The sequence below is a fragment of the Pan troglodytes genome, chromosome 16 (genome assembly GCF_028858775.2).
Source record: "Pan troglodytes isolate AG18354 chromosome 16, NHGRI_mPanTro3-v2.0_pri, whole genome shotgun sequence".
NCBI classification, from domain to species: domain Eukaryota; kingdom Metazoa; phylum Chordata; class Mammalia; order Primates; family Hominidae; genus Pan; species Pan troglodytes.
In genome coordinates, this window is record NC_072414.2 from 88524862 (window position 1) to 88669040 (window position 144179).

The 144179-nt window shown below is 40.0% G+C and overlaps 2 protein-coding genes and 2 long non-coding RNA genes across 6 annotated transcripts; 2 read left to right on the forward strand and 2 right to left on the reverse strand.

Annotated features, from left to right (window-relative positions):
• Nucleotides 1-19674: 19674 nt before the first annotated feature.
• LOC107968435 (uncharacterized) lies at nucleotides 19675-84734 on the reverse strand. 2 transcript variants are annotated; one of them, XR_001709622.2, is made up of 5 exons: nucleotides 84640-84734; nucleotides 84116-84359; nucleotides 31706-31847; nucleotides 21031-21148; nucleotides 19675-19949 (listed from the first exon to the last, which is right to left on the reverse strand). It is a non-coding gene; the product is annotated as an uncharacterized LOC107968435 (long non-coding RNA). The 2 variants fall into 2 exon arrangements; XR_008539413.1 differs by lacking the exon at nucleotides 31706-31847.
• On the forward strand, nucleotides 48301-50131 carry LOC100608823 (primary cilium assembly protein FAM149B1-like). Its single transcript, XM_054667165.2, is given in 2 exon segments — nucleotides 48301-49501; nucleotides 49504-50131. Coding segments are annotated over 2 exon segments (1584 nt in total). The 5' UTR covers nucleotides 48301-48319; the 3' UTR covers nucleotides 49906-50131.
• LOC107968434 (uncharacterized) lies at nucleotides 53175-77467 on the reverse strand. Its single transcript, XR_001709621.4, has 4 exons — nucleotides 77293-77467; nucleotides 75114-75215; nucleotides 66898-66991; nucleotides 53175-66280 (listed from the first exon to the last, which is right to left on the reverse strand). It is a non-coding gene; the product is annotated as an uncharacterized LOC107968434 (long non-coding RNA).
• SPATA8 (spermatogenesis associated 8) lies at nucleotides 77531-79719 on the forward strand. 2 transcript variants are annotated; one of them, XM_016927488.2, is made up of 3 exons: nucleotides 77531-77894; nucleotides 78264-78370; nucleotides 79107-79719. In XM_016927488.2, exons 1-3 carry the CDS (start codon nucleotides 77766-77768, stop codon nucleotides 79237-79239), a joined length of 369 nt encoding a protein of 122 aa, XP_016782977.2. In that variant the 5' UTR covers nucleotides 77531-77765; the 3' UTR covers nucleotides 79240-79719. The 2 variants fall into 2 exon arrangements, with proteins under 2 accessions (XP_016782977.2, XP_001135799.1); XM_001135799.5 differs by having other exon boundaries at nucleotides 77566-77854.
• Nucleotides 84735-144179: the final 59445 nt, after the last annotated feature.

The window sequence follows — 144179 nt, forward strand, 5'->3', positions numbered from 1 at the left end:
GTTTTAGAGCCATTTCTTATTTTTAGAAAAAAATGTGTTATTTGCAAAGGATGTTGGAAGTTGGGGGAAAAAAAGCAACAACAATACACACATTACCAAAATGGAAACATATTGTAGATGTTCTAGTTTCAGGGAAAAATATAACAAGATTTTTTAAAAAATTTACATAATTTGTTGTCATAATTTTGTTGTCTTTGGTGCATGTCCTCAATTTGCAGAATCATTTAAACATTTCTATATTTACTTGAATAAAAATAGGAATTTCATTTGTTGGAGCTAATGATTCCAACCCAAAATATACTCTTGTGTAATTAGAGCAAAATAAACAGGTGCGTCCAGCGTCACTCACCGTATGCCTGAGAACGGGCAGCCCATTTGTAAGAGGAGCTAAATATTCTCCAACCTAACCAGGAGCTGGGCTCTAATTGATTACCTTTCTGGGTCATTTTTGAAATGTCTATTAAATTTTCACAAGAGGTCAAAGTACCCCAAAGTGTCCTACTCTTTTTCCCTTTCGCTCTATGCCCCTAGACAGAAATACATAGAAATGAATGCCTCCCAGTTTTCTTGAAGAAGCCATTGGTTGTTAAGTTCATGGCTCTAAATGTGCTTAGATGAAAGGTTTTCTTGTTTTTCTTTTCCGTTCTGTTCAGGTTGCCGTATCAGATACATTGAATTTTGTTGTTGTTGCTTCAAAATCTTATCAGTTTTTTGTTTGATTCATGTAATGGAAATGAAGACAAGAAAGAAGGAATTAACTATTGAGTCTGAAAGTTGCCATTTTAAAAAACTTTGACCTTCATGTGTTTTCATACCTCATCCCAGAACTTTTGGTTCATTTACTTCCTTGGGCTCACCAGAGATCTTGCATATACCTGTGATTTGTGAAGTTTTGTTCAGAAGCACGTTGAATTCAAATATCCCATAAAATCAAGTGATTGTGCTCTACTATTTTTCTGAAGCCTCCTTATAGGGGCTAAGTAAACTTTATTTCCTCAAAAAGAAATCATACATTTCTTCTATTGAATTTGATAGAGCACAAAACAGATGTGTTATGTAGTGTTTGCCTGAAATAATGAAACAGGATTTCTATTTAGATACCTCAAAATGTGTGCTGGCGCTAAGTTCTACCTCTGTTCCAGAGAGAGAGTGCAATGTTATACCAGAATGTGCAAGCGTTTTGGAATCATAGCAGAAATGGATTCAAACTCAGGTTCTGCACTGGTTGACTATGAACCCGGGCAAGTAACTTAACCTCCTTAATACTGTTTGTCTATTTGTAAAAGAATTACAGGAATAATAACAATGATGATGATGGTGATGATGATGATGATGATGATACCTGCCTCATAAACTTGTTCTGAATATTAAATGAGACAGCATATTTGACAAACCTAGTACTGTAAAACTGCTAAATAAATGCCCTTGGCTTCTCTCCCTAGCCTGGACAGTAGCCTCCTAAACATTCTCTAATAGTTCCTTCTCAAATATATATATATTTGAAAGCAATATCTCCCTGAAACAGATATCTGACTCTTAGACTCCTAGTTCCTTATAGCACAGGTCTAAATACCTTAATCAATGTTTGGAGTTCCCACGACATAGCCCAGTCTTAGTGACCTGGCACATCTCCCTCTCCTTCACATACCTTGTATTGCAGTCCAATCAATGTGCTTCCTTCTAAGCCCTACTTTCTTTTTACTGCTTCAGCTCCTTGGTGAATTACCCTGATTGGGATTAATTTCTCTTTTCTCTCTAAAGCACTTTACATCCGGAACATTCTGACTTGGGGTATGTCCCATCTCTGCCATATACTGTACTGTAAATTCCTTAGGTCCGTGGCAGAATCTCTGCCCTCTTTGTATCGAGCCAGCCAGCACTTAGCATGTATGCCACTGCTTTTACACCATGATGTACTCAAGCATACTTTTAGGTAGAGTGGCCACGTAATTTATCATCTAAATTGGGACACCTGTTCAAGAAAGATACTGGACTTAATAAATGCTAATACCACAGGAAAACCAGGTGGTCTATAACTCAGAGGTGAGAATAAGACTAAGAACAAATTAATGTTGCCACTCAGTATTCTAACCCATTCCAAAAAGCAAGGGATTCGCTATAGCGCAAATTCGTCACTCATGTCTTGGTCCTGATTCTGCCTCTTTTTAGGATACTGCTTTCAGGACCATAACATGACTCTTGCTTTGTAGGTAATGACTGACTTTCCTTATTTTTCTCAGTCCCACAGTCCTGCTAATGGCATATTAAAGAAAACCTGCTTCCCAACAGTGGGTTGAACTTAAATCTGTGTTTGAGGATGGAATAGCCATTTTAAGTGTTAAAAAAGCTGGGTTAGTATCAACAGGATGTTCATAGCTAATTTAAATCCGAGCATATTCAGTCTAGATAGCTATAGGGAGGGGGCTGACTTAGAAAAGCGTAGGGTAACATATTTGATAAACAATTGAATTTTAGAAATAATTATAACACATGCAGAAGATACTTATAAATGCTCATTGGTCCCAGAAGGTTTCATTGTATGACACAGCTACCACTTGGTGGATGCTTCCACACTCACTTTAACAATGTTCACAGAAGCACAGTAAGCTCTCTTTGCCCACACTACGTGAATCTTGACAATACATTTGGAGTTGACTAATTGATGGAATGATTTGTATGTTAAGCAAAATTATGTTTGAGATCTTAGCATTAGGCTTTCTTAAAATGTGTTGTCTTCCCCATGTTAATTCTGCATTTACTGAGAAAGAAATATTCTAACATCACGTGTTAATTCCATTATCTTTAATGAATTGATTATTTCTAAACGTGGAGAGGGAACAAATCTTACATTAAGAATCTCTGTTACTTGGATACACTCCTTGCAGAATGACAGTGTGACAATTCAACAATGCTATTTGCACCATATTTGTATAACGTCTACACCCCATGCATGGGTGTATTGTTTGTCTGGAAAGTTTGAACATCAACCAACATTAACATTTTTTCTTAGCTGTCTGCTCTAACAGAGGCAAGCCTAAAGGACATAAATGCCACATCCCTCAGACAATTGTGTGAATAATTCTCCCTGGGTCCATTGCTTCTGGGTTTTGGCCTTGGCTCCTGGTGTTCACAGCATTAAGAGGGTTAAAGGTTCTGGCATGGTGAATTTATTGTTGACATCTCACAGTCCTTAAAGGCAGGATCACTAATGGGTGACCTTGGGGTTCGACCGTTCCAGACCCAAGAAGATCAAGTCTCACCCCCCTCCTGCAAGTGCGATGACCCCTCTATTCTCACTCTCCCTGGCCTAACCTTTAACTCACTGATCTTTGACCAAAGTATTAAACAAACACCTGCTTGGGTCTGTGGTCAAAGACTGTGGACTTGAAGATCTACCATCATTTCATGTGAATAAGCTGTGGTAATAATAATGAAATATAGAGCAGATCTCTGGACACGCTTACAGTAAGTAATTATATTGTTACTGACCACATACAACATAGATTTTCTAACAACCCATGTATACGGTGAATCAATGTTAATCAAGATGACCAGAGTATTCATGGGTTGTCAGTGGATACACTAAGGCTTCTATTATTTGCATTAACACTGACAATAGTGCAGCAATATTTATTCCCTGTTACTAAAAGAGACCAAACCTAAAATTAAGTTTAGAATACCTTAGATTTGCTATTGACAGTAAGTAATGCAAAATGCATTGATGCTTAACAGAGGTACCGAGGATCATTGAAATGATTAGATGAAAAGAATATTTGGTGAAATCAAGTGACATAAATTTTGTGCTTTGTGGGAAAGAGGGAGAAATGGTACATTGACAGTGTACTCTGAATACTTAAATTAAAAAAAATCAGACTTCTTTTTGTTGCTCTAAATTGTTTCACTGATGCTTTGTAAAAACAGGCTCACTTGATATGGTGAAACCTCCTAAAATATAAAATCACACCAGGAAAAGTTTTTACAAAAGACTAGGGGAGTCTCTCACTATGAATAGTAAAGTGTTATTCAAAAAAGACCTACTTTGCTGTTTTTCATTAGTCTAGTGTAAATTGTTAGGGCTCATCTTTATAAATCAAAATCAAATTAGATACATTTAATAAACCAATTACACCAAAGAGTTAAGATTTAACGACTACTTTATCTAAATATTTTATAAATAAATGACATATTTCTGTCGCATAACCTTTACTCTACTTAGAAACCTTTAATGAATTTACAGTTCTGTTTTAGCAAGTGAATAATACACTCCCGTTTTCTGAGAGCACCGACTTCAGAAATGCTCAACACCAAAATGAAATTGTATGATATACAGAAGAAACTTCATACTTCATTACATATCTGCAGCCTTTTCCATGATACTATAATGTTCACAACTTTGAATGAAATAATTAATAGCACTGCAGAATACCACGCCATCAAATCCAGATTTTTTTCTCTACGCTAAAATTGATAGTGCTTTTATTGGTATATATAGAACTCTATTTTTTCTTATTTCCCCTTTCATTTGGGGAGAGTTGCTTACTTTTTTTTCTGATCTTAAGTAGGTCTCATAAAGTAGAGCCAATATCACCACCCCCCACTCTTATCCATACTCTACTCTTTTATATGCCTTTATTGTAGTTTTATTTATTCATATATATTTCGGATGCCTACTCAGTGCTGGGCACTATGCTAAGTGACTGGAAAAGGTGAAGATAAGTGAAGCTTCATTTTTGCATTTCTATGAGTTTTGGACAAGGAAACCCCAACATTTCATTAAGGGAGACACTTTTTATTAACTACATTTCTTCTATAAACCCAGACATCAAAATAACGTGGAAAGACACTTAACCACACATTATTGAGTAAGAAATACCTATTTTTATAATTTACATACACTTCTATTGTAGTTTTATTTATTCATATATATTTAGATGCCTACTCAGTGACAGGCACTATGGTAAGTGGTTGGAGAAGGGTGGAAACTATTTGCAACTCCCATTCACAGACTAGGAAACTTCAGTTTCCCAGTGTTAATCATGTATGTTTAAGCGTCTGTCCAGATTAGGAAACTTCAGTTTCCCAATGTTAATCATGTAGGTTAAGTATCTGTCCAGACTAGGAAACTTCAGTTTCCTAGTTACCCATCTAGTAACTGGTGGAGCTGAGATTTAAATTCAGACAACCTGACCCTAAAGCTTTTCTTGTAACCACTATTTCAACTACCTCGCAACCTGAGCAATAAATCCATTTAGAAGGCCATGCACCTTGGTTTCTACCTCTCCCATGCTGCCTTATTTGACATTGCCATAGATTCAGCTGGGCTTATGTCAGTTTCCTCTGTAATTTCCTGAGATAAAAAACTAAGCTTCACTTATCTTCACTTTCCCCAACCACTTAGCATAGTGCCTGGCACAGAGCAGGCATCTAAAATATATATTAATAAATAAAACTAAAACAAAAGTATATATAAATTGTAAAAATAGATATTTCTGTCCCAATGTTAATCATGTATGGTTAAGTGTCTGTCCACATTATTTTGACATCTGGGTTTGTAGAAGAAATTTAGTTAATAAAATGTCTCTCCCTTACTGAAACATCAGGGCTTCCTTGATCAAAACTCATAGAAATGCAAAATCTCGGTCTTGATTAATTTGGGCAGATCCTTTGGGCATGTGTGTGTTTTCTCTTCTGGCAAAGATATTGTCTAACACAACCTGGATAAAGATGTTTCTATGGATCTTTCTGCCTTTCAATTACATGGCCTGAAAATGAAGTAATCTGAAAGCTAGGAGTTCTCATGCATAAAACATAAATGCCAAATAAGTTAACTTGCTTAATTAAAAAGAGAATGCACGTGGGTGTGATTAGATGGCCCAGCTAAGAATGGTTTTCTAATACATTTTAAGAAAACTCTTGGAACACAGTTTCAACTTTCTCACTTTATTTCATAAGCTCAACCGAGTTTCACGATAAAAAATAATTGACATGGGAATTATTGAAGGCTTGAGCAAGAGGAGAAAAATAGGGAGACCAAGAAAAAGTCATATCCATGCATTTCCCTTTGTTGAAGGTGGTAGTTAAACCACGGTGTCTGTTTCATCACAGCAACTTATTGTAAACCCATGGCTGGCAAAATCGAGACCCTGAAGAGGGACCTTTGAGTTACGTGCTGAAGTACTTGTTCTTAAACTCTGCCATGTTTCCCTCCATGAGAAAAATTTCATAAAGCAAATTTCTACACCAGGATTATGTAGTGATTCCTGTTTTCCCCAAATGTGTTGATTAGCAAAATGATAAGCTACTTTAAAAAAAAGCAAAGTAAATGAAATTGTCTGCCACCATCACCATAGCAGGAGCCTGAACAATCTTTAGCTCAATTTCATCATGGTTAGACAGAAATACATGACGTCTTCTCTGGAAGGAAAGGACTTTAGCTATAGAATTATGGATGGGAGAAAGAATATAGAGAGTCATTGTTTATCACAAGTGGCTTTGGAAGCATAAAGAGTTCTGAATTTTCAAATTAGAAATTATTAAAAGAAACCAAAAATGGAAAGCTTTCTTGATGGCTGTTTATGTGTATGCCTATGTAGACATACACATGCAAATCTTTTAAAGAATTGTAGCATAGAGTTTTCAAAGAGAAATTCAAAGGTATATGAGTGATATGAAAAGAGCATTCCTGAATGAAAAATGTGCATCAGTCAAAAGCATCAATAAATATGTCTTTTTCATATGCAAATGACAATTTCTAACGTAGAGGAGGCATTGTTTTATAAATAGTGAGATAATATTCTTGAAAAAGGTTACCAGTGATTATATAAGTTATCTCTTTCATAAAGAAATTTAGAGCTCACAGTTGCTCTTTTCATTAAAATGGGCTTCACATCCAGACTCATGCTGAAAGCCAAACTCTGAATTTTAATTAGAGATAATAAATAATTATATCACTTAGGAAACTGAAACTATTAAAGGCTGCTAGTACCAACTACTGTATTTGAAGGGTGGGTAGCGATATACAAATCACATTAAAGGCAGTAAGTGGTAGGTGGAAAATTGGCTATAAATGTGGATAAATTCTAAAGCTAACCAGATAAAAAAGGAAACATGCATTGGGCTAGTTATTATCTTCGATCCATGTGAGCTGAACTCCTTACTTTGAGATGATTATAACATTCTCCATTCCCCAAATAAGGTGAATACTGTTTTTATTCTTGATAGGGGGAAGGAAGAGAGGGCAGGGTGAGCTGTAATTCATATTTCCTCCAATGAGAAAAACAAACTTTTTTTTTCTTCCTCTTCTTTCTGTCTCTCCACCTCCCGCCCCTGTTTTTTTCTAAAGAAGGCACATTGACATTTCCAGAGAAATTACTACCCCAGAGTCAAGGGCAGAAAAAAATGCAGAGACAGACTTCCCCAACCTACACAGCCCAGAGGGACCAGCTGATGCATAGAAAGCAGAGACTCAAGCCATTAGAGCCGGGACTGGGGCTGACACTGACCTGAGCCGCCACCCGGCATTGTCCCACCATCTGCACAAATGTGAACTTTGCCTTCAAAACTTGGCTTCTCAATTAACATGTCCAGCTGGGGGAGAATTCCATCATTTCCCTAATATCCTTATTGCTACTGGCCTGACATATTAATATTAAAAATATATGTGCACAGATCAAGGATTTTCTTAAGCACTTCTGTTTTTATTGCAGATAATAGGCAGGAGGTGGAAGCAGACACAATATAATTGGAAAAGCATAACCCTGATTAGGCGCTGATTGGAACGCTGTTATACCTTACATTTAAAACCTTTTTATTATTAGAACTAGCTGTCAAAACCAGGCACTGAATCTCCCATGAAATAGACGCAAGGGCATGTGATGCTTCGCTACTTCAGTGCAAATAAATTTATAGTTCAAAGTGCCATTTTCTTTGAATATGTCCTTAAGTATCAGAGAACTGTCATGTGCATGGCTGAGGTGTTTGTAAAGATGTGTCGTCTGGCTTTAATTTGTTCTCTTTTAATAGAGGCTCATCATCATTCTCAGTTATTGTTCATTTTAATGTGTTGTACAGTGACATGGTAAAGAAATAAAACCCTAGCATCACTATTTGATGAAAAATGGACAATATTTGTGAGGGTAGAGAGGTGGAGAAGCTATTAACCCTAATCTTAGGAAATAAGATCATGAAAGGAATGGAGGCTTTCATATAATCTCAAAGTTAGCAGGAGTCGTCGAAAGTCTCTTGGATAAATGTTTAGTTTCTGTAGTCCTACTTTCTGGGTTTAAATCTGAACTCTTCTCAATTCGGTATGATCTTGAGCAAATCATTTAATCCTTTCAGCTGTATGTTTTCTCAAAAGGGGTACTGTTCCCACCCCAGGGTGTCTTTGGGAAGATTCACTGAGAAGATGCATGGAAAGTGTTCCAAAGGATACGTGGCAAATAGTAGCCACTCAGACACTCTCGCTATCATTTTGTCATGTAGCTGCATTCTAACAAATCACTAAGTGATTTTCAAAGCCTCTGCTTGCAATACATGTCATGACAAGGCCCCCTCCCAGCTCCTCTGGCCAACATTTGGCACAGTTTTCCCAGCTGGAAGCCTCCTTGTAGTATTCTTACATGTCTCACATCTATTTCCCCCTTTCACCTCATTCTGTCCCGTATATCACAGAGAACCAAGCTAAGGCTGCTCCTGCCCCACTCCCCTGAAAGCACTCACTGATGGTTACCCAATCTGCTCCTTTCAATACTCTCTTCTTTAGGCCAGTTTCCCAGATTGCTCAGTTTCTCATATCACCTGGATTCAAGTCTCCCACCATTCAGAACTGCCCAGTCCAACCTTGCTCTTCAGTGTCCCAGATTGTTCTACAAACTGAGCTGCCTTTAGCAGAAGCGCCTGGACCATGGAGTGGTGATGGCTGGGCCTTTGCAGCCAGTTAGAGCTGGGCTCAAGTCTGGTCTCTACCACTTCGTCTGTGTGACTTAGGCACAGGGGTTGACTTTCTGAGCTTCAGTTTCATTATCTATATAAAGTGAGAATTAGGTTCCTGCCCTTGCTGTCTTGCCAGGAGGATGGAAGATGGAATACCCAAGAAAGGCAGAGGAGATCAACTCATGAGAGCTATTTCTCAGAGCCATATGTTTGTCAGTATCTAGGGCTAGATTCCCTTCTCCATCACTTCTGAACAACGACACAGTTTTGTGTGTGTGTGTGTCTCAGTGTTAACAGGACACATCTAGTGTAAATTAGCTCTTAGCTAGAAAAGAGATGTTGACCTTCAAATGCAGCACGTGGTGAAACAGTAAGAAAGAACAGGAGAAACTCTAGTAGAAGGATGTTCACTTGTAGAGGGATTCTACACAATGCATCCTAGACCCGACCAAAATAACAGTGGACAGCATTCTAGGGATGCTGACTGAGGCCATACAAAGGCAGTGTTTTCCAGAGACAAGGTAATCAAAGCTAGGTAGCCTGCCCAGTTAAATTGGCAGCCAAGGACCTGGAAATCTAGGTATGAGTGACCCAGCAGGAGAGGAACCTGGAAAAGCAGGGTCTACTGGGCAGGTTTGAGGCCAGGAGAAGAACCTAGAGGCTAGAGAACACTTTTTGAGCTTAGGAGAGCTACTGTAGATGTCATTTATAGGTAGCCCCAGCAGGAAGGGGAGAGAAAGCTGCTGGAGCCACTGATCAGGATACCCTGTCATGAGAATCATCACAGGCATGTTTGGGCCTCCTCTCATTCTCTGTTGATTGACTGATCCACCCCCCTTCCCCTGCATCCCCAAGAGGAACAGGATGCAGGAAAATAAAACTAGTGAAAACTAGTGAAAAAGATAACCTTGAGCTGAGTACTGACTTCCATCCAACCCATTTCACCTGTCTCAGTTTCTTGGCCACTTCTCTGGTTGGAATATTTGGATAGCCTATAGATTTCTGTTTCAATATGCAGGAAAACTAACTATAATACCATTCTTTGGTTCAAAAAATAACCACAAGATGAAACCCTGAAGAGCATTGTATTTTGTATGGATTTGGATTCAGTGGGATTCTGTTATATTAGAGCGGTTATTATTATTGTTGTAATTTGTTCCTAATGGTGTTTGTAGGGTATTTGTTTCATTACCTGAGATAATTTGTGTTGTTCCTGTTAGTTTATATTGAGTTATTGATAAAGGTTACATCTTATACTTAACTTTACCATTGTTTGTTGGTGAGCAAACACCATTTGCATATATAAATACATTGATCAAGCATAACACATTTGCACACATTTATTTACATGCATACCTATTAAATTTTCCACCTATGCCCATCTATCTACTTTTCTATCATCGTCATTTGTACAGAATTTAAGACAAACAGAAATTCTGTTATTCACCTTTCGGGAGCAGCTATGGGAGATAGAGACAAGTTGTGTACAAATGCTAGAATCTGTTTGTAATATAGTCAAGGAAAAGGAAAGAAAGGGTAGGAAACAAATATTGGTCAAACACCTACTGTGTGCCATATATCACGGCAGACAATTTTATATATAATATAAATAATATAATTTCTATTTAATTCTTATAACAATTTGAAAATGCAGATATTATTACCCCTACTGTGTGCCATGTATCATGGCAGACAATTCTATATATATTACTTCTATTTAACTCATAACTATTTTAAGATGGAGATATTATTATCCTCAGTATAGCAATGAGGGGGCAGACTTTTGGAGTTAAGTAATTCACCAAAAGTTGTACAGTTCGATCATGGCAGAGTTAGCCTTTGATCTCAAGCCTGTCTGATTCCAAAGCTTATTGGCATTCCACTACAGCCCACTCCACTGCTTGCTAAGAAAACAAAACAACTGGCCAGGGACATACAAAAACCCCAGCACATAGTAATGAACCCTAACTCACTCCATAGCATAGTTTTATATATATATATATATATATATATATATATCCTGATGTGAAGTTAGTCAGGGTTATATGTACACATATAATCTCTAGCTCATACTGTCTTTATCCAGAGAAGTGACCTTGAGCAGGTTGCTGCCCTTGCTAAGACCCAATTTCACTGTCTGTAAAATGTGGGGTTTGGGCTAAATTATCTCTAATGTCTCTTCATCTCTAATCCTCCACAGTTTTTCCATTATGTCTTACAGTTTCAGCCCTGGTGTGTGCGGCCCTTGCTCCCGGGAAATTTCTGAACATGCTGTGTGGGTTTGCCTGTGTGACATGCAGTGTCCTAAAAGTAAACCTGACTGAGTTAGCAATACACACAGAGTTTCATTCCGACAATGGTCACTAATGATCCCTAATCAAGACACAATCTGAAAGGTAAACAAACCAACAGCTCTTTTGTTTTTGTGAAGTGAGAACTAAGGGTTATTGATTATTCTTCTGACCCAGGACGGATCTGTATAGATCTGGGGAAGATTGATGGCTCTTTTGATCTGAGGATAAGCCAAGCCTGACAACACAATACCACGTTAGAACTGTACTGTCAGTCCGGCACCTGACCGGGCTTGGCAAGGTTCCTCTTATGCTTCTCCTTTCCCTTCGAAAAACTCTGGTCAATTATATTCACATCGTTGCAAAGTATGTCGTAATGAAGAGCTCCGCGTCGGCTTGTGGTTTTTAGATTGGGCTCCTCTGACCATTAGAGATTGAAAAAGTAACAACAAAGGTACTTTTCAAGTTGTATAATACATATTTTCGAAGCATCATGGGAATTGTATATTTATTCATAATAATGCAATCCAGGCTATTTGCTTAATTATGTTCAACTTGTCTGTATCACATAAAAACAACAAAAAACAAATTTGGGATAATATAGTGTGTGCTGCATATTTCAGTGACTCTGGGCTTAATGCAAAACCTTACCGTTTCCTCTGCTCAGCTGCTGGGTGTGCTGACACCATTTACAACATGGACCCATAACTGTCATTGTAAGTTTAAGGCAGGTCCTGGGTATTGTGGCCAGATCTCAGTGGCACTGGAGGCGTCTAAAAGGACCGCTTATTGCCTCATTGGCCCTGGGGCTTATTGCCCTCGTCAAAGAGCTTCACAGCTCCATCTTTAGCCAAGCAAGAGTCTTAAGGCCCACAAAACATCTGCATGGAGGAGACTCATGTGTAAACAGAAGGGTTTGGAAAAGGGACACAAGTCATTACAAAAATGTAAATGTGAAGTCCTATGCATTTACCTGGAGAAGCAAAGATGTTGGAAGCTAAGGACATTAGTCACCTGTTTGTATAAAGTGTGTTATTTTGCCCAACTATTAAATATTTAAGCAAACATTTGTGTATTGATATTGGTAACTATATGTACCTTTCTGCAGTTTTTAATAAACATTCTGGTGTATTTATCCGCAGTTTCCCCCTAGTGAGGTCATACTTGCCTAATAAAAAAGTATTACATTGCAATATTTGATTATCTCAAAGAATCAAGTACAAGGTAGTTCAGCTGTGCCACTAGGATTTGCAAGAAGTGGGAGGCAGGGATGGAGAGGGAACGGGGTTGAGAGTGGTTCACTCACTTGGGAAATATTCCTCTACTGCTGAGTGGGTTTTTTTTTGGAAGGGGGTTGTTAAAGGTTTTTGTTGTTGTTGTTGTTTGTTTTGTTTTTTTGTGTGTGTTTTGAGATGGAGTTTTGCTCTTGTTGCCCAGGCTGGAGTACAATGGCACGAACTCAGCTCACTCAAACCTCCGCCTCCCGGGTTCAAACCATTCTCCTGCCTCAGCCTCCTGAGTAGCTGGGATTACAGGCATGCACCACCACACCCGGCTAATTTTGTATTTTTAGTAGAGTTGGGGTTTCTCCACGTTGGTCAGGCTGATCTCAAACTCCTGACCTCAGGTGATCCACCCACCTTGGCCTCCCAAAGTGCTGGGATTACAGGCATGAGCCACCGTGCCCGGCCTGTTAAAGTTTTTATTTTATTTTTTTAATGATTTTTGATTCTATAGTGATAGAATCAATGACCGTGTTATAGACAGAGGCCATGCTAGATAAGGTTCAGCTTCCAACACACTGTGTCTCTACCCAGCCTGCTGTGCTGCCTCTGAGGCCTTGAGACAGTTTAGAAAGGGGCAGCTCCGTTGCTTTTGTGTTGGGAGCATTCAATATCCAAAAATGATAAGTGTTTGGGGTGATGGATATACTGATTACCCTGATCTGATCACTATGCATTCTATGTATCAAAACATCACTCTGTACCTTACAAATAGGTATGAATATTATGTACTAATTAAAAATAAATAGGCTAGGCACAGTTGCTCACACCTGTAATCCCAGCACTTTGGGAGGCCAAGGCTGGAGGATTGCTTGAAGCCAGGAGTTCAAGACCAGTCTGGGCAACATAGCGAGATCCTGTCTCTACAAAAAATTTTTAGAAACTTAGCAGGGCATGATGGTATGTGCCTGTAGTCTCAGCTACTCAGGAGGCTGAGGTGGGAGGACCACTTAAGCCCAGGAATTTGAGGCTGCAAGTGAGCTATGATTGTGCCACTGCACCTCAGCCTGGGAAGCAGAGCAAAATCCTATTTCTAAATAAATAAATAAATAAAAATAAAATGTAAATAAATAATAAAAACCTCTGAGAGTTCTAACAATTGCCCAGTAGCCTTTCCCAGGGGCCAGGAGGGTGGGCCTTAGTTGCTTGTCAACCAGGAAAACTGCTTTGATGTCTCTGTGTATAAGTTAGATAGAGGTGATCTGAGCAGTTATCATGAGTGAGGTTAAAAAAAAAAATGTTCTTCACCAGTGCACCAGAATACTTTTTGTCTATATCTATTTCACATAGATTTTGCCTGTATCTATTTCATGGTCTTAAAATGTAAAAGTAAGATTGTCAAGAATATGTGAAATTGGAGCACGCACACACACACACACAGAGAGAGAGAGAGAGGGACGGAGAGAGAGAGAGAAGAAAAAGAAGGGTACCCTTGTGTTGAGGGCATTGTTCAGATACGCCAGCCATAGTTCCTGATGTTGTGAGGTTCCCCTGCCCTGCTCCCAACTCATTGGCTGTCAGCAAAAGGTTATCAGCGTTTGTTTTATGACCCCAGGGAGCAGCAAGCCTATGTCCCCAGTCTACTGGTAGGATTCTCCACTGATGTTTATAGCAGCAGCTTCTCAACAGAAGCCCACCCATACAGGTCAGGCTGCCCCGTGAAGGTCAGATGTGATCACCCAGCGGCTGTCAGGAGTTGCCAGAGTTAGATCACTTACAAACATATAATGTGATACACCTTGCATAAGGCATCTAGGCTGACAGACTGTTTTGCCTGTCAGACAATTGTAGGGAAATGTTTTCAACCTTGCAACATGTCCAAATATACTAGTCTGAAGCATATGTTTGACTGACCTGGCTTACAAAGTGGCTCCATTTTCACCAGGGAGGAAAAGCACTCTTCTTTCTTCTGAAATGTTTCTCATATACTTCTCTTCTGTCTATATTTTACTCTTCACTACTTTCCAAAAAGTTTAGAGATGACTACAGAGAACATAATAGAAAGGTGATAAACCACAAATACCAAATTAAGGAAAATATCTCAAGTCAAAAGGAAAAGAAGAGAATGTGTTGTCAAAGCTGAGGAAAGCTACCGTGGTAGGACACAAAACTTCTCTGTGAGTTTCCTGATGGCTAAAGCAAAGAGAGAAGCTTGATTGTCTCTCTTCAATGAAAGAAAGCCTGTCCTCTCATAACGAGAGAAATTCTACTACCCTGGCTCTGTTCTACCAAAAAAATAAAATAAAATAACAATAGCAGAAGGCGGGGAACAAATTATATAACGGACCTCAGGCAATTCGTGTCTTCAATATAACCTAGATAATTGCTACTAGAAACTGACTGCGTCCGTTGGCACCCCAGTTATTCAGGAACAACTTCTCTGATGAGAACAATTAGCTCTCTGCGGTATGGATTCATGGGGGTTGAGAATCCTCTTTGCTTCCCTCCCCTGGCCAGTTTATTTGATTAAAGTCTAGACAGTATCAGCAAACTAAGGACTCCAGGCCAAATTCAGCCAGCTTCTTGTTTTTGTACATAAAGTCTTCATTGGGACACGGCCTGCTCATTTATTTACCTATGATCCATGGTTGCTTTCAAGCTACCATGGCAGATTCAAGCAACAGACACTGTATGGCCTGCAAAGTCTAAGATATTTACAATCGGGTCCTTTACAGAAAAAAATTGTCCATTCCTGATCTACAGAAGGACCTGAAAAAAAAAATCTGTCATCAGAACGATACTACCTGCTTAAATTCAGTTACCCTGGGAGAGATCACCCACTGAATCATTATTGGCCGTTAAGAACTTCATGTAAATTAATCTTTGTCTAAATAACCAATTTTGCCGGCTACCTGAGTGAGGAGAAAAAGGAAATGGGAGCCAGGGCAAGTAAGTTTTGTTTAGGAGCATGGTAAAATGAAACGATTGAGAGCCTGAGGCGTTTGCAGGGTGGATGAGCCTGGTTGAGGTGTTGTAGTGGAGGGTTCCGGAAGACTGACAGGCAAAATGATGGCTGTAGATGGCATTGGGGTGAAGGGCGTGAGGTTGGGAGAAGCCATGGCGGGGGTAAAAGCACATGTGAAAGGCAAGTCAGGGATGCCCTTCCTTTCTGAATTTTACCTAAGACCACCTCTATGGAGGTGCAGAATGTGGACCTGTACCGCTTTCACCGGTTTTCCAAGTAGCATAGGATGGTGCAGTCACTGTCCACTTAAAGGAAGCTGCCCAAAGAGAGAGGAGCTGAACTAGCAAACATAGGAAGCTATTAATGAATATGGCAGCTTTAGGGTTCAACATGGGCTTGCAGATAACCTTCTGCTTATTTCTAAAACATATATGTGGAATGTACCTACAAATGTCAGTAGAACTAGAAGGATGGTTTTATCCATTTGTACTCCACGTTAGGTCTAGCCCTCTTACCTGTGCTTTATTTGTAAAATTAACTAAAGATGCAAATTAAATTGAAAGATATAAAATGCAATTAAAAGAACTTTTCTACTAACATTTGAATGTACCATAAACTTTGAAAATTTTGGTTTGATGTTTTTCTTCTTAAAAATCAGGTAGAAAAGTTTATAATATTTAAAATATACATATATATATCTAACATTTCAACTGGAACTCTGTCTCTCTATCCGAGACCTTTTCAGCCTCCATACTCAGTGGATTTAAAATGTGTGAAATATGCAGCATCACTTTCTGCATTTAATCAGGGAGGGAGAAGAGTTGTATTTCCATGTATATATAGAATATCATGGGCATATTATGTTTTTTTGCTAAATGAAACTTCCCACTGAAATAGATTTTTTTAATGTGAAAATCATTACTTTTAAAAATTATCATCTTTATAAAAAGTACCTATTATCGAAAATCCTTTTTCAATTTTAGTAAACCTAAAATTGAGTAATAAAAAAAGTAAAGACCCTGTTATAGAACTTAGTTGAAAATTAATGTGTTTATTGAGCTCTTCCTGTGCTGTCTGCCTTGCTAGCTGCTGGAGGAGATAAAAGTATAAGAAATTAGTCCTTCTCCCAGGGTCTTTCAAAATAGTAAGGGAAATCAGGCCAATGGAACTAAAACTAGAAAGGCAGTGATTACTAAATTGTGTAACACCTACTGTAAATTCAGTAGAAAACCAAGAGGATAACAATAGATTTGGGATAAAGCAGTTGGAAAAAATTATGTAGGACCCCAGACTAAGCATCATAATGAATAATAGAAACACACTAATAAACGGTGATTATTAATGATTTGTATAATCTACCCATTGTAGGAAAATGAATGAAATAGTTTAGAAATAAATAAATACTTTTCTCAAAAATGTTTTATTACTGAAAACAATTCTAAAACATAGTAAAGTGCAAAATACTGAATATTCTTTCTACATATTCAATTCTTAAACAAAAGAGATGGTATTTTTGACTCTCAGAAATACATTGAACTTAAGATGACATGAAAGACAAGATAATTTCTTAGTCAATAAGCTAAGATAATGCCATGCTAACATGGGTAATCTCTTTTTATCGTGTTACTAATTCTGCAGCTTGAGGACAGGGATTTTGTTGTTTTGTTTTGTTAATTTCCATACACCGAGGAGCCTGGAACAGTCTCTGGCACAAAGTGGAAATGGTAAATATTTATTCATTTAATCAAGACAGGAGGGCATGTAAGAAGACAGGTCTATGAAACATAAGGCGCCCTAGAAATCCAGAATGAAAACGAAGGCAGATGAGCTGTCTTTTTCCTTCGATGAAACATTCTTTGTTCCAATTATCTCATTTTTTTCCAGATAAGTAGCATATATTGGTGTAGACTAGAGAAGGTATTACCATCCCCCTTCTAAACATTTAATACAGTGGGCTGATGAACACAAATCACCTGTTTCTCATTTGATGCTTAATACAGAGTTCTATATATTATTCAACCCAATAGCTGTATTGAAGTATGAATTTTTGCATTCAAAAAGACAATCCATTTTTGGAAATCTAAGAGTTGTATGACTATCCTTAACCATGAAAAGTATTAGTAAGACTAAGCTTTGAAATTGCATTATTATTTTTTAAAAATCTCCATTTACAAAGATATTAAATAAAAGCTTTCAACCTTCACTTTTGAACAGGAGACTAAGACATATTGTTTGGAAGGAGTGTCAAAGATTATACTTATGACCAATAGGAAATTGATGAACCAAAGAGGAAAAATATGGCACTGCAAAATACCTTGCACGATTCCGAAGGGAGAACAGAGCCCAAAGTTGAGAATGTGTCGAAGGGAAAGACCACAGCACAGTCAGTGCATCCCACTGATACAACCCCTGCTGACCTAGGGGCAGGTTTTAATCTTTACATCTAGTAGCATAAAGGAATAAAAGGCATTCACACATAGCAACTATTACTAGGAACGAAAGGACTGGAAAAGCAACTTGGATGCCCACATGTTACTTATACCATGTTGTGATTTTATTTTACTTCATTTTAATTTTGATTTATTTATTATTATTATTTGAGATGGAGTTTTTCTCTTGTTGCGCAGGCTGGAGTGCAACGGTGCAATCTCGGCTCACAGCAATCTCTGCCTCCCAGGTTCAAGGGATTCTCCTGCCTCAGCCTCCCAAGTAGCTGGGGGTACAGGTGCCCATCACCACATCTGGTTAATTTTTATATTTTTAGTTGAGATGGGGTTTCACCATGTTGGCCAGGCTGGTGTTGAACTCCTGACCTCAGGTTATCCACCCACTTTGGCATCCCAAAGTGCTGGGATCACAGGCATGAGCCACTGCGCCTGGACTGATTTTATTTTTTTAATGCATTTCTTTATAAAATGGAGAAACTGATTTCTCACTGTTTAAGGTCTATGAAACCAAAGCCTTCTTCCTAGAAATATATTCCTCAGTGCAAGCAAAATAGAGAGTAATAGTTATTGTAAAGAAAAAATATTTTACATAGACTATTTTCATTTTAATGATAAATTATACATTTAAAAATAACCAGCAAACTGAATAGTGAGTAAGATAGAATTAATGAGTTAAAAAGATTTTGGAATTTTCTTAGTTATTTGTAATACACAAGATTGTCAAAAGTTATTTACTTATCCTGTATTATAGAAAAAGCTTAGCCTCATGGAAAGTCATCTGATTAAGAAACGTGCATCTTTTACTAGATCCAATGTTTTCAGAAGTAAACCATGATTCTTGCCACAAACTCCCAAGTGTGTTCGAGTCAAAGATTTCTATTTTATGAAAAGTGTACAAAACTGGATTTCAAAAAATTCATGTCAATTGAGTGCAGTAAAAGCTGTATGTTATGCCCCAGACATTCTATTAAAATGTCTAAATAGGACCATTTCTTAATATTTGTTTATTCCTATTTTAGTACGAGAAGATTCAATTAGTGCATTCCACTAATTTACAAAGAACTTGGAAATTTCAACAGCTTCAGCTTCTTCCTTTATTTTTTCTACAAAGTTTTATCTTTTTTTTCCTTCTTAAGCAAAGTGTTATGTGACCAAAACAAGAAGGCTTCCATGAACTTTGTCTAGAGATATTAACCAGCTGAAACAGCTATCTGACCAAGTTAGAAATATGCAGATAATGAAGATGTCACTTAAAATATACACACATTTGGGATATGCAAGGAAAAGTAGTATGCGTATAGCAATGATATCTTTGATCATGGAAAGAACTCAGAAATACAGGAACTGTGTCGAGGGTGGTTATCATCAGCCCATTTTCTATTCCCATGCACAAATCATTTCATGCATTCTACAACCCAAGCCCCGATGTTGGGCTTCAAAAGCAATTTCAGCAGCAAAATAAGGTGCTTTTCTTCAATTTTCAAGCCATTTGTATGAGGTTAGTGTTGTTTACCCACCTGGTACACTGATATTTACATACCCCTTTAAAGAAAATTGGTAGGTATGATTTATGGAGTACTGTAAGAGCACAATTTTCCATGTAGTGCACCTAATCTGAAAGGGCACTTGCAAAGATCACTGTGGCCATACAAATACCAAGTCTTCTCTTTGGAATAAGTTAGGATATTCATTTTTCTTGGAAAATGTCAGCAGTACCCTACTCCAGGGGCTAGTTTATGCAGATAAATGCGTAAGCCTTTAATCTTAGAGCAAAAATACTCTACACAAATGTAAAAGCAGTCCATCTATCACTGTTAAGACCTGTAATTTGTTTTTGTTTAAATCTCAAGCCAGGGCAGAGTGGGCAACAGGACCGTCAACATGGTATCTCACACATAAGCTGAGATCAAGTCACGTAAACACGCTGAGACGCTCAACCCAGGTGGCTGGCACAGCGTGGGGCTCACCCAGCCAGGACTGCTCTTTCTGGCTGCCTCTGCACTTGCTCCTTTTGCAGCTAGAGGCTTCCTGTTCAACCCAGTGCGTGGGAAATTGCCCAATAAGTTGACTCTCCCAACTGGCGTTTTCTCTGCCAATGAAAAGCATTAGTCAAAATTCAGGTAAATAAAACATTATTACTTACAGTTATTATTACTAACTTGAGGGTTCACTTCAATCCAAGGAGAGAAAAACCAACAAATTATGCCCTTTGTGAATTTACTTTCTTTTCCCAAAAGAACAATCCTGTTTAGAGATAATCTCTCACAAGTAGTCATACTTCCCGTAACTAGATACTTCCCATAGGTAGTCATCCCCAATCCTGAGATCTTTACCTTTGCAACTAACTAGAGAAAGAATGTGCAGTCAGTTGTGTTTAATACAAAGCTGCCTGTTGCATATTCTTGCCTTCTTTTCCTGCTGTACATAAGCTATTCTTGGAACTTGAGTTTCATCCCAAATCGTGGTTCTTTGAAAAACATTTTCTAATATTACATTTAGGAGATGTGAATAAGAGGTAAAATATGATTATAAAATGTTTGCCTGTATGTCTACAGAGGAGAGAAGGTGGGAATGCAGGAAAAGATAATGTGTCTGTTTACCCAGATGAGATTTTGCAAATGACCATTTGGAGTTTGCTGCCTAGTGGCTGGCCTTCAAAGGGTTTGTGTTTGAGTTAGTTCCAACAGCTGACATTGATTTCACCATATCTATATTGTCAGAATAAAAGGAAATTACAACCATCTATGCAAAAGATGCCCTTTTGAAAATGTGGATGTCAGTGTGGAGATGCAATGCAATATGATAATAACAGCTGACACTATTTTATGTTTCTCCAGGAGGGAAAGTGAAACAATGTACCACCTGAATTGGATTGGGGCATTATGCCAAAAATATGTATTCTTCTGATTTTTAAGGATTTAAATAGGAGGATGATTTGATCAATGTATGTAGTACTATTTGAGCAAAGCTGAGCACAGTGATAGTAAATAAAATTTAAATATAGATTTAAAAATGAGGCTGGTGTAGTGGTTAACGCCTGTGATCCCAGCACTTTGGGAGGGCGAGGCGGGCGGATCACTTGAGGTCAGGAGTTGGAGACCAGCCTGACTAACTTGGTGAAATTCCATCTCTACTAAAAATACAAAATTACCCAGCATGGTGGCACACACCTATAATCCCAGCTACTTGGGAGGCTGAGGCAGGAGAATAGCTTGAATCCAAGAGGTGGAGGTTGCAGTGAGTGGAGATCATGCCATTGCACTCCAGCCTGGGTGACAGGAGAAGACTCTGTCTCAAGAAAACAACAACAACAACAACAAAAATGACCAGTGCTGAATTTAGTCACCTAGGGGAAAATTATAATATGTCAATAGCAAAGAATCTCTAATTTCTGGGTGATAAAATTAAGCACAAATTCTCCAGCTCATCATGTCAAGCATTTTGGTAAAGGCAGTACCCCTTGTAGTAAAGGCAAAAGATTTAGTACAGCCACTATCCCTGAACCCACAGCACATGCTATACTTCTGCACTTCCAACTCTTATCTCTAACTGCCTCTTTGGCACCCCTGCTTTAATGTTTAATAAGCAACTCAAACTTGTCACATCCAAAAACAAACTCAGTCTTTGGCCCACCACTTCCAAATTTGCTCCGGCCACTGTCTTCCCCACCTCAGTGACTGCCCACTCACCATCCCTCCTGTTGCTCAGGCCAAGAGCCTGTGAGCCAGCCTTATCTCTTTTCTTCCTCTCATGCTCCACAATCCCATTAATCAGCAAATCCTGTTGGCTCGTATTTCAGTCTGATTGCTTCTAGAAATTCTGTGGTTTCAGGCAGCGTAGATGGAATTAGAGAATACTAAGCTAAGTGAAATAAGCCAGGCACAGGAAGTCAAAACACTGCATGTCCTCCCTTACACGTGGATTTGAAGACAATCAAACCCAGAGAAGCAGAGGGTAGAGGGCAGGTGACAGAGTCTCGGGGTTGTAAAAAGCAGATGATGCTCAAAGGGCACAAAATCCCAGACAGGAGGAATATGTGGGATTTCTTTTTTTAATTTAATTGAACAGCCTAGTCAATACAGTTAATAAATAGAGTATGGTACATTTCAAAATTTTGAGGAGAGTAAATTTCAAATGTTCTCAGCCCACAAAAATGTTAAGTATATGAGGTGATGGATATGTTAACTAGCTTTATTTAATGCTTCCATATTGTATTCATCATTCTATACTCCATAAACGTATAAAATCATAAATAGTCAATTTTATAATAAAACAATGACTTAAAAAATCTGCTCCCTGGTAACCGTCATTATAGCTGCCATCCTGGTCCAAGTCCCACCTAGGCTCCCTAAATAATTTTCAGTAATTTCTACCTTTGTTCTCTACAATTTCTTATTATCACAGCTACAGGAGGGAGTCTTGCATTGTCCATGAGATGAGATGAGGCCACTCCTTTGCTCTAAATTCTTCAGTGGTTTCCTCAAAAATTTCCACAGGGCTCCAGATCTCTAAACGCTCTGACTGCCCCTCCCCACCTCTCCCCATCTCAACTCCCGGCCGTCAGCTCCTTGCCCACTTTACCCAAATCACCCCATCTCCTGGCACTTCCCCAAAGGTGCCTCAGAACTTTCCCCTGGCTGTTTCTTCTGCCTACAATCCCCTCTCCCTGGATGAAAACATAAGCGGGGCCTCATCTCCTTCAGGTCTTTCCTTAAAACTCTCTGCCTGGGTCCCTGTCTGTGGCTCCCCAGTCCCCCTACCCTTCTGCTATCCCCATCGCCCTCCTCCAAGTATTTTATTCCCACAGCACTCATCACCATCTGACACAGCATATGTTTTACTCACTTTATTGTTTACTGCATATCTCCCCCCAGGAAAATATAAATCCCCAAGACCCGGGATTTCTGCCTATTTTGCTTACTGCTGCAACCTCAGTGCCTAGACAAATGTTTAGCACGAGGTAGGACTTCAAATGTAAATATTTGGCAGTTGAACAGACAAACGTCTTTAACTACCTGTGAGTTGCCAATAATTTTATAGCTTGTAATCTTTTTTACCTACAGAGCTTCCCCTGGAATGTAGATGCTTCAGGCCCACACAGTGGCCTCTACACATTCATATCTCCTTAATGAAACTTACGAACTATGTGGGAAATGAGAGGCCAGGAATAGCCTCATATTAATTTGTTCAGGCCAAGTTTGGTTACAGTCATAACTGATTGAGGTCTTGACCTTGAGTGAGAAAGACCCTGAGGGTTAAGAACCCAGAGGAGAGAGAGAGCAGGAAAATGTGGGTTTAAATCCCACCTCTGCTGTTTACAGTTGTATAGTCTTATGGGAATAAGTGAGTTTTTGGCCCTCAGCTTTCCAATCAATGACATGGAGGTGGCAACAATAGTACCCTCTCACAGATCTGTAGTGCAGATGACATCAGATAATGTTGAAATCTGTATAAATTCAGTAGGTTGTGCTGTCACGGTTTCCACTGAAATCATAGTAGGCCACATGTTGTCTTTCGCGTCATGTACAATTTGGAAAATGTACACATGGCATTGCATGGTTCCTGCCATGTTATAGGCAGCAGATCCGTAGTGACCACGATTACTGCACATATTTGAATTTTGCCTGAATCCCTGGCTCAAAGAAACATCATCTCCATCCAGAGTATTTAGAATAATAAAATTAAATTCCCCTCTCATTACACGTGCTGTAGTTTTAAATGTATCACACGTGCTGTAGTTTATAACCACCCAGGTTATAAAATTAGACACAAAAGGATTCCACTGGATCATTTCAGTCTAAGGCAGGGGTCAGCAATTATGGGCCACAGCCAAATACCACCCACCACCTGTTTGCCTACAGCCTGAGAGCAATACATGTCAGAAAAAATAAAAATAAAAAAGATACAATTTTGTGACATGTAAACATTATATGACATAGAAATTCCAGTGTCCATTAATAAACATTTATCAGAACACAGCCATGCTGAGTCCTTCACATATTGTCCCTGGCTCCTTTTGTGCTACTTGGGTAGAGTTGAGTAGTCGAGACAGATGATTCATGGCTCACAAAGACCAACATATTTACTGAAAAAGCTGGCCAACTCCTGGCCTAAGAAACCTACTACCTCAATTTAATGATAAACCTGGGTTGGTTTCTATTGATTGAGTAGCCAAAAGCAGTTGATGTGGGCAAAGTCCTACACGTGGGACGGCCACTGCTTGGAATTACTGCTAAGTAGGTTACATGTGTGTCCAGGCAGAAAGATATTCACAGAAACATGGCTTCACAGTGTTTTGGATGTTCTTTATTTCTCCTTCGCCTCCTGAATAAAATGGTAGACTACATTTTATGTCTTCTGTAAAGAAAGCCTACTGTGGGCTCAACAGCTTACTCTTTATCTCACATTGCCTTTAAGCAAGGTCCTGTGTTCCATGTCAAGATAGAATTTGGCCTAAACACTTAGTGCTTTCCCTGAATGCTTTATTTGAATTAGTTTCCCCTTCCTTCGGAATTGTGCCTACTTTCCCACGAGCATGCTTTTCCTGAGATGTCAAGGTCTACTAAATTTGGGCTCTACAAAGCCTTACTTTGACTAAATCTTTTTCTTTTCTTCTTTTCCTTTCATTGCCCTGACTAATTTGAAGCTACCATTTCCCTTCAATTGATAATTCATTAAAACAGAAGATCACAGTGCTTTTGTTTGTGCAAAGGGTGTGGGTGTGTGCAAGACAGCTTTTGGGAGAGCACTGGGAACTTCAACACATGTGCAGGTCTGACTTCAGAGCCCTTAACTGTGCAACATCTTTCTCTTGACCTTCGGTGGGGGGTTCCCATGGATACAGCTGCTGGGCTTCAGGCCCAGAGTCCGCTCCTCTGCTGAAAGGCTCTTGATTGGGTGATGAGGAAATGGCTGAGGACCCACGAAGTTTGCTTTCCTCTATTGTGAGTCCTGTGACAGCAAGGAAATACCAGCTCCACTTTCCCAGCTTCTTCTTGAAAAGGGCCCTTGCAGCCGGAGGACTGGCATTTCCCTGCATTTCTAGTTTAATTAATGTCCAGGAGATGAACTTTGATTTCCACCCACAGCAGCGTAAATTAGATGGAATGAAACGCAGTACTCCTTTTCATTTCTGCTATTTTTACTAGCTGGCCATCCTTTTCTCCCTCACATAATACAAACATGTAGTGGAGTTCTAGACTGTATCCAAGCATGAAACATAGGACCACATAAAAATCTGCGATCTGATGCCAGTCCTCTGAAATCTGGCCTGCCTCCGTGTTCCTAGACATCCCTATCACTGTCTGTGTTAGGAGACTGCTCCATGAAGTATAGACCATTAGAAGCTTGAAGGCGGGGTGCTACGGTGTTTTGTGCTGGGCAATTCAAGTTTGGGGAGCAGTGCTATGGTCCTGGTTAAAGACTGCTGGCCTTGGGATATACAAAGGCAGTGGATACATGGGTGTAGTCTCCTGCTGACAGCAGAGGGCAGCTCCTTGATTCTCCCTAACCTGTCTCACTTCTAATTCCCTGCCATTGCAAGGGAGAGGGTATCCTCTGAGGCTTCAGTGCCATCACCCTAGGGGTTGGCTCCTTCCTCCAGTTCAGTAAGAAAACATACATGTGAAAAAAGAGAAATGATGAGTCCGAGGCCACATACAGGTTCTGAGCTTCTGCTGGGGAGGCCGTTTTCTGCACTGGTTCATGGGAGTGCTTGAGTCAGACTCACCATTTATCAGCTCTGTGATTTTAGGCAACTTACTTAACCTCTCTGAGTCTCACTTTTCCTCAACTATGGAAGGGGGATGATAATTGTCCCTACTTCATAGGCCCTTGGTAAAGACTCAGTGAGACAGACCATGTAAACAGCCTTAAATAGCCACAGATCTTAGCTACTGAGTAGCAAATCTAATTGCTCAATAAGGATTGGATTTGGCTGTTGCTGCTGTGATGATGATGAATACAGGCCAGCACTTCATGTCCTTGACAAAGAAGAGTCTCCTCACCTCCAAGGACCTCTTAGGGATTTAGTCTTTAGCATCATAAAAAAAATGAGAATAAAAATAGTGAATCAACTGATTTTAGGTGGGGAGTAAGGCTGATTGTGAATTTCTTAAGCGCCAACAAGGATGTTCCTGCTGTTAAATTTGCCAAAGTGCTCTGAGGTTGTTTTCACAGAATCATGACATTCAGAGTCCCAGAAGCAGCAGTGCCACTGAGACTGTCCAGTCTGGTCCTGGGGCATTTCTAAGTGTTTTAAAATGGCTGCTGACCAATTAGGGAATGACCAGAGAAAGTTGACAGGAAATCAAGGAGGCATTGAGGAGCTACATCTAATGGGAAGCGAAGGACTGAATGGGACTCTGTTTCCCCTGGGCCAAGAAGACTAAGTGACAAGTGGATGCCGTCAGGAAAAGGGCCAATGGTTTGCACTTTGTCTACCTTCAGAACAGCCTAGCACCACTCAGGAGAGATTTCAAAGAGAAAGTTTTGAGCCCAGATTTAGAATTAATTTTTGAATCAATGGGTTTGCCTCTTAGTAAAATTTCCCTTGGTGTGGACTAGTAGAATTCTCCTCATTGGAAGGCCTGTCTTTCTGGGAGGTCTTTGGAGGCCATCCTTGCAACTGGGAGGTTAGACTAACTGGTTTCTGAGATCCTTCCCTGATCTAAATTCTGAGAAGGATTTTTTTTTTCTTGTTTCAGGGAGAGGCTTATGTATATAGGCTTTGTGCATTAAACTATTCTCTCTTTTCTATAGTGTCTAGATTTACTCGGTGGGCCTGAAATATAGATTTCTGTGCCATGCCTATCAAAGAAGCAGCTTTTCCACTAGGGGATGTTCTTTGGAGAATTAGAAGCATTAACAATGCATATTCCCCCATCTAAGAAAAAAAAAAATCCCTATGTACTTCAAAAGCAAAATAAGGGAAAGGATTCATATGGAAATCCCAGTCTTTGAAAGTGAAGTGTGACAGCCACTTCACATTGTTGCCACATAGTCACCCAAAGTAGTGCAAACTGGATGAGCTTCCAAACAGGCGGTTAGTTTGCCATTGAAGCATGACCAATGCCTCAGCTAAAACAAGCAAACAAGTGGCTGAACATGTTAACATAATTTTCTATCATTTCCATTTGATGTGGATTGGGTGGAAAATCTGGGATGCAAGCCATGATGTAGATTTTCAAAATTGATTAGCATTTTTTGGACATTGGCAGCCATATCTGCAGCATTTCAACATGAGTTGAAGTTGATTAGTGCTTTTAAAAAAATGTGTACCAAGTTGCTGTGCAAATTGAGGTAGTGCCAAGCATAGGATGATGACAGGCTAAAGGCATATGATAGAATATGAGATCTATGTGCTGAAGGCCACTCTAGTGACATGAGCTCTTGGAGAGAGGGTGTAAATGGTTCTGTGCAGTTTTAGATTAGCTGCTGGTACTTGTCCAACACTCAGACTCTACTTGTGACAATGTGTAAAATGGGTTGCATGCTCGTAGTAGAAAGGTTGTTTGGTTCTTTGTCATAACATTAATCACAGATAAACTCATTTCAGTTGTTAATGTAGAGTCACTATGTAATTCTGCAGAAATTCCATTGTAAACTTCTTGATGTCCACTCTCTCTAAAGTTTCAGTGGCTTTAAGAATTGTCATGGCAAATATTCAACCAATCTCAAATGACTCCTAGTAGGAATGATAAATGGATTGCAGTTTTGCAATTTCTTGATTCCCTTCTGGTTTGTCATACAAAAACACAATTCTCAGAGCCAGTGTGTTCCTTTTCTGTTATCAAACACAGACAGAAAGTTAAAAAGTGAGTCATAGCAGGGCGCATCTCAGAATGAGGACCTTCAAAGGTCAGCTTTTCTTGCTTGTCAATAGTTGACATTTAAGCATTTATTTCAGACATTGCTGATAATGTTTTTTGAGATAGTCAAGAAGAATTGCTGTGTTGGTATGCAATTATGTTCATAATGAGATGCAAAAATGCAAATATGGTGGTACGTGCCAGTTCTTTGGAGTGCCTTTTGTCAGAACTGCAGGCACCATGAGACTTTGATAGATACCATGTCACTAGGCAGAGTTGGAGAGCTGATAGCTCTTAAAGAAGCATCTATAACATGATATCTCTAGATGCTAATTAGCAAGAACCTTGAGCAGTGATGAATGTAGAGGTCATTTGTTTTTTCTTGCTAAATTCTGACAACTTCATTGAACCAATTGTATCAATAGGATTTTGTCGGTAGATGCAGCAAGCATCTTTATCCTTTCTTATTTAATGTGCCATATTAAATACATTGTATATTCATAAGTGCAGCTATTAGAAGGCTATCTTGCATGATTGATTTTTTAAAGTTCATTTAAAATGTAAATAAACCCATTAACTGACTTCATCAAGAACTTAAAAACTATATAACATATTTCAATATATTATTTCCATCTTTGCATTTTATGGTTTTGTAAATAAAAAGAAAATAAAAAGGTTATGTCAATGATGGTTTGAAACTTATCACAAATTATGAGCTATTCTATTTGTTAATCCAATATGATTTTCAAAAAAACCACAATGTAATTATAGCCATCAAAATGGGATAATGAAGAGGAAAAAGCAAACTTTCGTTTCTAGAACTTCCTTTTCCACAAGCAAAGTATTTATCCTGAATTCCTACAATGGCCACAGGAAGTGATAGCATGGAGAAATGAAGGACCTTGACTATTTAGAGAGAGATGAGAGCCAAGGCACGGGTTCAGCAAACATTCCGTGAATGTCTGCTGGGGCCATGCTCTAGTTAGATATGGGTGAATGCAGCACAGCACTTCTTCCCTCAAGAGCCTGAGTGTGTAACAGGGCACTTCCCTCAAGAGCCTGAGGGTGTAACAGGGCACTCATAGGGAAATGAACAGTTACAAAATGAAGAGCACCACATAGAAATATATGCAAGGGGTGGGGCGTGGGGGCTCATGCTGGTAACCCCAGAACTTTGGGAGGCCGAGGCAGGCAGATCACAAGGTCAGGAGATAGAGACCCTGCTGGCCAACATGGTGAAATCCTGTCTCTACTAAAAATACAAAAAAATTAGCCGGGTGTGGTGGCATGCACCTGTAGTCCTAGCTACTCAGGAGGCTGAGGCAGGAGAATCGCTTGAACCCGGGAGGTGGACATTGCAGTGAGCTAAGATCAAGCCACTGCCCTCCAGCCTGGTTGACAGAGCGAGACTCTGTCTCAGAAAAAAAAAAAAAAAAGGAGAAATACATGCAAGGAGGCAAGGAGGCAAGGAGTGAGCTGAGATCGTGCCATTGCACTCCAGCCTGGGTGACAGAGCGAGACTCCATCTCAAAAAAAAAAAGAAAAAGAAGAAAAGAAATACTTGCAAGGTGCCATGAAGTGCAGAGGAAGGGGTTTCACTCCCCAGGTGGTCTTGCTTTCTTGATAAAAGTCTCTACCCATGAGCAGTATACTCTTTTGTCAGTTTCCTACTTCCTGCCTCACTCATTGACTCTAGAAAAGGGGGACAGTTTTCTACTTTCTGTCTGCATGATAGTAAGGCGACCAAGCAGCTTGTACCAGTGCTCCATTCTTCCCTCTTTGGCCTGAGGTGGATCCATAGAAGGCTAGTCTGGGGTCAGACTCAGATTTGCTTTAGGGGCAAGAAATCCTGCTGAATCCAGGACCTCAGTGCCATTCTCCAATCAGAAGCCCTTCATTTGAAGAGGGATAGGGACCTGTCTGTATTTATGAAGTGAAACTTACCTCACTTTGCATTCCCCTTTGTTCAGAATACTTAAAGGAAAGGGGTAAGAGGCATCCTGAACTCCTTACACATACGATATGTAACATCAATCATAAAGAAACGAACACAAGGTACTTAACTGATTTGGAGAAACGTGCTCCACCTATTGGGAAGATTCCAAAGGACGGTTCCTCTGGGCTTCTGGGAACGTCTGTGGCAAGGAGCCTCCCCATAAAACATATTCACACCAGGGTGGTGAAGCGATGCATGCAGTTGGGAGAGTCACATGCCAGGGAAACTGACAGGCGAGGAGCAGAGGTAGATGTTGACAGTGGCACAGTGGTGCAGGGGAGATAGGTGGAAAGGGGTTAAAGAGTTTCATGTGTGTGAGGAATTGACAGAGTAACCTCCAATTCCTTCCATGTCCACAGGTTCAGGGTCTCTCATTATGACAGCAATACCCTCATGGAAAAACTAGGCCAGGAGGGGGTCACAGCTCTTCCGAAGGAGCAGCTTCTCTCTCCAGTCTTTCATTACTCCCAGGACAGGGAGACCAAACTGCCAGGGAATTGGTCTGGGTTGATGACCTAACTAAAAATGACAGTTCCATAAGGGCAGGGACTATGTTTTGTCATCGGCCATAATCCTAGTGCCCGATCTAACACAGAGCTGTGTTAAAAGGTAAACTGAGTCACAGTAAAACTTTAGAGTTTATTTGAACAAACAGAGATTTATGAACTACACGGCTACAAATCAGAAGTGGTTCAAGTTCTGTACCAAGAGAATGCAAAAGGAAGGCTTTTATGGGGTGAACACGGGAGTGAAGCAAAGAAATATTTGATTGGTTACAGTCATACTGTTGCCTTATTTTGTCTGTCCTCCTGGAAACTCTCTACTTATAAAACTTGAAGTTAGTTGGCAGCTTCTGATTGATAAGTCTTAAGTTTCATTTTTCTTTAACATGGGCATTTATAAGAAATAGCCCAAATTAAGTTTGCTTGTGTTTGCAATTCAAGCAAAGTTAAGGTCACTTATGAAGCCTAACTAGCTCTATCTTTGCAGAGATTCTTCATGCCTGGTCTCCATTTTAATTTATTTCAACAGCCCACATGGAATAAATGTTAAACAAATAGAGGTTAAGTGGATGAATAAACAAAATACTGTTGAATATTTTGATTTGTATAACTCGTTTGGCTCAGCAGCAAAAAAAGGAGAGATATAAACACAAATTATTTTTAAGGAGTAGAAGTGAAGTCAGAAAAACTCCAGTCTAAGATAGCTCCCCAATTTACTGAGTAAGCAGTGGCTTGCACAAGGCTTACAGCTAGTTAGTACTAGATCTGAGATTATGAACTTCTTTCCATGGGGAGTTATTCTGTCAAGCAAAGACCAAGAAGCCACATTATATGTAGAGCAAGTGAAAAAAATGGGTATTTAACCAGGAACAAAAAAGTCATTGAAGATCTTAAGTGCTGTCTGTTTCTGTTTGAAGAAAGGCTACAGTGATGTCATACAGATAAGAAATTAATTTTGTTTTGGATGTCCTCATAATTTAGGTTTAGGCCAATGGATGTAAACTTAAAAGGGATAGATTCAGTATTGGAAAAATATTTGTAAGTTTCCCTATTATAGGAGGTACAGAACTGCAAAATGGATAACCCTTTGTTGATCTGTCACATAGGGGATTCAGGCACTAGCTAGGTGGCTGGAATCACTAGCTGAACTGCAAGTTCTGTCTCAACCTACAACTGAAAACAGATGATATTAAGTTTGCAACTAGGCACACTGGTAACTTTAATTCTATTCTTCCAAGAGCAATGCCTAGTAGGAATCATACCTAGGGCAAGTTAACTACTTAATCAGTTCCAGTCAATTACTCAAGAAACAAATTCATTGTAAATGGCATAAATTTGCCTATACTTCATAGACTAGTCAGCTGGAACTAAGAGATTGCAAAGCTTCAAATACAGTCATGTCTTTTGGCCAGGTCTTGGCCATCGGAGTTCTGGAGAGGGCTGCTTTTCCTCCTTCCACACCCTTCTACTCCATTCCCTCCCCTAACATCATCCCTTTAAACTTCCAGTGTTGTTACTGCAGACACATGCTACTCACTTGAACATCTGCTTTCATCTTAGGGAAAAGACGATGGATCTTAAGTATCTCAATTGGTGGTTCTGAGCTCTTGGATTTAAAACCTGTTGGAAGCTCTGCTCCCTTCAGATGTTAGCTGGAGTTTCATTCATGCCATGGCGGTCTGTTTTGGTAATGTGCCAGCATGCCGGAGAGTATTCAGTCAGCAAATGTGGAATGGAGAACAAATGTGCATTCATTAAATTTCATTAAAAAATGACTTATTCCTGTACTTCATGATCAAGATCAAGATGGTAGAAGGGGCAAAAATTGGCATCCATGATATGAATAATGATGTTGATAGGAGGAAAATAGTAATCTTATGAAAAACAATAGAGATTGCGTCTGGTTTTTTTTTTTTTCCTTTTAAAAATGATCTAAGTTTCACTGTAATTATGAACCAGTTTTCACACTGTGGACACACATCTTTTTGACTGGCTGTCAGGGATTCTATAGCAATAAATTGTATGCTTAAGTCTCTAATTCGATATAAGATTTCCATTTCAGAAAAAAAAGAGACCTCAGACACAGCATTTCAGGGTGATAATTGCACTTCTCAGGTGGTTAAGAAAAAGATGATCTACAAATAATAATTAAAAAGTTGTGCCCCAAGGGAATGGGAATGTCAGATATGAAAGTCAAACATATGAAATGTTAGACTTACGGCTTGACCTTGTTCCACTGTATTCAGTACTATAAATTCCAAGCGCATTTATGTTTCAATATTTGGAGGTGACAATTTGAGGGTGCATTAGGTAGAGAAAAGATAATGTTTATACTAGTATATTAAACTGCCCCCTTGATGACATAACTTCCTCTCAACACTGATGCTTTAAAAGCATCAGGCTATTAACACTCATAATTAATCAGCTACACTCGCCTCTGCACTTTTAGAGGTATCTGGTTAGGGGTGAGGAAGACTTAGCCTTTCCTGCAATATGACGAGAAGAGGTTAGGTAAAGTCGGGTTCAAATCTGGCAATTTCTTGGTTATATCTTACTCACAGATTTGTTATGCTTCTTGTAAACATTATCTTAGAGGTTTTAAGGTTAGTTTCTCTCACTTAAAAGTTGGAAAAAATTTAAACAAAAATGTGGATTTCTGGAGTCTCTCAGTGTAGTGATGGTGGGAGTAGATGGGAATCAAAAGACCTGACTGTACTGACCCCACAGCCCTGCCTGGCCCTGACTGGCTGGAGCTGAGTGCTGCCCCTTCGCTGGAACCAGGTCATGAGTGCTTCAGTTTATCAAAGTCTCCACTGAGTGCACATTATTCATTTCTTTTCTGCTACTCACTTGGCCCCCGGATGTATCTGAGTTTCTGTTTGACTTTGATTCTGAAGGAAGTCCTAGCTCTGCCTGTGTTTCATAGGTCTAAATAAATCCAAAGTTCGCAAAAGGAGGGTAGAATATCTACTACCTTTCACATACTCCACTAAGGACCAGGACAAAGGTTACAAAGATGTGACCCTTTTCTCAGGAGAATCAGAGCAAATTGAGAATCACATCTACAGATAAATCAGGATGGAGTAGCCAAAGCTGTGCTGCAAAAGAAGCATCCACACATGCTCTGGGGACCAAAGGAGGGGTGACTCACTGTGCTGAAAGACAAGATAGCATCCCAGCATGGCCTGGAAGGCCAAACAGAAGTTTCCTATGTAGAAGAAGAAGGAATGGCATTCCAGGGAGAAGAAATATTGTGAGCAGAAGCATAGTGGGGCATAAGAGAACAACGTGTTTGGGGATTGATAAGTAGCTCCCTACAGAGGGTGGGTAGGGAGATGTCTCATGCATTGGTTCATACCATGGAGTTCAGTCTTTCACATTTATGAAACAGGGGAGCCTTGAAGACATTAAACAGAGAAGTTACCCATCAGTTTGCCTTTAGAGAGGAGCCTTTCCACAACTGTTGAAATGTAGGGCCCTCCAAAGGCAAGCTGTGCTAAAGACATGAAGGAAATCTTGTCTCTGATTTAGCAGTCAAGCATCAGCACAGTGCATGTCTTATGACTTAGGAGGGTTTGGTTACATATAGCAGAGGCATGTGTTGTTTTTCTGATAGCTGTGGCATTCAGTGTCCCACGGTGCTCCTGTGTGCAGCTATCAGAGTGTACCATACGACTGCCAATGACGGTAAGTCACATTGGTACATAGGTGTGCTCTCTGCCATCGCCATATGCTGCCACTTGGACAATAGGAATAAACAGATTATGTGGAGTTCCTGTGCTGCTGTCCACAGAATCAGTCGGGCTCCAAAGAGTGCCCAGGAATATCGTTACTGTTACTAGAGCACTTTGAAATTCAGTGTGAGCTGTCTGTTTCAAATCAAAGATCACACCAACAGTGACGGCAGCAGGACAGGTGAGCGCTGTCTAGAAGCACAGGGATCCTGAGACATGGTAGCCGGTTGGTGGAACAATCCCATGGCTGGGATGAGCTGGAGGTGGTGGAATAGCCATTTCCATGTGGAAAGGGAGAGCCAAGCTGCTGGTTAGTTGTGCTGTGGAGACAGACTTGCCCGGGTGATGCAAAGAGGAAGGAACAGCACATATTGTCTGACTCTGGGCCAGTCTGGGGGTGTAGACACTCACACTCTGGCTGTAGGCAGATGGCAGACTGCACCTGGAAATGACCCTGAGCAGTAATACGATGTTTAGAACTAAGTGTCTTACATGCAACTTTCTGAAATGATGTGGTATATATTCATTATAGATCAAAGACCTTCCTTAGCTTGTCAGTTTCAACGTCTCTGGGAAGTGCTCGGTTAGGCCATTTATCCTAATTGTGTGACAAAACTATATGGCAAGAGTGCAGCACTTGTCACCATCCCAAAGACTCCAAGTGTGCTGCTTTCATAACTTTTATCATGCTATACTGTTGCTTCTCCATTTGTCATCCCTACTAGACTATGGGATTTGAGGGTGGTCATCTTACTTTCCATCTCTTTCCCAAGAACATGCTTCTCAAATTGGGGTGCAGCAAGTCTAGCGATGTATGGTGCCAAGTTGTATAGCAAAGTGAGAGCACTATTTTATGCAAATATTTTGGAAACCAAGCATTTTTCTATTAAAATGGATGAATATATTAAAAAGCACCATGTGATATTTAATGGCATGCTAAGGTGAAGTTGGCACTTCTGAAAAATTTAAGCTTGGGCTGGGCTGCTTTGGACTAAAAATCTTTAAACCTAGCTGGGGAATGGGAGGTCTCCATTCATGCCATTTGTTATTAGGAGTTCTTCCATAGCTCTGGGAGCAGAAATTGGTTGCTTACTACTTGCTTGTGGAAGGGATGGAGGAAGGAGAGAAGAGAATGATCACACTGGGTGCTTTTTGTGCAGTCATTACTACATTATATATGGAACACATGGCTAGTTAGGAAAAACCTGTCATCTAGGCAATGTCTAGATGGACCACTTGTCTAGTATGTTCCATGTTAGAAATTCCTTCCTAATGCTGGCAAGCTGACTCCAAATACATTGCCCCCAAATGGGGCTGGGTGCGAATCATGGGTGGAAAAGCAAAAATTTATCTCTCCAATGGGTAAGCAAATCCAGAAGCGTGCTATTGGAAGTCCCATTGTCTCTCAAATAACAGGGATCAAATACCATTTAATGAATACCTTGGGAATGGTTTGATTCATTATATACACTTCCTGGCTGAAAAAAAATGACGCTTCTCTACCTTCTCACATGATTAAATTCCTCTCTAGGGCTTCCCCTTCTAGTGTAGACCTTTCACTTTTTCCTTAGAAACAGCAAATCCCTGGCCATCCACCACCACTCATCCTGCCATCTCCTATGGAGACAGCCAAGAAACTGTCTACAGTGCACTTTTATTACTGATCTTAATTTCTTCCTGGTCTAAATCCACACTTTAAGGCCAAAGGCATATAGATATGGTTGCTGAGCCTTTTGTGTGTCAACTGATTCATTTAATAAAGATGTATTGAGCAACAATTATATGCTAACCAATAGGTACACAAAGAGAATCTTGAAAATTTAGATGACTCAAGAGTGGCAGAAAAAGTGCATAACTCAGCATGACAATTTTCTCTTTTTGCACATCTATTCTGCATTATTCTCTAGAGATGGACTGAGTAGCTCCTTACTGGTGAACGTGATCCTTTCATTCACCCATTCTCATCTGTGAGGCTGTCACATGTTTTGAGAGGAGGAAACTACAGCACACAGAAGGAAAACTGCTTCATGTATGAAATGCTACCAGTTTTTCCACAGATGAACTTTCCTCTTATTTTCTCTCTCACTCTCCTTTTTACCTGCCTCTTCATCCCTCAAAGTCAGGCCAGACCTGGTCATGACACATACTGACCACATAGGAATAAAGATGAGTCTTGCAGGGCGGCAGTGGATATTACATGAGATAACGGAATGCATTTGCAAGTCCTCAGTCCAAGGTTTGCACAGAGGAAAGAGTTGCCAAAGATCAGTGTGCCACTCTCTTCCCCATGGAACTCCCTGTTCTGTGCTTGCCCCTGATCATCTCACCCAGGCTCCAGGTTTCAACCATGATGCTGGTGCAGACAACGCGAGACCTGTGTCCTGGGCCATGAGCACTGTTTAGAGCCCTAACTCTGCCTTCTGATCTACTGTGGACCAGAACAGCTACCATGGACACTATTTGTTTGAGAGAACACAGTCATCTTGTTCAGATCTGCCCTTCATCCCTCTCCCCTGAGCTGAGCCCTCCTTTTTAATGGCAACAATTCCCCTCTCTAACACCCTGGCTCAAAACCTGGAGCCATCTTCTATGCCTTCCTCTTCATCATTCACCATATCCAAGCAGAGTACAAGTCCTGTTAATTCCAACTATCCTTCCTTCTCTCCATCCCTCCTTTCCTAGCATACAACGCTATCATTATGCGTTTGCTTGGGATACCAATAAAGCTATTTTACTGGTTTAGTTTTTTTCTCCTCATATAATTTCTCTCAGGTAGACCTTCTTAAAACATAGCTGTTACCCCCAAAACTTCCCATGCTGGATCCTCAGCCACAGGTTAAGTACAACCTCTTTGATGTGGCACTAAAGGCCCTTCATGCTCTGCCTCTAACCTGACTTTCTAATCATGTTTCCACAGCTTGGCCTCCCAAGGTAGACACTCCTTATATCTAAGCCAGTGTTCTTTTTACCATATTTTGCTCATGCTATTTGCTCCACATGAAATGCCTGTCCTTCTTCACTTCCCTAGGCATTCTGCCAGTCTTCAAAGACCCCTGAGATGTCACCTTCTTTACACATGGTCCCCAGAACCCCATCCTAGGCACACTCTTTATCTCCCCTCAATGAGCTTCAAGGGATACTTCGGAAATATTAGGTCAATGAATAAACAAGTGAATTAGTGAATGGACACATGAATAAGTGGAAGAATATCTCATCCTACATCATAGTCTATAAATATAATGAACATGCTATCATTTTAGATGTCTCCTGCTGGAAAAGCAACACAGCAAACAGAAGTCCAGGAAGGGTAGTAAAAAATAAATCAACATTCAGTAACAACAGTAACAAAAACCCATTTCCCTGATGTTTGTTTTTTTAGCTTGGAAATTCATTCATGAAATTCTTTTCTTTATTTTATGTAGAGATTTTATTCTGTTCCATTGGTCTGTATGTCTACATTTATACCAACACGACACTGTCTTGATGACTGTGGCTTATGGTAAGTTTTGAAATCAGCTAGTGATTTGTTCTTTTTTGAAATCATTTTTGGCTTTCTGGTCATTGCTATTTATTTTAATTTGTAGTACTTGAATAAATCACACTGTTATCATGTGGGGATGATGGGTTAGCAATCTCAGTTGACTATTAGATGAACAGCCCGAGAAGGAGCCTCTAAATTCATGAGTTTGTCCACAAAAGCTGCTACTTTTCAATATTATGCTTTTATTGCATGTATGAATGTGTGTGTACGTTACATGCAAGTATATACTTTTAAGAAATGGAATTCTCTACCTCCCTGCAAATTGGTGGCAGTGCTCAGGATTCTGTGCAGAGGCTGTTTTGTCCCAACCCGGGCTGCTCTCTGTGAGCTGGCCCCCATCACTGCTGGTAGGTAACTATGTGATATATAACTTGCAAGCAGCCCTGCTGTTTGTTACTGGCAATTAATCTCTCTGGTGCCTTTCTTCCATTCAGACTAAGCCTTTATGTTCTAAATCCAGCTATTCTAACGCTCCCCACTTGTGCTGTGTAGAAAAGACTCAGACTGACAGATTATTGCAGGGCAGTTAAGCATGTAATTGCTCAAATGAGTTAAAATCCCTTCAAATATCTGTCTTTGTACCTCATCACACCACTTCACGGACTCAAATATTTGACAATTGATGAAGATAAACTAAAGGGGCCTTCATTAGCTACCAACCACCGTGACAAGCTTCTTTCAGCGAAAGGCTGGTGAATTTTGGAACTTATTATCTACTTAAAAACTGCAGGAAAGCAGAAAAATACTTCAGTGAACTTTAGAATAGAGAAAGCCAGAAGCTTTGCATGGAAGCTGGGGTCAGGAAAAAAACCCCATGGTTTGCTAATCTAAGGCTGCACTTGTTAAAAATGTAGGGAAAGACAGGCAGATGGACTTATCCAATAAAGGAAGGAAAATATTATCATATTCTCATAGGCACCATCATTAATGACCATGTGTTAAATTTAGAGGTAATTACAGAAATGGAGAGAGGGTGGAAGAAGTCCAGGGCTGTGCAGAGGCTGAGCTTAGTGTGGTTGCTGGGCTGCCAGGAGCGATAGCCCCTGCTCTAGGATAAAGTCAGGTGCTGCACTGAGCAAGTGTCTTGAGAAATGCATGGAACTTTGCTCTGGCATAAACCCCAGCAAATCCTCTGACTTTCAGGGACCTCACTACTCTATTAAGCTATGCAGACCTTGTGCCAAGGAAAACAGGTGCGAACATGACCAACGGGCATCAGGGAAGAGTAGGGAAGATGCAGATTTGAAGTATGATGGCCTGTGTCTAACTATGGTGAGATGTTGGGCAAATTGCAGCTTTGATTTCCTTATCTATGAAATGTAACTACTAATTCATGTTGCATGTAATTTTTTTGTGAGGAATAAATGAGAGAAGCATTTGGTACAAATATTGATCATTATTTTATAAAATGGGTGTAGCAAGAATTTTGCTCTATATATTTCATACTTAATGTGAACCTAAAACTCCATTTCTTATGTAATAGAAAGATAAAAACTCTAAAACAATAAACAAACAAATAGAAGAAAATGTTGAAGTGTTACATTTTCTTTTATGAGACTTTGGTTTCCATTAGCTTAGTGAGCATGGGTTGTCCTGACAGCTGTAATGGACCAAACGCCCTCAGCTTCCAAACAGAGACCACGCAACATAGACTTACCCAGGCAGGTCCTTGACTACCTTGGCCCTGACCAGACATTACTTTCCTGTCTGGTTAAATAATGTGACTGGTTAAACAACAATGGTGAGCGGACATTTTTAAATGGGTCCTGAGTTTATTTGGGATCCTAGCGTTTTATTATTGTACATGATGTTGGCTTTTGTTTAGACATAATAACTCTAATTAAACATTTAAGCAAGATGTTCAAAGAAAACGACAACATTAAATCCTTACTAGCTTTAAGAGATGATGCAGTTTGTCTTTTAACCTACCTATCATCTATCTGCGGCCACATATATACACACATACAAACACACGTGCATTTACATTAGGGCTGCTCAAATGTTCAGCCATGGTTCTGATATTCTGCCCATATTGACAATTTGGTTTTGTCTTGACCTGGGGCCTTTGGAAACTGAATGAATATCTGAGTGGTTACTTTCTGACCTTAGTGTGTAATCAGTGGTCAAATGATCATGTAGGCTACTATGATATCAAACAACCATAACAGTGTCAATAATACAAACAAGATATGTCTTTTGAACATGCTGCAATATCTTTTAATATTCACTTCTTGTAAGGATAAACATTCTGCATTATTTTGAACAAATGCTTTATTTTTTATTTTATATTTTGTACGTTGATCTGCTACTGGTCACATATAAGATAGTAAGATATTTTTCCAGCTTTACTGAGGTATAATTAAGAAGAAAAAATTGTACATATTTAACGTATAAACCTGATATTTTGATATACATATACATTGTGAAATGATTACCACAATCAAGCTAATTAACATATCTCCTCACATAGTTACAATTTTTTTGTGCGTGATGAGACACAAAACACTTAAGATCAACTCTCTTAGCATATTTCAAGTGTGCAATACAGTATTATTAACTATAGTTTTTAAATGGTGCAATAATTAATGATTATGAGTTGATTATGAGTTATCTTTATGAGAAAAAGTAATTATTAAAAGCTTGCCCATGATTAATAAAATAGATTAACAGTTGTTATAAACATGACGAGTGGATTATTTAGTTAGACCATTTTTAGGCCAATAACTGTAAATTCTTTTGAAATGCAACAGAAACAATAAAAGCATATCATAACTTCAAACTTCATAAAATTCTTTTGTGCTAACATTTATATAGCCAAAGCAACCTTTAGGAACTGTATTTACCTTTAGCTATTTAAATTCATTTAGAACAGGCATCCTCCAAATAAAAGTATATTTAGAGAATTTGTCACTTCTTTTTTTTTTAATTTATTTATCTTTTATTATTATACTTTAAGTTTTAGGGTACATGTGCACATTGAGCAGGTTAGTTACATACGTATACATGTGCCATGCTGGTGCGCTGCACCCACTAAATCGTCATCTAGCATTAGGTATATCTCCCAATGCTATCCCTCCCCCCTCCCCCCACCCCACAACAGTCCCCAGAGTGTGATGTTCCCCTTCCTGTGTCCATGTGATCTCATTGTTCTTATTAGGGTACATTAAAAGCAGAATGTCAACTTTGCCCATTCAAAATTTCACAGGAAAGAAAAATCAAAATCAATGTCAAAATTATGTACAATAGCATCCATAATGAATCATGTAAATTCCAGACAGAAGAACATAGAGGAAGGAAAAAAGTTTAGAGAAATCAAGATACTGCCCCAAATATCTCTAATGACCTCAGGCGCAAAAGCCCGCACAGTATCGCAAGCATCCAGCGTCGTGGCCACAGGTGTGATCTGGCTGCGGAGAGTCCTGGAAATCACTGTCCCTACACAGTAAAGTCATACTTAAAATGTGACTTTAATAGTTTTTAATTACGAAATAAACATTCTAAAATAAATTTCCATAATTATTCTATAAGCCTTTAGTCTATTTTCTGTTGGTGACATCAACCTTCAGCCTTGACTTTGGCCAGCCTATATGTTAAATACATACATTTACACACACACACACACAAACACACATACACATATAATATTGCCATGGAATATCTGATTTTTCCTTTTCTATCAAGTTTTATTTCTTTGTTTTAAATCAGAAAGAAATCTCAGTTTTTCTTTTTTTTCTTTTTTTTGAGACAGAGTCTCACTCTGTTACCCAGGCTGGAGTGCAGTGGCATGATGATGTCGGCTCACTGCAAGCTTCGCCTCCTGGGTTCGAGCGATTATCCTGCCTCAGCCTCCCTAGTAGCTAGGATTACAGGTGCGTGCCACCACGCCTGTCTAAATTTTTGTACTTTTAGTAGAGACGGGGTTTCACCATGTTAACCAGGATGGTCTCAATCTCCTGACCTCGTGATCCGCCTGCCTTGACCTCCCAAATTGCTGGGATTACAGGCGTGAGCCACCGTGTCCATTTCTTTTTGCATTTATTTAGATCTTCATATAGTTTTTATCCTTTGATCTCTTCAGGTACTCCTCAGGTCTATACTCTAGACTTGATTGCTCAGGGTTATTCTTTTTTAAATTTCATTTAATTTTATTATATTTTTAATTTGTATTGTTTTTATCATTATTTGTAAGACTGGTCCTTAATTTACTTTTCTGTGCCATTTTGTCAGTTATTTAAATCAAGGCTATTCTAGATTCAAAAAAATATATTGCTTTTCTTATATAGGTCTAGAAGAGTACAAAAAGTATCATTTGCAAGAGGGCTTGTTACTGTTGCTTCCAAAAGTTGTTCACAATCCTTGCCAAATCCATACTGCATACTCTGACTCTGCATTTTGGATCTTCAGTGCTGACAGAAGTCTCCATCTTCTCTGCCCCACCTCCTGTTGGCCACAGGGTCTCACTGCACAACTCTGTCTTTCATGGAAGCACCACCAAAGTCCAAATCTTATGCCGTTAATGTTGCTGCCTGTGCCTGGGAAACCTTTAACTTCAACGTCTATCTACTACAATTCCAGTTACTCTTTAATATCCAATTTAGACATTCCCTACCCTGTGCAGGTCTAATATCCCTAGTCCACCTGAGAAACTAGAGAGAGAAAATAATTAAGATGCTTTTGTAATACTACCCCACTTCTAGTGAGGCATGTTCTTAGTATCTTAAGTGACAACCTAGTAGAAATTGCAAGTGGTGCCAGCATTTTGTACGTCTGCCATTTATAAACCACAGAACAAAAGGGTAGAATGGAGTCTTTCTCAACATAACTACAAAAGAGCAAAGTCAGTGTTTATTGGTACACACTCGGTTCATTGCTATATTCTCTGGATATGGAACAAATGAACCACTTGAGGCAATATTTATTAAGTAAAAGAAGAGATATGAAATACACTGGTAAATGAATTAGTGAAGGAATGGGCATAGGTCTAAGCAGCCTATTTGTATGCGTGAGATCAGAGGTTAAGCTTATGGATGTCGTAGTGTCAACAAATGCATGCACTCCCCACCCCAACACACAAATACATCTACACATACGGGTTTTTTTTTTAGTCTATATTAGCCAATTATGTTTCCCACTGTTATTTCTTTTAATATTTTTATGCTATGCATAACAGTATAAATTGGTTTTTCAGAATATACGAGAACATAGGCATGAAAGCATCTTTTGAATTAGATGTTATGTTTATTAAACAGAAACATATTACTCATATAATTAAAAAACTACCAAGTTAAAAATTCTCTAAATTAATTATAAAACATAAAAGAAAATAAAGAAAAATGTAGATGAATGTCTGATCTTAGGTTAGAAGTAAGTCTTTATAATAGCAGCAGAAAAAAAATCATGTTTTGACAACATTTAAAATTATAAAATTTTCTCTCATATATTAATATATTTATAAATATTATATATACAAGACAAATTAATGAAAAAGAATAGAGGGAGTAAAGATAAACCCACACAAATTTGCCCAACTTATTTTTGATAAAAGTCCAAAAGCAGTTCCATGGAGGGAAGAGAACCTTTACAACAAATGGTTCTGGAGAGAGTGAAAACTCATGAGCAAAAATGAAAATAAAAAAACAGCAAGAAAAAAACCTTTCCTACCTGAGTCTTACACCTTCCTCAGAAATTAACTCAAAAGGGTTCACAGACTTAAATGTAAAATATATAATTATAAAACCTCTAGGGGAAAAAATATAGGAGAAAATCTTTGATATCTAAGGTTAGGCATTGGGATCTTAGAACTGACACAAAAAGCACAATCTATATGAGGAAAAAATGATAAATGGGGCTTCAAATAAAGACTTCTCTGCCAAAGATTTTATTAAGAGTCTGGAAAGACAAGCTATAAACTGGGAGTAAATATTTACCAAATATATATCTTATAGTGGGCTAGTATCTAGGATATATAAGGAACTCTCAAAACTTAACAGTAAAAAAAGCAAACTGCCCAATTAGAATATGGACAAAAGATACAAAGAGACTTTTCACTAAAGAGAATAGATACATATATGACAAATGAGTGCCTAAAAATAATGTTCAACATTAGCAGTTAGAGAACTATAAATTAAAACCTGAAACCACAATGAGATATCGCTATACTGCTATCTGAATGGCTAAAATAAAATATAGTCATAAGGCACCAAACATTTGCAAGGATGCAGAAAAACAGAATCACTCATACATTGGTGGTGAGAATGTAAAATGGTATGGCCACTCTGGAAAACAGTTTGTCACTTTCTTAAAAATCTAGACATGCAACTACCACAAGACCTACCGACCGCACTCTTGGGCATTTGTTCCGGAGAAACAAAGATTATTTTCACACAAAAACCTGTAGATGAATGTTTATGAAAGTTTTATTTGTAATAGCCCAAAACTGAGCAACCAAGTTTTCCTTAAATTGGCAAATGTTAAATGAACTGTTGTACATCTATACCACAGAATACGACTCAACAATCAAAAGGAACAAACTACTAATGAATGTGACAATCTGAATGAATCTTCAGAGAATTATTCTGAAGGGAGAAAGCCAATCTCACCTAGTTACATATATTGCTTCATTTATATAACATTCTTGAAATAATAAAATGATAGACATGGAAGACAGATTAGTGATTGTCAGGGGTTATGGAGGGGTTTGGTGCAGGAATATAAGTGGTTGTAGCTACAAAAAGGCAACACGAGGGATCGGTGTGGTGATGGAGGTCTTTTGACTGTATCAAGGTTGATATTCTGGTTAAAATTTTCTACTGTACTTTTGCAATATGCTACCAATGGGAGAAACTGTAATGTGTACACACATATGATCTTTATTATTTCTTACAACTGTATCTAAATCTACAATCATATCCAAATAGTTTGAGTTAGTTGACTGTCTAAAAACTGATATCATTTTATTGTATGTAAAATAAAATTCATAACAAAAATAGGACAAAAAATGAGAAATTAGAAGAATATTGTGGTTTGATTCTCATAAAGTTATTTGAAGGTAAACGATTATATTAAAGTCAGATATGGTAAATCTTAGGACAACCACTGGAGAAAAGGCAGTAGAGGCAGAAAAATAAAGTAAAAATTACTATATTAATCCAAAAGAAGCCAGAAAAAGGGTTGAAAGGGGAGAATGGATAATATGTTAGTAAGTACAACTGAAAAGATTAGGTAGATTTAAAGAAAACCATTTCAAGTTAAGATGAAGTAAAGAATCTAAAGAGCTGTGAGACAAAAGCACCAGGTAACCTATAGAGGAAAACCTATCAGGTTAACAGCAAATTTCTCAGTAGAAACCCTACAAGCTAGAAGGAATTGGGGCCCTATCTTCAGCCTCCTTAAACAAAACGATTACCAGCCAAGAATTTGTATCCAGTGAAACTAAGCATCATATATGAAGGTAAGATACAGTCTTTCTCGACAAACAAATGCTGACAGAATTCACCATTACCAAGACACCACTACAAGAACTGCTAAGAGAAGCTCTAAATCTTGAAACAAATCCTGAAACACATCAAAACAGAACCTCTTTAAAGCATATAAATCACATAGGGCCTATTTAAAAAAATGCAAGTTCCACAATGGTTGAACTAGTTTACAGTCCCACCAACAGTGTAAAAGTGTTCCTATTTCTCCACATCCTCTCCAGCACCTGTTGTTTCCTCACTTTTTAATGATTGCCATTCTAACTGGTGTGAGATGGTATCTCATTGTGGTTTTGATTTGCTGGATAGCCAGTGATGGTGAGCATTTTTTCATGTGTTTTTTGGCTGCATAAATGACTTCTTTTGAGAAGTGTCTGTTCATGTCCTTTGCCCATTATTTGATGGGGTTGTTTGTTTTTTTCTTGTAAATTTGTTTGAGTTCATTGTAGATTCTGGATATTAGCCCTTTGTCAGATGAGTAGGTTGCAAAAATTTTCTCCCATTTTGAGGTTGCCTGTTCACTCTGATGGTAGTTCCTTTTGCTGTGCAGAAGCTCTTTAGTTTAATTAGATCCCATTTGTCAATTTTGGCTTTTGTTGCCATTGCTTTTGGTGTTTTAGACATGAAGTCCTTGCCCATGCCTATGTCCTGAATGGTAATGCCTAGGTTTTCTTCTAGGGTTTTTATGGTTTTAGGTCTAACATTTAAGTCTTTAATCCATCTTGAATTAATTTTTGTATAAGGTGTAAGGAAGGGATCCAGTTTCAGCTTTCTACATATAGCCAGCCAGTCGGAAGTCAGTGTGGCGATTCTTCAGGGATCTAGAACTAGAAATACCATTTGACCTAGCCATCCCATTACTGGGTATATACCCAAAGGACTATAAATCATGCTGCTATAAAGACACATGCACACGTATGTTTATTGCGGCACTATTCACAATAGCAAAGACTTGGAACCAACCCAAATGTCCATTAATGATAGACTGGATTAAGAAAATGTGGCACATATACACCATGGAATACTATGCAGCCATAAAAAAGGATGAGTTCATGTCCTTTGTAGGGACATGGATGAAATTGGAAATCATCATTTTCAGTAAACTATCGCAAGAACAAAAAACCAAACACCGCATATTCTCGCTCATAGGTGGGAATTGAACAATGAGAACACATGGACACAGGGAGGGGAACATCACACTCTGGGGACTGTTGTGGGGTAGGGGTAGGGGGTAGGGATAGCATTAGGAGATATACCTAATGCTAAATGACGAGTTAATGGGTGCAGCACACCAGCATGGCACATGTATACATATGTAACTAACCTGCACATTGTGCACATGTACCCTAAAACTTAAAGTATAATAATAATAAAAAAAGAAAGGTGCTAGAAATTGTATATCATGTGTAAATATATAAACGTTGACCGATACCCCACACCATACACAAAAATCAGCTCAAAATAAATTTATCCCTAAATGTAAAACCTCAAACTATAAAACCTATCCTAGAAAATATGGAAGAAAATCTTTGTAATTCACTAGGCAAAGATTCTTAAATACAACACCAAATGCATGAATAATGAAAGAACAAAATTGACAAATTATAGTTTATTAAGTTCAGACCTTTTGCTCTTCAAAGTACACTGCTATGAAAATGGAAAGGCAAATCATAGGCTGGGGAAAATATATTTGCAAATACATATCTGCTAAAAGACATATTCTGTGTGTATTTAAAAAGCTCTTAAAACTCAATAAATGGAAAACAAAATCCCTAATGAAAATTGGACAAAAGATTTGAACTGAAACTTTACTGATGTTTTGTCTATACCAAAGAAGAGACAGGGATAGCACATATGCACATGAAAAGTTGCTCAAGATTATTATTAGTAATCAAAAAACAGATTAAATCCATACTAAACTACCATTACACATATATTGGAATGATTAAAACTAAAACAACAACAAAAACTCTGACAATAAATACTAAGTGTTGGCAAGGAGCTAAACAATGACACTCTCATAAATGTTTTATTTCTGTTATCATTGTAATGCAGTTTTCTTAGATAAAGACTTTTCCACCACCATCGCTGATGAAAAAGGCAGTTCCTTAAAAAGTTAAACATGCCGGGCATGGTGGCTCATGTCTGTAATCCCAGCACTTTGGGAGGCCAAGGCAGGCGGATCACGAGGTCAGGAGTTCAAGACCAGCCTGACCAACATGGTGAAACCCTGTCTCCACTAAAAATACAAAAATTAGCGGGCTTGGTGGCATATGCCTGTAATCCCAGCTATTCGGCAGGAGAATCACTTGAACCCAGGAGGCTGAGGTTGCAGTGAGCCGAGATCGCGCCACTGTACTCCAGCCTGGGGACAAAAGGAGACTCTATCTCAAAAAAAAAAAAAAAAAAAAAAAAAAAAAAAAAAAAAAAAATTAAACACATGATTAGCAATTCCACTCCTGGGAGAATGAATGCACATGTCCATATAGCTAAATATATTTGAATGGTCTGGCAGATTTTATACTTACCAAATCTGGAAACATACCAGATAGCCATTAATCAGTGAATGAAAAATTAATGGTAAATACATACCAGCAATAGTATACTATTAGGCAACAAAGAGGAAGCAATGACCAATACATACAACAGTGATCACTCTCAAAAGCACTGTGGCAAGTGAAAATCGGACCAAAAAGGCGAAGTGGCACCTGCAAAAATTCAACATTCCTATCTCTTTCAGGAGCTTCCGCTTAGGGGATCATAATCTACTGGCAGCCTCTGTGGGGCCCCGTTGGATCAGTCCTCACATTCATGCATGTTACTTGAGAAAAAACTTAAATTTGCTTTGGAATAAATTAAACTACTGCAGATTTGACATTCTGCATTTAGAAATGGAAAAAAATATTCCGTAAGGAATGTAACTGTGACTATTTCTCTCTACTGAGAATAATTTGAACTTTTAGCCTCTTACTGAAGTTAATCACACTTGATCTCTTGAGAAAAAATGTTTTTAACATTAAACAATACTCCACTGAGATTTATCAAACTCTATTTTAATTGTAATTGATTTATACCGAAAGATAAAATGATTAGGGCATGCTATTAGAAATACTAGCAAGGGAAGAAAGCAGGGAGGTCGGAGGACTGGAGAGGTGGGGACCCTGGGGAGGTGGCGGCTCGGAGTCTAGGCGACGACGGGGCGAGATGGGGCCAGTAGATAGTGGGAGGGGGACGGGCCGGAGCCAGCGGGAGGGCCAGGCCCGGAGGACACCAACCTGGCGTGCCCGCCCGGGTCGAGGCTGAGGAGGAGGAGGAGGAGGAAAAGGAGGAGGAGGAGGAGGGGAGGAGGAGGAGCAGGAGGAGGAGGAGGAGGGGGATCTCCAGATACACTCGGGAAGGCGATGCCACAGAGCTTGGAGCTGAAAGGAATAACAAAACATGCTCTTAACCATCATCTCCCTCCCGAGAAGCTGGAGGAAATTTCCCCCACCAGTGACAGTCATGAGAAAGACATAAGTTCCCAAAGCGAGTCTGACATCACAAGAGAATCACCTTTTACATCAGCCGATGCTGGGAATTCACTGTCTGCTTTTCCAGGTTATACAGGCGCAGGGATATCTACTGAAGGCAACTCAGACTTCTCCTGGGAATATGGTGAACTCGATCAAAATGCCACTGAAAAAGCCTGGGCAATGTTCACAGCCATTGATGAACTCTTGTATGAGCAGAAGTTGAGTGTGCATACCAAGAGTCTACAAGAAGAGCGCCAACAGTGGACAGCTAGCTTTCCTCACCTCAGGATTCTAGGTAGGCAGATAATCACTCCAAGTGAAGGTTATAGATTGTATCCTAGATCCTCCTCTGCTGTTTCAGCTTCATATGAAACAACCTTGTCTCAAGAAAGAGATTCTACTATATTTGGTATAAGGGGAAAGAAGTTACATTTTTCATCTTCGTATGCTCATAAAGCATCTTCTATTGCCAAATCCTCCAGCTTTTCTTCTATGGAAAGAGAGGAGGAAGACTCTATAATCATCTCCGAAGGAATAATTGAGGAATACCTAGCATTCGATCACACAGATATGGAAGAGGGATTTCATGGGAAGAAATCAGAAGCAGCTACAGAGAAACAGAAATTAGGGTATCCTCCCATTGCTCCATTTTACTGCATGAAAGAAGATGTCCTTGTTTATGTGTTTGACAATGTATGGAGCAAGGTTGTGAGCTGTATGGAGCAGTTGACACGTAGTCACTGGGAAGGATTTGCCTACCATGATGAGAGTAATGTTGCAGTTACCAGACCCGATTCAGAAAGTTTCTGTGTGCTGAGTGAGCCACATCCTTTGGTGTTACCACGAGTGCCACAGTCTAAGGTGCTGTCCGTTACCTCAAATCCAATGAGTCTCTGTCAAGCAAGTAGTCATCAGCCAAATGTTAATGGTCTCTTGGTTCATGGGATGCCTCTACAGCCAAGAAATCTCTCCCTAATGGACAAGCTCCTAGATCTTGATGACAAGCTACTTATGAGGCCTGGTTCCAGTACCATCCTTTCAACTCGAAATTGGCCAAATCGAGCTGTGGAGGTTTTAGTACATCATCTCTGTCACACACAGTGCAGTCCACCAAGAGACGCAATCCATCGCCACGAATCCTTCATCCGATAAGCACAAGCCATTCACGTGCTGGAATACCAAGACTTGTGGAAGAAATCCTCAGAGGAGCCCAAGTCCCAGCGGCAGCCAAATCGCTCTCCTCTCCCTCACCAATGCCCCTGAGTCGAAATAATCTGCTACCACCTATTGGCACAGCTGAAGTGGAACTTGTGAGCACTGTGGGGCCACAAAGACAGACGAAGCCCCGTGGCGACTCCAGTCGAGCTCCAAGTGTGGTGGTGGATGAACTTAACTATCAGCAGCCACAAGAAAGGCTCCTTTTGCCCGACTTTTTCTCCAGGCCCAACACAACTCAATCATTTTTGGTAGAGTGACATACTTCCTAGAATGAGCTTGATGGTTGGGGAAAGAAAAGGTGGGGGGAATAGTAGTTTGGCAGACTTAAGACTTTATCTAGAGGATTAACTCAGAATAAAAGTTGAGTTTCTAACAATAAAAAAAAAATACTAGCAAGGGAATACAGTTGGTACAACTAGCAATGAGCGGGTATGAAATGAAAGATTATCTTAAAATTTGGAACAAAATAAATTTTAAATTGTATATTTTTGTTTTAAAAACTACTTAGAAAAAAAAATCTAGGCCTATAAGGATTAAAATTTTATTCTTGTACAAAATACTTTTCATATCCAGAGCATATCATTTTCTATTAAAAAATACACCAAGTACCACCTGTACTTTGGTCAATGACAACCATGTATTCATTTGACACAGGGAATTCCACCTTGGTTTGAGCCATATCTCTGCACATAGGAGAAACTACTTATTTACAATTGCTGCTCAACTGCTACAGCAGCAGGAAGGGTGCCTCGGTGTCTTGTTATCCTTATTTCTCTAGGTTTTCACTCTTCCTTAACTGTTTCCCAGGTACCCATTTTTATTTCTAGGGAACCGGGCATTGCCAGGAAGGGCAAAGCCTAGGTCCCATAGTTTTAGGACTGAAGTAAGAAAGGACTTCATGGAGGCAGAGTCATTTCAGTATAGCAATCCGGACAACACCATTTCTTGCTTTTCCCTCACAGGCATAATAAACACCCTGAGATAAGTGAAAAACAATTAGAAATAGCAGCAAAGAGATGATGGTGAAGAGGAACTATTTAAGAAATAATGAACAAGATTTAATAAGAGACACTGATATCAGATTGAACATATATCCATATCTAGATATATTGAGTGAAACCTAATGGCTTCAAAGACATCCATGTTCCTTCAAAGGACATGATCTCGTTCTTTTTAATGGTTGCATAGTATTCCATGATGTATATTTTCTTTATCCAGTCTACCACTGATGGACATTTAGATTGATTCCATGTCTTTGCTGTTGAACATACACCTACCATGTGTCTTTAATGTAGAACAATTTATATTTCTTTGGGTATATACCCAGTAATGGGATTGTTGGGTCAAATGTTAGTTCTGTTTTTAGCTCTTTGAGGAGTTCCCACACTGCGAAAAGCAGTTTTATTTATCTCAAGAAAACATAGTCATTGAATATTCCTAATAGATTACATGATTTTGTACTTGTCAATTTTTGTTTTCTTTAGAAGGAGCATGCATCCCCATGTGGATAAATGCCACCTGAGCCATAGCTTTAGCATTTTGTATCCTTGAACCTCCTTCTTAACCTAAAGATACATAACCTGAAAAGGCCTAGCAAATGAAAATCCTTTAATTCTTGACATAGATGAAGCTCAGCACATTGTTTGTGAGGACCTAAGGTATAAAAAAAAAAATCATTAATTCAAACTTAGTCTTGAGTGGGAGATGCCTCCATGATTACTTACTAAAATGTCTTCTGTCTTTAAGGATACTTTTAAGAAAAAGAAAAATAGGAAAACTGCAAATATTGATATTGCAATAAAGGGAAGAAAATTATAGCTACTGCCTGGTAAAAGGAAGCTTGTTTATACAGGATTTCAAAAACTTTAGATCTATTATCTACGTAAAAAGAAGAGTCGTCCGGGCGTGGTGCCTCACGCCTGTAATCCCAGCACTTTGGGAGGCTGAGGCAGGCGGATCACGAGGTCAGGAGATAGAGACCATTCTGGCTAACACGGTGAAACCCCGTCTCTACTAAAAAATACAAACAATTAGCCTGGCGTGGTGGCGGGTGCCTGTAGTCCCAGCTACTCAGGAGGCTGAGGCAGGAGAATGGTGTGAACTGGGGAGGCGGAGCTTGCCACTGCATTCCAGCCTGGGTGACAGAGCGAGACTCCGTCTCAAAAAAAAAAAAAAAAAAAAGAAGAGTTAACCATATCAATTCAGTGATCTCCAATATGAAATGTAAACCTTTACAGTTTTCATCAAAAGAAGAAATTTCATTATTAGCTTGCATATTCCTGTACTTAAGGAATAACAAGAGATTTCCAGCAAACCATTTCTTATTTGTTAAGAATCATTGGCTCTCTTATGTTTTGTGGGTTTTATTAAAATTTTCTATTTTGCTGCTAATTATGTTTTCACCTTGTTTGGGACTAACATATGTAAACCTGACCCTTGTATTTAGAAACACACAAAGCAGGCCGGGCGCGGTGGCTCACGCCTGTAATCCCAGCACTTTGGGAGGCCGAGGCGGGCGGATCACGAGGTCAGGAGATCGAGACCATCCTGGCTAACACGGTGAGACCCCGTCTCTACTAACAATACAAAAAATTAGCCGGGCGTGGTAGCGGGCGCCTGTAGTCCCAGCTACTCGGGAGGCTGAGGCAGGAGAATGGCGTGAACCCGGGAGGCGGAGCTTGCAGTGAGCCGAGATCGCGCCACTGCACTCCAGCCTGGGCGACAGAGCGAGACTCCGTCTCAAAAAAAAAAAAAAAAAAAAAAAAAGAAACACACAAAGCATGGAAATGGGGATGGCAATGTAGTGTTTCTGATTAACAAAGGCACAACCTGACCTTACAACTTAGCACTCATCCAGTTCTATGGTAAATACAATCATATTACACAGTGTGCCTCAATCTGCAGGAATCTTAGGTCATGACCATTCTAGAAGTCTTTGGATCACCTGTTGTGCCCTCAACAGTGTTTTGTTTCCACCTGAACATCCCAAGTGAAGTCATTATTGTGATCGTATTTATGGTTCTCCTGAGTTTCATGATAACAATTTGAAAATGTCAACATCTGAGTTTTATGAGATTAAACTGTGCATGATCATCTATTTGTCTTATTAATCTTGACTAAGATTTGCTACAAAAAGGTGAAATGTAGCATCCTTGCCAAATTTTGTGGGCTCAGTTTTCTGAGCCCACAAAATTTACATCATCAGTTTATCCTGCTGTGGACTTAGCTAGTAACACTGTTTCAACTTCTGCTTTTCTAAAAAAAACCAGAGTAGAATGAAAGAGAAGAGGGGAAATTAATAGTTGATCATCCCTAATATTTTCAAATGTGTTCGTATTACTTTAATTTTAGCTGAAAAGGTAGTACTCTCCCTATTTGACAGAAGATAAAATGCAAGTCCCTAAAGCCAAACATTCTCAGCATCAGCCATGAAAAGATAAGAGTTGAGATTTGATCTAGTTCTGAGTTTCCAAACCCTGGTGATACCATTGCCCCATTCTGAAAAGAAGAGATAAAGGAAAACAGATTTTTATGTTCCTAATTTTTTTATTTTAAAGAATAAAATACACACTGTCAGGCTCCACTTTATACAATTCACCCTTCTCTCTCCTGCTGATGAAAGAATCCACTACTTCAGGGAGAGCAGTGTAATCGGTCCAGGTGCTAGAATGTCATTATGCTGCCACACTCTCAGGAAGGGCACTTCTGTCCTAATGGGACGTTAGGACAAGGCACTGAGGTTTGATCCCAGAACTGCAGAGAACTCCAGAAGTTTCACTTGTTGAAAATACTTTTCATAATAGCATTGAGCAATTCGTAATCACATAACATGCCTGACATGGTTGCAAACTTGTTGACAGATTATCAGAAAGAGTACTATGTTTTTTATTCGGCTCTTGATTCATAAGTTCTTTTATACTTGGAAAAATAGAGGGCTGGAATCTCATATAGCTTCCTGCATTTCTGACATTATATCAGACCCACATATTTGTGCAGCCCAGGTGTGCTAGGAAGTGGTAGACAACTACATTGGTCTTGGAAATGACTAACATATTAATTATAGATGAATTAATCTAATATACAGTCAAGATGATGTGTATCAGACACTTGACTGGTTATTTAAACACATTTTTCTCTTTAAAATACAAAACATACATATTTCTCACAGGACATAGAAAATGTTTTCTGTGGTATAAATTTTAAATTCTTATAAAGCATTTACAACTATGTTTGACACATACTTAAAACAACAATAACAGCTATTATTTATCAAATGCTTAATATGTTCTGGGTACTTCATGTATATTATCTCACTCCACGAGGTGCGTATCACCATATCCATTTTACTGACGACACAATTTTTTTTGTGGTTAATTAAGTAAGTGGCAGAGCTGGGAGTTTTCATTTATTCAACAAATATTTTTGAATGCCTAGCACTAGGCATATGAGTATCTGAACAATATGATGTGTTACATTCTTGTGTAAAGTATTGTATCTATGAATTATATGCATTTTACGATGTGTCAAAATGTTTTATCCTGATATATGCATTGGGAGCAAGAAAATGTTGGTTTGGATTCAAGTACTTTATTCAAACAAACTGGGAGGCTCATTTTATTCCCAAATCACTGGATTTTAGTTTACAGGACTCCTCTGCCTCCATTCTCTCCCTATGCTCCTTACCAGAAGTGACCTCTCTCTGGGACACCCACCAACTTCCTGTCATTACTTTAGGATTGGCTCTTGGCCTCTCTTCTTCATTATTCCAAATCCAAGCCATTTGCCAACATTTTCGTCTTAGAGCCTCAACTTCCTCAGCACAGTAACTTGCAACAGCACTCCATTTCATATGGGCCTGGTTATATACAATTTTGCTAAGCTTCCAAGAGTTTTTCCAACTTCCAAATCTTAAATCCAGAGCTTTGTCTTCTGGTGACATCTTTATGTGTTACTTTTCCTATTGTCTTCTGTCAACTGAGCCTACTCTTATTACCACCATCAAGCAGCTAGCATTAAATGAATGAACGTTTCCTATTTGCCAGGGACTGCTCTAAGCTCTTTAAAACGATCTCATTGCATCTTCACAACAACTTAATCTTGTCCAGCTCAGAGCTGGAGAGAGTTGGGATTTGAACCAAGATTTCCATAACTCCAAATATAAATTTCTTATTCATGTTTTAGTGCCGCTTAATTCTTAGGCCTACTTCTTACTTTATTTGCCTCCCTGCCCACCATCAGATGCTTCAATTGTGTTCTTACTGACACCCCACAGTTGCTTCCTTCTTTGACTTTCCAGTGACTACCATGTCACTCCTTGGTTCTGAGTAAATCTGACTTCTGCTTTCTCCACTTGCAGCTGGTAACCATTACTGCAGAACGCCGATTTTCAGATAGAATTTAACACCCAGGTTTTAAAATTAATTTACTGGGTTGGAAGATGCATTCACAAAATGCCAATAGAATGTAGGCTACATTACATGAAGTGGGGCTGAAAGCTCTTTGGGGAAATATTTGTTATATATAACAATTTTTGTTACTCATCTGGGAAACATATTATATATGAATGAGTGGTGATATACAGTGTATTTACAGGTTAAAAATGCTTTTAAAAGCAACTGCTTTTAGAAAGCATTGTGACTGAGACCATGGGTTTCACTGCAACTTTATAACATCACACTTCCACTTGATCTCTTTTATTTATAGCCAGTTGGCTAGTTCAATACCTATTCTTGCTGGTCTCAGTATTCTGCTTTCTTCAAGCCATATTTGACCCTCTTATACCAGCAGGAGGTCTTTCTCCTACCTTATTAAGAAGCTTCTGGCTGGAAGCGGTGGTTCATGCCTGTAAGTCTAGCACTTTGGGAGGCCGAGGCAGGTGGATTGCCTGAGGTCAAGAGTTTGAAACCAGCCTGGTCAACATGGCGAAACCCAGTCTCTACTAAAAATACAAAAAATTAGCCGGGTGTGTTGGTGGATGCCTGTAATCCTAGCTACTCCAGAGGCTGAGGCAGGAGAATTGCTTGAACATGGGAGGCAGAGGTTGCAGTGAGACCAGACTGCGCCACTTCACTCCAGCCTGGGCATAAGAGCAAAACTCCATATCAGGGTGGGGGGAAAAAAGGAAACTTCCATTACTTTTCTCCTGTCATGATTTATTGGTATCTTCTTTCTCTCTGGGTAATTGTATGCCACTGTTTAGAGACTAACAGTTTCTTATTATTTACATAATAAAATGGTCATCTTGGTCCTCCATGCTCTGCCACCCATCTATCATGACTCCTCCCCAAACTCAATCTCCCCCAGTTTCTGTCCATTGGCCTTGACTCTGCCCAGTGCAACCTCTACATGAAATGCTCTGCCTTGTAACTGTGCCATTCCTACCTAGGCTTGAATGCTATCCCTGAAAGACAAATTATCTATTTCCTTAAGCCAAAAGCCATTTCTTTCCTATTTCTGTTCCTATGACCTTTTTTAGTTTGTTTTATTTCTCAAATACCACTCTCTGGCTTGTCATATAGTTAAATCATGTGCATGCCACCATTTCACCAATAGATTAGAAACCATTAGCTGCATTCCAAGTCTTATTCTTCTTTGCATCCCCTTTAGTGTCTTTAGGAAAATGCAGTGCCCAACCTGGGGTCTTTTTGGGCTCAAGAAAATAGACTTGCATGACTGCTATGGACTAGGCCTGGCTCTTGAAAGGATATCAGCCACGAAACACACAGCACGCCAACAGAACAGCGTCAGCCTTTTCTTTTTAGTAAGAAGGATCCTTACAGAAGTCAACATCTCTGGTTAAGGGCTATGCCTTTGAAGCTCTCCTTAGGTGTGAGGAAAGAAAACTAGCCCAGACAAGTACAGGAGCTCCACATTCCAACTAGGAACCAATATTTTCTGGAACACTTCCTAGTTTAGCCTCCAGGGTCCCTGAAAAGGCCATGTATCTCCCATTATACGAGTCACCAGTATGGGATACACCTCATTCCTTTGTACCTCCTTTTAGTTGGATACAATTCCCCAGTTAGGGGTCACTTTCATTATAAACAATGTTACCTAGTAACAGCTGACATCCCAACTCTATCAGATATCCCAGCAGAACAGAGAAAGTTGACCCAAAGACAGTGCCAAATGTGCCTGTAGAGGAAGAGGCATATTTTTGTTTGTTAACTCTTAGCCACAGAAGAGAACTAGTATCCATTGAGTGTCCTTTATGGTAGGTTGTTTTCCATAGATTGTCTCTTTCTATCCTTACAATAATTCTAAAAATATACTTCATTCATATATTACAGAGGAGGAAACTGAGGTCCAGAGAGGTTGAGTAACACCCCAAATTACATTTTAGAGCTAGGAGGTTATAGAAATTACCACTTGACTGGCTTCAAAATATTTTTCTAGCCCATGCTGCCTAATTCAGCAGCAGACAGAAGGCATGCAATAAATATTTGTTGGTAATAACAGTCTTTATCTTTGACTAGCTTAATGCCAGCACTTGCATTATTTTGAAAAGGATTTTTTATTCCCCCAGATACAGATAGGTTTATCTTGGAATGCTTATTTCTGAAGTCTAGGGTAATTAAAACAGGATATGATGTCTATTTTCAAAATGGTCTCACAGCAAGTAAGTAACAGAACTAAAATTTTCCATCAGTTTCTATCTGTCAGGTCAATTATTCTGAGCCACAGTTTCTTTAGAAAATAAAGGGATTGGATTTGATCATCTCCAAGGCCTTTCTCATCTTTAATATCCTGTAAAAAGAAAGTCTGATTATCTTTCTGCCGTACCTGGCAAGCCTAGGCGGCCAATTAGGAAGCAAGGATAAAGGTACCTAAAATGTCTACTTTCTTTTCCTTTTTATGTAATGAATGGCTGTGGCCAGGACCCTCTTGTTTCTGGGATAAGTCTCTTATTTGAACAGAACATTTAACACAGAAGATTTTCAAAGTATGTGGGTTTTGTGTCTATCAAAAAAGAAAACACGCACTCCAACCAGTGAATCCACCATTCAACGAGGCAGAGAACTGCCCTCTGTAAAGCAACCAGCATCTCAAGGGAGTATTTTAAGCACATCCCAGTGTTCCTTCTAAACGTGTATTACCTTCACTGTAGAAGAGTTTGGGGTTTATAAGTGAGGAAATACCATTTTATATGCAGAGAGGAACACACAACTGTGGCAGAATAAAAATTACTTTTTCAAATTTTCTAAAGTAAAACCTCCAAAGAAATATCTATTTCTATACAACCTTATTGTCATTTTCTCTAAAGTCACTCATCTAGTTATTTTAAATTGGTTCTGAAACACAATCATACATTCAAAAACCTAGTAACAGGCTCTCTTGAATGCACTAGAGCAGTAAATATTAGTTTCGATTAAACATTAATCCAAAGGATATTATTTCACTCTCTGAAGCCTCATTGAGGTTCATTATTAGAAAACATGCCTTCAATATCTCATTTTACATTCTCACTCTAAAACTATATCATGAATGTAAATTTATTTTATGATCCATTCTTAATCAGTTCAAGAGTTTATACTCTTATAAATTGGTTAAAATATTTTAAAATTGCATTTGTTCTAATTGCTTCAATAGAACAGAAAATATAAATTTAATATTTTTGGTATTTTTCTCACCATAAATTAAGCTTTTATAACTTTTAGCAGTTTTGTGGGATAGAATTAACCAAGATTTTTCTTTAAGATTTCTTCATTTGCTTCATGCATGGAAAAGACTCTCCCAAGCTGTGGTTATATAGATACATATTATTGTATTCTATTATTTTAAAAAACGTTTAGCACTCCTTAAATAATCCATCCAATTTAATATATGGAAGTTTTCTGAAAAATTATTCTGGTTAATGGACTTTCTACCACAACATGAATGCAAACATTATAAGCAGCAACTTTTGCTATTTCAGACGTTTATATGGACATCTATTGTTGACCTAGGTCTTCATTGATCTACCTGTATGATTGACATACTGCTGTCAATGGAATGTCTGCAAAGATTATTGAAATATGCAAATAACCGGCCAATGAAAAAAAATAGGGGAGAGAGGGTGCATCCGTGCAGCCCCGCACGACGGGCCCGCCGCCTTTGGTGACCCCCGCCCCCCTCCGGCCTCAGGGTGGGTGGCGGTCAGCGGGCCAAGACCCTCGGGAGCCCCACCCAGAGCCTGCTCCGCTCTCAGGCCGCCCAGGCTCGCCAGCCGCCAGCCGCCCTCGCCCATGGAGATCCTAGACGAGTTCGACAGGGGGAAGCTCCAAGAATCCTTCCCAAAGACACCTGGAGAGGGCTGAAAGGTGGGAGAGAGGCTCAAAAACACGTGCCCTGTTGCCCGTACGGGCTTGGGACTGGCCCAGGACAGGGGCCAGTTGTCAGGCACTACTCATAAACTAGGGATGAGCTTTGCCCCTGGTGCAGGGACACGCACACAAGTGTGTGGTTTAAGCATGTATGTGCCAGTGTGCTGGATTCAATGCACTCTACACAACCGTGGCCACAATGTTGCTACCTCTGTTGCCTCCCCTGCTAGAGATTCTTCACACTGGTGATGCCAAAGTGCCTTGCTTGATTCCCCTTCTCGAGTTTGGGGTCCCAGCGAAGCTGCTGACCAAGATATCTCTAGGCTTTCACGCGGCCTGAGGACAGCCTGAGTGCGGTCTCTGGGAGTCTAGCCCAGTGACTGCAAACTCTCAGTTGCGTGATTCAGTGCAGTGTTAATTGAGGCCAAGGCAAACACCTGTGGTTAAGAGGCGCAAAGGCTGTTTTACTCTTTGACACTGCCCAGACCCGTTTCTAAAAATCAGAGGCATAAGAGACACAAAGCCTCATTTTCTCTCTCACAATATATGTGTGATGGTTGAAGTCATGCAAAGCTGCCAGCCTTGGACTCACATTCAGACTCCCTGGGCTTGGCAGGAGAAGTCCTCAGTTCTGGATATTTTCTATGGTCCAGGCCCTTGGCTGTGTGCTGCAGAGAGATACTCATCAGACACAGAATCTACACTCGAGGAGTTTTCTTGCAATATATGGAGTAAGGGTTTCAGCAACTCTGGAGACCCCCTCTAACATGTTCCTTTAGGACAGAAAATAATCAGACTTTCAAACTAGGAAACACTGCCTCCCATAAAATTCATTCATTCTGCACTATTTAAGACAGTGTTCAACATTAATTGAAGATGGGATGATGATTTTCTTTGTGTCATCCCATAAAGTCTAATCTTTTTTGTTTGTTTGTTTTTGAGATTCCTGTCTTGCTCTGTTGCTCAGGCTGGAGTACAGTATCACCATCATACCTCACTGCAGCCTTGAACTCACACACTCAAGCGATCCTCCTGCCTCAGCCTCCCAAACAGCTGGGACTTCAAGTATGTGCCACTATACCCAGCTTTATCTTCTGTATTTTTCTAAGAATGGGAAATAAAACTTGAACAAGCTTCTGGAAAAATTATGATGCATTTGGCCAATTCAAAATGATTCATTGTCTTAGAATCTTAGACTCTTAAGTGCTTGTATTATTTAATTTTTTTCAGAAGATTGGTTAAATATTCACTTTGCCAGTACTTACTAGCCAATAGATTTTTAAATTATATTATTCATGAGATATCTCAATTTCTTAATAACTTAAAGAAATTGTAACTCTTTTCAATATATAACCTGTTGGATTTTGAAGATTTGGGATTTGGAGGATTTATATAAAATAATATTTTTTGATTTTTAAAACTAACAAGAAATTATTATTTCAAATAGTTTTATGGACAGTAATGATAATTTAAAATATACGAATATTGGATTTTAATTTGGTTTGTTTTGTTTTCACCAGTGTAGTATATAAATATCATTAGTGCAGTTTTACCAAATTTCAGAATACTACTCTCTTGACCATCTGTTAAATGTCTATTTAATGCACAGCTTTCCCTGAGTTCATTTAAGAACATTCTGAATAAAAATGTTTACAGATAACAATTATAACAAGACTGAGTGAAGTTTACTGCGAAAATCTGGGAATTTGGATACCAGTCACTGGACAGTGAAAATGGAAGCCTTGTGCAACATGCTTCTGGCCTGTTCTCTAGGTTCATAGTAGGAACCGAAACCCTGGAGACTGCAATTTAACAAAACAGGGCTACAATTTTTCACCAAAAGAGCAGGATCACATGCACTCAAATGCAAGCTCACAACTGGCTAGTTTGCAGCTTTGAGAAGTCATCTCAAAATGAACGAATACTCTTCTTAATGCTGCTGAACATTTCTGGCCCATTTCCCCTACCACTAAAGGATATTTATTAAGGGCCTCACATACATACGATGACACTCAGTATTTTGCAAAGCCTATTGAAACACTCATTGGAGGCATTCTGTTGTTACTACTGCCCTCGGGGACTTGGGTTTGTACTAAGTTTAGCCATTGTCTTGCCGTTTGGATGTCTAATAATGACCATAATCATCGTTGTTTCCTCCAAATGTTGCCCATGAGCCATGTTTTGCTTACTAGAAATTTTTCCTGAACTTACTACATTATTGCTTCAATGAATGTTTACAAATGAGTTAATTTTTTTTAACGCACCTACGAAAGGCATCTTTTAGTTCTATGTCAGGTCCTCGCCCAAATTTTCATAGCTTGTCTCTGACGTGATTTCCTGCTTACTGGATCCCCCTCCATGGTCCTGACTTAGTAAGTAGTCACAGAGGATTTCTGAGATCCCTGAGGCCAACAGAGCTTTAATTTGTATTAAGTCTCTTCAGCAGAGCTGAAAAGACATTTTTAGAAAAACTCTGAGTACAACCACTCACTAAAGACATTGCAAGTATAGCAGGTTTAGCAGTTAAAATTCTTACTCCACAAAAATACACAGATTCAAGTGATGCAACATTATTTACTTCTTTTTTCTTCCCTTTTTAAAAAAAATAAAATCTGCCTCTGAGTTCCCATCCCTTTTGGCATAAGCAAAATTTATCATCACTTACTTATTTGAGGGCACCCTCTTTTTTCTGTTCCTCTTGCCAAATGTTTCAGAGACTATACACACTCTGGTCTTTGATCACAGTGAACACTACTGTTCTAATGTCTATAATAGGCACAGTTCACTGGTGATGGGCACTGGAAGCCAGGATCCTAGACCCCCAGGGTGTAGCTTCCCTAAAGCCATCTCCTGGGGCCCAGCCACCCTGAAGCCATCTCCCCCTGGGGCCTTCATGCATTGATTCAACAAACATTAACTGAGCATCTACAATAAGCCGTGTTTTCTAACCCCTGGGAATGGATGAGTGCATAGGTAGAGTCCCTGCTCTCAAGGAATTTACAGCGTTTTGGGAGAAACCAAAGACAAGGAAGTGATGAGTTCCCAACCACAGAGATAATCAGGGGTGCCACAGGGGAGTCTTTGGAGTGAGTCTCTCCTGGCCCAGGGGAAATTCCGGAAGACTTTCAGAAGAAAGTCAAGCCTAGGGCGCATTCCAGAGGATCTCATTCCAAAGGAGTGAGAAGAACGGTGGCAAGATGTCTATTTTAGCAGAGCCATAAATACGTGGCTAGGTCAACACAGAGAAAAAAGTAGCCTTTCAGAAAACTCCAAGTGTTTCCTTAACACATGCTGCTGTGAGACTAAAGCCCAGGGCAAGTGATAAAGGAAATTTCCACTGACCACTTACAAGACACAAATGCCCCCCACCGAGTCTCCAAGAAGAACTGAGGAGGTAAAATCTTCCCTGTGATGCAATTTCTTGCCTTCCCTCCTTTGGGTGAAATTCTGGGCCAGTTCCAGACTTTTTCCAGAAACTTTCAGGTAATAACGAGTCCTGGAGTCAGTTTAGTCATAAGACAGATCTATTTCAGTAACTAGAATACCAAGTCCTGTGCAAGAGTCAACACTGTGAACTTCATTTAGAGCGTTTTCCCTCTCTTGAGTAGTGGCTAAGGCGGGTACTCACAGTGGGAGATGAGGGTGTGGTTTGCAGTTTTGAGCTTTGCTTCTTTCTCCTCATCCCTGCTGGCCTTACTGTGGACCCCAGCATTGAGGAATGGGGAAGTGGATTAGTTTGCCCCTGATCTGGCTGTGGTACATGCTCAGGGCTGACCCTTACCAGGGCGCTAAGTATACCTCAGATTGGTGCCCTGACCACGTCTAACTGCACCCTCCCAGCCGTGGGTAAATCACATCCCAAGGTCAGCAATTGCCTCTTCTTTTACAGTCAAACACTCCTCCCTCCCTACCCGCAACACTTGCTTCCTAGAAACTCTCCTGGATGGGATTTAAAAACGGCTCCTGGACAGGGCTTCCCCTTGAGTGGCAGGTCTGGTCAGTGCCACATAGCAAATCACACCGGCTCTACTCCCTTTCCATAGAGGCACGGCCAGCCCCCATGGAAACCAAGTCTTTCTCTGCCTGGCAGCCTCAGCCTGAGCCTCCACTTCTTCCCCTGGGGTCAGATATCAAGGCATCGTGCCCAGCAAAATTCAAGGGACAGATCCACCAGCATTCTTTGTGGCCATTCTTCAGTGTGAGTTCATGGGGGACACACTCCTCTCTCCCAGCAAGGAATACCAAAAATGCTCCCCCACTTCAAGACATTTCTCCAGAAAAGTCTTTTTTCTTTTCCAGACTTCCAACATTTTTAGACCATTCATATCAGTGCTGAACTAAGGTTCACAAAATTGGTATTAATGGCTGCCTCCTTTCTAAGTCAAGTTCCTTACTTTAAAAGATAGGAGAAATTTTCCATCTATTTTTCTTTCTTGGCTTGTTAAACCACAATGAAAACAAAACAAGAAACCTTTTTATATATCTTGTTATGCATGACATGTATATAAAGAGCTTGAGCTTTATCTTGGTGACAGGGAGGGATTCTTACATTTGTTTAATAGTCTTGAGTGTGTTAACAAGGGCATGAACCCTGATCCAACAGGCATATTCTTGATGCTTTCTGTTACTTCCCCCACCCCAACCCCTCCCAGCAACCACACCTAAGAGGAAAGGATGAGTTTCTGGTTGTCAGCTTCCCAAATGCTGCCCCCAGATAAGGGGCAGTGTTAATGAAATCAAATTAGACTGTGATAAGGAAGGGAAGTGGAGGCTCGGACACAGCATGCCACAGTCTGAGCCCCCAGCATATCACCTTTCTTTCTTCTCTTTATTCCCTTCAGCTCAGTTGGGTCAGGCCCATGATTCATCTACCGCTGGGGTGAAGGTACAGAAATAGGTTGGGGTTCAGGTGAAGTGAGGAAGTGGTGGGCATACTTTGGACCTTCAGATCCTTCATGCTCTTGTGACAGCTTCCTCATCTGCCCCCTATATGTTCTCTGGATGTACCTTCTCTGTCAAATCACATTTCATGTCCCTTTCTAGGAACCAAGGAATAAAGCTGCCCCAGGCACTGCCTTCAGGGGAAGAGAGTGGCCTGGCATGGCCGACACTACCACCACCTTCATGTCTGTACTTCTTCCTCCATCTGTCCGGGAGCCTCCCTTTTTGGGCCTCTGCCATCAAATCACATTTCCCTGCATTGCTTTTTTTCCTGCTGCATCTTTAGTTTTCTTTTTCTGTGTTGCTCTCTTTTTATGGTCATCATACCTTTACATTGTCTTTCTAGACATCTGAAAAAAAATGACTTCTCTGTCTCCCCCATTTCCTTCTTCCTAGTTTGTCTGCTTGCCTCTTATTTTATTCATCTAATATAATTTTTAGACAGAAAGGGATGATTGGAGCCTGAATGGCCAAAGGGACTGAAGACAAAGCTCTCATTTTTTTTTTTACCTTGCCCAAATTCCTATCCTAAGGGGTCTGAGGAGTCATGCCCTATAAGCCATAAATCTCATCAGATGGGTTTTATTTGACCCTGTATATCATGACTTACTTTCCAATTTGACTCTGGTGTAACAAGGAAGAAAATCAAAGTATTTTACCCCAAAATATATTTTCTTGCTATACCTTGAAATTGCCCTGCAAAGTCTCTTGTGGGAAAAAATCCACATTCTATAGAAAATCCCCTTTCCCCTTTGTTTTCCTTCCTTTCTTTCAAGATCCAGGAGATAATCAACTAAGAGCCAGGCACCCTTTTAGGTCTGATAAAAAAACATTTTACAATCTGCTCTCTATCTCTGAAGTCTGCTACCTGCAAGATTCCTCTGCACAATAAAACTTGGTCTCCACGATCCTTTACCTTAACCTGAACATTCCTTTCCATTGATCCCAGGTCTTCAGATAAACTCAACCAATTGTCAACCAGAAAATATTTAAATTTACCTATAGCCTAGAAGCCCCTGCTTTGAGTTGTCCCAACTTTCTGAACCAAACCAATGTATTTCTTAAATGTATTTGATTGATGTCTCATGCCTCCTTAAAAATATATAAAACCCAGCTGTACCCTGACCACCTTGGTCACATGTTCTTAGGACCTCCTGAGGGCTGTGTCATGGGCCATGGTTACTCCTATTTGGTTCAGAATAAATCTCTTCAACTATTTTATGGAGTTTGGCCATTTTTGTCAACAGGGCAATGTGAGAATAGAAGGCAAGGGACAGGGCACCGTTTTGCCACCCTAGAGGCAACTGGTTCAACCAGGATCACCCTCCTTCGAAAACCATGTGGAAATCTCATTTTCCCACTTTCTCAGATGCCCCAGCCTCTGCCTCTACCACTGCCATCACTTGCCATGAGAAGAATGACATCTAAAGGGGAGTTCCCTGTTCATCATCCTGACCATCTGGCTCTTTATTCTCCAACTGGGAATAGAAAGAAGTTACCCACTGTGACCTTCTCGAACCCCACTGTGATTTGCAAATTCCCATAGGATGACTCCTTAAAGTACACTCTGCTCCCTGACTGACTCCAGCCTCCTTTCCCACAGTCCGCCCTTCCCTTCTCAACAGTGACATTCTCAGTGGGGGAAAACAAATTCTCAATTGAATTTGAGTTCTCAACACTACTAGGAGTTCAATATAAGATAAAGCTCAATAAATATTTGCCAAGTAAAGTGATTTTCATCAATGAATTTAGATAAAGAGTTCTCAAGTGTTTTCATGTATCTATTAAGTAAGTCAGCAGAAAGCCAACTAAAGCATGAAGGAAGGATAAGAAAATCTGAAGACAAAGGAGAGAAACAAGTAGATGAGCACTGGGACTGGTGTTTTTTCTTTTTGTTTTTTTTTTTAGGACATGAACCCTAAAGCTGGAGCAGTTTCTCTAAAAGTCTGAGACTGCTGTGGGTTTTCTACAACTCTGTGCCTGCACTGCTCTGGGACCTACAATGGAACGTGTCTCCTACAATAAACAGATCAAGACCAATTCCAGGTCCCAGCTGAAGGAAAATCTGGGCCTAGCTTTTACAATTGGTCCTAGGGCTTTGACCTGAATTATGATGCAGGTTTTTTGTGGTTCCCCTCTCTCTCACCCATATCTTCTCATGAAGAAACCTGGTTCAAGCTACAGTTGAAGCCCTCTGAAGTTGAGTTTACCATCAAACCGTAGTTTAGTAAAATTCCTGAGAAAGCAGATACCTTCGTGTGATTTACTCAGTAGATGTTTACTGAAAAGGGAAGAAGGTTGTATTCCAGACTTTATGGTGGATGATGGCAAAGCAAACATAACAAGCTTCGATTGTGAAGAGCTCTTCTTTGTGGCCATTGTATCAAGGCTAAAAAGTCAAGGAGAAACAGTCCCCAGTACTTCAGTGCTCTTGTTTTGAAGACTTGGTGAATACAGCAAAGCATCTTCTAACTTCAACTGTCTCCCCTCCCTCCCTGCTGCCACTGGAAGAGGTTCTGTTGGGATGAGCACAGAGGCTTGGCTCTCCGCTCCAGAGCACAGGATGAGGACCTCACACCAGGCCAAAGGCCAGTGATTGCAAATGAAGCAAGCACCTCACTCCCTCACTGTACTAAGATGAGACAAGTTCCTGAGTTCAAGAGCACTTTACTGGATGGTGTCTAGTGGATACCAGACACCTCCTCCTTCCTTAAGTAGGGCAAGGGGCAATGATGGGGACCTAAACTTTGGATAGTACCCAAAAGAATTTTAAGAGTCTTCAGCTCTGAGTTAGAATAACTTATTTCAAAAGCTGAAGAGAGAAATTTTCTGGGGATATTTCAGTGGCCCCAAGCAATTCATCCGACCATATTTTTTACTCCTTTGCTTCCTTGTGTACCAGGAGCCTGCCTGGAGGTGGGGTTTGTGATGATTGTGGGGCACATTTCAGCCTTTTGGGTATCTTTCTGGCCTCCACCCCAAAGGCCAGAACCCCTTCTCTCTTACCTTTCAACGCTTCCCTCATTTGCCTTTTCTTTGCATTCCCTCATCCTGCTCCTTTCTGAGTGCTTTCCTCTATGGTTTTGTCTTTGTGCAGGAGCTGTGAATGTGTAGGGAGAAGCATGAGCATGCTAGGGACAGACGGTGGGCTCACTGGGACAGAATATTATGGCTAAAGTCCTGCTTCTGCCCTTTGCCCTCTCTGAATCCCTCCAGGTCTGTGACATGGACACCTCTGTTTCTGCTTTCTGCTGGCATTCTCTATCTGTTGCTTGCCTCCAATCCCCTCATCACTGCTCTGCACTCTGGATTTTCTCCTAGGAGAAGCAACCAGTTCTTTTGTTATTTTTCTGCTGCTGTCACTCTTTGTTATTTTATTTCTATGCCTTGTTCTTTTTATGTATTTCTTTGTATCTTTCTATATAGCTATCTCTCTCCCTACCTTGCAGATTCTCTTTCCCTAGTAGGGACATTGTGGCTCATCCATTTGACTTTTTCTTTCATAGGAAGAACAGGACACTGGGATGGCTACGGCAGGGTTAGAAGGCAGGGGTGGAGTTGGACATCAGCAAGCAGCTTCCAGGCTGGGGGACCTTGTGCCCTGGAGGTGGTGTTTCATTCCTCAGGTCCGTTCTGGCCTTGCCTTTTCCTTGATCACTCTTTTTTCACTTTTCCAGTAGCCACCATTTGGTTAACAGACATGAAAACAAACCTTCTGACACTCGCCCCACTGGCTGTCTGTCTTATTCTAGCTGGGAACTCTGATAATGGGGTTTCCCTCTCCAACTGTGGACCCCATTATTAGAATCACATCCAGAAAGGCTGACTCAGTCCAGGGAGTATCTACTCTGTCAGCAAGCTTCTTCCCAGGAACTTCTTAAGCCCAACCCCAGCCATTCACAGACTAGAGGCTTCAAGGATTTTTTCCATTTGCCATCCAAGAAATTGACTCCCTATGTTAGCTTACAAACTCAACGTCACCTCTAATGTCTTGGAAGCTTCTGGACGCGATTTTACAAGATTGCTTTTTAGAGGAAAAGACATGGTTTCTCATTCATTTTTGAATCCCCAAGACTTATTAGAGTATATGCCTTGCACTTGAGCTTCCATGGATGTGTTTTGAATAACATTAACATATTAATGTCCAGTTCCTAAGGTGTTTTATGGATATGAGTGACAATGCAATATCCAAGAGTCCTGGGGGCAGAAATGGTAAAGAATCCAGGATGTAAAGGTCTGGACAAGAGTGGGGAGAGAACAGAAATATAAATCCATGAGTTCTAGAAGGAATTGGGTATTAGCTTGTCAGGTAAGGCATAGCTTCAGTGTGTCAGAACATCTGCAATGGAGGAATCCTAATAGATCTCAGGCAAGTGGAAATCAGTGAGTTAGTGGCGGCAGGAATTCCCAGACTACACTTTCCCAAGCAGGTGTAGCCAAAACTACAGATCAAGACAAGTCCTTTGAGCCCTTAATGAAAAAAATAAAAGATACATATTAAATTTATAGATTAAAAAAATGCTTGTGAAAAAGAACAGAGTCCGCAAATGCTCATTTCAAAACAGGCATTCTCATTTGCAACACAAAGTCCTATTAGTAAAGAGATGTGGGTTTCCCAGGGAACTCAGGGCTCAGCATGAGTAAAGTCTCCTGACACAAGAATCAGTCCAAATGAGTCGTCTGGGAATGAATTGGGAGTGATCAAAGCCAAGAAACAGGAAGATGGGGAGTAATCCCAAGGAAAGGGAATAATGAGATAAAAAGGGTGATGACTGGTTCAGACCACCAGAGCAAGGCACTCTTATTGTTTTTGGAGATGGTCTCACTCTGTCACCCAGGCTGGAGTGCAGTGGCGCAATCTCAGCTCACTGCAACCCCCACCTCCCAGGTTTAAGCAATTCCCCTGCCTCAGCCTCCCGAGTAGCTGGGACTATAGGCGCACGCCACCACGCCCAACTCTCTCTCTATATATATATGTATATATGTATATATGTGTGTATATGTATATATATGTGTATATGTGTATATATTTATGTGTGTGTGTGTATATATATATATATATATATATATATTTTTTTTTTTTCATATTTTAGTAGAGACAGGGTTTCACCATGTTGCCCAGTCTGGTACTGAACTCTTGAGCTCAAGCAATCCGCCCACCTTGGCCTCCCAATGTGCTAGGCAAGGCATTCTTAACAGCCAAATTTTGCCTTGTCTTTCTAAAAGAATCTTTAATAATAGGTCATTTGATAATTTCCTATAGCATAAAAATGAGGTTATGCTCAAGCTTTTGTTAGAAAGCCATTCTTCCTCCTACCTTGGGGCAGGCAGTTCACCCTCCTTCCTGTATGGATATACATCCCTTCCAGGAGTGAAAAAAACTCAAAGTTTGGCCCCGATTGTTATTGTTCTTCCTGGGGACAACAGGGCCCCTTTAGTTTTGGGAGTGCCTATTTTGAAGGGAGAGTTTGTGGGCTTGGGTCAATCCAAATTCCCTTCAATGCCGAATCTGGGATATGGCTTGGCTTAGAACCAGATAGGGATGAAGACCACAAGGGAACAGCCTGGAGGATGGAAGCCTAGTAGCTGGCCTCACAAGGACTTGAATTCCTTTAACCACTAGCCTCTCCCCTAACCACAGCCCTCTCTCTGCCCCACCCCCTTGCCTCCAACCTACACACATTCCAAAGTGCAAGCTGTCAGAGGGCTAACTGGGAGCAAGTCCCAGCCCCTCCCTTTGGCAAAACGCCCTCTTTTCCTTTCCTCTCCTCTTAGGCAGCCTTATCGAAGCTCATTCTACATGGAGTTCCTCTCCCTCAGAAACTTATGCTGAAGATCAGAAGAGGGAACAGGCAAGTCAGACAGTGATCTGTTTCCAAGTGCCTCTGACCATCATGGTCTTTCGTTTCCATCACAGTTCTCTTTCCAGAGCAAGACTGGATCAAGGTATGCATTCCTGGACAAAGGTTCCTGGATCCCCATGCCCTTGACCCAGCTCTGACTCCCCAGACCCCACATCCCCCTTCTATTCCCTTTCCCTCCCCTTCCTTCCCCTCCTGTCCTGTCCCTTCCCCTAACCTCCCCTGCACTCCATGTCTGTTTTCTTCAGGACTCTGCTGCTCTTCTCTGCTCTTGCTTTCCATACTTTGCCTTGCTGCAGGACATTCTGCATATCCTTCAAGAGCAGGATGCAGGATGCGTCTGTGTTGGTCTACGTTAAAAATTTTAATTGTCTACAGCATGACAAGATAGGTATCATGAAGAAAGAAAGGCCTATGGACGTTCCAGGGAGGGCAAAGGAACCTCCTTCACCAGATCTGTTGTTTGAGTTTAACCTCATTAGCCAGATTGTTCTCATTGCCGCCTTCCTTCCTTGCTGGTGTTCTCACTGCCACCTTCCTTCCTTCCTGGAAGCCTCCACAGACAGGAAAGGGATGGTCCGTGAGGGACAAATTCCTGACCCATCACTTCCCTTCTCTTGGTTTTCTACTCTCCACCTGGAAATAGCAGAGTTCCTGACCCAAGCACTGTATTTCAGTCACCCAAGACCACAATCTTGGAAACCTCTGCACCCCCGGGGAGTGAGAGCCTGTTTCATTGCCATGTGCTACTCTGAGGACAGGTCAAATATCTCCAAAGGCATTTCCATTAAAGAGATTGCCAGGCCTTGCAGTCTTTTACTATGGCTGCCTTGATGACTCTAGGGTTCTCTCCTAGGCATCAGGGCATAGGGGACATTATATTGCATTTAACATGGGACCACAGGATTACACACTTGATTGTATGCCCCCTTCAGACTGGGAGCTTACTGTAGGCAGAAGGTTCTCACAGGGCAAGGACGCAGATCCTTCTCTGACTTAGCAGATTCATCAATGGGATGTGTGGGCTATCCTAGAGGAATAAGTCTCTCGAAGTCAGCTGGAGTCAAAGGCCACCGATGAAGGAAAAGCCTGTCAGAACCAGACTAGTCCTGGGCCCTAGACTATAGGTTAGGGTATCTTGCTTATTTAATTATTGTGATTTGGACATTCCTGAGAAGTCTTCTGCTTCTCTGAATTCCCATTTGCAGTCTTAGCATTTTAGGATGTTCTCCTTCTAAGAGAGTTCTGCCTGGGACCCGCTTAGAAGGTTTCTCGAGGCTGCCTGGGCTTTGGAAGGGGATAAAGTGAGAAACATTCTGGGTTGTGCTTTCGCGGAAGTCAGAAAATCAGCTGACCATGACTAACTACCCACTTTCTGAAAAGTAGCCAGCCCCTGACCCTGCATCTTTTTCATTTTGTTAAGAAATGTTCACTACTAAGCTTAAAGTTTCTTTGGGGAAGAAACTCATCCACATGCCGTTGGCTTTCTGCTTTTGAGAAAGTTTAAGGCTCTTTGGAAAGGAGAGACCAGATAAGAGGAGGAAGGACTAAAGGGTAGAAGGAGGGGGACTTCCCAAACAAGCACAGAACAGTCCACCAGGCCCATCCAGGCTGGAGGTGAGCTGTGACCAAAGCTGTCCAGAGCCTGCAGGGCAGGGCTGTGGGTCCCTGGCTGTCAAGGGGCAGCTAATGAGGGCAGCAGCAGGAATTGGGTCTCTAAAGGCCGAGAACTCGTCATGCCCAGCCAGGCCTCTGCTCTCGCGCTTCTTCCTCTCTTCTCTTCAGTCTTCTTAGTTAATTTGGGCCCTACACCTGGCCAGAAGGTAGCAAGACAATTGGTAGCCAAGGAGATGAGCCATTGTAGATAAAGCAAGTGACTTACATCTCTGAGTCCTCGACCATATTAGTGGTTCTGTCCCAGGAGAGACCTGCCTATCCCTTGTCCTTCCTCCACTGAAAATCTCTAATGACTCAATTTCTGTCTCTTCAAACCATGAAATTCAGAGGAATTTGACTCTTCCCCTGGAAGACAGCCAGCAGAAGGCTCACTATGCCCAATGATTTCGTATTTTGGTCTCTGTACTTCTCTCTTCTCCCCCTGTGGCTGTGGCTCTCTGCCCCTCTGGGTGCCTTGTTTCCATCTTTACTGTCTCTAATTTTGTCTCTGATCATATCTTCCCCACCACTGTTTTTGTTCTCTCTCTTTCTCAGGAGGCTTTATCTCCCTCTGTCTCAGTTCACAAATGTAACCTCATAACCTCTGTCTCTGTCTCTCCAGGGTCCCGAGGTCTCTAGGCATTTGAGTCAGATGAAAATGCCCTCCTTTGGCATTCCTTCTTTGTAAAGAATGTGTTGGGGCTCCACAAAGAGTGACAGCAGAGAGGGTTCTGGCCACGTCACTCTTATCCATCCTCAAAGCTGAAGGGAGGACACCTTCTCTCCTCCCCATGCCATGTCTAAAAAATTGCAATGAAACACACGCATTACAAAATTTACCATTTAATCATACCTCAAACCTGGCTTTCTAATCACAAGGAAGCAACATGTGAATGATACCCTTGAATGATACCATAGCCTCACCCCAACTCCTCTTGGCCCCCTTCAGGAGCCCCTGAGACTCCATTTGGCCATCATCTGGGCTGTCTCATCTTCTTAAGAGCAGCCCCCCACCCTCTGCCGTTCAATTGGGAACACAAAAGGAGGCAGCTTCCAGACACAAGCCCATCCCCTATAGCACTGACCTCCCCAAAACCTGGATCTTGGGGGCTTCCCTGCTCCCCCTCCCCTAGTCCTGTGCTGGTCGCGGGAAGCATCTGACGCTTGTTCCTGATAAGCCCGTATGACACCCTCAGAACCCTTAAGAGATGGAGTGTCCAGAATTTCAGGGCACTCTCCACATTGGACATGTAGCCCCAAAGATTTCTCCTGGTCCTTAAAATGCCAGTACGGCATAAAGGCAGACAATGGGACTTTAGTCACCCAAAGTAGCGTCTCCTTTAAGACCATGAGACCTTGATGGGCAGAGGCGCACTCACTCCTTGCCACCCCTAAAATATTTTCTAATTGAAGTTGTTTTCTAGTGACATTTTAGCTGTCTTTACAATCTAAAGTTATTTTAGTTCCCTATGAGGAACAATTGAAGAGATAGCCTACGATATCTGAAGTCTAAGGAAGGCCCCAGCAAGCATCAACAATACCCCCCTCCTCATGAGGACCGTATCTTTCCCCAGGATGCAGTGAGCAACTTGAAGTTAGGGACTATGTGCCACTCACTATTTTATGTCTCGTATCAAGGCCAAGTTAATAGCTGTTCAGTGAACAATACATGAGTGAATGGAGACATGACTGTGGAGAGTGGTGGAATGAGAAAGGAAAAGAAAGCAGGCCAGCATTGTTTGTTTCGGTGCCGTGTACTCAGGCAAGTCATGAGTGGCAACTTCTGTGAGACTTTGGCTTGGCGTCCAAGATGACCTGAAAGTGGCAGGTCACTCACGGGTCAAATACTCAAAGCAGCTGATCCAGAGCAAACCACCTTGGGAGCCAAGCTGAAGAGCAGCCCTCAGCCTAACCTCGTGGAGCAGGCTGCTGCTGCTTGCCTCTTGAACTGTAATCCCAGCACTGGGATTTGACCATTTTTCAGGCACCCCAGATCTCATCCTGAGACCCCTCTTTTTACAGCCACAACTGCCGCAGGGGAGCTTGGACCATCTCTCAGCTCTGGTCTCTTTGGAGGGCCCTTTCATAGGCAGAGCTCTCTGGGCAAGAGGAGCTGGGGAGCCTCACTCCAGTTGAGGGGTCCTCTGGGTGCAGGACCAGCCCTCCTCCCTATCTGTGGGGTCTAGGGGTGCAGAGAGGGCCGTGTGGTGGCACTGACTCTCAATGGCAGGGCTTCCTGGGGACTGGCTTCGGGTGCATATCACGCAACTGCTTATCCATGTAGTTTCTGGGCACAGAGCAGCCCAGTCCCTCCCCAGACGAAGGGCCACTCCTTTCCCAGCCCGCCTGCCGGGGGCTGAGCTAGGGTCCCTTGCGTCCTCCTCATAACTGAACTTCCCAGGGCTGTCTGAGTCCCAGGGAAGGGTGAGGGGGATCCAGGACCCATGTCCCCACCCCTCAGCCCCAAACAGTCCTTTCTCTCCTTGACATCAACTATGCAGCCACGTTCCTCTCAGTGGGAAACAGACTGTAGTTAAGATGCAGATCTTTTTGAAAGAAAAAAGGTATGGGGCTGCAAGCATCGACTCCTCAGAGTCAGCTGTGCCCGGTCAGGCAGGGCAGCTGCTGGAGGGCCTCCTTTGACAGTAGGGGGAGGCTCCAAGAACCCTTCCCAGAGACACCTGGATAGGGCTGGAAGGTGGGAGGGAGGCTCAAAAACACATGCCCTGTTGCCTGTACGGGCTTGGGACTGGCCCAGAACAGGGGCCAGTTGTCAGGCACTCCTAGTAAACTAGGGATGAGCTTTGCCCCAAGGGAAGTGGGCACCTGGGGCACACTCAGCCCATGGCTTCTTGACTTGGCCACTTCTGTTTCTCTTCATCTGCATTCTATCCCCAAGAGAGGCATGTCCCCAGAGTTAGGGGCAGAGGGAGGAAGCACAGACCACATCCCTGAAGCCTTCAGGCTCAATCCTCTTTGGGCGAGGTCCAGCCAGTCACCTCTTCCTGCGCTGTTAGCCTTGTCCTGACCTCACTCTGACTCTGGTTTCCTAAGGGACACTGTGTTCTTCCTCTCCTCTCCTTCCTTCTTTTCTTGACACAATGAGGTTTTTCATCCTGACTCTTTTCTCTGCTCTTGCTATGCTCTCTCTCTTTCTTCAGATATAATCTCAGCATTTACTTTTCTGTTTCTGCCCATCTGTCTCTCCTGAGTTGGGAGTCCTGTGGGTATTTAAGACTGATCAAATAGCCCTCTGTTTGGATGCACTCCCCAGCAGTGATAGCCCAATACAGGGGCAGCAGGGAGCAGGGAGGCTGTCACTCCAGCTGAGTCATCTTCCTCCTTTCTCCTCCACAGGCCTGGCTTTCTGGTGGCAAGGAAGCACCACCTTGGTGATACTCCAGTGTCACTCCACCTCTTCATGGCCCCCTCCAGGAACCGCCTCCCCCGCCAGCCAAGACTCCACTGACCATCATCTGGGCTGTCCCCATCTTCTTGGGACCTGCCCCTGGGCCTCTGCCCTTCAAATGGGGACACCAAGGATGCAGCTTCCAGCCACAAACCCAGCCCTTGTAGCACTGACATCCCAAAAATCTGGATCCTGGGGGCTTCCCTGCTCCCCCTCCCCAAGTCCTGTGCTGGTCTGAGGAAACCTCTGAACCATGTCCCTTATAAGTCCATATGGCCATCAGAACCCCTTCAAACCTGAGGTCTCCAGCATTTGGGGGCATTTTCAATGGCTGTCTTGGAGACCGTTCCTGCTGTATCCTAACTTGCCAGGTAGTTTTCTTTTCCCCGACATCGGTGCTGCTCAAGGGAAGGACCCCGATTAATAGGTGTGAGTATGTTTTGGTTTTAAACTATAAATTCCCAAGTAGGCAAAGAACTTTCTGGTTTCCAACTTTCTATCTGCCTGGTGAGAGGCAACAAATATTATCATTGACTCCCCTGGAGGATTTTTTGATGTTAACTTCCTCCCAGTAGCTGTATTTACCCATGAGAGCAGGGACTAAAGGGTATGTCTACCTGAGCCATCCGCCTGCATCCTATATTTCTCTCTTCATTCTTAGCATGTCAGTCTGCCCTTTCTCACTGCCCAGGAAGGTACTTGAATGCAGGAACTTTGTCTCATTCATTTTTGTATCCCCTCTGCCCAGCAAAGCTCAACAAATATTTGATAAAGCAATGAGCTTACAGATGGGTGAATTCCTGAACAAATATCAGACGAGAGTGACAATAGGGAAATGCAAAGGGAAGTGAGTGGTGTGGTGTCCTGGCCAGGATGCCAGGATGCCTGGAATTTGGGTCTGTTGAACTCTGATTTACCTAGAAAGGTTTTAATGGACCTTCCCCACAAAATCCTTTTCTGCTGGCTCTCTACATGTGTGAACATGATCCAACAGCAACACCACAGTTAAATGCTCCAGAGCCCTGCCTGAAGAGAAATCCTACATCCATCTCCTGCTTAGTAGGGGAGCACTGAGCAATGTTGGGAGCCATTTATTTCCCTCCTTGGGATCACACTTCTTCCCCAGATGTCTGATTCTGGTTTTCATCTGCAGTGATGGCCTTCATCTTCTCCCAGGGCACTGGGCCCTGAGATAGCAGAGCTGGCCAGCAGGAGGACTATGTGAGGGCTTCTCTGGGTCCAAAGGGAGTTCCCCCACCCCCTGGGGTTGGAGGAAGGAAAAGTGGAGGTGCTCCTGCTAGGGTTTTGGGAGCAGCCTCACGGGGGCTCTTGTGGAGGGGGGCATGCCTTGGCACCCCCCTCTCCTGGCTATTCTGTGCTGTACCCACAAGGCTTCAAGCACCTCCCCAGAGGAGGCAGCCCGATCTCCTCCACCTGGGAGCCATTTCTGAGTCTCCCTCACACCTGAGCTTCCATGGACAGGAGACCTCGGCTAGAGTCTGAAGAGTCTGGGAAGACCTCAAGCCTGTCCCCTTCCCCTAGGCTACAGTACTGGATGCTCAGCCCTCCACCATTATGGGGGTGTTTCCTGGCCATTCAGCTGATCGCTGTTAAGCTATCATTTCTCTCTGGAAAGGATGCCCAGACCCCATCCGTCTACTTCACCTTCCTGGGTTCCATTCCCTTGTTTCTGGGGCAAGGCTTTTGGGAGGGCTGGAGGGAGAGAGGATGAGGGGACAGGAGAAGGACACTTTGGGCTTTCTGTCCTCCTCCTGTCCTGCCTTAGCTGGCACCCTTCACTCCCTGTCTCCTGCCTCTGACTGGAACGAGAAAACACCTTGCACGTCCCAGGTCCACCCAGCCAACCCTGACTGGTCCAGTAAGCTGTTTCTTCTGCATTTCAGCCCTGGTTCCTGATTCTACCTCCCCCAGGTCTCCACCATTCCACTCTCAGCTTCCTCCTCCTTGCCACCCAATTCTTCTTGGCTTCCCATCACTTCCCCTCTCTTTTACCTCTCTGCCCCTGTCTCGCCAAAGGCTCTCTCCTGTCTGTGGTTCTACTTGATCTCCGTAACTTTTTCCTTCCCTCCATTCACCCTGGACATTTTGCCCTCATGATTTCTCCTTTCCTCTTGTGTATTTGTCTCTTGATGACCCATTTTCCTTTCAGAGAAACTGAGGCTCAGATAGGTCAGGGGTGATGGCCTACATGGGACAGCAGGACTTAGTAGACAAGGCCTTGCATCCTTGCGGCCCTGCCTTCTGTCTCGTCCCTCTTCCCTTTTGTCTTGGTCAGCCGCCCAAAGCCTCCAGCTCTGCATCCAGCAGGGGAGCCCCTTGGGGGGTTCCAGAGTCCACAACTGCACACCCGTCACCTTCACCCACTGCCTTGCTGTAGCAAACCTGCAGCCACCCTGTATATTGTATATGTATATTTACCTATTTGTATATAGATATACAATTTCAAGAACCTACTAAAGGAGGAAGCCTCACTGCTATGCAGCCTGACAGGTGATCAAGTGGGCCTCTTTGAATCCCTTTTTGCTTCTAGGAGAGTTGGGAACCATGAGGTGCCCCCCTGCAGACCCCAGAGCTGCTGCCTTCCCCAGGTGTGCAGGTTTGTAGGAGACGGGGACCCTTGGCTGCCCAAGCTGCCACCCCTCCCCCACCCGCCCAGTGGCAGTTGCGTCCGTTGGGGCTTCTGGGGCAGCCCACAGGGTTCCGAGCATGTGCTGGCAGTTGCTCTTTGGAGCACCCACTTCACTTCTCCCATGTAGTTCCTGAGTGCAGGACTCTCCTGAAGAAGGGGCTTCTAAAAGACCAGCCCATGCATCTTGTTCAGACCAGGCTGCTCCATCTCCGCTAAGCCCAGGGATCCACTTCTGTGTCTTTCTGGGATAATTGTCTTTAGTGGCAGCCTGGGCCTCGGGGAAGGAAGGGCATGAGGAATGGCCCTGGCTGGGATGTCAGGGGCCCAGGACAACTCCTGTCTCTACCAGGAAATTGCCCCCTCTTTTCAGAGGCTGCCTTGTCCTAGGTATCTGATGTCCTGCCCTTGGCAGTTTTCAACTCCAGATGTAGGTCTGACTCCTATTAGGCTACCATTTCTTTGTGGGAAGACAGTTATGAAATTGCAGCATTCCTAATTCTCTTAATGTGAATTGTCAGAGCCCCTTCAGACCAGTGGCTGGGGCCAGGCATGAGAGGCAGGTGGTAAGGGCAAGAGGAGCAGCCCCTGTGCACTTGGGGAGGCTGGAAGGGTTGGCGAAAGGAGCTGAAAACACCCCAGATTTCCCAAATGGGCTTGAAGAGATCCCAGCCCTGAGACACCTCCCACTCAAGCCAGAGATGAGCTTTTCCCAAAATCCAAGTCTATGAGGCTCTCACTCAATGTGGGCTCCTGATGCTGAGGGGACATCCTGACACCCCTGTGTTCTCTTCTGCAGAACCTCGTCGCGACATTTCTCAGAAGCCATGACATGTCCCTGCAGCTGGAGGCCTTTCAAGGGTGGCCCAGGAGGCCTCAAGGGCCCGGTGTGGCCTGCAAAGGAAGGTAAGTAGGTGGCAGGGCAGAGTCTGTGCCTCAAAAGCCAACACTCCAGTTTCTTGACTTCCTCCCTTCTCCATTTCCTGAACCTGGATGGGTGCTGCCAGGGATGGTGGGAGGGATGAGACGGAGGACTCCATTCATTTGTTAGGAGATCCAGAGTTCAGCCTCTCCAGAGCCTTGGCTGCCCCCTTCCTCACTCCCAAGTGCTGCTCGTGCATATTTACTCATTGCTCCCTTTTCCTGAGATGGTGCGTATTCTCCTTTAAGAAGTGTAAACCAGACGAGTCTCTTCGGTGATAGCTCAAGGCATAGTCAGCTGCCCACTACTGAGCCTCCTCCCTTCCTTCAGCCTCTGCCCTCTCCCAGCTCACTCTGGCCTTTCTTATCCTAGGTAGGCTCCTGTCCTTTGTCTCTATTTTTGCCTTTGATCACAACTTCTCTCCTGTTGTCCCTTTGGAATGGCAGCATCATTCTGCAGCTTCTCGGTCAGCATGGGTTACGGGTTTGTGCCAACAGAGATGCATGCTGTCCCCAGAGTGGCTGGATGGGCCTTGGACAATCACTCATGTACCCAAATGTGTTCTCCAGATAATCTTTCCTCTGTGTATATGATGAGAGAACGTTTAGGGAGCACTGTTCTGCTTCTCACCCATTCTCTCTGTTTTCCTCTCCATCATCTGGGATGTCTTTCTCTGTGTGCCATTCTGCCTCTAATTATTCTCTTTTTCTTTGTTTACAGAGAACAGCTGTTCTCACGGAAGGATCCAAAGGGTTCAAAGGCGAAGGGTGCCATCTGCTTCCCCACTGATTCAGAAGATAAACAGGAGAAGTGTCCTGTTTCACCCATATTGCTGGTCCTGATTTTTCAATAGTGTCCCTACCCTGAAGCTCTTCCATTGGTCATCATGGAGTTAGCTAACAGCCCAGGGAACTGGTCTCTTTTCCTTTTTCCCTTACCACCTGGAACTCAACTGGAAAGGGCAATCAGCTGGCTCTATATCAGACGCCACCACCTGGTCTTTGAAGTTTCTGTCCTACCAGTGCCGCAGCTCCCTCTCCCACTTCTGAACTACCTCCAAGAGAGACCATCCTCAGCAGCCTAGTATGTTATGCTAGTCCTGGAATGCTGTATTCTGGATGTCTACTCAAGGCCAAACCCCAATATTGCCTTTTGTTTCCCTATTCAAGGCCAAGGCTAGGCTCTCTTCATTGTCTCCATTTCTCTTTCTCCAGAGCTCCTATAGGGCAAGACACTGTTTCTCATATATTTCTGGATCCTTGGAGCTTAGCTCGGAGCTTGGCATACATGCCCAGCATGAACTTTTCTGAATAAAATAATTTCAAATGCTGTATACAGGATACTGTTTGGTTTTTGTTTTTTGTTTTTTTTCTGAAATTAGAACTAAAAGCAGCTGAAAGCAAGCTTGGGGGCCATCCTGGCATGCTCAGGGAGAAAAATGAGGGGGATGAGGGCCATGAGACAGGCATGCGTGTGTTCAGAAGGGGATTTAAGGACCAGTGTGCCTACTGGGGCAGAGTTAAGACTCAGCACACACAAGGCTGATCTTGAGGGCACTTCATGAATTTCAGATTCAGGGACTATTATAGACCTTGAAGCAACCTATCATGAGTGGTAGTTGTTGCAACAACACTGGAAAAAGAGAAATTTCATCATACTGTGATCAAAGAGGAATTTCATTCTCTGCCTAGGTAAGACTCTAGGAATTGTTGTGGGAATAGAACTGAGATTTGAAATATTTATCCACCTACTGTCTCTATTCACCTTTAGGCTATACTATTCCATTTCCATTTTGTTCACAGAGATATATGGGCCAGGTTTCTAGTTACAGATTCAAAAGCTAATATCTTAAAATCTCTTTCTGAATCTCCAACTGACAAGTTTCCTGGTAAGATTAAAAATGTGAGTGAATTAGCTTCTGCAGTCAAAAATTCTGTGTGTCTGTATCCTGGTGCAGGGACATGCACACAAGTGTGTGGTTTAAGCTTGTATGTGCCAGTGTGCTGGATTCAATGCACTCTACACAACTGTGGCCACAATGTTGCTACTCTGTTGCCTCTCCCACTAGAGATTCTTTACAATGGTGATGGCTAAACAGAGTATGATGTTGAAAAAGATGTCAACATCAAGACCAGGGAGAGACAAAAACAACATAGAGATCAATGAGCAGTAACTGACATGGAGGGCCACTGAGGCCTGTGGAGTCTGTGTCTTCCATATCTCCGTATCTTCCCTGTTGTATCCCTCTTCCCTATTCTCACTGTCAGTGTTTGGACTGAGACTAACAGCTCTTCTGTAGCCTTCTAAACCTACTCCCCATCACTCTCCACACTTTCCCCAGATTGCCCTTTCTCAAACTTGCATATGACGAAATGCCTTACAAGCTGCAAGCTGCCTGGGACTCTCCACTGCTCCTGCTCACTGCCATGCCAGTCCTTGTTTTGTCTCCTAATTATCCTTCAGGTCCAGCTCAAGTCTTCCCTTTCTTGTAGGAATGATTAGCGTTATGTGTCATTTGGGCTAGACTATAGTACCTAGTTATTCAGTTGAACGTGGATCTACATGTTGCCAAGAGGGTATTTTGCAGATGTGTTTATATACTAAGTTGAACTTTGATAAAGATTATGTGGGATAATCTGGGAGGACTTAATCCAATTGAGACAGAGTAGAGATGGGGCTTCCTTCAGCTCATCACCACTAGAGCATTCTCCCATGCATTCCCACTGATCGCAAAACCCACCTCACTACCTCACTGCTAAGAATTCCAGGAACTGGCCTTAGGAGATAACCAAGGTTGTGGAGTGTCCCACCTTTGGAAAGAATGCTGAACAATTGATTTACAGCCTTGTTGCTGCTGGCAAGACCACCAGGTTGCCCAATATTTAAGGTAACCATAATAACCAGATAATGCCAACTTGCATACCCCACCCCCCGCCCCCCACCGGCTTTGCCCAGTCCAACCTACACACCCTACCCCTGATGTCAGTTCCCATGCTTGCTTAAAAAGAAAGTCCAACTGGCACTTTTCAGAGAGTTGGGGGAATTTCTCTCCCTCTCTCTTTGCTGCCCTCGTTATGTCTGGGCATAAGCTCTAATAAAGTAAAAAAACAAATAGTCATTTAGGAGTTATATATGCCAAGTGCTTCATAAATCCAGATGATGCCTTTTTCAATTTTGCAAATGACAGCATATCAATTAGGTTTTCCAGAAAATACAGAACCAGTAAGGTATATAAATGATAGATAGGTAGATGGATAAATTGATAGATAGATAGATAGATAGATAGATAGATAGATAGATAGATGATAGGTAGAAGATAGACGGGGTTTTATTTCAAATAATTGGCTTACACAGTTGTGGGATTTGGCTAGGTAAATCTTAAAATTGTGGGACACGCCGACAGGCTAAAAACTCTAGACAGGAGCTGATGCTGGAGAATTGGGGTAGAATTTCTCTTTCTTCAAAAAAAACCTCATTTTGCTCTTAAGGCCATTCAACTGAATGTGTTACTAACCAGGGGTTCTTGGACTCTCAATGCAATATGACACTCTCTACATCATACCCTCTAAATTAATATTTGCAGTGATGGCAGAGCACGCATGGATTTTGTGGGTCTTAGTCTACAAAGTCAGTGGTATCAGAAGTATCAGGTGATTTTCTTTCCACTTCCCTCTGAGCATCTCTGCACTAGAAAGGCAGGACATATTGTCTCAGTCACAACAGGAGTTGTCCCCTTCTCAGAGGTGTGCAAGGATTTCTGGATCTCAAGGAGCCCTAAAATATTGGAAGGACCCCTCAGGCCATTTGTCTCAGGAGACTGGCATAGTTTCTCCAATGCTTATATTCCAACACACATGGCCCCATGGTGCCTTGGATGCAGAAGTGCTGCTGACTTTCTGTCATGTCTGGGGCTGTCCCTGTGGCCTGGGGTCCAGACTCCCTGGTGAACCACACAGCTTGCCCTCTCTGTGGGCTCCTCACCTCTACAAACACCAGCTGGCTCCACCTTGCATGTAGGGTCCACCGACATTTTCTGCTTAATTGTCTAGGTGGAGTTTCTTTCTCCTTTAAACCAGTTAAGACAATCCTTCTCTTTCCTTTTTTGGAACAAGGAAGCATCATCCCTTTTAGAAGTTTAAGCTTAAGCTTTTACAAAAGTCAAAAGAGCTACTGATTTTAAGTAGGTCACTGCAACAATCCCTGCAGCAAGAAACCCCAAAGCACCTGAAAGATCAAGCACAAATTGCTTAATAAACTGTGGCCATATACATGATTATTCATCCATCTTCCCACTAAAACATCCCTAAGACATTTTAGAAAATAGCTATAAAGATGGTAGTGAGATCAAGTGAACTTTTCTCTCCACGTATTTGCCCATATTTTATACATGTTTTATAATAAACAGATACTGTTTTGGTAATGTGAGAAACTATCATAAGAAGAATGCAGTCAGAGGTCAAAAGCAAGTGGTAGAGTCCAAAGACTCTACAAATTCTAGCTTTGCTACTTACTTGCTTGATGACTTCTCAACCTCAGTTTGCTGAACTATAAAAGTGAGATAATACCAAACTTTTGTTTTTTGAATCAAATGAGCCAATGTGTATCAAGTTCTTGGTGTAGCCCAGTACCTAGTATATCTTTAGTACATAGTCACAGCTCTTATCCCTGCTGGACTGTGAGTTCGAGGGCAGGACTGGGTCTCTTTTCTCCTTTATCTTCATCATGGAAGATAGTCAAAAGTTATTCATTAAATGAATGAACAAATGAAAAATTTATTTAATCCCAGATCTGTTATTCCAAAAGTTAGATTATTTCTCGATACTGAACATATTCACCTAAAGTCCCTTTTGGGGTCTGCATGTGTATATGTTTTTTAAACAGACTGGCTTTTTTGTGTGTGACAAAATGCCTGGAGAGCCTTTGACCCACAGAAGATGTTTCATGCCACCTGTCATAAGCCCAAATGTATCAGTCCATTCTCACACTGCTAATAAGACGTACCCGAGACTGGACAATTTATAAAGAGAAGAGTTTTAATTGACTCACAGTTCAGCATGGCTGAGAGGCCTCGGGAAACTTAAAATCATGGTGGAAGGGGAAGCAAATATGTTCTCCTTCACATGGTGTCAGGAGAGAAAAGAAATGAGAGCATGAGTGCCGACAGAAGTGACAAGACCCTCATAAAACCATCAGATCTCATGAAAACTCACTCACTATCAGGAGAACGGCATCAGGGGAACCTCACTCACGATTCAATTACTTCCCACCAGGTTCCTCCCAGGACACGTGGGGACAATGGGATTACAATTCAAGATGAGATGTGGGTGGGGACACAAAACCAAATCATATCACCAACCGCACACATGTTCCACTTTTGCCCTTAAGCTTTTATGACTTTCTAATTATCTCAGCACACATATCATACCTCTGTTTATAACTCTGACTCCATGGCAAGGTTACTCCCATATTAACCATGGCTTTTCTGCTTGAGATTTGATGTCAGTATTGACGAGGGAATGAGAGATCACAATCAAAAGATTGAAAAGTGACCAAAACCGAAAACACACCACCACCCAGTGTTCCCAAGTCCCACCTGGATGGTCCATTCAGCCTGGAAAAAGCATATGCTCTGCTCTAAATTTTTTGAAAATGTGTATTATTTACCTATTGCTGCATAAGAAATTAGTACAAATGTAGCAGCTTAAGAAGATAGATATTTAATACCTCACCGTTACTGCGGAGCAGGAATCTGGGCATGACTTATCTGGGTCCTCTGGCTCAGGGTCTCTGGTGCCACAGTGAAGGTGTTGGCAGGGCTGGAGTACCTTCTGAGACTCGACTGTGAAAGAATCCACCTTCAAGCTCATGTGTCATGGGCAGGATTCACTTCCTTACCGAGGGCTGTTGGCTGGAGGCCACCTTCAGTTCCTTGTCACATGGGCTTCTCCTTAAAGAGGTTTACTTCCTCAGAGCCTGCTCAGGGAGAGTCAATAGAGTTTGTAAGCAAAATGAGCAAGAGGAAAGTTACAGCCTCATGTAACATTATCCCAAAATTAATATCCCATCATCTGTGCCATATTCTAAGGCTTAGAAACAAATCACAGAACCACTCAAGGGGAGGGGATTACATAAAGGCACGAACACCAGGAAGTAGGGATTCTTGAGAAGGCCACCTACGAGCCTACCAACCACAGAGCCCAAAGGGGATGATTTTAAATTTGTGTTTGGTCAAAACCAGTCCATCATAACTCACACTCTGATCATAGCCAAGTCATAAGGAAGTGACAAGATCAGCCATAAGTAACTCGTCACCACCTTGTGCTGGGAGAATGTTGCTGAGAATACTGTTCTTGTCACTATTCCGTGCTCCTAGATGAGATTCCATGGAACAACCACTTTGAACTTGACTTTGAAGGGAAAAATTCAACTTCCCTTGAGAACTGGAAGTTTTAATTTTTCTCCTAAGATTAATAACCATGATTCCCTTTTAGCCTAGTTAAGCCTGGAGGCTTAACTATTATAACTGTAACTCTTCTATTTTCTATTTCACATTTGTTTTTTGACCCTCGCTCTTCCCTTTCTTGCACATGTGTTATTTTAATTTGTATTTTATAGTCATGTCATTACATATACTCTTATTGGAAGCCACCTAAATGGGGTAGGGTATAAATTAAGGGGGACTGAGGTTGGGTGGGTTTCGACCTCAACATTTAGTGTGGTCAACACAGAGTCTAGAGGTGAATTCCTGAACCTCTGTCTGCACATTGAGTAAAATACCTGAATGTTCTGTACTTTACCTACTCTCATTATAAAGGAGAAGTTACGTTGAAAGTAATTTTTAAAATGTTGTTTAAAATATTTTGAAAAAAAATCATCAAAGTGAATTGTAGGTTAAAACTTACGTTTTTGGTTGGTTTAGTTGAAATTGGGTTTTAGAGAAGAGGCAATAACTAGAGTCTTTATTTGGACATAAAACACTGGCTGGGCGTGGTGGCTCACGCCTGTAATCCCAGCACTTTGGGAGGCTGAGGCGGGCAGATCACGAGGTCAGGAGTTCAAGACCATCCTGGCTAACATGGTGAAACCCCGTCTCTACTAAAAATACAAAAAATTAGCTGGGCATGGTGGCATGCGCCTGTAGTCCCAGCTACTCGGGAGGCTGAGGCAGGAGAATGGCGTGAACCCAGGAGGTGGAGCTTGCAGTGAGCCGAGATCGTGCCACTGCACTCCAGCCTGGGCGACAGAGCGAGACTCCGTTTCAAAAAAAAAAAGCCAGGATCTACCAAATATAGCATTTATTCATCAAAAACGTACTAATGATTTATCAAGGGGCAGACACTAGATTATACAAAGATGAAAGAATGTGCAGCCCCTTATGACTTTTGGAGAGATCATGACAATACATCATGACATTAGGCCGTCGAGTCTTCAGCTGCAGACACAAGGCACGATGGGATCCTAACAACTACTTTCACAGTTTACAAGGAGTTATCAGAGTCGCAGAAGATAAAGATGAGAGATCCTGGTGAATTTCCAGCACAGAGCTCAGGGCATGTACATCTAGTTCCCAGGATTCATAGCCTGAGGGGATCTGTCTGTCCCTCAATTTAGACAGTCACTAATGATTAATTGAAGTTCAGCATTTCTTTCTATTATGAATGAAGGCAATGAGCTGCACTAACGTTAGCATTAGCTCTACTTGTTAGCAATAGATATTTTTATATCACTTTATAGATATCCCAAAATATAGTTTATGTTCATCACTACTTCAAATCATAGTAGTAATTAGACCAACTGCCATATCTTGTTATTTAATCCATTAATAAAAAAGCACATATCTTGTTCTATCATATTTTTAATTATATTTTGATAACTGTATTTGAATATAATTGGGTTTCCTCTATAATCCCGCCTACTTGCTTTTGCGTAGTTAGAAATGTGATGCGGAGAAAGATGCACAGGGTTTGACTGAGAGCACTGATGAGGGAGGGACAAAGTCAGCACAGCCCGTTCTGCAAGCAAGACTCTGCCTTCCTTTCAGAGTTCTGTGGAGGAAAGAGGCAGCTTGGGGAAGTACAGAAGTTTGGAGAGGTTAATTGCTGGTCACTTCTGGGGTTGAATGCAGGTTCTGCTTTATGTCTAGCCCAGGTCTTGACTCAATAACAGGTTGCTTTGTCTCCAAAATTTTTATTTGAAAAACATTTCAAGCCAGGTGCAGGAGTGGGTGCAGTGTCATGTGCAGTGGTGCATGCCTGTAGTCCCAGCTATTTAAGAGACTGAGGCAGGAGGATCTTTTGAGCCCAGGAGTTTGAGGCTGTATTGTGCAATGATTGTACCTGTGAACAGCCGCTGCACTCCAGCCTGGGCAACATAGTGAGACCCTGTCTCAAAATAAAAATTTCAAATTCACAGAAAAGTTACACAAATAGAACAATCAATACTTATACAGACTTCACTGAGATTTATGGACCATTAACAATGTAATTCCTTTGCATGTGCATTCTCTGTCTCCCTCTCTCTCTCAAATCTACTTATAAAGTACATATTCTCATGCCCTTCATGTCCCAATAATGTTACTTTGTCTTTGCAGCTTCTTCACCATATCTGCCTTGAGTCCACTTGGCCCTTTCTCACTTTGCCCTTTATTTCAGGTGATATCCTTCAACACCACAAGCCCCAGATCCATGGCTCACCCACTCCTTGTCTCTTGCACTCTGACCATCATGAAACGCTGCATGTCCCCTCCTCTGCCTCTTCTCTTGCCCTTCCCCACTGCTTAAACCTTTCCATCCTGCCCTCTGGAATTCACAATCCATCATTAGCCATACTCTCTATGTTCTCACTTTCTTCTTAGCATGTTTGCTTTTTCAAATAGGTGCAGAATCCAATCAAGAACCATGTATTGCCTAACTCTTGAGCTTCTGTCAACCAGTAAGTAGTTCTTGAATAAATGGCATTAATTCTTTGAGCCTTAGTTTCACAGTTCTTAAGATGGAAATTAATGACAATAAAGACTGCTATGCATGGTTGTTAACAAAAGACACATGAAAGTCCTTCAGATGTTGAGAAGTAAGTACAAGTAGTTATTATTCTAATTTTTATTTAGAGAGCTGAAGATAAGGTTCAAGTTTCATTCATCTTTTTATCTTCAGTACGTAGTATGGTGCCTGGAGTCCAGGCTGACCTCAGTGTTGTGACTGATTAGACTCAGGCATGCATGAACGTAATAGCAAGACCATTTCCCAGAACAACTCGATGATTGGAACTCACTTTCTTCAGTAATGTGGACACTGCAACATTTATATAATCACAAACCAAAGAGCTCAACTAAGTAGTTTATTTCATTTAGAATTTTCATTCAATAAATTTTTTTCTAAATTTTTTTGCTTTCACTGTGGCATCAGAATTGACTCTAGAGAGTAAACAAATGACGTTTTATTTCTATAACTTTTTCAAAGAAACAAACCTAAATCAGATTTCTGATTAATGATTTAAATATAGTGAATTTATTATTCGGTCTCCCTGCATTCCATTTTTATCTGTAAAAATATCCGTCATTACATAAAATACCTAGAAGTTTTATGACATTTGCCCTATCTATTTATAGTTGTCAATTCAGAACAACATTTCATTCTAGTTTAGATGGTTTTCCTGGTGTACCTCATATTTGGATGGATATAGCCACCATGTCTGATGTTGGAATCCTAATAGTCTAATATTTTGCTAAAAGGGGAAGAGAGAGGGAAGGAAACTAACATTTATGTAGGACCTTTACTATGTCATCCTCTTTATATAAATTATCAACTTCATGCATTGAAAAGATCTGGTGCAGTCTATATTATTGCCCAAGGAGGAAAGTGAGGCTCGGAGACTGGGACATTAACCGAAGATCCTGTGGCTAAGAAGCTCTGCTGATTTCCACAGCTCACACTTTCCACTCTTTCATACTCTTCACGCCATTTATGACACTACCTTCTAGGAAGTGACCAGAGGTGTCGGTTTCCCAGATTCTCTGTCAGGCTGAGCAAATCGTGTTTTGTACTCTTTCCCACCAAGCCACTCTGCACTAATTACATTTACTCATGCTATAGTAAGTGTTGATTCAGATAACACCTTTGCTGTAATCCAATAATATCCATTGCATGGGTTTTAGCCTCATTTTTGTCTCAGTTCATTTTATTGTACAGAATTATGACCCCAGGAAAACTAGTGGTCTCCAGAGGGAAGATTATTAAACTAAAATTAGCAGACATGAGAAACTTCTTAAATATCGTCAGCATTTGTGATTTAAAATTGTCATGTTTATTCAATATTGGAAAATGTACAAGGTGATCTTGGCTATACATTGTGACTTTTCGCCTCATCTATACCAAATAAACTATATTGTATGGTAACATTTTAATTTCATATAATTAAACAGTATTAATTTTATAAAAGCAAAAATGTTTTTAAACCTGCATTAATCATCCTTTTAGAAGAAAACAAACAATGTTTCTCCCTCATTATGTTGTTACCTACTAATTAATGGGATGAATCAAATGTTCCTGTTTCTTTAGATTTGCATGAGCTTAAAATACCTTTTCATCTACATTGGGTAGAATGTCAGAACTAGCTTTTGGATTATTTTAAAGCTTGGTAAGATCACAAGGCTTCCCTGAAAATATGTCCTATCTTGACAATGCATTAAACCTTAAGAAAAGTTTAATTAACAAATGTCAGAATGTGTTCCTTCTTAAAAAATGTGACATATTAACAATTCCTTCCTATCTCCTGAGTCTAACAATATCCTAACCCTAAAGAAAAAAAAGAGACATTTTATATCTCAACATAGCTTTTGCTAACTAAAATTTGATGCTTTAAAATTAAAGTACATATAAACTAATATAAAACAAATGTTTTAAGCATTGAATTGTTTCAGTTCTCTTTTAGATATATATTCTCATTAATTTACAAACTATTAGTTTACCTAGTTTTATATCAATAGACACTAATTTTAATCGTAGATTTACATAGACCAGTTGCGGCTACAAAGCTAGTTTAAGACGTTGTTTAATATCTCTGCACTTCACCTTTATCTCCTGGAAAAGAGAGATAAATTATCTACTTTACATATGTTTTGGGGCATAGCAGATGAGAAACATAGTTATAAATACCCTGGTAACTCTAAGGGGACATGCTAAAGGTTTATTTTAATTTTTTTGTTTGTATTTTTTTCAAATAATGTAGAGGTGCAAGAAAAAATAAGGAAAAAAGACAAATCAGCCATACTTTACCTTATATCTTACATCTCTTGTCTTTAGAGGGCTTTGTTTTGTTCCAGTCCGTTTTCTCTGTTTAAATAGAAATATGACCACATGTGCATTATAAACAAAGAACTATAATACTGTTTGTATCTCACTTTTCCACCTAATAATCTCCCAAATTATTAATAATAATGGTATATCCACATTCCACATGTCAATTTACTTAATCAAATTTATATTTCCATATTTAGCTTATTTCTATTACTTTACTGGTATAAAAAATGATATGATGATAATCTGCATGAAAGTACCTTTGGATACATATCTGATTATTTCCTTAAGACAGAGTCTTAAAAGTAAAATTGCAGAGTCAAAGAGAACACAAATTTTTAAAATTTTGCTATATATTTCTAAATTGCCCTAAAGAAAGAGGCTTTTTAATTTATACTATCACCAGCAAAGGATGAGAGTGCAGTCCCCTTCACACCCTTGTCAACACCAGGTAGTTGTATTGTTTTCAATCGAAATAATGTTATTGTTATTATCATTTTCATTATCCCTGGTGTCTTACTTTCTTCTTGTTTTGTATGTGTGTCCTTTTTCGCTAAGTGAGAAAATGCAGGTTGTAAAACAGGAAAGTGGCACTCTTTGAACTAGAATTCCTTTCTCTAGAGGCTCAAAAAGCTATTTCATAAAGAAATGTTGTTCCAGCTCTATAATTTTAAGCATCCCAATCACCACTGGCCCCTTGTAGGCCTCAGGCCTACAAGGATGTCTGGGAGGCCTAAGGAGAACATTAATATATGCAGCGTTTCCTTTTTATTCCCTTTGGCGACCTGTGCCTTTGGGATGTCTTTGAGGTGTTTGATGCTTTTTGTAGCTAGAGTTATTGATCAGAGTAGCACACGGGAGTGCTAGCGATGGGCAAGAGAGGAGTTTTTACCTGAGCTGGCAGCCAGTGTCGAAGGGGTCTGCTCACACTTCAAATAGTCTCCAGAGTCTTGATGCTCCTGACAAAACTGATCCCGAAGGAAAACATCCTTTATCTTGGCTGGAAAATCAGGGCAACCTGATACTTAATGAATGAAAGGAAAGCATTAGGTGACACGTTTACAGTCATAAAGGATTCATTTGATTTTGCAGTCACCCTACTCTGCTATTAAATTTTAATTTCAGCAAATGACATTTATAAGAATGCCTTGGAAGCACGTGTCCTTTAGGACCACTGTGGTATCCAGGAGTGCAGGTCACCATGTTTCCCAGCTCTTCTTCTGAGAAAACGGTAGTTCTCGCTGTTGGGTGGGGCACAGGACTACCTCTGGTGAAAAGAGGTGACCAGGGTCACTTCGAGGCTGAAGCATTTAGCTGCACTGACCCTCTGGCGTTCTCCCACTCTGACATAGTGAGGTGACGAGACATTCCAGGTCCCCAAGAGAAGACAGCAGCGCAGAGCCTGCCGAGAGCCACAACAGGCCGTGACGCAGGGATGAGAAACAAACCTATCGCTGGAGACACCGAGACTGTCGAGGTCGCTTATTACCTGGCCCATCTTGATGGATTCAGATGTTCTGAAGGTTCACTTTTCCGAAAGAACACTTAATAGCTGTAAAACCTACAAAAATCACCATGGAATACAGAAGAAGAATTGAAGGTCTGATGAAAGAAACATTTAACACATTCTTAAAAGTTGAAATTAGTTAAAGTGGTTCCTAACTCTCATTGTTATCAGTGGCTTTTCTGCCAATTTCTATTTCTAATCAAAATAAAATTTGGTATGCCAAACTTAAAAATGAAGGCAAATAGTGACAGCGCTTATTGAGTGCCTGTTAGGTGCCAGATACTGTGCTAGATAATTTATATGTTTTATTTCACTTATGGCATCAGAGTAACCATGGGAGGTAAATGACATTTCTATTTCAGGGGGGAGAACTGAGATGAGCAAATATTGAGGGACTTTGAACCCAGCTCGATCTCACTCTACTGCCCTTGCCATTTTTCCCCTCATAAGTGCTTCGTACTTTGATTGCTTATGTATTAATCCAAATAGAGAAGATATTCTATTACTCACATAATTGAAAAATACGTAACTTTTTCTCTTCTGGAGACAACAGAAAACCTAGTTCAATTCAGATCCAGAATCTCTGTACATAATGACACCATGAACTCTGCTGAGACCAAATGACAGTAGGACAAAAATAAAATGTTCCTTGGGGCCTTCTCTTTCAATAAATATTTATATTTTCCCGACTCCAGTAGTTACCATCTCAGGTTTACATGCAGACTTTCGTCCAGTTAAGCCCTTTGTTAAAGGTCTCAGCAGCCAACTTTGTTTTTGCAGGAGTTGAAACAATTTTTATTTGCTTTGCAAACAGAGGTGCCAGTTGGAAACTGCTACTAACAGGAGTACTGTTAGAGCTTCCTCCTCATTCTGGACGGTGAGTTCACTTCTCTAATGCACTTGTCAAAAATGAAGAAGCAGCAGATGGAGGAGGAGAGGGAAAAGGGAGGGGAAAAAAGAAGAATCATACATTCCAGTTGAGGTTGTCAAATTCTTTGTTGCAGTATGCGGAGCATTTTAAGTTTTCTCCGCCTACCATCTCTGTTCATCTTCCCCAAAAGTGGCCTGCTCTGCCATCACTATTCAAAGCTGTAGGGAGATAGCACATCAGAAATGCAGATCCTTAATTCTAACCAGCCAAATCTTCAAAGTCCTCCATTACATCTTGGTTATTCATAACTCAGCCTGTCTCATACTATTCTTTCTCAGAATAGTAATATAAATAAATACATATTTCTATGTGGTATCTTCCAAATCACAAAGTCTGCCTTTCATCTTCACTACATACAAAATTATTTTTTGTCTTTGTTAAAAACCCCAAAGGGTAGAAAAGTTGGGGAACTCCCTTCTTCCCTAAAGTTTTTCTTATCTGTAAGACCCTCTTCCGGTCAAAACTGCTCTGAGAATCTTCTCTCCGTCTTCTCCATCTAGATTAGCCCCTCTCTTCTCCTATCTATAGGAGCACATAATACCCTCTCTGCCCCTTATTGCCCCCAGATATTCTTTTAAGCATTTGGAAGAGTGTGAATGAGTTGAGAGAGAAACACTTTGGAGCCAGCCAGAAGCTGAGTTTGAAGCCCAGCCCTGCCACTCAATGGCGTCACTTTGGACAAACTGCCTCTCCCTCCTACACCGTGGTCTGTTTGTCTGTAAACGGAGATGACAGAAACTACTTTGTTTGATTGTTATACAGATGAAACATGGGAATGCACATAAAAGGTTTTGCCCAAAGCCTGACTCAAAAATGTCCAGTCTCTCTCTCTCCTCACAGTCCCTGGAAGGCAGAGACCTCATCCCTATCCCTTTTTCATCTCATTCTCCACAGCATTCACAGAATGTGGAGCACATAGGGGAGTCCACAATCAATATTCCCGGAATTGAACCATATAGAGGCCAGTCCTCAGACACCATCCTCGGAGAAAAACCCCTCTGTGGGGCAGTCAGCATCCAGACCTTGCTTGTCAATCAGGAGTGTCCTTTGAAGTCCAGAGGCATCTTTGATACCAAGGAGCGAGGAGCCCACACTCAGCTGGGACACGGGGATGTGTCTGCATCGTGCCAGATTCCAGTAGTGCTGGGAAAAAGTCCTGGAGGTGGCCTGAAAACGGAACCCTTCTTGGTATCCGTCCTTTCATGTATGAAAAAACACCACGGGTGATTTTCTCTGGGATAATAAAATATCCATCTAGTAGATTACATCATTTGGTTAGGAAACGGCTGGTTGAAAGAATATTCACTTAAAATTAAGAAGCAAAATATGTTTTCTGCTGCTGACATGAGTTTTTTTTTTTTTTTTGCTTTGTTTTGTTTTTCTGTTTTCTCATTTCCCTGTTGATTTGAATTAATTTTGCCCTAGATTCATGAGCTTTGTAAACTTGGAGATTTTTTTAAAAATTTAAATAAATGAAAAGAGTCTTCAAGTTTTCCTCAGATCACCAGGCTTTACTATTAAATTACTGTTTTCCAGCAGGATCATCTGCAAAACTCTGATTTTGTTTCTTCTTCTGTTCCCATCCTGATAATTGTGGCTGCATTCCCTTGTCTTTAATATGCCATATATTCTCCACCTGGCAAAGGATTCAGACAGATACAGATAATAAATACCCCGTAGACATACAGACAGAGAAACTGCTGTAATTGCTTTCATAATGACTCTGAGACATCAAAGGAAGGCAAATAATGGTATTTAACACTGTTTCCATTCTTTAGCTGAAATGTAATTTCATGGAGTTATTGTCAGGCAGCACGGTGAACGTACAAGTACAACTGTCATATTCTGCTCATATTAATTAGCTGCCCACGAGAGGGCCAGGCGAGTAATGGCAAAGTTCTCCTCATTTCAGATGGTCTGATATTCAGACAGAACCATAAGTACAATAGCTTGATTAACATAGTTGCTTAGATCAGGTTTTCCCTGGGAGTGTGTCAATTGGCATTTTGAAGAATCAATTAATTAGCACTCCAAATAATCCATTCTTGGGTTAATGAAAGTGTTTTGTGCAGCTGCAAAAAATTACATGAAGAAAAACTCAACCTTTCCAAAGTGGCGATGAAAAAGATTTATCTCAGAAAACTATGCTGTCCATGTCAAAACGCCACCGAAAATGTGTGTTTCCTTTTAGAGCCGTGGAATTGACGTGTAGGATTCTGACCACAACGCGTTCGTTTTGGCCTAGAAGAAAGCAAGTGGTGGGTGTTATGACGACACGAAAGTGAGAACTTTTATTTTCACTATTTTGTCTTGTAATCATGTTACTTAATTAGGGTAAGTCATGGCCAACGTTTTGCATATCATTATCCACCATTTTAAACAATTACTCTTTGAAGACAGTGTGCGTATTAACATTTTTCAAATGCCAGTATCACACAGATATTCCTGCTTTTTAAAGTTTGAGGTTTAATTCTCAGACAAATGAGAATTACACATTGAAGGGGCAAATTTATTTTTAATCAAAACTGTTTAGCTGAGGGATACAACACATTGTTAACACAAAGTTTACATTATCGGAAAACCAAACTGGGATCGGAAAATCCCAGACACCTTTGTCATCATTAAGATGATACTTTTGGCATACCTTATCAATTCTTCCTTTGACTTTAAAAGAGAGCTAATGTGATTGTCTTTCTCATCTCTCTTGAGATCCAAATTTTCAAAGGGGCTACTTTTCTGGCAGGGCTTTCTTATCTCTGAATGATATTAATCAAGTGTACAAATGAATAAAATAGTTTATTTGTTTATTTAAGTATTCCCAGCATCCAAAACTTGGTTTAAAGTATAGAAAGTATTATATTTCCACATTATTCTCTTCTTCAGAAACATCCACATTTATCAGCTTCCCTGATGTAAGTCATTTAAAAATTATGTTCAAGGGCCTTGAAATGGAAGGTATACAGTAAGTATGCATTAAATTAAGGTAAATGAGTCATTTTATCGACTAAAAATAATTCAGAATGAAAATATGAATTTTATCATTTGTGGGATTGGTTTGACATTTTTTGGTAGTGTGAAAAATGTGATTTGTCATTACCCACAATTAGTAACTTCTCAGTTCATTCTCTTTCATAGACATGGCTATGAATTCAGGTAAAAATCAGCAGATTTAAAACAGAACAAAACACACGTTTTATCATATCAGACAGCGATTGTTTCCTTTCCTTTATCCTAATTTGGTTGTAGATAAAAAAAAAGTTAGAATTCAGATGAGGCTGGAGAGCATTTTGCTGCCTATTAATTTGTGGATGAGAGTTGTAGAGCTAGTTACGTGGGAAAATTACGTCTCAGAAGGGCGGATACATTTAGCATACGTCAAAATCAAGAATACACAGGAAAAAGATAAAAACACACAGGATTAAATAGAAACAGGCTGCTCATGTCTTTCCATTAAGATGAGAAAATTCCCCCAAACTTAACCGTTTCCTTTCAGGCTTAATGAGGCTGATGATGTGGGTGATGAGGAAGAACCTCTGTTTCCGGGGCTGCTGAGGGGCGTACCCCACACCTCCCTATTCCTCTCCCTTCAAGGTGAAGAAGCAATGGGCCAGGGCTTGTTTCCTGGGACATTGGATTGGATGTTGCTGAGATTCAGCATCACCCGTTTATTGCTTATTCTTCATTTTTAGATTCTCGTAGAAATGTAAAATGGCAAAGTTTCATTGTCGCTGCTCGCTGTGGACTTCAGCCAGAAATGAGATCTATTGCTTATTTTGCTAATCAGCTCTTTCCATATCTGCATGCTCATTTTCTGATAGCTGATGAGGCGACAAGGTCATTGGACGTACAAGTACTTATTTAAAAACAGACATGAGAGTGAGATGGAGGTTAGTTGGGTCTATCAGAGCTGTCAATCAATTAATGAAAATTATTGAGCAAGGACACGGTGGGGGAAGTGAACAGAAGGGAGGAAAATGACCATGGAGACACAACATAGGGAAAACGACAGAACTGACTAACTGTGCTCACGTGAGTGCTAAAAACAGACATGCTCACATCCCAAGTGAGAGACAGCTCCGAGAAACACGGCGACTGGAGTCTCTGCCACTCTAAAGGCTCAGAAGCTGACAGCGCAGGGCTTTTGCCCAGAGGTATACCCCGAACAATGCCTTTTCTCAGACGTGGAGGAGAGAGGTGTCATGCCGGATGGGATGAATATTTTATTAATGTGCTGAAGACCTGTGGCCAAGATTTCAAATGGTTTAAAGACACTATTATTCGGACCAAAATTTGGACTAAATACAGGCCATACAAGTACAAATAGCCCCCTTTTTCAAAGAGGGGAAATAGCGGATCCCTACCTGGAACTGTACAACAGACATGGAAGGCAAAACGAGGCTAGGGAATGCTCTGTAAATGGCCACTCTGTCACTACTGCCCACCATGTGCCGGCGCATTCCAATCATCAGCACAGGAAAGAAAGAATTCATAACTTGACCCTTGGGGGAAAGAAAGCAGGGATAAAATTACATATAAAAGAGTGGAAGGAGAGAAAAAGGAGAGAGAGAGAGAGACTGAGGAATGAGGGAAGAAGGGAGAAAAAAAATGCCGGTATGCCTGTGTGAATGAAAGATAGTGAGGCAGAAAAATGAAAAGGCTGCAAAGTCAAAAACGGGGAGAGACTGACACCAAATCTCTGCAAAGCGCTCAAAATTCTCCAGCTGCCACGCTTTTAATTTGCTACCATTCTAATTAAAATGCAAATTAAATTTATAATTAGCATCAGCGCTTTCTAAAGAAACCTCCTTGTGCGCTGCACAAACATATGGGACGATGCTGTAGTGTAAAGTTTGTAAAACAGAAGTCACGCACAAAGTGGTGGTGGGGGGAGTGGAGAATTTTTTTTTCTTTTCCCTGGGAAACGACTTTTATGCAGACTCGGGGTTGCCTTAAAGCAATGGCAGTGGTTCTCAGAGGAGGGTTGAAGTGAGTGAGTGTCCCATTGCAACAAAAGGATTGCTGAATATGGAAGACGGGCTGGGCTGCGACTTTGTGTTGAATCAGGTGTCAAGGGTTACCCTGCGTGTCATCAGGACTGTATAGGAGATGCCAAAAGGCAAAAGGGGTCAAAGCTTCTAATCAAAAAGTCTATGGCCAAAATTAACCGCTGCTTGCTTCCAGATAATTAATTTAAAAATTGATGGGGAACAAAGTACCAAAATTACCTCATGATTCAAACACATATCGTGTTTTCAAGATAAACTGTCCCTCCAAGTTGTTGTTCAAAGCTGAGGGTGTGTGGAGACCCGAGAGCCACGTTAACTAAATGTGGAATATATGTGGCACTTCATTTGCAGAGATCCTCACTGAGTATGCCAGTTTTCCCACCATAATCCTTTAGACATAAATACATAAATCTGGTATTGCTGTTTCTTCTTCTTCTTTTTTTTTTTTTTTCCAGAAATACAATTGTGCTGCCTGAGCCTCACGGTGCAGAAACAGCTCTGCCTGCAGCTGTAATAGGTGAAGGAAGATTACCCGCAACAAATTTGTTCTTATATTCACCATGTTTTGGTTCAAGGGAATCTTTATGAATTTATTTTAAAAAAATCTGTGATCCTCATGGTAATTGTGCTTTACCTTTCAGTGGAGGACCCTACCTGCTCCTAAGGTCTCTTTAATATTCCAGGGACTCTCCTTTATCTATTAACCAGGCTCTCCATCAGATATTTAAAAATTTGAATGTAACAGGAATGAATATTTCACAGATGTGTGTTAAGCTGTTATTAAACTATAATGTAAAGCAGGATTGTAGGAATATTTTTATATGTCAAAAAGTCAATTAAAATGATAAGCCTGTAATATCACTATTGTGGTGCTATGCAAAAATTCATTTCATATGCACAGGAGGTCCTCAACTACCTAGCATTTGGGTGTGAGGCAGGTCTGTTACATATTCAGAGGCCTGTGTACTTCAATTTCATTAGTAACACTTAGGTCCATTTTTGGCAGAGATTAAGTGGAGAGCTATGGAGGATAAATCTTACCTGACTTGATTTTTATTTAGCATTACAAAAACAGCATTAGGCATTCCTAAAGGTAGGTGCTTACCTAAATGCATCGCCGATTCATTTGAAAATAAATGTCAATCCCCAGGAGCGTAAGGTGTCTATAATAAAGTCTGTAGGAAGGCTGCCACCATTGTCTTGAATTAAAAGAAATGTAGTGTCTGTTGGAGAAAAATATCACACAATAGTAAAGACAGAGGAGGAATTAAAACTATTGCTAACCATAATAATATAATGCTTTCAAAAACACAGCTTCCTATCTGTAGGCTTTAGAAGAAAAATAAATTTTGTGCAGGACGTGTGGGGAGGTGCTTATTTTTAAATTTTTCTACCTTCATACTTAGGAAGAAATATTCAGAAATACGGTCGGTAGAATTATGTCCAAATGCCATACTAAAAGTTAAATGCTTTCCCAAACTGTCTTTGACCATCAAATCTTCCCTGGGCAGTGGCCATTGTCAAAAATGGGATGTTAAAAGATGATCTGGTTGACAGGTTTGACATAACTCAATTAATCAAGACTTCGCCGAAGAAAGAAAAATAATTCTACCAATACATCGATGAAGGGTGTCTTCTTACATTCACAGAGTAGAAGTTCCTTATTTTTTCCTGGTGTCTAAGGGGAATGCAGGCCTCCTAAATAAGTCTTCTGTGTGACAGACAAAAGACCGAAAACTGTGGCATAAAAGCATTTCTTTGTTTAATTTCTAATTGTTGTCCTCCTCTTATTCAGAAAATGAAGTCACCTTTGTCGTGGTTTCATGAACCGCTGGGTAATCAAAATTATTATGCCGCCACCTGTTGTCTGTTAATTATTCTGAGAAGATCCTCATAAATCATAACACCGGACAATAAATCAAACTGTCAGTTCTCAGATCAAAGGTTACCCATGAAAAGTTATAGGTCACCCACAGGGTGTGAAAGAGCAGGGTTTTAGAGCATCACTCATTGTCAAGCACTGTTGGGAGAAGTGCCATCGAAACAAAAGGAAAACTGAAGTACAGAAGAATTCCAGCCAGGGGACAGGAGGAGTTGATCCTACATTGCACATCCAACTACTAGCAAGACCCTCTCTCCAGGGCTCAGAGATTTGCTGCTCCTTCAGAACCTTGTCGCAAACACTGTCCCCTTTGGAAAAGCCTGAAGAGCTGTGGTGTTAGAACACTATCTTTTCTTTTTCATGTTCACTGGAGAATATGCTGGAGAAGTTCACATCCTACTGCATTATTCATCAGGACAATCAGAATACGTCACACTGGAGTTGATTGGAGGATGCTTCTGAATGTCTGACTTCCTAAATTAATTTGGTTTGGAATACGTTTTCCTTGTGGTGTGACAAGAACTTCAACTGCATTTAATATTTTCAACTCATTTATTTTCAGTCCCCTGTATTTAAAATAACATCATCACTTCAAACCAGTGTGCATTGATGGATATCCTTGATTTAAAACCTGGCTAGGGGTAAATTATTTCTGATGTGGTGGGAGCAACCTTAGGATAAAGCATAATAAAGACGTTATGATAAACTAGGCAGGGAACAGAAATAATGTTTCAGTTGGAAGATGCATTGCCTGCTGTTTGAATTAAATTCTGTAAAATGGACTTTGTGCCTTCATTAAAAATTTCTCCCCAAAATATTATTTTTTATTTTGCTTTGCATTAATTTGTTATTTTCTGCTCCAATAACCATGGCTGTCCTCATGAGGAATAGAAGTACAATCAGAGGGTCCACTTGGGTTGATTTTTTTTTAAAGGACACACCAGTTTGTGTTCAAATCATAGACCTGAGAATGCATACTCAAATAGAATATACCCCAAAACATAATCTGCTCCACTTTCTTCCTTCAACCTGGCAAATCATTATCACTCCATTTTTAATTGATGAAAGTCAGCCTCAGAACATAAATGATTTGTCAGGTAGCAGTGGAGGTCAAAGCACATCCATTGATCCAATCTTAACTATGCCTTCAAATTTATACCCATGAATCAAAGAGTTTAATTCAAACGTCAAAATGAAGGACATCATGGATGCCGAAGGCCACAATGTAGTGAATTCAAGAGTTAACCATGAACAATTCTACATACGGACAATATCATAAAATAGGAAAGTCATGTTATTTGACAATTCTCTCATCATAATGGAAGTTGTTGAAGCTATTCTGATAATCTTTACATTTTTCACTGTGTTAACATTTGGGCATGTGAGTCCAGGTTGCTGAAGCAGAAATTATGAACAGTGACTTTCCCAGTTTCTCTCAGAGTAGAGTTGAGAGCTTTCATCCATTTGACATGCAGGCATTGAAGGCATGCTAGAAGCTGGGTAGAATAGTAGGTACCAGAGCCAGGGCCAGACTAAGACAAGCTCCTCTTGGAGCTGATAGTCCAGTAGACCTCTGTGTCCAGCAGATACCTTAGATCCTGTCCCTTGGGGGAAAGCTAAGGCTGATTGATTTTCCTTGGAAGGAGCTGGCTATGCCTATGCCCAGAGTGTGGAAAATCAGTCACTCTCCACAATGAGCATGTATCCAGTCATCGGGAAAGACCACAGAAACCCTTCTACAGAAAGTTTGGATAATGGTCCACTAAACCCTGTTATAGGCTGAACTGTGTTCCCCTAATATTCGTATTTTGAAGTCCCAAACCTCAATGCCTCAGAATGTGAATTTATTTGGAGATAGGACGTTTACAGACGTGATTAGGTCAAAATGAGATCAGATAGGTGGGCTTTAATCCAATATGATTTGCGTCCTTATAAGAAGAGGAAGGGACACCTGGGCCACATATGCACAGAGAAAGGACCATGCGAAGAGCCAGCAGGAAGGGTGGCCATCTGCAGGCCAGGGAGACAGGCCTCAGAAAGAAACAACCTTGCAGACACCTTGATCTTGGACTTCTTGCTTTCAGAACTATGAGACAATAAATTCCCTTGTTTAAGCTACCCAGTCTGTAATCCTTTGTAATGGCCACCCTATATGGTAAGTCTGTGTCCCCACTCAAATCTCGTCTTGACTTGTAGCTCCCATAATTCCCACAGGCTGTAGGAGGGACCCGGTGGGAGATAATTGAATCATGGGGGCGGTTCCCCCATACCGTTCTCCTGGTAGTCAATAAGTCTCACAAGATCTGATTGTTTTATAAGGGGTTTCCCCTTTCACTTGGTTCTCATTCGTCCTGCCTGCCACCATGTAAGACGTCCCTTGCTCTTCCGCCATGATTGTGAGGCCTCCCCAGCCATGTGGAACTGTGAGTCAATTAAGCCTCTTTCCTTTATAAATTATCCAGCCTTGCGTATGTCTTTATTAGCAGCATGAGAACAGACTAATACACTGCCTTAGCTGACTAATACAGCTCCTTCCTGATGCAAGGGGAGATGTTCCTATACACGAGTATCTAGAGAAGCAGGAAGTTCTGAGGACAAGAAAGCATGCTCTGTGAGAATCCAGGAACGTCATACTCTGCAGGGGAAATCCCTGATGTAATGGATAAGCCATTGTGGGGGACATCACCATGGAGATTCCTGCCTGGCAGGCTGCTGCAGGAGCTTGGGAGGTCATCCCAAGTGCAGCTCAGACAGGGGACACTGCAATTTTCCAGCATGGGCACAGGTCAGGGTTTGGCATTCACTGCCTTGCCCCTGCTAACCCTGCTGTTCCTCATGCCAGGCACACTGCTAACCTAGGTTCCACACATATTTCTCCCACCACCAGGAAAGCCTTCTCCAGAGTGTCCCTGGCCTTCTCTCTCACTTCATTCAGGCTCCTGCTCAAAAAGAGACGACTTCCCTGGCCATCATCTCTAAAAGAACTCCTGCATCACTCTTTGTCTTCTTACCTTGCTTTACTTTTCTTAATACCACTTACAACTACCTGAAATTATAGGTAGTTGTACAAGAATATACTGGAGGAGAATCGGGACCTTGTCATTTTTGTTCCCTACCACGTGGCAGTGCATAGAAGAGTGTCTAGCACATGAATGAAGACCTCCCAGTGTGGTGGTGGTGGTGAGCATTAAATAAATTCCTGCAAGAGAAGTGCTTACAACAGTGCTTGACACACAGCAGGGCTGCAGACACACAACAGGGCTGTAGAACCTTTGACTGTCATGGATGAAGACATCATGCCAAGGGTTTCTATTCAGGAAACATGGGGTTCGTCAACAAACCCACCTGAAAAACTTGAACATGGTGCATATGTCTGTTGAATGATCCCTCGATCATTTGTATTCTTTTTATCCTAGTAAAACTTCAGTTTGTTGTTTTGTGGCCAGAATATGTAAAGTCAAGGGAGTTGGTGGCTGACAATAAAATACAAAAATACTGTTCCAGGATCTCTTTGCTGAGGTCTGGTGCAGGAAAGATAAATAAGACATTGTTGGGTACGTGTATCACTGAGCCAGGTTTCCATAATAGTCACATTCATGTGTATACACTCAGGCTTCTGGTGCAGAACTAGAGCTGTGTATGCTTTGTCCCTACCCAAATGTCACCTCAGCACTTCCTACCAAAATAACTTGCTATATATTAACTGAGAACTTCCACTGTAGACAGACATTGTGTGAAAGGAAGGGTATATTCTATCATTATCATTATTCCCATTTGTCCATAAGGAAACTGAGGCTTAGAGAACATTTATGAAATAAATTCTATGTTTTTAAGTATAGAAAAGTCCCTCTCATGAGGAATTATTATTAGGGCATCTCGGTGACTCTCATGTTCTTGGACAATAGTTTTGTGACCCACCTTCATCGTATATTCAGTGAGGAATCCGAACTAGATCAGAGATCGGCAAACAATGAAACACACTGCATATATTGACCAACACTAGGCTTTGCTAATAAAGTTTTATTAGATTATACCCATACTTATTCATGTACTTTCTAAGGTTGCTTTGGTGCTGCAACCACGTAGTTGAATGCTTGCAGATAGTACAATATTTACTAACAGGCCCTTTGCAGAAAAAGCTGAGAGTTCAGGACTAGTGAAATTCTAAATTATCTCAGCCATCTAAATTATATTGCCCTATGTCAGAAAGTTGTTGTTATGCCCTCAGAATTTGGTAAAGAGTTGTGGGCGGATTTTACTGGCCACATCTACAAATGTTATATTACAGCTTTTCAGAAGCTCTAACCAGTTACAGGTTAGGTAGCTCAGATGACGGAACTGTTTTCTTCAGTCGGTATTGCTATTTTATAGCCAATAGCTAATAGGCCAGATAGTATTAGGTTAAAAATGGTGTGGCATTGAATTCCCCTCTATTTCTAAAGCATAACTTTGTTTGGAACTGACTTGTGACTGTTAAAATATTTTAAACAGGTCAGGAACAGGTGCTCATGCCTGTAATCCTAGTACTTTGGGAAGCCAAGGCAGGAGGACTGCTTGAGGCCAGGAGTTCAAGAGCAGTGTGAGTAACAAACCTGTCTCTACAAAAGAAAAAAAAACAAAGAAAAACAAATTAGCTGGGCATTATGGAACATTTCTGTAATCCCAACTACTTGGGAGGCTGACGCAGGAGGATCACTTGAGCCCAGGAAGTTGAAGCCACAGTGAGCCAGTGAGCCATGCTCAAGCCACTGCACTCCAGTCTGGGTGACAGAGGAAGATCTTGTCAAAAAAAAAAAAAAAAAAAAGAAGCAGTTTTTACTTGAGATGCCTTAAAGGAGAAAACACTGAAAATTTGATCCATTTTACTATAGTTTTTCTCAAATATAATTTTACACTAAAGATCCAATTTTGAAAATACTATTTGCAACCTTTTACTTTAATTTGTTTTTTCTCCTAGCAATTTATTTGGCAGTTGTTACATTCAACAGAAAATAATCCTTCATAGAGAGAGCTCAGTATTGCAGTAGTCAAATAGACACTAAGGCATGAAGAGAATTGGCTTATATTATCAAAGTTTATAATAAAATTCCTAATAGTCCTGATTTTTTTAGATGGTTTTAGCCGTTGTGCAGTGGGTTAAAATGCTGCACACCGCCAAGACAATGTCCCTGTGTGTGCTGAGGCACTGCTGTGGTATTGGAGGGGAATACACACAAGTTATTTTTGCTTTGAGTATAGGAGGTTGCAATCAGCACCGCATTGCAGAAGAAAATGCCCGTTTCTCCTTTTTCATCCCTTCTCAACTGTGTTAGAATGGTCAATTTCTGTCTCACAAAGCTCCTGAGACAATCCCAATAAGTCTAGAAGTTTATTCTAGGGTCCCCGTTTAAAGTATTCTAAGGTTCTAAATTCACAAGGAGAGTAGAAAAAGTAATAATTTGGATTTGATTGAAATAATCCAAAAACTTATATGATAACCTCTGGGTAACCACTAAAAGAGAAGTAAAATAAGGATGATTAACAGGATAAGAGAATGTCAAGAGTGAGATAATAATATTAATAAACATTAATCGCAAAGAAGGCAAAAATAAAAGGAGAAAGAAAAATAAGTGGGTTAAATAGAAAAGAAGTATTAGTATAGTAAGTATTAGCATGGTAAGATAATAGATATAAACCCAAATATAACTGTAATTATACTAAATGTAAACTGAGTACACAATCTCAAAAGTATGTAGTCAGTTGAAAGAAATAAAAACAAAAACCCACGTAGAAGCAACTTTTAAGAGAAACACCTTAAATAGAAGGATGCAGAAAGGTTGAAAATATAAGAATGGAAAAAGATATTACGTATGTACACTAACCAAAATATAAATGTACTAATACTACTATCGGACAAACTAGATTCTAAAGCAAGAAGAATTACTAGAAACAAAGAGGAAAAATTTTATGATGAAAAGTGGTCAATTTCCTAGATACATATAATAGCTTTAAACATGTATATGTACAATAACATAACTTCAAAATATATGAAACAAAACTGACATAATTATGAGAAATGGACAAATCCACAAGAGTAGTAGAATTCAACACATTATATCTGATAGAACTAGCAGATAAAAAATTGGCAAGGTCATAGAATATCAAGACAATGAACAAATTTGATCAACTGATATATTTAACATGTATTTTTACATGTGCAATAGTACCACATTTGCTATGGTTTGGATGTGTCCTTTCCAAAGTTCAGGTGTTTGCCGACGTGATGGTATTAAGCAGTAGGATCTTTAAGATGTGATTAGGCCAACAGGGCTTCTCCCTCCTGAATGGGATTAAGACCCTTATAAAAAATGCTTCATGCAGTGTTTGGTGAGATGCCCTTCCACCTTCCATCACGAGAGAACACTGCAGTCCTCCTTGTCAAGGGGTGCAGCCCTCACCAGGCAACCTAACCTGCCAGTACCTTGATCTTGGACTTCCCAGCCTCCACATCTATGAGAAAATAAATTTCTTTTCGTACAAATTACCCAGTCTCAGGTATTCTGTTATAGCAGCACAAACAGACTAAGATAGCATCCAACAACTATATAAAACATTAAAGCTAAAGCCTTATCGTTCTCAAGTGTACATGGAACATGGTATGGCCCCACATTTCTCCTGTGGGTAAAACAGGCATATCTCCATTTATGTAGCAGATGTTTTGCACCCTGGAAGGCTCTTCATTTTCTGTTGCTTCCCTTGGCCACATCTAAACAGGATATTGAGAAGTGTGCTCTTCTTGCTGGCTAAGGAGCTTTCTAAGTCCAATTCCTGGCTGTTGAATACTAGGGGACTGAGGAGTAAGTCTCCAATGGTGATAGCCCAGTTTCATAGATTCTCAAGCAACCTGACTCAAAACCTCAGTAGCTTTTGTTTCTTTGATTACAGGCAGGGTTGTGAAGCTTGAAATATTAATTTGTTTTCTTGCCCTTATCCTCATACCATGGTATAACAAGAAGGGCATGATTGGTCTATCCCACGAGGAATGAGGTTTCTGTCACTGGCATGGCATGGAATTGCCAGCACATGGAAATGATAAAAAGTCAGGCTAATTTTTGGTAGGTTTTGCCATTGTTTTAAAATTCTCTATTGACAGCGCACCTCCTTATTTTCTGGACATGGGTAAGAACGCTCCCATCACAGAGCCCCTCTCGGTTTGCGAGATCCTATTACCTCTGGTGTTCACGTTATGTGGGGCTATTGCATTAAGCCAGTCAGGCTTCCGTGGGAAAATCACATCCTCAATCTTATCTCTGTCAAGCATTATTTTAGTAAACTGAGAGCTTTTGACACTATCTTTAGGACGTTTTCGTTATTGTTTGAAAATTTTTATTGTACATATTTAAGGTGTCCAAGATGATGTTTTGATACACATACAGTGAAATAGTTACTACGATTAAGTAGATTAACATACATCATCCCACATAATGTTGTTGTTATTTTTAATCTGCCTTTGTCCCTCAGAAACTTTTAAAATTTTATCTCTTACTGTGCGGTGTCTAAATGCAAATAACTTTTTAACATTGAAAACCCCAAAATTTCTGGGATGTCGCTATTCAAATAACTGCTCTTGCAAACCTGCCAGTTTTTCTAAGCTCACCAGTTTCTCCTAACACCCTGCCAAATGTAGCTATTCACCACTGACACTAAGAACTAAGGTATACCTTTCATTTCTTCCCCTAAAGCTACAAGTTTCCTAGGCAAGTAGTCTGCTTTCCAAGTATTCAAAGGTGTACCACGCAGTATGCTACTGTGTAATATGTATAGTCATTTCAAATCCGTTTCCTTGCCACCTTCACTTTCCAGCATTTGACATAATTTCCTAACTGTCCTTCAACCAGGTCAAGCTAGGTTTCTGCTGTGGTGACAGTTTCAAACCTTCAGGGAAGGTTTAAGGCATGAAATTTATGTCTCGCCTATTTAAATGTCCAGTAGTTTAGGCAAATCTCCATGTTGAACGTCTGAGAAGCCAGCTTCTTCAATCTTGTGGCTCTGTTCTATTAACAAAGGCCACAGTTCTTTTCATCACAGAGAGGTGCAAGTTTGCAAAGGAGTTTTCCTCTGCCTCAATGCAGCAGCAACATACGCCCCTTAGGCAGAGCCACTCACATGGCTGTCTCACTGTGAGGAAGTTGGAATTTCACATATGAAAGAAAGATCAAGTACCTGGGAGCGCTAGTAATGTTTCTTAGAGATAGATGGTATAGTCTCCATTTTACACACAGACAAACTGAAGCTCAGGGACATTAAAAGGATTTTCCCAAGATTCTAGGTTTTAGTAATTGACAAGGCCCAAAATCAAACCCAGATCAGTCTGATAATTTACTATGTGTCACACTTCTCCAATGTATTTTTTTCTTATCTTAGATATTTTGACATCAGATTTTTGTCATATAAGTGTCACTTGAAGATTTAAGAGCTAAGTAGGAACCGTTTCTCCATGAGACCACAATGCCGTGTGGGCTCTCTATGTATACACACATACATATATGCTCACACATATATGTAACGATTCTGTTTATGTTTAGAATACATACATTTTCCGTGACTAATAAGTTAGAAGCTTTCATCTGAGAAATGTGTATAGTTGTCTCTCAATGTCCCTGGGGGGTTGGTTCCAGGATCTCCACAGATGCCAAAATCCAAGCACACCAAAATTCGAGAATGCTCAAGTCCCTAATATAAAGTGGCTGTATACCTCAAATCATCTCTAGATTACTTATAATACGGAATACAAAGCATATACATCACTTCATTTGCTTAAATTCAGTTTTGCTTTTTGAAACTTTGTAGAATTTTTTTCCCAAATATTTTCTATCTCTTGCTGGTTGAATCCATGGATGGTTGAACTCATGGATCTGAGGGCTGACACAATATTCATTGCATGTGTATCTTCTTACCAAGACACACACATTGGCTCAGCATTTGCTGCCAATGGGTTAACTTGCCCAGCTCCATAAGGGATATGACTGCTTTGTACGGAGCATTGGTAGGCTTTGCAGCTTCAGTTTTGCAACAAGAAGATGTAGGAAGAACCAATGCCTGGAGCAAAAAGCATGGCTTAGCTGGTGAGCAGAACTGTGTAGTGAGACACTTAGCCAAGAAAGGCATAAGTAAGAATCAGTAGATATGAAGTTACAGGACAACAACCAGAGGGATTAGTTGACAGAAGAATGGTTGAGAGGATGGAAGTTGCCAATTGATATTAAGATGCCAGAAACCAAGGAGGTGTGTGTAGGGGGTATAATACAAGGGAGAATCAAACCATCAGAAAGTAATTGTAGTAGCTTGTTTTGACAGCTAAAATCTGCCTTTTTGTTTGTGCATTCTACCATGGCTGTTTGGGAAAACAGTGGCTGCTGCCTGAAAATTTTGCCTCTAACAAATTTTATTACTTTGAGACTGCATAGAAAGGGCCTCATGTATTGGATATATAGGTATACCTTACCTGAAATGCAGGTTTTAAAAAACATTTTTAAATCCCTAGAGCATAAAGGTAAAAAAGCAAAAGCCCAATCATTTGTCTGAATTCTTTTTACTTTTTAAAGTTTTTTTTGTGTTTTTAAAAAGCACCTCAAGTTCTTTTTAATGATTTTGTCATATTTCAAAGCACAAAACAAGTAAAAAAAAAACACTGTAAATATCATCTTTTAAACATTGCCACAATTATAGTAGGTAAATATCATTCCAGATACATTGTATTTATATGTCAATGTTCGGATACAATAATATATAGACAAATAATCTCATAAGAAATGATTGCGCATTACTTACACGGCAATAAAATAAAAATTGTTAAAGTTCATTTTTCTTGACTTTAACATAAAAAAAGAAACTAAAGAAATTGCTGGATTTTATATATATCATTCATACACCCTATATGAAATCTCTAAGGAGAGAAAGGAAACAAAGAGAAAAGGAAAGAAACATAAAGAGATTGAAGACATTTTTTCACAGCATGTTTCAAATTTGGATAATTTTAATTAATTACTTGCTTTGAAAGAGGGAAAAATTGTACTATAACTTTTTTTTAAAAAAGTATCTTTCCTCATCTCTGACTTTTATTAGTTATAAAATAACTTTTGTGTTGTCAGGACTTTTAACATTTAGATTCTGTTCTATATTCATATTTGTTTAAAGTTAACACTCAACATAATATTAAGTTAATATTATATAATATTAAATATAACATTCACAGTTCTTTAAATATAATTCTACATAAAAATAAATGGGTTGAAGGCTTACTGCTTTTTTTTTTTTTTGAGTGGGGGGACAGAGTCTCACTTTTATTACCCATGATGGAGTGCAGTGGCATGATCTCTGCTCACCACAACCTCTGCCTCCCAGGTTCAAGCGATTCTCCTGCCTCAGTCTCCTGAGTAGCTGGGATTACAGGCATGCACCACCATTCCTGGCTAATTTTGTATTTTTAGTAGAGACGAAATTTCTCAATGTTGGTCAAGCTGGTCTTGAACTCCCGGCCTCAGGTGATCTACCCACTTCGGCCTCCCAAAGTGCTGGGAATACAGGCATGAGCCACCATGCCTGGTCAAGGCTTACTTGATCATGGATTCATATCATGCTTGACTGGGCTTTATCTTCAGGTAGGTGTGATTTTTGCTGTTGTTGTAAGTCTCATGGCGGCTGCTAACTTGAGGTGTTACATAATTGCAAATGTTGCTGCATTTAAAGGGCAATTTACCTGGATATACTTTTTGAAGATTTTTTTTCCCGTCAAGATGATTTTTGGCCTTGCTCTAGTATTTCCTGGCCTAAGAATTGCATCTGTCCTTTTATCACAAAATTTAGTGCTTTTTAACTTACTCTTTGGTTTCCAGTGTCAAGTAATGTTTTGAAGGAGAATTAATGGGGTGATACTTCTGTAGCTAGTTCAACCTGATTGTTGCTTTGATATTTGAAAGGCAGTTATATTTGTATTTTATATTTGAAAGGCAAATTCTCCATTTCTTTTTTTTGTTTTGTTTTGCTTTGTTTTTAGAGTCAGGGTCTCATTCTGTCAGCAGGCTGGAGTGCAGTCGCATGATTGTGGCTCACTGCAGGCTCGAACCCCTAGGCTCAAGAGATCCCCCAACCTCAGCCTCCTGAGTAGCTAGGACTACAGGTGCACGCCACCACACCTGCCTAGTTTATACATTTTTTTGTAGAGATGCGGTCTCTCTATGTTGCCCAAGGTGGTCTCGAAGTCCTGGCCTCAAACGATCTTCCTGCCTCAGCCTCCCACATCTTAGGATTTTAGGCATGAGTGAACACGTCCAGACAAATTTTTTCTTGGGTATAAAATTCTTGGGCCAAACCTTCTGTTTCTCTCAAGACTTCGTATATATTCTGCATTATCTTCTGGTATTGAATCTATATCTATATATCTGCTGAAGCAGTTAAAAATATGCCCTTTTGGCATATTGATTATTTTGAGTTAAAGGCACTTGAAAAACACCAAGTGCAAAAAAGATCACTCTGACTTTCCTTCTGCTTTCTAAAAAGCTGGAGATGAAATTCGCATGTGAAAGATGCCCTCCGTATAACAGAAGAAAAGGAACATTCTCATCATCAAGGATGGGAAGCCAAGGCCTAGGAAACAAACCCTGCTAGATGAATCCTTAACCTGCTAGCCACTTCTCCATCCAATTAACTACTCTTGCCCAAGCCCCTTTGCCTTGTTATTTTATTTTTTTTAATTTTATTTATTTATTTATTTATTTAAGACGAACTATTGCTGTGTCGCCAGGCTGAAGTGCAGTTGCACAATCTCAGCTCACTGCAACCTCCGCCTCCTGGATTCAAGCGATTCTCCTGCCTCAGCCTCTCGAGTAGCTGGGACTACAGGTGCGCACCACCACATCCAGCTAATTTTTGTATTTTTTTAGTAGAGACGGGGTTTCACCATGTTGGCCAGGATGGTCTTGATCACTCGACCTCGTAATCTGCCTGCCTCGGCCTCCCAAAGTGCTGGGATTACAGACGTGAGCCTGCCTTGTTATGTTTTTATAGTTTACTATGCTTCATCTAATTCAGTATACACATGCTCATCTTGAACTGTGTCTTTGGGTCTTTGTTTCCTTATGAAGCCTTCTTTGTTACAAAAAACTTGCATTAAATAAATCTGAATGCTCTTCATCTGTTGATCTATCTTATGTTAATTTAACTCTCAGTCCCAGCTAACAAACCCTGAAAGAATAGAGGTAAAACTTTGCCTCCCCTACTATGCACGTATACACATGTGCATATACGCACATGCATATATGTATATACATACATAGACATATTCATTGTCTGTGAATATGTCTATATTCATACATACGTCTATGTATGCATATGTACAAAATGTATGAGGCGATTCTTTTTTTTTTATAAGTAATTTGCTTTCTTTGCCTCAGTGTTTGAATGTCCCTAAAGTTTAATATTTAATTATGCTCTACCTTTAAGTTAATAAATTTGAATTTGGGAGAAAATGAACCTTAAAATAGGCAAGTACCTTTTCCTTAAGTTCAAGAAAGACTTATTTTATGTCAGAGGTCTTACCCTTAAAGGTTTACAGGGCTTACAGGGCTCTGCGTGTGTAACAGAAATATGTAAAGTACGTTGGGTTACTTCAAGAGGGAATGACGGTGCCCTTGGTGAATAGGATCATGAATTCCGTATAGTAAAACTCTTAGATGTAATTTTTTAAAAGGAGAAAATGCACAGGCCAAAAATATTTTTTCCCAGTTAGTGATCCTTGGCTTATAACTTGTATAATTTTTCTGTTCTATTTTTATTGTTTTTTTCCATGTTACGGAGAATGAGCCACTTACATTAGACTATATATTTTTTTGTCTTCCATACTTATTATCTTATTGCTAAAATTTTAGTATCTTCTGTCTTTATTACAGTATCCTCAACCTTTCCTTTATGCCTGCCATTCATCAGTGTTCATTCTCTTCTTTCATTTTGAAAATTTATTCATTCATTTATTAATGGTGTAATTTTAGTCTTCAGTTAATTTTACTCAGAAGCCCTCCTTACATCTCATTGTTATTTTATCATTTAAGTGTTGAGCTCCAGTTTAATTGAATTTATATTATTGTTGTTTTTCTATTGCATCAAACAGTAGTAGAAAATTGTCTACTGTGCACTTTGTCAACTGTTTTATAGACTGGGTTCTACATTTGCCTCCTACGTGGAAGTTTCCATTTTCTTCTCTCTCTTTTTTTCAATAGAATGCGTGCATATTTCCATGTCATTTATTTTTATCATGTTGGTAGAATGAAGCTCTCTCTGGATTTCTACTTGCTCTGATATAGCATGGGTGAATACCCTTGGACTCACTTCTAATCTTCTCTGATTCATGTTTATTTTCTCTGTGCTAAGTTTTCCATAGACTAATCGAGGATAGGTTCAGGGAGAAGGAAAAGCCACGTCCCTTAAGTAAAGCTGAAAGCTGGGGCTTTGCTTTCAGAATTAGGCTCTGTATTCCTTTCTGAATTTTTTTGACTTTCTGGTACCAGGGTTATTGCAGCTAGCAAGTGGGGCTGGGATATAATTGGATATAATTCAGATCACTTCATCAGGGAAGTGTGGAGCTCTGAGCCTATGGGTTTTTCAGAGTTAGTCCCAGTTGTTTACTTGCTTAATTTCACTCCAGGGAAATGTTTCCTGTTTTCATCCCTTCCAAGGATCTTTTTCCCCTTTTCAGGTAAATGAAATCGACAGGGAAAGACATACCCACAGTCTACAGTCTCTTCTGTTTTAGCTAAAGTACAAAATTGCAAAAGTATACAATACAATATTTTGGTAGCATTTCTGGGAGCCAAATTGATAGGCACCACAGCCATCTTTCTCAAATTGCACTAGAAACTTCTACCTCTTCTCATCACTTCACCTTTTGAGTTTTTGATAGGAGTCCATTTTCCTCTCCTGATATAGTTGCTTTTGGTAGCTACACAGTCATTATTATTATTACTATGTAGGTATCAGGAGAGAAAGGCCGTCATTCTTCACCATGTTGCTATCTGTTCTTAGAAATTCTGTCTCTGCCTCTACTCCATGGAAAGGAAATTTATCTTGTTGGAGGGCGTGTTTCAACACGTCTGAGAGTTGGAGGAAATGGAACCACTTGCGATTACTGTAAAATGGTTTCTTGATTACTAATTTGCAGATACCACACAGATGGGCAGATAAAACTGAAGAATAAAGTAATTTATTGACTTATCTGGTGAGGTTACCTGAATAGGCTATATCCTGGGGAAAGACTCAATATCAAGGAAATCATAATGGTTTACAGTGGATGAGGATGCGGTGACATGAGTTGAGGCCATATGAGGGTCTGGGCCATCAGAAAGGAAATCTGAGGATAATGAAGGGGTAGGAACTTTTATGGATAAAATGGGGATGCCTTCTGAGATCTAAATGTTCCAGGTTGTTCATCTCCCTGTGAAAGAACTTCCAGCTTGGCAAATACTAACATGTGAATTAGGCTGGAGGTCACAATGATTAGGAAGACTGATAGGTAGGTACAAATGCTGCCAGGTTGGGAGATGTAGCATTAAGTCTCAAAATTCTAGTGTGTTAGTTTGTTCTGCAGATGTTTAGTAAGTCTGGCTGTGGCGGGGATTATACCCCTTTTGTTCTTATTTTCTGACTTGCTTATACAGATGGTCCCCGACTTAAGATGGTTGGACTTAGAATTTTTTGACTTTAAGACGGTTTAAAAGCGATATGTATTCAATAGAAACCATACTTCAAATACCCATATAACCACTGTGGCTTTAAATTTCAGTACAGTCTTCAATAAATTACATGATATACTCAATACTTCATTATAAAATAGGCTTTGTATTAAATTATTTTGCCCACCTGTAGGCTAATGTAAGTGTTCTGAGCATGTTTAAGGAAGGCTATGCTAAGCTGTGATGTTTGGTAGGTAAGTTATATTAAATGCTTTTCATTTCTTAGTATATTCTCAACCTATGATGGGTTTATCAGGCTGTAACCCCATCATAAGTCAAAGAACATCTGTATCTCTCTTGCTACATGAGTGTTTGTAAACAGTCTCAAATCCTTATTGGAAAAAAATGAGGTACAAATGAAGACATATTATAATGCCTTAATGATGTTGTTGTTTATCATGTATTTTAAAAAATCAAATCCTCTAACTTGAATGAATCTCAGTGCACTTAGGTGTAATGGGGTGGACGAGACACCATCACCAACACTTCCACTGGCTAGTCATTCTGAATATATATCAACATAGTTGTATTATTTCTGGTGATCCCTTTTAAAAGATGAAATTTGGACTCACCTTGGAAAAAGTTGTTAGCAAAGTGTCATTTAATCTTGGTAGTTGGGCAATGAGGCAGAACGTTTTGCATGTTTGCAAAATAAGCTTCATTTTGATGCATTTGGTTGTACTGATTATATTAATTAACTTAACAGCAAGTGTGAAGATTATTTATGATGCATTAAAAATGATTGGATCTTAATTGCTTCCCTGGTAGAACAAGGGACTTGAATTTCAGGGTGAGATTTGTAAAAAATTTAGCTTGCTGGTATGCAAATTCAAATTTTAGAATTGGTCCTTTGAAAACAAATGAAATCCCATAATGGGAAATAATTATGCATAATATTTCCCTCAGAAAGCAGAATTCAGATGTTTTATCTAAACAAATTTTTTTTCGGTTTATGCTTAAGAAGTGTCTCTACTTTTATTGTTTAAAGATATTCATTCATTTACTTTAAGACATTCATTCATTTATTTTAGGAAATAAAAATATAATTTGGTGTTTTGGTATTTGCCTGTAATATCTAAGACCTAGGCATCATGAGAAATATAAAAATGTATCACAAGTTAAGCTGTTGATTTCCAAGATTTCTTCTCTTAGAACATCCTCAGGTAATTTTATATTTTTAAAACTTTAATATTTTAATTGTATTTTTCCGTTGAAATTCTATTCCAATTCCTTTGAAGACCTTTTTTCTCTTCCTTTACAAACTCAGGACTGAATACTTTTCTGTAAAACACAATTCTTTCTTCTTCTGCTTCTGCTTCTTTTCTTTTTCTGTTTGGCTATTTATGTACCATGGGCACCAGGCAATTTCTGGATGAAAGTTTACTTGGATTCTTCAAGTTTAATAACTCCATAGAACTTGCATTACCTGTTACCAACAGTACATTTATCACACAAGAAAATGCACACATCTCCAATAAGCAATAAGCCAAGTATGAATAATATTGAATATGTCACATGTAAAATTTAGCTTACTGGTAAAAGCCAGATTCATCATTTAAAGGAGTCTTTTAAATCTCACATATAATGTGTTTTGTTTCATTTTCTTTGGTTCTGAAGATTTTACTTTTCTTGGTAGGAGGCAGGTGTGTAGTAGATCAAAAGTTAGTGGGAGCAGTAGAGTAATCTACATATCTTAACCAACATAGCTACTTCAGGCCATAATTATTATAGCTACCGTGAACAGGTTCGCACCTATGTTTTCTGGTTCTTAATGCGTCTAAAATAGAGTCTGAGGCTGCATAGTTTCTATGAATGCATGTGTAATGTCTGTTTGATAAGTGTCTTCTCACACCCTGAGGACTTTTATAGGCAATTTGCATTTCACAATGAGAGAAATCAGCTGGAGAGGGTTTATTGTTTTGTATAATAGAGAGGAGTGTGAAAATATCCCAGTTCTACAGATGGCACTTCTCGTTAGCCTTGAACATATACATGTGCAAGGATTGCTTTATCTTAACTAATACAGCCACCCAAAAGGCTATTTTTAGAGGTGAATTCACAGTTTGGTTGGATTGCAATAATTACTGGAACTTCTTTAAAGATAGACAGAGTATTTATTTGAACTCCTGGCTGTAGAGTGACTTCATAATACTGGGAAGGAAATTTCCTTTTGTGCTGGTCTCTTTTAAACTGTGGATTGCAATATGTCTATAATGCGATCAGCCTGATTTTTAAATAACTCAGAAGACAAACCAGGGACTCCAGAGCCAGTACAAATGAAATCATATGCATATGTGAACCAAAAAAGCTATGGTGGTAAAACAAAAGCCTCTACTCTAAAGAGATCTTTGAAAGCAAACCACTGCATATAAAAATGCATACCAATGAACAACAAAATCTTATCAGACAACTTCAGGATTCTTGCAATTTATAAACTTAGCTTGAGTCTCACAGCATTTCATCTTCAAGTTGAATATTAACTTCTAAATTTGGCCAGGGATTAATGAAAAATGATTCCTGTGAAACCCCATCTCTACTAAAAATACAAAAATTACCTGGGTGTGGTGGCAGGCACCTGTATCCCAGCTACTCGGGAGGCTGAGGCAGGAGAATCACTTGAAACCAGAAGGCAGAGGTTGCAGTGAGCCAAGATCGTGCCACTGCACTCCAGCCTGGGCAACAAGAGTGAAACTTTGTCTAAAAAAAAAGAAAAGAAAAGCAATTCCTATTGATTGATGGATAGTACTACTGCCCAGTTTAAATAAGTATTTATATTTATATTGCCATGAAAAAAAAATGATCAAATAGCTCAGCAGTTCTCAAACTTTTGGTCTCAGGATCTTTTTTCCACTCTTAAAAGTTATTGAAAATTCCAGAAAGTTTTTCTTTGTTAGAGTTTTTATATATATATATATATATATATATATGTACATACATACATATCGTATATATGTACATACATATATGGTATATATATGTATGTACATATATATACTATATATAAATCTAACAATATGTATGTACATATATACATATATACTATATATGTACATACATACATACACTATATGTATACTATATATAGTATGTATGTACACACATATATAGTATATATGTACATATATAGTATATATACAGTATATATAGTATACATATAGTATACTATATATACTATATACTATATATATACTATATAGTATATATACTATATAGTATATATATATACACTATATACTATATATATATATATACATAACTCTAACAAAAAAAAGCTTTCTGGAATTTTCAAAACTTTTAAGAGTGGGAAAAAGATCCTGAGACCAAAAGTTTGAGAACTGCTGAGCTATTTGATTGTTTTTTTTCATGACAATATAAATATACTTATTTAAACTGGGTATTTAAATATAAATACTTATTAAATAAGTATTTAAATATAAATACTTATTAAATAAGTATTTAAATATAAATACTTATTTAATAAGTATTTAAATATAAATACTTATTTAATAAGTATTTAAATATAAATACTTATTAAATAAGTATTTAAATATAAATACTTATTTAAATACTTATTTAAACTGGGCAGTAGTACTATCCATCAAGCAATAGGAATTGCTTTTCTTTTCTTTTTTTTTGAGACAAAGTTTTACTCTTGTTGCCCAGGCTGGAGTGCAGTGGCGTGATCTTGGCTCACTGCAACCTCTGCCTTCTGGTTTCAAGTGATTCTCCTGCCTCAACCTCCCAGGTAGCTGGGATACAGGTGCCTGCCACCACGCCCGGCTAATAATATACATATATGTACATACATATATACACATATATATATATTTACCAGATTAGAAGTTAAAACTGATAATTACTTTAAATGTTTAAAAGTAACTTTAAAATAATAGTATGAAACCCATTACATCTTAAAATACACAACACTTATAATGAAAAAACAAAAATAATAACAAAAGTGGCATATTGGTAATTTTTACACATCTCCTTCATGTCTGGCTTAGTAGAAGGCAACTGGGATTTCATATCTGCCTTTAAAATCAATCTATTGTGATACATTCTTTTGTTGAACTATAGGAAGAACACTTAGCATTACACATACATTTAGCTGGATGAGGGAGAAGCATTTTAATAATTCTTTCAAATAGTAGTGGATGTTCTTCTTTGATATTACACCAAAACTCAACAAATGGTAGTTTAAAAGATTAATTGGAAAGTACAATCATAAACTATATTAACAAACATTAATAAGCTCTGGTTACATTAAAATTATTTGAATCTTGCACTTTGAATGGATGTTTTATCCACGTATAATTTTATATTATGCATTGACTATTTATAAAATATTAGCTCACTAAGTTATGTGGGTAATCTAAATGGTGACATATTTTATCATAAAATATTAAAAAACCCACATTCATTAACATTACCATTGACATCAACAAAGTCTTTAAGTTTTGAGAAGCTGTCATGCTTGTGGAAGTGGACCCAAGTTTTTCAAAGTTCTCATATTTGCTTGATAGCTCAACTTTTCCTGGTAACAAAAGCTGTCAATGGCTCTTATTGAAGGGATAGGATGACACAATTAATTTCTAAAAAAAGGTTTGCTAAATACCTAAGACAAAATAACGATATTTTGTCTGTCAGTAATTATTTTAATTAAAAATAATACTTTATGAAATGCAACTCAAACACCAGTGCATTTTCTAGTGACAACCATTTGACAGACTTCACAAGTGCTTGGTACATACTGCCCTTTCTGTTGAACAGAAATTAAAAAAAAAAAAAATCTCTACGTGTGGGCCAAACTTTTATAAAAGTGAACATATTTACTGCTCTTTCAAGGACTTTCTTAAGTAAGATTGTCATTTCCTTTTTATCAAAGAGTGTGTGGTGGTGAAGAATACAGGCAAGTTGAGGCTGGTGCCATGGCCTTGTTTCAAGCAACAGCACCAGCAGTTTTATGCTCCATTTATTTTGCAAAATGAATGCAAATGATAACATGGTGAAAATGGCAAATAATGTCTTGGTATTATTATGAGAATTGGTGTGAACTCACAAACCAGGTGAAGATGTCTTGGAAACCATCAGGAGTTTGCAAGCCACATCTTGTAAACCATTGACATCTCCAAGCACATGTAATAAAATACTCACTCCATTTGTGTCTTACAAGTCTTTCCTAATGGATGAAGGAAATCTTCTTACTTTGAGTGTTCCAACATTTTTCACCTATTCAATTTGGGTCTATGACTTTCACCTAACCACTTAACATGAGAGATTTACTAGAACAAAGAAAGGACTTCTAAAGGTAATTCTTAAATACTGCTAAATATTTCTATATATACACCAAAAAACCCAAATAGCAGCATGTTTTATCTGTCATTTATGAGTCAGGATCAAATCAGAAAGAGAAAAACTACCTGAGGTATTTTAAAAGATATAAGTTAAAGATATAAGTGAATTGTTTAATATAGGGAAATATTTGAGGGCCAAAAGAACAAAAAGACAATATTTTAGCCTACTAAAAAAGATAACTACAGGCTGGGCAGGGTGGTTCAGACCTGCAATCCCAGCATTTTGGGAGGTGGAGGCAGGTGAATCACCTGAGGTCAGGAGTTTGAGACCAGCCTGGCCAACATGGTGAAATCTCGTCTCCACTAAAAATATAAAAATTAGCTGGGTGTGGTGGCGGGCACCTGTAATCCCAGCTACTTGGGAGGCTGAGGCAGGAGAATCGCTTGAACACAGGAGGCGGAGGCTGTAGTGAGCTGAGATCATGCCACTGCATTCCAGCCTGGGCGACAGAGTGAGAATCTGCCTCAAAAAAAAAAAAAAAATTAACTACAGAGTACAAGAGCTCTCTGAATATAGTGCTCTGAATATAGTGCTCAAAACTCTGCAGGGCTTACCATCCTGCTTCGGTGCTGCTTCTAAGGTGGGGAAAGAAAGCTGGAGGCTGGAGCCAACCGCTGCTGCTGGGGCAAATGTCTAACCACCAGTGCTGCAGGGATGATGATAGTAAACAGCCAAAAAGCAAAAAGAAAAGTTAAAGAAAAAAAGGGAAGGGAGAAAGCGATTTCTCTTTGACGTCCATGTCCCATTCTCCATCTAGAGCTTCTTGTTGTCAGAACCGAGGACAAATTCAGCATTAAAGGTATCAGCAAAATGTAATTTTTCCAGTCTCAGCCCTATTATCACATAGCAGAATATAGGAGCTTAGATTTGTAACTGAGTGACAATAGACAAATAACTAGCATGGTCACCGCTTTGGACACTCAGGACCAATACTCACCCTTCTACATGGGTTTGAACCACCATGCAACAGTAACAATTTTATGCTTTGCTCTAATAGGAAGACAGTCTGTCCTGCAAACAAAGGTGTTTCCATCCATGCCCCCACAAGCAGACATTCAAAATCCTAATAGTGATGGTACCTACCTCATGGAAGTCACTGAACTCATATCTAGAAGATATTTTTTCCTGTTCCAATATAGTGTTTTCTTTTGTTTTGTTTTTGAGACTGAGTCTTGCTCTGTGGCCCAGGCTGGAGTGCAGTGGCATGATCTTGGCTCACTGCAATCTACGCCTCCTTGGTTCAAGCGATTCTCTTGCCTCAGTCTCCCAAGAAGCTGGGATTACAGGTGCCTGCCAACACGTCCGCCTAATTTTTTTTTTTTTTTTTTTTTTTTTGTATTTTTGGTAGAGAAGGGGCTTCACCATGCTGGCCAGGCTGGTCTCGAACTCCTGACTTCAAGTGATCTGCCCGCCTCGGTATCCCAAAGTGCTGGGATTACAGGTGTGAGACACCATGCCTAGCCCCAGTGCAGTCTTAACTTCCTACTTGATTTGTAACTTGGAGACAGAAACTCAGAAAATGGTAAGAGAAGAGGTGGAAGGTAGAATTAGTTGACTCATATGAATCTATAACATGAATATAAAATTGTACAGAAACAACTTGCCAAGCTGCTACAGTTCTTTTGCTGTAATTGGTCACAAAGCAGTCGTTAGTTTTTATAACATCATTCTTCCACTACCCATTTCATGTTGCCTTTCTCCACAGGCAGCTTCAGTGGTGGTACTATATTTATGTAGTTGTTATAATTTTCAATTAACTTTTACTACTGGACATTGAAGTACTAAGAAGCATGTCAGAGTATTTCCTGACTTCCAGACACGCTTTGTTCCCTCATTACATTGTAACAATCCAACTTCTTCTTGACAATCATGGAAATCACTTCAGCCAGTAGAATTGGCCTCGTCCTTGCCTGTTTCATTGACATTAAAAACCCAAATTGGCCCAGTTACAGTCTCAAATTCCAATTCAATAAAACTGTTGTGTTGCTTACTGGGAACATACCTCTTTTAGGGAAAAACACCTTTAGTTAAGCAAAGTTTAAAAGGCAGGAGAGTTTCTGTAAGTGGATTTTTTTTAGAAGTAATGGAGAAATCATTTCTATTTTCACCTCTTGATTCTGCAATTCCTGTACTTGGGCTATGGGAGAAACTGCATCTTATATTGGTTACTATTCAAGAAAGTATATTGCATCCTATAAATGAAGTCTTCTAACCATCCTATACATTTTTTCAGGGTGTTGTCTCCCAACTGAGATTTCTGTAGGATACTCCACCATTTTATCAGGCCAGTTGCTTCTGAGTGATGGAGAAGATTAGCTAATTCTGTGTCCATGAGGCCACTAAGGCTCTTTTTGTATTTGTTGACAAATGTGTCTCTTGGTTAGAAGCAATGTTAGGTGGAATACCATGATAGTTAATTAGGTATTCCTGGTGAGGAGGGTTGGCCTTTGTCCATGAAATTTTTAGTGTTTTTCTATTTGATGATTGGGAGCCGATTCTGCAAAGAATGCCATGTAGTACAAATTCACACAAGACCAAACAATCTCTAAACTCTGTGTCCATTCTAAGAGCTTCACCTATAAGCCTCTCCCCAGACTTCCCTACTATCAATCTTTTCCCTTGCAAATTTTTGGTCATTTAGCTAATCTGATGCCCGTGAATTAATGTATACCTACATCCTTGACCATTTTTCAGTCCAGATAAAGTGGATCACCAAATGCACAGTTTAAAGTTCTGTCCACTGCGAGGATTTTCTTTCAGGCACTTCCCTATTTGTACCTGCAGTACTGAAACCACTTCTGGTAGGTGCAAACATGTTGTGCGGGAACATTTGTAAGTCAGGCCTGAGATTTTTTCCTCCCCAGTAACATTTTGTCATGAGGTCAGAGGCACGGATTGAGTAAGAGGAGGCAATGAAGCAGGTAGAGGTGAGCTATGAGCCCGAGATCCTGACACGTAGCTTTCAGATCCGCTCAAGGTATATATCTTATCTACAGTTCTCACCTGATGATGGAATGATGATGGAATTGCTGTTGTGTACATGAAGCTTTATAGTAACACCAGGTTTTGTTTGTTTGTTTGTTTGTTTTGAGACAGAGTCTCACTCTGACACACAGGCTGGAGTGCAGTGGCTCGATCTCAGCTCACTGCAAAGTCTGCCTTCCAGGTTCAAGCAATTCTCCTGCCTTAGCCTCCAGAGTAGCTGGGACTATAGGCACGTGCCACCACACCCGGCTAATTTTTGTATTTTTAGTAAAGATGAGGTTTCACAATGTTGGCCAGGCTGGTCCTGAACTCTTGACCTCAGGTGATCCACCTGCCTCGGCCTCCCAAAGTGCTGGGATTATAGGTTTGAGCCACCGCGCCTGGCCAAGGACACCCGTTTTTAGAACACCAGTTTTATGACAACAGTCTCAAGCTATGTCATCATTTGATGTCTCATGATTAGGCTTTCAGGCTATATAAGAGCCCAGCAAAATATAAAAGCTGTTTCTCCAAATGAGAATAGATGTCTGCCAAAGAGGGTATCATATATATTTTTTTAGCTGCATCTCTGTGGATCTTCACTGTGATCTCTCTATTGTAGCTTGTAAGATGCGCCACACAACATGCCTGTTTATCAGATACAAGGAGTACCCAAGCATCTTCTGAGTCACAAGGATGAATGAACAGAGTTGCACACTGGATGACGAAATGCTACCTTTTCCCCTGGGTCTCACTAAGCCCTGGTCACTTTATAGTTAAATTAATAAATGGGTTGTATTAGCACACCCAAATGGGCGTACATTGCCCCTAAAATCCAAAGAGCCTACCATGCAGTGTGAAGCGTAGCAAGTATCTTTCATTTAAAGGGGTATTCTATTATATTCCAAATCATTGGATGCCCTGAAATTCACCAAGGTGGCAGGACTGTGAATGTTTTGGGTATTTCATTCTTACTCTCTGACATACATGTGTCTTAATACATTGTTTAGGGTACTTGCTACTTCCTGCTCATGAGGTCCAATCAGCATATTGCCATCAATGAAGAGGAACAGCATGATGTTTTGTGGGATATGCTTATGATCGAGACCTCTGTGAACTAGATTATGTCAAAGAGTAAGATATCTGACATAGCCTTGAGACAAGACAGTAAAGGTGTACTGTTGCTCCTAACAAGTGAAAGCAAACTGCTTCTGGTGGTCCTTACAAATTGGTATAGAGAAAAAAAAGTGTCAGGTGTTGGGAGATGTATTGGCTTACCCTGATAAATAATTAATATCTGGAGCAACTGCTATAATTGGTTAACCTTATAACATTAATTAAAATCCACCATTATTCTCCAATATCCTTTTGCTCTGGCCCAGTGACAGAGTTAAATAGAGATAGGGATCTCTATTTCCTGTCTCTATTTAGGAATCTAAATAGAGGTAGGAATCTATCTGTATCTTTCAAATATTTCTTAATGACAGTGATTCCTATAATTCCCTGAGTGGTAATATTTTTGCTTTACCATCATGAGGAAGAAAATAATTCCAACCTCTCTTGGGTATTTGTACTGTAATAACTTTACTGGTTGTCTGGCCCTTACTTGAGCTGTTGCTTTACAACACAGGACTTGTTGTTTTTTTTTTCTTGTAAACTCTTCCATGCATTTGAAAGCAGCCAACCCACCATGTAATTCTTGTGGTCATTATTACTATAATAACAGTAAGCACATCAGCTACTTGGTCTTCCAAAGCACTTGCTTCAAAAGGTGCTTCACTCTATGCAAACAAAGATGATAATTTAATTCATCCCACTGTCACTGCATGACAGGGATCAGCAGTATCCTATTTTTCACTGGCTGTGCTCATGGGCAAAGACATAACCAAATCAATCCTAGAATATCTCCTTTGAGTGTCTTATTCATGGTACCAAGTACTGTTTTTTCCAGGGTCTTACAGGAAAAGAGAAACCAAACCAAATATTTGAATAGAGCTTATTGAAATTGGCTGTACAGGTTTTGTAGTAGGAGGAGGCAAAAAGAAAAGAAAAAGAGAAGAAAAGAACACTGAAGAAACCAAGATAACGAATGGAGCCATCAATCACTTCTAGGGCTGAGTGAACAAAGAGAAGCGTTGAACTTCAAGAACAAGGAGTTTGGACTAGGAGCCCCACCGAGCATGACTAGTTGGTGCTGATACCTTGGAGAAGGTTTGATAACACTGTTTCTGAGAATGCCTGAAGAAGCTGGAGGCTGGAATTAACTGCTGCCAGGAAGCTCAACTGGTACTACAATGGTAGCTGTCAGAAGTCCCTTCTGTCGTCTTTCTCATTCCAATTTTCCTGTAGTGCCTCATATTGACAGAATCCATCAAAAAGCCAGCTAAGAAAGGAATCTTGGAAAGGCAGTTCACAGCGTCTCAATGCCAACATTACAGGGCAAAATATAGAAGGAGCTAAGAGATCATACATGAATAATTGGCACATGTGGACATTTCTTATTTTCTCATATTGGTGGTATGGCTCATTTATGAAGTTAATACTGGACATTGTGGGGAGGCTGTGTATGAAGTGTTAAAGGGGATCAGGGATACATTCACTTCTCTTTTCCTTTGCTAGTTCTGTGGTCTTAAGCAAAGTAGCCTCAAACATCAGTTTCCTCTTTTATAAAATGAGGAAAATAATACTCATTACCTTGCATGCATGATATAATGATTACATAACATACATGTGTGTAAAGTGCTTAGTATCATGATTGATACATGGAAAGAATTCTCTTATTTGGGTTATTAATTGAGAAAACTCCTTACAGTTTTCTTTTCTTTTCTTTTCTTTTCTTTTCTTTTCTTTTCTTTTCTTTTCTTTTCTTTTCTTTGAGACTGAGTCTTGCTCAGTCGCCCAGGCTGGAGTGCAATGGTGTGATCTCGGCTCACTTCAATCTCCACCTCCTGGGTTCAAGTGATTCTCCTGTTTCAGCCTCCAGAGTAGCTGGGATTACAGGTGCCTACCACCACACCCAGCTAATTTTTTGTATTTTAGTAGAGACGGGGTTTCACCATGTTGCCCAGGCTGGTCTTGATCTCCTGAGCTCAGGTAATACACCTGCATCGGCCTCCCAAAGTGCTAGGATTGCAGGCATGAATCACCGCACCTGGCCACAATTTTCTTGTTATTGGTACACTTTCATGTTGGTAAAATGTATTTTATTTTCTCTTATCAAATAATTTTCAATGCAATGAGATGTCAACTTTAAGCCCAAAGTAGACCAGTAGTAAAACTAAGGCTGAAACCATTGATTGATTATTACCATATATTGTCCTAAAATATTCGGCTTTTAAAACATTTGGTTTCATTTTTCATGATAAAAATATGTAGCATTTTTGCACTTTTAATTCACTTTGTAGAGTTCTCAATCATTTCTAACACATGCTTGGCAATGACAAGCCATTTGTGAAAGAGTTTTGCTGGCTTTAAAATATATGCAAATGTAATATATTACAATCGTTACACAAGAAACTAGCCCAGTAAAGCTGGTTTTTTAAATCCCCCTGTGCATAGCAATCCCTCTTATAAAGAGGCCTAAATATACTTGTGAATTGCCTTCCAGGTATTTGCTTAAACTAACACATAACTGTGAAACTTAATAATTTTCATGTGTGAAGGCCCTGTTAGGCATCTGAGATGGAAAACCTTCACAGGACTCACTCAATTCCAAGCTGACTCTGCCTCATGCTTATCTTCCCCAAAGTTGTGGATCAATAACATTTTCTTCTCTCTCTAGAAGAGCGTCAAGAAAAGACGGTAGGCATGAATCTGGAGTTTGGGTTGTGGTTGGCAAGGCAGTGGCTAAATAGTGCTAAGATGCAAAAAGCATTCATTGGTCATCTAACATACCCTCTGAACTACACTGTCATTTAGCTAAAGAGGAAATTAAGAGTTTATTCTGGAAATCTAGGAGTTGAGCAAGCTAACATATCTGCAGGCAGAAAAAGCTAGTTCTCAGGTGACATAAATACATTTTTAATGTCTTTAAATTGTGACAAAAATTAGTCAGGCATGGTGGTGCACTCCTGTAGTCCCAGCTACTCTGGAGGCTGAAGCAGGAGGACACTTGAGTCTGGGAGGCAGAGGTTTCAGTGAACCGAAATTGTGCCACTGCACTCCAGCACTCCAGCCTGGGTGACAGAAGAGGGAGACTCCATCTGAAAAAATAAAATAAAATAAAATAAAAAGAATTAACTTAGACATATTCAGTGATCAGGAAATTAACACTTTTTGGCAGGTAGTATGAGACGGTTACCCCAGGTCCTTGGAGGTCTGATTCTCACCTTGCTAAGGAATTCAGGACAGAGAGCTTTACAGATATCTCTGAGTTTACCCACTTGACTCAAAAAAAATCCAAAATCTTTTTGAATCAACTTTCCTGGGGCAAAGTGGTGGGAGTTTTAAGGCAGTTTGATGTATTATCTTCTCAACCAAAACCTGTACTGTTTCAAGGTTACAAATTCTGGTCGCATACATTATTATTTACATTTCCATACCCATATTTTGGATGAGTGCTAATATCTTTTTCTCAAATAATCTAATTTTATCCACTATTGCAGAAGAGGAAGGAAGAGGAGAAGGATTGTGCGAAACATGATCTTCTCCTGCTTAATACTATATATTTACATGAACATACATCCATGTATAAAAATCCATGCATGGATTAAGAAGTCATAGCATTTGCACTCCCCAAATCAGTACATTGAATAATCCAGAGGTGTATTACATGCCAAGGAGTTTGCCTGTCTTACTTTTTGTTTGTTTGCATGTGTAATCATTTTCTGCATTGAAATGAGCTGATCTGCCATTAGCCCGTGACTCTATTGTCTATTAACGTGGTGGAATGTTGTCATTTGTGTTTATCCCTGTAGTCAGCAAACCAGCCTGTCTGCCATCATATAGAAGAGACGTTCTAATGAGTCACCAGTTTCCTCATCAAAACGGCAGCTTGTAGAGATGTTTCTCAGAGAAGCACCCTCAGCTCATCTCACCTTTCTCTTGATTTTTGACACTTTCAACTACTTTCCCAATACTGTTAAACGGAAACTACATCTATATTTGGAGGAAGAGGTGAAAAGAGATTAAAACAGGAACTGCATTCAAGAAATGGGGTTTCTGCCTATATAGCACTCATTAGTTCCTTTCCTTAGTTCCATTTTTCCGTAACATGGAATAATTTAGAATAAGGAAATCATGCATTAGGAGACAGAAAGGTTATCTCTCAAATCCTTACAATGCCATTTGCCTTTACCAAATGTAAAGTTTGCTGATTTTTGAGCTTCCTGTCTACATTTGGGTACGTTCACATCTCTCCTTTAGCTGTGCCTCCGTCATTCTTTTAAGACAGCTCCTTTGTGGCCTTCTCTCTTGGAGTTAAGCCTTTATGATTTGTTCCGACTTTTCATCTCTGCCATGAAAAATTCCCACCCTCAGCCTGCAGCAGGCCTGACTCCTTTCTAGTGTCATCTGTGTACGGGGCAGATTGTAGGCCCTTCTTGTTTTTCATCTGGTAGAATAATTCAGATGTCTTTAAAGCAAATGCACCAATAAGGCTTGCTTTTGTCAAGAAATAGCCAGAAGCCCACAAAGGTCTATTATTCTTTCTTACCTACTTGAAGGGAAAAATCAGTCTACTATTCCATGAACCCCGCCAGACCCAACCCTGCATCAAGGCTTTTTGTGTTTGCTGTCCTCAATACCTGGACTTTTCCTTCCCTTGATAACTAAATTACAAGCTAACCAATGCATGCCCCATCCTTCTTATCTTAAAGCAATTTTATCCTTCCGAGAAACTCAAAATTTACTTATTTACTGCATTTATCATCTGTCTGCCTCCATTGGATTAAAAGTTTAGATGAGCTCCTTGCCGCCATTTTGGTTTTGTTTTCTGCTGTATCCCCAAGTTCCTGGAGCAGTGTTGGACACAACACAGCATTTTTCCGTAGGGGTGTGAAATGGGGGGAGTAGTTGATCCTTTCCCTTTAGCCTGTATTCCTCTTCAGCTCCATCCTTACCATCTTGTCCTGTCTTCCTCATAGCTACCTCAGGTAGCTCAGAAAGTATTAGACATTCCCAATTTACTCCAGACCCTGTGGAGACGTGCCGGTAGCTTTCTAGAACTGCCTCTGTTAACGATCAATGATGTCTTGCATAAATGTCTGTTGAACGCCTGTTTTACCAAAATGCTGTGGAGCCCTGAGGTGGAAGGGCAGATACACACCCACGAGCATTAGTCTCTTCTTTCAAGGAATCTAGAAACAGAGAGACAGGCACTGCGAATGGACTAGGGCCCCAACATGGTCATTGTTCCCCCCACCGCCCACATTAAATATGGTACATGGAAATGGAACATTCAAGTCAAAAAGCTCTTGAGCACATTCAGCCTGAAGTTCTAATTCATAATTAATCAGAATGCCGATTTATCGTAACGTTACAGATTAGAAGTATTGTTAATGCATCACTTTTAAAATTTCATTTATTTCTGCCTTTTTTTTGAGACGGAGTCTTGCTCTATTGCCCAGGCTGGAATGCAGTGGTGCGATCTCGGCTCACTGCAAGTTCTGCCTCCCGGGTTCACACCATTCTCCTGCCTCAGCCTCCTGAGTAGCTGGGACCACAGGCACCCGCCACCACACCCGGCTAATTGTTTTGTGTTTTTTTAGTAGAGACGGGGTTTCACCATGTTAGCCAGGATGGTCTTGATCTCCTGACCTCGTGATCTGCCTGCCTCGGCCTCCCAAACTGTTGGGATTACAGGCGTGAGCCACTGCGCCTGGCCTATTTTTGCCTTTTATTTTAAAACATTTGTTTCTTGGGTATAGCATTTTCTCAGGACGTTTCCCAGCTTTCCAGTCTCTTCAGACTGTGCATTTTACCCTGTTAGGATTTTCCCTTAAGTCAATTCCTAGGCTTTATGTCACATAATTAGATAAATCAATTAAAACCACATACTTCTTGTTATTTCGCTAGTTCAACTTATGGTATTGCATGCAAAATATGTTGTTATGAGAAAGTGTTAATAATTTTTCTTGCATTATATGTGTTTTCTAACGTGCTATATTTTCTAAACGTAGGCATGGACTCATTGTTCTCTATTAAGCATTATAATTATTTCTGTATTAAATTTAATATATTTTTCTTACATTTACTTTTGAGTTGTGTCCATCACATTTACATTTGCAGTTTACATAATTGTAATAGAGTTCAACCAAATAAAGATTTAGATTTGCATTACTTTTAGGTATTCTTAGTTTAAAGCATGCATGGTTTTCTAAACTATCTTTCTCCTACCTCAGCTAGTTTCCTGCCTTGACCAAATAGAGTACATTATGCGGCCAGTCATCAAAATTGAATGACCTTTTCCTTTGGAAAACTGCCTGAGAAAATATGTACACATATATTTCGGGCAAGTTATTAAACCTGACAGTAAAAACAAAATATTATTTCTAAACAAATACCTTAGCCTGCTGCCATCTATATGACACTCCAAGACACACCTATTTGTAAGACTCTATTTTCTATGCTTCAAATTACTCTGAAATTACAGTCTACACAACTGATTATCAGATAGAAATATTGAAACAGAGATAAAGTATTTTTCATACTCCTCCAAACCTGATGAACCAAGAGATTTTTCCTCTGCTCTTAAGTCTATCATTTCTCTCAGATTAAACAGCTAAATTGAGCCACCTGTGAAGAAAACAATGTGATTTATTTCCAGTAAAGGTAATTCCCATTCTGATAAGTTCAGCCTAAAAGCAGAAGCCTCTTAAGCCACTTTCTTCAGCTAAGCAATTTCTGATTGGCTTTCTATTTTCAGAATTGCACCTCACCTCTGAGTCTTGGGGATCACAGTGGATTTTCAGGGTCTGTTTGAATGTTGCACATTTTTAGTTGCTGTTAAATTTCAATTAAATGGGCATTGTTCCTTTCTACTAGAAATTTTCTATCAATGCCATGATAGCTGCCTAGTAGATGGCATCCATGCTCTATCCATGGTGCGCTGTAGAAAAATACAGTAGACTAATAGACTCAAAAGCTGAAGAAGTTAAAAATATAGGCTCTCTAAACCATGAAAAACAGGTTAACATTTCTTCTATTTTCAGACACATGCAATTCAGAGGGAGTTTTGATAAAGGTTATTTTATAAAATCAAATTATTTGTAAAAGATAATGATTTAGAGATAATTTATTAAACTTATTAAAATTGAGTCATCAAAACCTTTTTGATAAGCATTTTTAATTTAACTAAAGGCTGTATTTAAATTATTGAAGATCGCTTCTGTGCTTGAATGCACTTTGGCTGATTGTAATTTGGGCTGGTTCTTTCAGATGAATCATAATACGCTATTTATTATTTTGTGGTATGTAGAATGGTTTAACAGTATTTAAACTGAAATAGTGGCAATATAGTTTTTTATAATCAACTATGTGTACGTGTGCACATCTACATATATGCATATGATTAGAATGATAATATTTCTACCGTATTCTAGAAAGATGAGAGCATAAAAAAATGTGGTAAGGAATGTACTTCACTGAGACAAGTTTTGTGACAATTTGGTTATATTTTACTGGCTAGAATGAATTTTGGTCCCCTGATTTCAACTCTGTTATTATTAATTTTTTTTCTTATTCTATCAATGTTAAATCAAAATTATATTACTTATCCTCAGATTTCAGGATGCATAAAAGTGTGTAGTAGGAGGGTTAATGTCTCGTAACCCTCAAAGTAGCACTGGTAGGTGGGCATTAAGCATCTTTATTTCACATTATTTAAGGAACTAACACAAAACATTTCTAAAAGTTTCATGAACGTAAATATTCAGTTTAATATTTTAAATAATCTAAGTGTCCAAAAACAGAAAAATGTTTAATAAATTATGCTTTAATGAGGGACTTATGTAGCTTTTAAAAATGATGCTTGCAAAGAGTTTTCTGCAACATAAGTCAATGCTGTTTCATTAAAAAAGAAATATACCAAATACATGTCAAGAATTGCCTCAGTCATGCCAAAACATGTGCTTAAGAAACAATGGGATCTCAGCCAGGTGTGGTGGCTCATGCCTGTAATCCTAGCACTTTGAGAGGCCGAGGTTGGGGGATTGCCTGAGCTCAGGAGTTCAAGACCAGCCTGGGCAACACGGTGAAACCCCGTCTCTACTAAAATACAAAAGAAATTAATCGGGCGTGGAGGCATGTGCCTGTAGTCCCAGCTACTCAGGGGGGCGCTGAGGCAGGAGAATTGCTTAAACCTGGGAGGTGGAGGTTGCAGTGAGCTGAGATTGTGCCACTGCACTCCAGCCTGGGTGACAGAATGAGACTCCGTCTCTACAAAAAAAAGGAAGGAAGGAAGGAAGGAAGGAAGGAAGGAAGGAAGGAAGCTCATGTAATTGTTAATTGTGGTAACCTCTAGACAGTTTCCGATTTTTTTTTTAGCTTTACTTGTGTTTTCTAAATTTTCTCCATAATTATCCATCACTTTTATTGTTGAATAAAATCTGTGAAAATATAACTTTTATTGTCTTTTCTATAAGGAACCACTGAGCTTACAGAGATTTTGTAGTATTCAGATACCTGGGGATGGTGATGAGGGACGGGACTAGAATACTGCAGTACAAGATTATTCTTAGATCCCTTATGGCCATATCAACCTATTCCATGACGTTTTCTAGCTGGCACTTCATCAGCATATTGATTTTAAAGTTTTATTGACTCTTGCTAGGCAAGCTGTAAGCTCTTTCTGTAAGCCATCAGTCCCTCTGCTCTTCACTCTTTGGCTTTGATTGAGCTATTGAATGTTCCTTATGTGAGGCCAGGTCACATCGGTGAGATCTCTAGCCTCTGAAGAATTCAAATGTCCAGCTATCTGCAATGTCTTAAACTTTGCAAATCCCCATACTTTTATGTAGATGTAAATTCTGCAGGCACTAACTTTTCTGAAATTGAGTCCTGCTCCTCACTCCATAACTTGGCTCATACTCTTCCCATTTGCAAAGCCCTCTCCATCTGTTCACTAAGCAGACATTTCTTGGAGCTTCAATCATGAGTCAGGCCCTGGGCTCCCAGCTGAGGTTGCAAAGATGATAAAGCCAGTCTCATGAGGAAAATGACACAATCATGATACTGGCTGAATGGAAAAAATGGAAAAAAAGTATTATGGGAATTAGAAGTGAGGGTAATTAATCTCTCTAAAAATGTTGAACAAGGACCAATATGGTGGTAGGGAAGATTTATAATTAGCCCTGAAAGATGAATAAGTAGGAAAGAAAGAAAGGCCTCCAATCAGAGGAAACCATGTACAAAGAGCAGGAGGTGAAAGAGGGTAGGCCATGTAGCATAAAAAGTACAGCACTGGAAATCCCCAGAGTATATGGCACCAGTTATTTTGTGAAATATATATTTGGTCTTCATCCCATTTGCTGCCATGCAACTCCTAAAATCCTTGGAATCGCCAAAGTACTGTCTTGTTGTATGCTAATGTTGACTGAGAGCTTCAGGGCGGGGCTTGTCAAGAGAAAGACAGAGGCATGGTTGGAGGATTGGAGCTTTCAGCCCAACCTGCTCTCAGTGTCCTTGGTGGGGAGAGGGGCTAAAGGTCAAGTTCATCACTGAGAGCCATTAAACCAATGGTTTAAGCAATCATGCTTATGTAATCGGGCCTCCATAAAAACCCAAGAGGACAGGATTCAGAGAGCTTCTGGATATCTGAACATGTGGAGGTTCCTGGATGGTGGCATACCCAAGGAGGACATGGAAGCTCAGGACCTTGCCCTATGCATCGCTTAATCTGTGTCCTTTGTAATATCCTTTGTATTAAACCAGTAAGCATAAGTAAATGTTTCCCTGAGTTCTGTGAGCTGCTCCAGCAAACTAAGTTAGGGTCATGGGAACCATAACTTTAAGCTGATCAGTCAGAAGTTCTTGAGGTCTGGACTTGTGACTGGTGTCTGAAGTCGGGGACAGTCTTGGGGACTGAGTCCTCAATGTGTGGGATCTGATGCTATCTCCAGGTGGATAACATGGGAAGTGAACTGGAGGATGCCTAGTTCATGTCCCCTGCAGAATTGACTGCTTGCCTGCTGGTGGGAAGAAATCTCCAGATATTTTGGGGTCACGGAAGTCTTCTGTGTTGACTGTTGTTGTGTTGGTATGAAAGATTTTCCAAGGTCGTGCCTGTGAAGGAGCAGAGCTCAAGGTGAAAAGGTAGGTGAGCACTCAAGCTGGAGGGCTCTGAATGTCTGCTCAGATCTCGATGTGGCGCATGTATGAGGGAGCTGGGGATTCTGAGAGCATCAATTCAACAGAGGCTGTAAAAGTGTCCACACGCATGAAAAGGTGCTCCACATCACTGATCATTCAGGAAATGCAAATCAAAATCACAATGAGATATCACCTCACTTCCATTAAGATGGCTACTATTAAACAAAATCCCCAAACAAAAAACATACGTGTCAGTGAGGATGTGGAGAAATTGGAAACCTCATGTACTATTGTTGTTAATGTAAAATGATGAAGTTGCTACAGAAAACAGTATGGCAGTTTCTAAAAAATTACCCATAGATTTACCATATGATCCAGCAATTCCACTTCTGAGTATATACACAAAAGAAATGAAAGCAGTGACTTGAGAGATATTTGTACGCCAATATTCAGAGCAGTATTAATCACAGTAGCCAAAATGTGGAAGTCACTCAAGTGTCCATGGATAGGTGAATGAATAGACAAAATGTGATATATACATGCAATAGAGTATTATGCAGACTTAAAAAACAAAAAAATCTTGACACATGCTACAACATGGATAGACCTTAAGAATATTATGCTAAGTGAAATAAGCCAGAAACAAAAAGGTAAATACTGTATGATTACACTTACTTGAGGTACGTAGAATAGTCAAATTCATAGAGACAGAAAGTAGAACGGTGGTTTCCTGGGGTGGGGGAAGGGAGAAATGAGAAATTAGTGTTTAATGGATGCAGACTTTCAGTTACTCAAGATGAAAAAAGGTTCTGGAGATGAATGGTAGCGATGGTAGCATGATAATGGAAATGCACTCAACATTACTAAATGGTATGCTTAGAAATGCTTATGATAGTAAATTATATGTTATATGCATTTTACCACAATTTAAAAAAGTATCTTCATGTTCAAGTAAACATGGCTATATTATATAATAAATGCCAACTTAGCTTGAGTTTTTAACGTAAAACTTGAGAATATAAAGAAATTTTACGAGGCATCACTCCCTGTGTCTGCAAAGCCTGTGGAATCTCTCATTTAATCCTGTCCAGTATTAGCTTTTATTAGTGGACAGTTTTGAGAAACCCTATTAGGGGACTTGGACTTTATCCCATGTCAATTTTGTACCAATGATAGGTTTTAAGTTTTTAGCAGGGAAATGACATTATCAGACTTATGTTTTGAAATGTGATGGGAGGAGAACTAATGGGAAGAAAATGTTGCTGGAAACCAGGCAGGTATGGAGCAAAGCCCCATAAGTGAAAATGCAGGTAAATCTTGTTTTATTATGCTTCACAGACATTGCATTTTTATTTTATTACTTTTTTTTTTTTACAAATTGAAGGTTTGTGGTAACCCTGCTCAAAGCAAGTCTATCAGCACCATTTTTCCCACAGCATATGCTCACTTCACGCCTCTGTGACACAAATATTTCAAACTTTATTATTATTATATCTGTTATAGCACTGTGATCAGTGATCTTTGATGTGACTTTGTAATTGTTTTGGAGCACCATAAGCCATGCCCATATAAGACAGCACACTTAATTAATAAACGTGTAGGTTCTTATTGCTACACTGAACATTCCCTGTCTCTCTTTTTCTCCTTGGATCTCCCAATATCCTGCAATGCAACATATTGAAATTAGGCCAATTAATAACCTACAATGGCCCCTAAGTGTTCGGGTGGAAGGAAGAGTTCAATGTCTCTCACTTTAAGTCAAAATCTAGAAATAATTAAGCTTAGTGAAAAAGATATGTTCAAAGCTGAGATACCTTGTAAGCGTGATGGGCTGAAAGCTGGCCTCTTGCATCAAATAGCCAAGTTGTGAATGCAAATAGAAAGTTTTTGAAAGGAAATTTAAAGTGCCACTGGTGAACATATGAATGTTAAGAAAACAAGATAGCCTTGTTAATAATGTGAAGAAAGTTATTGTGGTCTGGATAGGAGATAAAACCAGCCACAAAATTGTCTTAAGACAAAGCCTAATCCAGAGCAGGGCACTAATTGTCATTAATTCTGTGATGGCTGAGAGAGGTGAGGAAACCACAAAGGAAAAGTCTGAAGCTTGGAGGGGTTGGTTAATGAGGTTTAAGAAAAGAAGCTGTCTCCATACCACAAAAGTGCAAGGTGAAGCATCAAGTGCTCACGTAGAAGCTGCAGCAAGATATTCAGAAGATCTAGCTGAGATCATGGATGAAGATGGCTTCACTAAACAACAGATTTCCAATATAGACAAAACAGCCTTCTGTTGGAAGAAGACGCCATCTAGGACTTTTATAGTTAGAGAGGATAAGTCAATGCCTGGCTTTAAAACTTTAAGGGACAGGCTGACTCTCTTGAAAAGGGCTAATGAAGCTGGTGACTTTAAGTTGAAATCAGTGTGTATTTACCATTCAGAAGATACTGGGGCCCTTAAAAGTTATGCTAAATCTACTTTACTTATGCTTTATAAATGGAACAGTGTATCAGTTTATAGCATGATTTACTGAATATTTTAAGCCCACTGTTGAGACCTACTGCTCAGAAAAAAAAAAAGGTTCTTTCAAAATATTACTGCTCATTGGATGTGAGGGCAATCTGGCTGCAACATCTCTCACCCCATTGATTGCCAAGGTTGATTCTGCTGATCTGGCTGGCTAGACGGGTGTTGCCTTCCTCCCTTACCACTGTGTGTGTCCTTCCTGAAGCTGTACATTCAGATGAAGAGGACGACCATCCCCAATAGAGGAAGACCAGTCTTCAGTCATGGATATAAGATTAGCTGCACTCCCCTGCTAGAACTTCCAAACAGGTTTTCAAAATATTACTACTCATTGACAATGCACCTGGTCACCCAAGAGCTCTGATGGAGATGTAGAAGAAGATTAATGTTGTTGCCATGCCTGCTAACACATCTATTCTGTAGCCCATGGATTAAGCAGTGATAGTGACTTTCAAGTCTCATTATTTAAATACATACATTTTGTAAGGCTATTACTATCATAAATAGTGATTCCTCTGATGCATCTGGGCAAAGTAAACTGAAAACCTTCTGGAAAGGATTCACCATTCTATATGCCATTAGGAGCATTCATGATTCATGGGAAGAGCTGAAAATATCCACATTCCTCTGATGCATCTGGGCAAAGTAAACTGAAAACCTTCTGGAAAGGATTCACCATTCTATATGCCATTAGGAGCATTCATGATTCATGGGAAGAGCTGAAAATATCCACATTAACAGGGGTTTGAAAGAAACTTATTCCTACTCTTATGGATGACTTTGAGGGGTTTAAGTTATCTGTGGAGGAAGTAACTGTAGATGTGGTAGAAATAGTAAAAGAACTAGACTTAGAAGTGGAGGCTGAAGATGGGACTGAATTGTTACAATTGCATGATCAAACTTGAGTGCATAAGAAGTTGCTTCTGGCCAGGCACAGTGGTTCATGCCTGTAATCCCAGCACTTTGGGAGGCCGAGACGGGTGGATCACCTGAGGTCAGGAGTTCAAGACCAGCCTGACCAACATGGAGAAACCCTGTCTCCACTAAAAATACAAAATTAGCCAGGTGTGGTGGTGCATGCCTGTAATCCCAGCTACTCAGGAGGCTGAGGCAGGAGAAGTGCTTGAACCTGGGAGGCGGAGTTTGCAGTGAGCAGAGATCGCATAATTACACTCCAGCCTGGGCAACAAGAGCAAGACTCTGTCTCAAAACAAACAAACAAACAAACAAACAAACAAACAAACTTTGCTTCTAATGGATGAGCAAAGAACTTGGTTTCCTGAGATGGAATCTACTCCTGATGAAGATGCTGTGAGCATTGTTCAAATGACAACCAAGAATTTAGGATATTATATAAACATAATTGATTAAGCAGTGTGTGGTTTGTGAGAATTGACTCCAATTTTGAAAGAAGTTCTATGACGTAACAAGCTATCCAACAGCATCATATGCTACAGAGAAATATTTTTATGATGAGGTAAACTTCATTGTTATCTTTTTTTTTTTTTAAGATATGGCCACAGCCACTCTAACCTTCATCAATAACAACACTGATCTGTCAGCAGCCACAACCATCAAGGCAAGGTTATTACAATTGGGCTATTATAATATTCCAGGTAAGAGATGATGATTTCTAGAAAAAAAGATTATGACTGGGAAAAAGATTACCACCTTCTGAAGCCTCAGATGATGATTAGCATTTTTTAAGCAAAAAGGTACTTTTAGTTAATTTATTTTTATTTTTAATTTTTTTTGGGGGGACAGAGTCTCGGTTCACTGCAGCCTCCACCTCCCAGGTTCAAGCAATTCTCCTGCCTCAGCCTCCCCCAAGTAGCTGGGACCACAGGCGTGTGCCACCACTTCTGGCTAATTTTTTATTTTTAGTGGAGAAGGGGTTTCATCATATTGGCCAGGCTGGTCTCAAACTCCTGACCTCAAGTGATATGCCTGCCTTGGCCTCCCAAAATGCTGGGATTACAGGTGTGAGCCACTGTAACCAGCATTAATTAATTTTAAATTAATTTAATCTAATGTTCTTCTTTTTAGACACACTGCCATTGCACACGTAAGTATACACTTAAGTATGTATATATTTATAGTATATACAAAACTTTTTGTGTACTGGGAAACCAAAAAATTTCTGTGACTTGCTGTTACAATATCTGCTTGATTGTGGTGGCCTGGAACTGAATCTGCAGTCTCTTTGGTGTCTTGTGTATCTCATGTGCTTCAGGAACAGCACGTAGGCCACAGCAGTGGATGTGCAGGGATGTGGATAAGGTAGGGAGAAAATCAAGTTGCAGAAGGAGTCTGGAGCCAGCAAATAGAGGGAGTTGATGGTCCACGTCAAGGATTTTAAATTTTATTCTATGTATATTGGAAGGCATTTGAGGTGGCGGGGAGGGGAGAAACTCCTGACTTTTTACCAGAAACCGGACGCTCGTCATTGCCATATTCACTTTCTGATCCTCTTATATTCAGTCACAATTCTGGTTTATGTGACTCATTCAATATCGCTCACATTTGTGTATTTCCAGAAACCATCATCTCTTGCCTCAGATATTATAATAGCCCAATTATAATAACCTTCTCATTCACTGTTCATTCTGCAGCAAAACATGATTGTGTTTAAAACCTCTCAACGGCTCTCCACTGCTGAAGTTGACCAGACTGAAGCTGGCATTCTTGCTGGGCCCTATCACCCTGACCACCTCACTGTCCCTTCAGTTTCTTCTGTCCCCTCTCTCTTTCTGTGCTTCATCCTATTGACCTTTTTTTCTATTATTCAAAGAAGAAATAGTCCTTCTTGTCTCTAGGCCCTTTTCCTTTTGCCTCTTCTTCCTACAATTTTGCTATAATGCATCTCCCAAATATCAGCTTAAATGTCTCTTTCTCAGGAAAATGTCCTGGACTCTCCAGAAAGACCCAGATCCCTCTCCAATACGCTGATAGCACCTTGCACTGCTTCTTCATGAAATTCACCAGAATTGTAATTCATGGATAATTGCTTTCTTATTTGTTTAATGCCTGTCTTCCCTGTAGCACTCTAAGCTTCCCAAGTGCCGGGAATATCCATCTTTAGCATTGTATTCTCGTTGCCTGCTCCAGAGCCCAATACATAGCAGGCCTTTGATATATACTTACTATATATTTACTGAATGACTACATCGCTCAGTGAATGCACTGTTGGAATCTGATAGCACTTCTGGTGCTGGCACATGGTGGCAGTCGATTTCATGTCCTCTTTCATTTGATCGAAATTTCAGTTTACCAAGGGAAAGAAGCTCTTTTATTCCCCACCACATCTGGCACCATTGAGTAGGCATGGAGCTTGGACTTGATCCCTTGGAAGAGTCACATCACCTAATTAGACCAATCCTGGCTAGATGTAGAATTGGGTTACTATTGAAAGCACAATGAATGAATGAGGGCCCATCAATTATCCATTTTAGAATCCCCTTTGGTATTCAATACTCCTTGTCCCTCAGTCTCAAAACTTTACCTCTCCTCAGATTTTTCTATCTGACCAGTAATTCTCCATCTACATCTTAAATACAGGCATTCTCCAGAAGCTTCTCCTCAGATCCCTCTGTTCCCCTCCCCTCAGGCTATGAAACACTAGCTCTAAATAGGTGTGTGGCCCCCACGTTTGTGTGGCAAGTTCCAGCGTGTCTGCTGAGGTCCAGAATGTTTGTGCTGGATGTCCCGTGTGGTGTGAAGTTTCATATAGCCACTAGCTTCTCCTCATGGCACCACAGCAAAAAATATAAAACAGAACATAGGAACAACAGCTTAGGGGACTCTTTGACTTGTCCTTATCCTTCTTTGCCTGTGTTCTCTAACTTCTCTCACATCTGCCTCCATCTTGCCCGTTCCTGGTACCACCTAAAGATAAGTTCTTTATTTTTTATTTTTAATTTTTTTTTATTTTTATGTTTTATTTCCATAGGTTTTTGGAGAACAGGTGATGTTTCATTACATGAGTAAGTTCTTCAGTGGTGATTTCTGAGATTTTGGTGCACCCATCACCAGAGCAGTGTACACTGTACCCAATGTGTAGTCTTTTATTCCTCACCCCACTCCCATCCTTTCCCCCAACGCCCCAAAGTCCATTGTACCATTCTTATGCCTTCGCATCTTCATAGCTTAGTGAGAACATATGATGTTTGGTTTTCCATTCCTCAGTTACTTCAGTTAGAATAAGGGTCTCCGATTTCATCCAGGTTGCTGCAAATGCCACTACTTCGTTCCTTTTTATGACTGAATAGTATTACACGGTACACATATACCACAATTTCTTTATCCACTCATTGATTGATGGGCATTTGGGCTGGTTTCATGTCTTCGCAATTGCAAATTGTGCTGCTATAAACATGCATGGGCAAGTATCTTTTTTGTAAATGACTTCTTTTCTTCTGGGTAGATAGCCAGGGTGGAATTGCTGGATCAAATTGTAGTTCTACTTTTAGTTCTGTAAGGAATCTCCACACTGTTTTTCATAGTGGTTGTACTAGCTTACATTCCCACCAGGAGTGTAAAAGTGCTCCATTTTCACCACATCCCTGCCAACATTTACTATTTTTTTTTTAATGGCCATTCTTGCAGGAGTAAGGTGGTATCATGTTGTGGTTTTGATTTGCATTTCCCTGATCATTTGTGATGTTGGGCATTTTTTCATATGCTTTTTGGCCATTTGTATATCTTCTTTTGAGAATTACCTATTCACATTCTTAGCCCATTTGGGATTGGTTTTTTTCTTGCTAATTTGTTTGAGTTCCTTGTAGATTCTGGGTATTAGTTCTTGGTTGGGTGCCTCATATGATAGCCCTGAGGCTCCTGAGATAGGCCCTGGACAGTTTTGCTTGCGTCCTGTAGCTCTTCTCCCCAAATGGTCTTTAAAAACTCCTTCTAGTTTAAGTTTCCTATAGTGCAGTTCTACTTCTAGGAAGACTTTCTTTGAAAATAGCCATGAGAATCCTTGCTAACATTATTAAATCCTTACTACTTGGCACAATTCTAAGATCTTCACATGATTTAAATGGTCAAATGCAACAACCTCATCAAGGAGATTGTAATGTTATTATCTGCAATTAAAAATGAGGAAACCTAGGCACATTTAATTTAAGTACTGGCCCAAGGTCATGCAATTTCTAAGTGTCAGAGCTAAGATTTAAGCCTGTGTGTTGTGGCTCTAGCATCATGCACCAGTCATAAATCAGCCCACCCATGTTCTGGTGATTTATGCAAAATCCTTCAATAGTTGCCCATTCCCCAACAAATTAAGTAGAGACTTCAAGAATCTTTGTACAAAGATTCCCGCCCACGGTACCCACCCCCTTTTTAAGTGAACACTGCAATCTAGACAGAGTGGGCTACTTAGTGGTCCCCAAAGATGCCTCACTGCTTTGAATAATGATCTTTACACATTCTAAGACCCACTCCTCAGCATCTGTCTCCCTATTTAATTTCTATTTATCTTTCCAAGTCAAATCAATTGCAATGGTATCTTAGATGCTTTCCCAATTTTCCCTACCATTCTTTGCCTTAGTCAAGCCCTTTTAACAAGTATTATCTTTCTAAATTATTAAAACAAACATCTTTTCCACCTTGCAGGATCTCTCTCACTATGTACTAAGATCCTTGAATTGGGGTCAGAGCTATTTTTGTTTTTGCAAACAAGGCCCAGCATGGTTCTTCCTTACACAGAGAACTATGTCTAGCATTAAATGAATTCCTTGAATTTCATCCATCATGTAGATGCAGTGTGGGTCACAAATGCTCTGCCATTAATGCATGGCGCTATAGTACTCTCCCCTCCTCTTCTCCCCAATGCCAACTTCAAACACATTTTTATAAAGACATATCTTCCGTGTTTATTGCAACACTATTCACAATAGCCAAGATATGGAAACAACCTGTATCCATCAACAGATGAATGGATAAAGAAAATGTGGTACATATACACAATAGAGTACTATTCAATCATTAAACAGAATGAGATCCTGCCATTTTCAACAACATGGATGGAACTGGAGGTCATTATGTTAAGTGAAATAAGCCAGACACAGAAAGACAGACTTTGCATGTTCTCACTTGTTTCTGGGAGCTAAAAATTAAAGCAATAAACTCATCAAGATAGAGAGTAGAAAGATGGTTACCAGAGGCTGGGAAGGTAGTGGGATAGGGGACAGGGAGTAGGAATGGTTAATGGGTACAAAAAAGTAAATAGAAGCAATAAGAACTAGCACTTGATAGCACAACAGGGTGACTATAGTAAACAATAATTTATTGTACATTTTAAAATAACTAAATGAGTAAATGAGTAACTAAATAACTAAATGAGTAAATTGGAGTGTTTGTAACACAAAGAGTAGATAGATGCCTTAGGCGATACCTCATTTACCCTGATGTGATTATTAAACATCGTATTAATGTATCAATGTGATGATTAAGCATTGTATTCCTGCATCAAAATAGCTCGTGTATCCCACAAATATATATACCTACTATGTACCCATAAAAATTAAAAATTAAAAAAAGTTATGTAGCCTCTGAGGAAAATGATTTGAAAGACACTGTTTTGGTTTCATAAACTTTTAGGAGTCAAATGGTTTACTAAATTGGTGTGCAGATGATTGATTGTGTCAAAAATGACACCTGATATTGAGAATTATACATATTGAATGAAATACACCTGATTCTAATGAACATGAAATTATTTTCACGGCATAAATAAGCCTTCTTCCTCACCATCAAAATCTTGACCTTATACAATAAAACAATAAGTGCTTCAAGGAGAGAATGAAATGTGAGTGATAGGAAATGTGAGTGATAGGAACTTTTAAAAACTTGCACTGTCTTGCTTTATACATTAAGGCTTAAAGAGTTATGAAGTGATGCAAGCAAAGAACTTGTTTGGTGAAGGGGTTCAGAATCCTGAAAAATTACTTGTTGCCGTGTAGAAAGGTCCTATAATTCATGAGCACATTTCAGCGTCTAATGCAGTTTGTGATACTTTATAATCCTTACACATTCCATAGCCCCAGCTCTCTGAAGGTTAGACCTAAGGGTTACACTTCAGAAAAGTTACATAAACAACTGTGAACCTTAGGCAGGCAAAATATACACTTTGAACATGTTGAAACTCTCCATATTAAGTCAGTTTAGCACTTTGATTAAAGAGTTTAATCAATCACCATCCTAAGCTGTTTATTAATCACTTTATCAAGCAGTTGATGCATTGCCGGTTTTAATAGAATCCATTTATTTTGATTTCTACCTACTTCATCTTTCCAAAGGGCTTTTCGAATCAGCTGTGATAAAAAAGGAGAGGGAGAGGGAGAAGGAGAGAAAAAGAGAGTAGGAGAGCGTGGTTGCATCTAAAACCTGGCCAGAAATCTCTAACTGCACCTAAGCGTACTTCATTATCAACGCCCTACGACGACTTGGCCAATTTATTACCGGTAAAAAAAAAACGCTCTGGGGAGTGAATGTTTGGGTGAACCACACGGTTTAGCTCAGATAAACACAGGCCATTCGTTTGCTTTCACACCTGACACCCTCATGATATACGATCCTAGTAAGATTAATCTCCACCCACCCCTCCAAGCCCCTCTTTGTTCCAACCTATTTGTGATCTTCCACTTTTCTTCATGGACATTTTCCCCACCTTGGGTTATAATTTGTGGTTAGAGTTAAAGCCCTTGTTTCCTCACTACAAGGAAAACAAGATTTGTGGGAAGAAAACATTTGTTATGTGGCTTAAATTTTACTCAGAGGCTTTTACGTTCCTATGCCTTTAGCATAAAGGAAGTGGGTCTTGGAAGACATCCATGCAGCCAAACACATCAAGTCTGAAAGCTGGATCATAAACACGGTGTGAGCCTGACGGTGTCCTGAACGTCACTCCCATTCTCCTTCGGTATTCTTCTCTACCAATGCCAGGAGTTTAGAAGGGATAATGGTTATCTGCATTTCCTTTTATTCTATTCTTGTTGGCTGACTTCATAGAGATGACAAATATCATACAGATAACCATTTTAACTGTGTATTTTATCTATCTCTAGTTTAAAAAATTTCAAAAACGTCTTCCTCCATATATTCCTCAAGAGGAAAATGATGTTGTGGGGGACATTATCTTTGAATGTTAGTATCATGGGCAGGGAGAAATAATTGAACATTTGTGTGTATCTTTGTATGCCACTGCCTATGGAAGATATTTCCTGTATATTGTTCCACATCATTTTGATAATAGCTCCAAGTACTATAATTTCTGTGTTTAGGAGCAGTGTTTTCCAAAATAGTAGTCCCTAGACACGTGT

Coding starts and splice junctions, on each gene's coding strand:
- SPATA8 (XM_016927488.2), top strand. CDS start 77,766: ATGGCCCTGGCTGGGATGTCAGGGGCCCAGGACAACTCCTGTCTCTAC. Junction 77,895..78,263: donor GGCAGTTTTCAACTCCAGAT/GTAGGTCTGACT, acceptor TCTCTTCTGCAG/AACCTCGTCGCGACATTTCT. Junction 78,371..79,106: donor GGTGTGGCCTGCAAAGGAAG/GTAAGTAGGTGG, acceptor CTTTGTTTACAG/AGAACAGCTGTTCTCACGGA.